The 113452-nt window shown below is 36.8% G+C and overlaps 8 protein-coding genes across 9 annotated transcripts in view; 4 read left to right on the top strand and 4 right to left on the bottom strand.

The window, feature by feature from the left end:
* Positions 1-5782, bottom strand: part of LOC121419747 (trichohyalin-like) — a 5975-nt gene extending 193 nt beyond the window's left edge. The window contains exons 1-7 of the mRNA XM_041614203.1: positions 5085-5782; positions 4713-4782; positions 4220-4287; positions 2053-2994; positions 1685-1751; positions 926-1221; positions 1-439 (exon numbers count right to left, since the gene is read on the bottom strand). The exon at positions 1-439 is cut by the window's left edge and continues 193 nt beyond it. Of these exons, the coding sequence (XP_041470137.1) occupies positions 1-439; positions 926-1221; positions 1685-1751; positions 2053-2994; positions 4220-4287; positions 4713-4782; positions 5085-5394 (2192 nt within the window). The 5' untranslated portion in view covers positions 5395-5782. The remainder of the gene's footprint in view (positions 440-925; positions 1222-1684; positions 1752-2052; positions 2995-4219; positions 4288-4712; positions 4783-5084) is intronic.
* A 2947-nt stretch (positions 5783-8729) lies between these two features.
* LOC121419748 lies at positions 8730-15260 on the top strand. The gene is made up of 4 exons (XM_041614204.1): positions 8730-9026; positions 11168-11233; positions 13226-13291; positions 14729-15260. The coding sequence occupies exons 1-4, from the start codon at positions 8824-8826 to the stop codon at positions 15258-15260; spliced, it is 867 nt and encodes a 288-aa protein (XP_041470138.1). The 5' UTR covers positions 8730-8823.
* A 3119-nt stretch (positions 15261-18379) lies between these two features.
* On the top strand, positions 18380-24753 carry LOC121419749 (zinc finger protein 271-like). Its single transcript, XM_041614205.1, has 2 exons — positions 18380-19951; positions 23056-24753. The coding sequence occupies exons 1-2, from the start codon at positions 18872-18874 to the stop codon at positions 24499-24501; spliced, it is 2526 nt and encodes an 841-aa protein (XP_041470139.1). The 5' UTR covers positions 18380-18871; the 3' UTR covers positions 24502-24753.
* Positions 24754-28727: 3974 nt separating this feature from the next.
* LOC121419750 (WSC domain-containing protein 1-like) lies at positions 28728-36503 on the top strand. The gene is made up of 5 exons (XM_041614207.1): positions 28728-28796; positions 32477-32546; positions 33232-33405; positions 35001-35204; positions 35600-36503. Exons 1-5 carry the CDS (start codon positions 28728-28730, stop codon positions 35986-35988), a joined length of 906 nt encoding a protein of 301 aa, XP_041470141.1. The 3' UTR covers positions 35989-36503.
* Positions 36504-43930: 7427 nt separating this feature from the next.
* On the bottom strand, positions 43931-50982 carry LOC121419751 (zinc finger protein 570-like). The gene is made up of 2 exons (XM_041614208.1): positions 50160-50982; positions 43931-45084 (listed from the first exon to the last, which is right to left on the bottom strand). Exons 1-2 carry the CDS (start codon positions 50980-50982, stop codon positions 43931-43933), a joined length of 1977 nt encoding a protein of 658 aa, XP_041470142.1.
* A 2132-nt stretch (positions 50983-53114) lies between these two features.
* Positions 53115-55300, bottom strand: LOC121419496. Its single transcript, XM_041613949.1, has 2 exons — positions 54889-55300; positions 53115-53305 (listed from the first exon to the last, which is right to left on the bottom strand). Exons 1-2 carry the CDS (start codon positions 55173-55175, stop codon positions 53254-53256), a joined length of 339 nt encoding a protein of 112 aa, XP_041469883.1. The 5' UTR covers positions 55176-55300; the 3' UTR covers positions 53115-53253.
* An 8800-nt stretch (positions 55301-64100) lies between these two features.
* LOC121419752 (zinc finger protein 528-like) lies at positions 64101-77880 on the bottom strand. The gene is made up of 4 exons (XM_041614209.1): positions 77844-77880; positions 74911-75446; positions 67014-67591; positions 64101-66210 (listed from the first exon to the last, which is right to left on the bottom strand). The coding sequence occupies exons 2-4, from the start codon at positions 75444-75446 to the stop codon at positions 64670-64672; spliced, it is 2655 nt and encodes an 884-aa protein (XP_041470143.1). The 5' UTR covers positions 77844-77880; the 3' UTR covers positions 64101-64669.
* A 10540-nt stretch (positions 77881-88420) lies between these two features.
* Positions 88421-103736, top strand: LOC121420511 (zinc finger protein 271-like). Of its 2 annotated transcripts, none has more exons than XM_041615177.1 (3): positions 88421-88533; positions 100541-101118; positions 101943-103736. In XM_041615177.1, the coding sequence occupies exons 1-3, from the start codon at positions 88424-88426 to the stop codon at positions 103565-103567; spliced, it is 2313 nt and encodes a 770-aa protein (XP_041471111.1). In that variant the 5' UTR covers positions 88421-88423; the 3' UTR covers positions 103568-103736. The 2 variants fall into 2 exon arrangements, with proteins under 2 accessions (XP_041471111.1, XP_041471112.1); XM_041615178.1 differs by having other exon boundaries at positions 88465-88537.
* The last annotated feature ends 9716 nt before the right edge of the window (positions 103737-113452 follow it).

A 113452-nucleotide genomic window follows, 5' to 3' on the forward strand; every position in this document is an offset into this window, starting at 1 on the left:
ATATCTTGTATTATGACGTCATTTGCACCATCTCCACTCTTATCTACTACCAGCTGTAACTCATTCTCAGTAACGATCGCTGCATCAGACGGTGGGTTGTCAGTTCCTTCGATGTCACCAATGTTGAAATTTACTCCAGCTTTCCCCATTTCCAAACCATTGGTATTGCCATCTTCTTGGATAAACATCAGTGCCCTTCGCTCTAGCTCTTCCTGTTTAGCGACATCGTCAGATACGTCAGAGTCTGCGTCTTCGTTTTGGTTGGATTCAACCGTCGCTAATTGTTCGATTTCGTTTTGATCGTAAGACTGGTTAGCCCTTCCCTCATCTTTGCTGATGCCCTCTTTTGGAACCTCTCTATCCTCCTCACATTCTATGTTGGTGTCTTTCTCCTCAGTCTTGTTTGTAAGGTCAGGGGTTTCCAAGGCTTCTTCCACCTCTAGAACATTGTCAAATTGGAGGAAAACAGGGAGAGTTTCATTTTCAATGTTATGTTTTGATATGTTTTCGATCAATTAGATGACTGAAATTACCTATCAAGTTTTATTGATCAAACAAACTTCGAGGCGTAACAGAATAATTAAGACGAAATGGTATTGATGAATGAATCATAACACTCGGATTACCACACTTATGGCATTCAATTCTGACCAATTAGAACATTTTAATACGCACTTTTGAGTTGGCTGTAGGCATACAGTATATGAATAAAGGCCCATTTATTTTATTTTATTTCATTTCTGTCAAATATCATCATGGTTGGTTCATGGTACATTTATTTCTTCATTCGCAACATTTGTACATGACTTAGTCAACAACATCATAAAAATACTTTAAGTTCATTGATTGTCGCGCAAACTTAAAACCTATAAAGATGAGATCTTATTCTTGTCATCAATGCAGAAAAAAATGTTCTCATTCATACCTTGTGGTAGATATCGATCAGCAAGGTCGACTAGCTTGGCAGCCAACAGCGCCCTCCTGAGTTCAATCCTTTCACCTTCCCTAGACACGCCCTTTCTCCATTCCTTCAGCATCTCATACGTCCCATCACTGGTAATCTTGTGAAACCTCATGTTGGTCTTGATGGCTCTCTCAATGTCTCCCTGGATGATCCCAAGCTGGCCGCCAAGGCTGTCAATCTGAGCTTCATCGAAAAGATCGTCTGCTATCTGCTTTAGGATGTCCGTAAACTCGTCACGAGCTGGTGGTGACTTCGACCTAGCTGGCAGAATTATGAATGAAATATTTTAATTCGATTCACTTTATTGTTTTAATGTTTTTTTTCTCATGGATTATCATCCAGACTACTGCATGGCGTCCCTCAGGGCTATGCAATACCAACCTTGCTCATTAGGTAACTTGGATGTTTGAGGTTTTAAATCAATTTTGAACTTGGTGTGCAAAGATACCTAATGTAAGCCATGTATCTACGAAATGAGGAACTAGGTCTAGGGGTATTTTATTTTGGAAAATACTATTCGTCATAACTTTGTGGGTCATCTCAAGAACGAACATGGCGATGCGTATAAGATCTCATTCTACATCAAATTACTAATGATTCCTCGAGCAATTTCCCTCTTTCACTATACCATGCATTCATGTCTTAAAATTATGCGATCCTTTGTGTTATTGCCGCCATAAAAATAGACAGCCCAACCAATTAATAATCGGAGAACCTTACCCTAACGAGAGTGTCGAATCTGCTGTTAGATGCACATTACCTTGCTTATCATCGACAACATGAATACCTGCCAACATAAAAAAAAAATTATGACAAACATTAAAAGGCTATATTGATCGTAAAACGTCCTTTCAAATTCAAGATTACTAAAACCCTACCTTAAATAAATGAAAATTCTCCTTTAAATCATGCAAAAGTGATTGTAGATATCCTATGGAAAGCGTTATGTCTCAGGATCAAGATCCACCAAACATATCTCATTATTTCCAATGAAATGATTTGGATTCGGTTTCATTTGTTTAACTGCCATGACACAGTTTTTACTTGTTTTTGCTTTTTTGCAATTGATAATGTGGGACAAAGGTTACCTTTAGTAAGATCCATTTGTGATCCTGAAATCAACCGGATGGCGAAACTTGAAAAGCCAGATCTCTCTGACGCTCTTTGCTGTTCCATGGATCGCATCTCACTTTCAATTTGAATCTTATTCCTCAGTTTCTGGGTTTCCCGCTCCAATTGTTCTATGCGTGTTTCTTCTTTCTTCACCCGTCGTTTCAATAAACGTTTCTCCTTGAGATGGGCCGCCTTTTCTTCCTCCCGCTCGGTCAAGAGTGCGTTAAGTTTCTGTCGCATTGCCTCTTCAGTAAACTCTTTGTCTTTGATCGCCTGTTTAATCGCTTCTTCATTAGATTCTTCTTCGTAATTCAACTTTGCTTCCAAAGCGCGCTTCTCGTCATCATGTTTTATCCTCAGTTCGTCACTATCGTTCTTTACCTCCACAACTTCTTGTCTGAGCTTCTCCTCCGTCTGTTCTGCCATTTTGACTGCGTCAGTCAAAGCATGTATGCGCTTTTCTAGTGCTTCTCTTTCGACCTTCCATTCTGTTTCCATGGCGAGTTTGTCTTCCTGGTGACGTGACCTATCTGCTTCTCTTTCTTCCTGGTTCGTATCTCCTCTCCATGTCTTTGCTTCAGATCCTCCATATCTTCTCTCTCGTTCTTCCTCTATGAGTTTCTCCAACTGTTTGGCCCTCTTGCTACCTTCCAATGCTTGCTCATAGATCCTTCGAAATGCCGGATCTCTGCACATTTCCTCCATGGTCTTGGCAAACCTTATCTTTACCCCTTCGTCACTTTCAACCAAGCACCTTTGAAGCATTCTGAGGAGTTCCAAATCTTCCTCAAGAGTCAGGTTTCCAGGATATGGCATTTCGTAGATATCGATGATCCCAATATCTCTAAGCTGACTTCTTGTCCAGTCGGCATGCTGTTTTCCCAGGTCACATATCATTAAGATAATAGGAGGCCGGCCTGTTTTAATGAGAAAGGGTGACATTCAGGTCTTCGAACATTAGTCAGGCGCGTACGCAAGGGGGGAGGGGGGTTAGGGGGTTCAAACCCCCCCCCCCTTTTTTTTTTTTTTGCTTGTCTCACCGGAGGTCGGTCTGGTCAAGGAGTTATCGGGCAAGCGCCTGATAACTTCTTGGTCTGGTTACGGACAGTTCCCCTACCCAATAATGTATATGACAGCAATAATGAACAGAATCTCATGTTTCCGACGAAAAACACAGAAAAAAATTCCGCTCGCTTCGCTCGCTCCATTTTATTATATCTTTTATTTCCGCATGTCGCCGACATGATCACGGTATCGCCATTAACAAGGCAATACATGATTATCATGATGTATACTTATGAATACAAGTGAACCAAGACAAAGACATACGTTTTCTTACAAAATATGTTTTACCAATATGAAAACCAAAATGACGGAAAACGCTAAAATGTCGGTTAGCTCGGCTCCGCTCGCTCGTAATAATTTATGAAATTCCATAAGTATCTAGTCTCCTGTTCAAGGCCGTATTATGAGTGTTACGAATAGAAGGACATGTAGCATCGACTAATACTTGATTTACTAACAAACTATTGACAAGAAATGTATGTTTTGACGGGAAAATACGCGAAAATTTCGGCTCGCTCACTCCGCTCGCTCGTAATTATTCATGACATTTCTCAAGTTTCTAGTGTTCTGATCAAGGCCATATCATGAGTGCTACGATCCGAAGGACATGTAGCATCGACTATGATACCAACAAACTATTGACAAAAAGGTTATGTTTTCAACGCAAAAACGAGAACATTTCTGCTCGCTCGCGGGTCATGACCGCACTGTTACATACCCCATCCCCACTTAAATGTTATTGTCTTATTTGCAGCGCTGAAAAAAAAAGAAAAAAAATCATCACCCCCCCCCCCCCCCCCGCTCATCACTTTTTAGAGACTGGGCGGGAGATTTAAAAAAAAATCAGCTCGAAACCCCCCCCCCCTCCTTTCAAAAATCCTGCGTACGCGCCTGATAAGAAACACTTATGTTAATAAAACAACAACGTCCTAACCTATCAATCGATTCGCTGCGGAACCCAAATGATATCGTTTCTGATTCTATTCGCTTGCTTTAAATAATTATTTTACAAACTCGGGTGGATTGTAAGAATTTGCATGTATATATCCGTATTATTGTGTAATTGTTTATACTCACCTGTAATGTCAGATATTGGTGATATCCAATCAGACATTAGAAACTGAGAAAGTGCCACACCCGATTCTCTGGTGGATAAACAACAGAAGAGTGGAGATATTAGAAACTCATGTCTTGCTCAGTGGTAGCTTACGTGGTCACCACATAAACGGGCCAGACGTCACGAGGGTGCGTCGTGGGTTCGATCCCCGTCCCAAGAATTACAAAACGAACATTCATTATCATCATTATAACCCTCATCAAAAGATTGACCTCTTGGAAGCAACAACAAAAAACCGGAATAGAAAATGTAAACTAATCTCAGGCTTTATAATTCATTTTGATCTGTTCTGGGAAAAAAAGTGAATCGCCAATAGTAATTATTTCAGAAGTCAATTCTTGTACATATTATACAACTACTCGGATCAGTTTGTTTTGTTGCAATTGTTGCGAAACCTGCTTTACACTTTTCGATGGATCATGGACAATGGACAATGAAAAGTATATACATTACCCAATTACGACCAGGAAGCATCCAACTACCTCAGAAAGCGCTTTCACTCGTAGTTGATCAACAGCTTCTCCTGGTTAAAGATGGAATAATAGGAATGATAACACCAAGTATCAGATGACAACAAAACCTTCCAATTCGGTTTGTGTTTGTGCAGTGACCATTCATTAACATTTCTCAGTGAGATGAATGTACATCAAAAAATCAAGGTGATTGAAAACATTCTTTTTATGCTTTCTCTGATATTGCTTTGAAATTAATTATAATTGAATAATTTTGAATCGAGGAAATTTTTAGCTTTTACTATCCGAAGAAACCATTATTTTGTTCGTCTGATTTTTGTTTTATTTTTCTTTATCTTATGCGTATACTCACCTGAAACATGATGATGCATAATGACTGATATAAAGTCAGTAAGACGTATCTCACGATCTTCTTCATTAAATGGTTCCTTGAGGCTTTCACCTACATTCCCATCAACAAGAAGTGCAGATCTTAGGTTTGCCAGGACAGTATCTGAGACACCACCAGTGATGACGTCAATCATGTAGATGATAAGTTTCTTCGGATAGAGACAGGCCACCCTCTCATCCTCACCCGGGGATGCATTCCCAGGGGTGTAGGTTAAGATCTCTTGCCGCAAATACGAAATTTCTGTCTCTTTCTCGATTTCCGAAGACGCCATTTCGATGAAGGCGTCACAGATCAAAAGTAGTTAGGATAAGAAAGGGGTGGGAATGAGGTAAGTGGTATTATGTAGATGTTTCAAGACGGCTTATCATTCGAGATCTGAACAGTTCTCAACTAAAGATTGGGGTTGTCAATGCTATTTACAACCTTTATATGGAAGTAAGTTCGAATCTGGAGGCAGATCAAATTAGCACACACTGTATTGGCAGACAATTATTACCGTGCAGGAGTTGGCTTCTTTAATGATAGTTCCCGTTCCAATTTAAAAGAATGACACACTAACGATTATCCTTGTCAAATACATGTACAAGACGGATCCGCAGAACATACCAGAAATATTAATAGTTGACTATGCATCGGTGTGAATTGACCTCACTCAGTAGACACACATTGTACACAAGAATTATGATGTAGCGGTACCGGACGGATGAAAAAAGGGTTTTGTCTCGATTGAGCGCATGAATATAAAGCCTAGGTCGAATTTCATACAATTATCCCCAAACATCGCAGAATATTTAAAAGAACGCAGGCTAATGTCAATAATTCTGTTCGTAAATGAAAAGCACAAAAAACAGATCTTACGCATGCCTAGTTAACTTTTGTTATCATGCTATCATATATACTAGCTACCATGTATTAATATCGAAAACGAAAGATATTTGTTAAATTGCCTCAATGAAGCACTTTTTAGGGGCTATAATCGAGTGGTAAAAATATGTTTCCTCTTCCCCCTACTACTATTTCTTCTTCATTTAACTATAGTATATTACTACTACTACTACTACTGTTCTGAATATAAGAATTGTACTACTAATGATGATGATGATAAGGATCATATCAATTTGTTTGCGCTCCTTTTTTGCAGTGCGTAGCGTGTTAAATTATTTCCCTATGGAGAATAATAGAAAATACGCCGTTTTTGAGGGATTTGCTAAGATATCTCCCAAACGCGACAACAAGGTGATCTATCAAAACAGAATAGAATAGAGCAGATTCTCACCTTGAACATGATATGATTTTCATTTAATTTTAGTCAAATTAAGTTCTGTCACTTTTGAGGTTTTTGGAACCTTTCTTGATGATTTTGGAAATCCATTTGTACATGAGCCAATGGGCAAGTGCGGGATACGAAACGTTTGGTGCGACTTCACATTGTTGTAAAAAAATATATACGTCACAATAGACCCTATCAAAAAAAGACATTTTGCAGTAAATGCTGTAGATTGCCAATACCTAAGAATGATTTTGATTGGATAAAAAAAACCTCTGTCACTTCTCACTTTTCACATTTGCAAAAGCTTTTGCAATAATTGGTCACTATAGTTTGGCGGGTTCAGCCGATAGCATTGTGTGTACACAGTAAACACGCATAGCTAGGCAACGCAGCGCGTGAAGAATTTTGCACGTTTTCATTTATTCGTACAGCGACGACTTGAGTGTATGTTGGATAGGACCGTACCATTTTTGACCGGGGGGTGTGCCAATGAATGCAAGTGATCAAGAAGAGTTACAAAACTGAAGGGAGTGAGAAAACAAGGAAAGTGAGAGGGAAATTTATGAAAACAAGTAATGCGAGGAAAAATGACAAGAAAAGGAGAGAAAGGAGAAGAAGTGAAAACACGCAGCTGAGTGCGCTCACGATATGTAAGTTGAACACCCCTGCACCGCAATGTAGCAGCCCGCCACTATACACGTAGACTGCCTGCACGATGCGAAGACAGCGGCGCGTATTAGTGACTGTGCGATAAACGTACCATTTCTATGCCTTATAAAAGGAGCGTTTTTTGTACACAACAAATTGATATGAAAGATATAGTAATAATAACAATAATAGTGATAATAATAATAGGCATAATAATAATAATAATGTCAATAGGATGACTAAATTGATAACATATAGCAATAATAATGATGTTGATGATTCGAACCCACTTTACTACTAATAATTATAATTCTGCCGCTGCTACAACTACTTCTATTACTACTGCTGCGACTGATTTGGAATCGCAGTTTTTTTTTAATCATTCACTTGTTAAAAATATAATAACTATATATTTAAAAAAAATAATGAAACAGATATTATGTTAACACGAAGATTGGTGAGATATGTTTGCTCTTCATGAATTCCTAACTCAGTCATTAAAATTTCCCTTTTTTATGTGAATATCAAAAATTTTCAACTCGATCGAGCTTCGCGGTCGCATCATTTGGTTAGTGAAATACGTATGGTCTTAGTGAATTCCTACAAACAAGCCTGAGCATGCGCCTCTTCAGGTCTGAATTCAGGCCTTAACAGCTACTCGCACTCGCAATATTTGATTAGAGAGATGCGTATGTTATTCATTATTACAATGACTACAAGTGCTTCATATGTAATTCTCACAAAATCAGCAAGCACTTTGCACTCGCTCTTGATGGATTCCTAAAATATATAGTCCTTGAAATGATTCACGCTATCTATTGTTTATTTAGCGAGACAGGTACGTATCATGATTACAAAAAATTAATTATAATGTCCCATTTTAGAACCAAATATAACAAACTTCAGCTCGCGCTTCGCGCTTGCATTGTTTGATCAGTGATCGAGATACAAAACTGGTTAATGGCACTGTCCTTAAAATGTCTATTAGGTCAGTATACCTGACATCAGCATGCGCGAGCATGAGCGCGCTTCGGCGCGCCAAGTGACTTAAAAATGTTGCTGGTTCCCCCAATGCCGTGACCCACGGCCTGCCACTGATCACCAGCCCACCTAATGAATATTCATTACAAAATGCATGTAACTGTTTTCACAAAATATTGACAAACTTTAAAATTCAATTATTTGTTATCCGATTTTGATGAAATTTTCAGTATTTTACTATATTCATTTACATATAAAGATTTTAAGCTTGGATCCCTTTAATCAATGAACAAAGAATCACACAAAATTAATGATCTCAAATAGGCTAAAGATACTACAAGGAGAAGATTTGACACTTTGGAGATTTTTTGAAACGCTCAATGCTCATGGTGGGGGGTGCCATCAATTTCATTATTTTCAGGAAGTGTCTTAATTCCGGTATGGATGTTTTGGTTTGGTGCTTTCTGAGAGCATTTTCATACATTCCAGGAGTTTTTCGTGACTTACATAACTGCTATGTGTCTTTTTCCTCCCGCCAGTCCCAAGTGAAGGAAAAATGAAAAACAAAACACATTTTTGAATCGAAATTGAAAGTTACATTATGTTGGATGAATTCTTAAACCCACCCTTGGCCTTAAACATGGGCCCCCTTTATAGCTCCCTCTCCGGTAAGAGTATATGAAGGTCAAATCTGCTGCAATATAATGAAAATGGGAAAAAGGCGACCGGCGCCGAGTATATTATAGCAAGAAATTCGCGTTTCCTCGCTGGTTTCGTCCCTTGTTTGGCGACATCGAGTGCATGATGGAAATGAGAATAGGAATATCGAATATGGCGGTAGATCTTTCAGATAGCTTTCGGGAGAAGGAAGAAAATGAAGCCGTTTGTGACCAGGGCGTGTGGCGAATACGAGTGAGCGAGACAACAATCAAAGGTCTCCGAGAGATTCGGCTCAGACTCTCATTGAGTTCGTACGAAGAAGTATTTTGTCTGCTTCTCGATAGGTAAGATTCCACGTCCAAATATTCCAACTTTAGGAATAATGATTAGTATTACAATAATAATTATCATGATATCATTATAATGATAATAATTATAATGATAGTTATAATTGTAATAATTTTTTAGACTAAATATTATGAATGAATAAATATTAATAATAATGATATTATTATTAGGCCAAGTAGGGCTAGGCCTATATGGCCTATATATGATTATAAATGAAACAATAATATAATAAGTAGCATTAATGACATCATTGAGAAATCATTCATAATAGACAATTGAAATCAATCTGTCTTTTTTGTGTGTGTTGTCTAAAAATCCTAAGATTATTATTTAATTCTCTTTCTTTGATTTTGAATTATGAAAGGCAGTGTATACAGCCACACGCGTGTGTCTTTACCATCCAGCCACACGCGTGTGGTTATATCCAGAACACATATCTGTGGATACCGCCACACGCCGCCAGTAATAACAGTAAAACACGTATGTCTGACCGTCTATATCACGATCAAAATAACCTCATTTCTTCATTAAATTCTTACATTCTAAACCCCTTTGATATCCTTAGATCGTTTCAATTTCATTCTCACCGTCTTCTCTCCTTGCTTTTCTTGTCTTGTTACAAACGGTCGTCTGTTTAACAGCAAATTCTCTTTTTCTACTTGTGTCGATTCTGGCTTCCTTCGCGGTGGCAGACCCATACAGCGTTAGCGCAGCGCAGTAGTAGACATACACAGTTTGGGTTTCGTACGTACGCGCACATAGCCTAGATTCAGTAGAATCAACACAAGTAGAAAAAGTGTGGAAATTTGCTATTTAACAGGCGGCCTTTTGTAACAAGACAAGAAAAGCAAGGAAAGAAGACGGTGAGAATGAAATTGAAACGATCTAAGGATATCAAAGGGGTTTAGAATGTAAGAATTTAATGAAGAAATGAGGTTATTTTGATCGTGATATAGACGGTCAGACATACGTGTTTTACTGTTATTACTGGCGGCGTGTGGCGGTATCCACAGATATGTGTTCTGGATATAACCACACGCGTGTGGCTGGATGGTAAAGACACACGCGTGTGGCTGTATACACTGCCTTGAAAATTTAATTTCTATAACTTGTTAAATGTTCTAGTAAAAGAAATCCATATAAAGTCATGTTTACCCTGTGCACAATCCTACAGGACAATTACCCCCGAAATAGGGTTAGGAGGTGTAGATATTTGGATAGGGGTAGGGTAATTGTCCTGCCGGGGGGGGGGGGGGTTATCGAGGGTGAGTTGCCATTGAACCAAAGAAATCATATGTTTATTTATTATATTATGTTTTTTTATTTTTCTCTATTGATTCAAATAATTCTCTGGGGTGGACTTGACCTTTGAAAATAGAATGAATTTGGCCAATTAGACTAGACAGAATTTGAGAAAGTTATGACAATTTGAAAAGTCCAAGTTTGCCATTAACATGTGTGACGATTGTCAAATAAAAAATATTGCCTGAAACAAGTGAGGCAAATTGTTCCACACGATTTCATAAAAAAACATTATTCCCCATTTAATATCTGACAATATTAGGGAAAGTTATCAATTTTTAATTTCATGTTTACAAGTATGGTAATTAATACTAGCAATTTATTCAACTCCCCCATGTACAGTTTGCTTAATAAAAAAATGACATCTGACTTGACATCATATTTTGATGATTTTCTTGAATAGAATGCAACATTTATAGCACTTACAATAAAATTTGTCTAATCACGGCATACCATTATCCCACCTTAAGTGCTAACAGCTACCATGATCGGGCGCCTAAAGTATTTAAAGAATTCTTTTCTTCCAGGGCAGATACCCAGGCCCCTTGCATTTATAAAAGTATGTTACATGCTAACTCTTCAGTGCGATGGTAACTTGCATGGAAACCTTGATTCTGATTGGCTATTGATCATCATTACCATTGGATGGAAAAGTTATCATAGTAAGTTTTATGCAACAGGGCCCAGGATGGATAGTGGCATGTTGATAATACTTTGCCAGAGGACGCAAGTGCTGCGATGAGCTTTGAACCCCAGACCTTGTGGTTCAACTTCCAGAGCCACTGAGCCACAACATCTTCCTAATTGAAACTTTCCTCCCTTGATTTCCATGCAGCTATAAAGATTCAGCAAGCTGGAGACACCAAACTGACACAGTGGGACTGAGTACAGACCATACGAGGTAAGCATATTCAGAATTTTTCCAGAGTTGGTTAAAAATAAAAAAGGTCATTTACAGCAGGGTTATTAAAGGTCAAGTCCACCCCAGGAAAATGCTGACTTGAATAAATAGAGAAAAATCAAACTAGCATACATGTAGTGCTGAAGATTTCATCAAAATCAGATGTAAAATAAGAAAGTTATGACATTTAAAGTTTCGCTCAATTTTCACAAAGCAGTGATATTTACAGCTCAAATGAGAAAGTTTATGATGTCCGTCACTATTTCTTTTGTTTTTTATTGTTTGAATTATATAATATTTCATTTCTTATAGATTTGACAAGGACCAACTTGACTGAACCTTACAGTAATAAACAATGTTAATTCCACATGTTCAGGGAGGAATTAATCATTGTATCAATTGACAATGAGGAGAAAATCAGAATATTTCATATAATAAAATACAAAAGAAATAGTGAGTGGGTGACGTCATAGTCTCCTCATTCGCATACCAACCAGGATGTGCATATAATTATAACTGTTTTGTGAAATTAAGCGAAACTTTATGTCATAACTTTCTTATTTTACATACATCTGATTTTGATGAAATTTTTCAGTGTTATGCTTGTTTGATTTTCTATTGATATTTAAATCACCTTTTTGTTGTGGTGGATTTTTCCTTTAGGGGGGCAGAAGAAGACATTATTTTTATTGTCATTATTATTACTGTTGTCATTATTATTATTATTATTGTTATTATGGGATTTTGTGAGAGTTACAAATCTATTACATTTTATTTTTTTTAATTCACATTACGGATTCTTGATAACCAGTAGAAATTAAATTGAAACCTTGGGCCTGTTGCATAAAACTTTTTACCTGAGAAAACTCAGGTCGTTTTTATGGGAGTTTTTGCGCTGTGTTAAAGTCAATGGCAAAAATCAGACTAACCTTAGTTTTCAGTTTTTACGAGAGTTTTCTCAGGTAAAAAGTTTTATGCAACAGGCCCCTTGAGTAATAAGTGTAAAGACTCTTGCTCAGTCAAAAAGTATGTCTTGGAAGTACAGACTCTGTGAATCAAATAATGACAAAACTTCAAATATTATTGCAGTCTGAAATATTCAAAACATGTCAATGATTTTTTGAATGTACAACTCATCTATTGTAATTCATGAATGCATGTTTCATTAACATTTCATTTTCCTACTTCCTAATTATATGTAGATGAATCAATATTTGCTCATGTGACAATTACGCTTTATTTCATCTATTCTAAGTTGTAGGGTCAGGGTTACAATATGGTTTTATATTTACACATGTACATGTATGTAGGGACCTTATGTTTGGGGTTGGGTGTAGATAAGGTTGTATTGTTAAATCCAGGATTTATTATTATTATTTATTTGTTTGTTTCTGCATGTCATGGCAAAGTACATAGTGTTATCATCACAAAATTGAATACATTAAATATTTTGCATAATAATAATGTATAATTATAATAATTTACATAAAACCATATTGTAACCCTGACCCTACAACTTAGAATAGATGAAATAAAGCGTAATTGTCACATGAGCAAATATTGATTCATCTCATATAATTATATAACTTAGGCTATGGTCTAACTCTGTGCTAAAATTATGGGGAGCCAATAGATACTGCTTACATTCTATATTTATCACTATTTTGTTTCCCTTTGCTTTCTAAGAAAATATTTCAGATATGATTCTGAGACAGTTATAAATGGTTTGAGTATCATAATAGAGATCAATTGAACATATACTAATAGAGATTTGTGCCCCAATTGGCTCTCCATAGTTAAACTGCAACTTTAAACCAGGGTTTAATTTTAACCCCAAGTTCAGAATGGGGGCCATAGAATCCCTAATTAATTCCAAGCACTTTTGATTTGTGTTTTGGGGACAAAGTATGAAAGAAAGTATAAGTTGTACCTGATCGAGCCAGATTGAAATACAATAGTTACTACTTTAAATTACTTTGATGTCTTTTACAGTGAGAGTTTAACTGAGGCAGGTCATCCAAGCACTGAAGAATGTGAACCTGACAATGTTGATATAAAGTAGGTACACAATCAAAGTAGCACCTTTGTCACACATGAAAGCCAACTGCAGTCTGACCAGTACTACAATATTATAACATTTCATCAGTCAGTTTACAAATAATGAATGTTCCTTCAGTCCCGCAATGGACAGAATACTTCATGAGGGGAAAGATGAAAAGATCCATTCAACTCGGCTACGCCTTGTTGAATGGATCATTCATTTAATTTTTTACCGAACGAAGTATTCTATCCGTTGCTAGAATGAAGGAACCAAAATATCATCATGCAGTACAAGCTCAGTCTGTTGATTTTCACGTACAATGCCTGCATGCAAATTGAACAAAATCGTATGGATCAAAAATTGCATGATGAATGGATCCTAAATTGCATGGTTGATGACGTCATTGTAAAATGGTCTGAGTGATCGATATCAAACAACCAATCAAATGCCAAGGATCTATCTAGGTGTCATATAATTTAGAATAGGTATTGTTGGGTTATCGCATTGATCAGAGTCCTGTAACACAAAGGTTAGCGATTAATTGTATGCTTGAATTTTACGATTGATTGTACATTGTAGTCAATTGAATCAGTCGCAGAATAGATATTCTACGATCATTGCTAAGCTTTGTGTTATGGGCCCCAGAGATTCTATTTTAGATGATTTTAATTTGAGGACACAAGGTTGAAAGTTGGATGATGTGGAGTGATGTGGCCCAGTGGATTAGGCTTCTGACTTTGAAACAGAGGGTCATTGGTTCTAATCCCAGCCATGGCGTAATTTCCTTCTGCAAGAAATTCATCCACATTGTGCTGCACTCAACCCAGGTGAGGTGTATAGGTACCTGGCAGAAATTTATTCCTTGAAATGACACCACGCTGTAAAAGGCTGCGGGGCTAAAGCCAGGGTAATAATGTCCAAATCCTTCGGTAGTGACATAATGTGATATGTGCTATACAAGAACTTCATTATTATTTTTCTTATATGATTGTAGAGGCCTAGTGTTTGCCCACCTATCTGCTGTCCGGATGGCAAATTATATGGCCAAATATTTTTTGAGAAAAAAATGGTTTTAAATAAAAACCAGAAAGGTACATTCACAAGTATCATTTGATTCTTTATTGTTTTGGGGAAATTATTGGGTCCATATTAATTTTCCCTATTTGTGCTATACTGACAAAATAATTGAAAGATAAATGCCAGTTATGGTAATGATTTCAAAATGAGTTTGTACAGAATCCAATCAAATTACCACCCAAGTCTAAAATGTATGCCAATTTGATGGCTGTTAACCAAAATCTCAGGGGGAGGGGTCCGAGGGGATGAATCTGCCCCCCCCCCCCAACAGAGCCACACAAAAAAGCCTCGCTAGATAAGAAAAAGTAGCCACACCCCTAAAGTAATAAAATTGAACGGAAATGTTTTAATGATATTAATAATGTTCTCTTTTCAAGAACCATGGCAAATGAGGTGACGTTAGACAGGGAAATCAAAGAGGAGACATATGAGACATACAGCATTGTCAAGGAAGAAGACCTGAAGGACACTTTGACAGGACAGAACCCTTTGCAGGAAGACAAGGCAGGAGGCTGTAGGACAGAGAATGAAACAACTCTCCAAAAGTCAGAGAAACCAAGAGGAACTCCTGAGACTTCCTTAGAGCATAGTAATTTTGAAGGAAGACTGACTGAAGATGGTGGATCGGAAGCACTATCAACACATGGTCATGGTGATTCCATGGTTGACCGAAGGTCAGAAGAAGGCTGGACAGAAGACAAAGATGATGACAAGGGGATGGAGGTTCCTCAATCATCAGAAAGGATGTTGACTTGCTTTATAAAGGAAGAACCTGAAGACAGTACTGAAGGTGAAGCTGAAGGCTCCAATCTTTATGACACACCATCCTGCAGCCAACAAGGTTTGTATTTAATTTTTTGTGATATCAAACGATTTTGTGTGTCAGTGGGATATCAGAGTAAACTATAAAAAAAATCACTTTGCTCAGTTTGTTGGCTCTTGAGAAAGCCAACCCAATATCAATTTTGTGAATTTATCTGTGTGTATTTATAAGACAAAGATTTAGGTAATTTGCAGATATGCCCGTACATGGTACATCTGGAAATTCACCCTTCATATATGTACATGAACCTACTTCAATAGGTGTTCTTGATCTCGAGGGGGGGGGGGGTCCGCACTTCACACTGGAGGGATTCCCAAGATGGGGTTCCCTTACTCCAAACTTCACCTTTTCAGTTGTTCTATAAGTTCCAAGGAATTGTTCTATAAAGATTTTTCAGGATCTCCATGATTTTAGCATATAAACCAAATATAAAGGACAACATGGATTGCAATTGTAGGATCTTGTTTTTTCAGTGTTTTATATTTTTCCTCCGCCAAATGAGATTTAAAGGGATATTAAAGCACATAAGGGGTTGACAAATAATTGGATGGGTAAGTTTTTGGTCGGTTAATCCATCCACTACAAATCTTGCAATGTCATTTACTTCATCAGACTCACCCCAGTGTCCATTTAACTCTGCACCACAATAGTCTTTGAGCAAGGACTTCTAAGACATGCTTTTACTCACCCCAGTGTCCATTTAACTCTGCACCACAATAGTCTTTGAGCAAGGACTTCTAAGACATGTTTTTACTCACCCCAGTGTCCATTTAACTCTGCACCACAATAGTCTTTGAGCAAGGACTTCTAAGACATGTTTTTTACTCACCCCAGTGTCCATTTAACTCTGCACCACAATGGTCTTTGAGCAAGGACTTCTAAGACATGTTTTTACTCACTCCAGTGTCCATTTAACTCTGCACCACAATAGTCTTTGAGCAAGGACTTCTAAGACATGTTTTTACTCACCCCAGTGTCCATTTAACTCTGCACCACAATAGTCTTTGAGCAAGGACTTCTAAGACATGTTTTTTACTCACCCCAGTGTCCATTTAACTCTGCACCACAATAGTCTTTGAGCAAGGACTGCTAAGACATGTTTTTTTACTCACTCCAGTGTCCATTTAACTCTACACCACAATAGTCTTTGAGCAAGGACTTCTAAGACATGTTTTTACTAACCCCAGTGTCCATTTAACTGTGCACCACAATAGTCTTTGAGCAAGGACTTCTAAGACATGTTTTTACTCACCCCAGTGTCCATTTAACTCTGCACCACAATAGTCTTTGAGCAAGGACTTCTAAGACATGTTTTTACTCACCCCAGTGTCCGTTTAACTCTGCACCACAATAGTCTTTGAGCCAGGACTTCTAAGACATGTTTTTACTGCATTGCCATGTTCATGGCTTATGGTACATATCTGAAATTCTTACGATGCAAACTATTTTTTTCTGTTGCACATGGCACCTACAGCACAAATATTGGTTTTATTAGGAGTGGGCTATAAATGGGTGATTTTTGGTTTTACTGTGGGAACAGTTTTTTTGTGTTCCTTTTACCTTATCTCAACATGAAATGACAATATTTTTTGTCTCGGGTCCGAGAAAAAAGTGTGCCGGGCCAAAATCCAAAATGGCCGCCAAAACCACCCAAAATCACAGTTTTTGCCACAACTTCTTTATTTGGTGGTCTTTTTCTCTGGTTTTGGTGTCTATTCATATGTTTTAGGGGGCAGGCAATTTGTTTTTCCTATAATTAGCACTTTTAAACCATTATTTGTAGAGTTAAAAGGTAATTATACCTAAATTTTCCAATTTTTATAGCCTTTTTTCAGACAAATGTAGGTTTTATTGTCCTGGAGTTCTTGGATATTAGATGGTACGAGGTCAACAATAGCAAGCAGCTTCATAGAGCTATATTGCTTTTATTCCTCTACTGTGGGTTTTACGGATATTTGTGAAATATATCTTATTAAATAAAAAAATGTTAATTATCCATAGGGGCAATACAGTATACAATGTAGTGTTACTGTACATACTACACTGCATATTTCCATGCATTGACCACCATGACATATGACAAGGCCTGTATATAAACTATAGTGTCATAGAAATAAGCTCTTTAGGTTTAAAATTAGATTGTGAATTGTGAATTTGATTGCTTGTCAGCTGATGTACATGATGAAACCAGCAACGTGAAATTTCACATAAAATATCACATATCATATATGTACATCACATATCTACATGTAGCCATATCTTCTTCATTTGGAGGCTTTTTTACCTGGTTGTGGTGTCTAACTGGCCTATGTTTATGGGGTCAGGTAACTATATAATCATGGTAATGTTGATCAACAGCCAATCAGAACCAAGGATTCCATGTAAGTTACCATTAAGTTAACATAATGGTAAATTTTTATGCAACGGGACCCAGAATATCTACAGTGTAAATGCCATGATGTGGGGTTAATTACCTTTCTCCGCCCCCTGAATTAGCATATTTGACAAAACATGTCCTCAGTTTCTGAGACAAAACATATCTTCAATTTCTAAGGCATCTAATTCTAAACCTAAGAGCTCATTTCTACATGTATAACACTATAGTTTATACATGCCTTGTCATGGTGGCCAATGCATTTATGCAGTGCAGTATATGTACAGTACATTGTATACTGTATAGCCACTATGGATAATTAACATTTTTTTTATTTAAGATATATTTCACAAATATCCGTAAAACCCATAGTAGAGGAATAAAAGCGATATAGCTCTATGAAGCTGCTTGCTATTGTTGACCTCGTACCACCTAATATCGAAGAACCCCAGGACGATAAAATCTACTTTTTGGCTGAAAAAAGGCTATAAAAATTGAAAAATTTAGGTACAATTACCTTTTAACTCTACAAATAATGGTTTAAAAGTATTAATAATAGGAAAAACAAATTGCCTGCCCCCAAATACATATGAATAGACACCAAAACCAAAGAAAAAGACCACCAAATAAAGAAGTTGTGGCCAAAACTGTGATTTTGGGTGGTTTTGGCGGCCATTTTGGATTTTGGCCTGGCACACTTTTTTCTCGGACCCAAGACAAAAAATATTGTCATTTCATGTTGAGATACATTACAAGGAATAAAACAAAACTGTTCCCGTATTGAAATTTTTGACCCATGTATAGCCCACTCCTACTTTTATAGAAATTTAAGTAGGGTAAGTGAGAGTTTCTTTAGTGTGTTGGTTACCATGTGGGCATGTCAGTCAGTATTCAAGTTTTGAATTTGGTTTTGTCCGTGTAAAATAGGGGTGGCTAGACATACCTTGCACTCATGAGATATCTGACATGATAATGGCATATCAAATACTTGTCCCTCACATGTTTCATATGGAATCTACTTCCACTTTGATGGTGTCTTACTCTCCTCGTCATAAAACCTGCAACTGTACTTGCCGTTGAGCCTTAATTTTTTTCTATCCAGTTGTCAAATTTCGATATACTGTGATTGTGAAAATTATACCCAGTAATTTTGCTTTTTCAGCCTATGGATGTTTCAGGAGTTGGTTGAGTTTTGCATAACTTCATTATATGATGTAAGAGTAGGGTTGTTTGCGCCCCTTCTTATTTCTGCTGTGCTTGTATTGAATCAACACAATGTAACTCAGCGTTGGATATTTCACCCTGCTCTTCTACTCAGGTGGGATGCAGAGCACCTCTCAAGGGACTGGAAACACTGGGGATATATCAGGTGATACATCATGTGACAGGTCACATGGGAAACATCTTCCAGAGGATTTCCCATTGGTAGCTGTGCTTCAAACCCAGTCTGATATATCTGACAATGACAGTAGCATAAGTGAGTACGATACAGTGGATTATTTTCATGGACACAATTCTCCTGGCAGTGCTGCCGTGTCGCACCCTGATCAGGGAGAATTGGATATGAATGAAGAAACTGCAGTAGCACGCGAGAAGGGCCTATCTTCGCAGGTATATGCATCTGGAGGTGACCCTATGTACAATCCTTTTGAAGGGAAGCCATTCCTGTGTTCATTTTGCAATAGAGGATTCACTCTTGTGACAAGCTTAACAAGACACATGCAGATACATGCTGAAGAGAGACCTCACGAATGCACCTTCTGCAAGAAACGATTTCAATTCAGCAATGGACTGAAGAGACACATGAGAATCCATACAGGTGAGAAGCCACATGTGTGTTCTATTTGTGACAAAAGCTTCAGTGAAAGCTGTCATCTCAAGCTACATATGGCGGTTCATTCGGGAGAAAAGAGCCAGCAGTGTCCTTTTTGCGAGAAGACGTACGCCCGAAGAACAAGCCTGGACGCTCACATCAAAACCCATACGGGTGAAAAGCCACATCAGTGTATGTACTGTGATATGAAATTCAGTCGCGTTGATACACTCTCAAGACACACAAGATCTCATACAGGTGAAAAACCCTATGTGTGCTCATTTTGCAACAAGACATTTTCACAAACTGCCCATCTAACAAGACACGTAAGAATCCACACAGGAGAGAGACCCTTTCATTGTGAGTCTTGTGGCAAAACTTTCTCTGACAAGAGTCGGCTTGTGGATCATCAGAAAATTCACACGGGAGAAAAGCCGTTTTCGTGCTCAGTTTGTGAGAAAAAGTTTGGAAAAAAGAACGATTTCAAACGTCATATGAGGATCCATACAGGAGAGAAACCCTATCTGTGTTCTGTTTGTGGGAAGAGCTTTCGGGAAAGGAGCACTCTTAAAGTACATATGAAAACACATGCTACATCCTGATTTTAAAAGAATTATTTCATGGCAAAAGACATTAGAGATGGAAGCATTTATGCCTATTAGTCTTTATAATATCATGAAATAGTCATTTACACCTTTTCATATGTGAAAAACCATGCATCTCGACTTGAAATTGATTCTCTCAATAACAAAAAAGATTTTTTTTTGCTTCCAAGGAGAAGCTTCAGACTTGATCTTTTCATATTTTCTTTTTCAGAAGGATTGATATAATTGCGAACAAAAAAAAAATCTGAACAAAAAGATTGGGTGAGGTGTTACATGTAGCACCAGAGGTATTTCTAGTTTGACCAGACTGTGGTTTTGTAATCTCATGCTATTAGAAATAAAATATTGATTTATCCACATTGTGCTGCACTCAACCCAGGTGAGGTGAATATGTACCCGACAGGATTAATTCCTTGAAATGCACTGAGCACTGGAAGGCTGATCGAGCTACAGCCGGGGTAATAATATCTGTCCTTTGCATGCGCATAGAGATGTTATTCATAATGTGTAATGTGGTATACAAGAACTGTCTATTATTATTAAGTCACAATAATAACTCTTTGTTGAACAACTCATGATAAGCTGCATTTTGTATAATTTATAATGCTGATTTCGAAGTCGACAGTTAAATGGTGTGTCAATGTGCATTAAACACTATCATGATAACACAATACATGTACAGAGCGTCCAACTGAACATTCTTTTAATATCAGTGTGGAAATCTATAATATTGCAAGGTGCTTACATCTGGGAATCATGTGCAAAATTATTTGTGACATACAAATCATGATGGTCAATTTAGTGTTTATAAAGTTGATTTCTAAATCAAGGGGTAAAGATGCATCAACATACAAAATCATGACAATACAGTACTTCATGTTGCACTGAAATCAGTTTGGATGTATACTGCATGCATTAGAAATCATGTGCAAATAGACCATAATGAAACAACTCATATTAGCTCAGAATTATAGGTTTTATTATATTGATCAAGAGTTTACTTTTGTGTCAGTGACCATTATTATGATAACACAGTAACATATGTCGTAGAGAGTGTATTATAACGTATCATTTTTGTTTTTACTGGGTAAAAGCTGTAGATTTCATGTTACATATTACTGAAACTTAAAATCAGATATCATGTTATTTATATGTATGACTGAAACAGTGTTGCCTACACTTTCCTTTGAAAAACAATGAAAAACAAAAAGTAAAAAAACAAATAAATACATAGGAAAATTTGAAAAGAATAAAAAAAAAATTGATATTGCCATTTTTTATATACATTTGTATATTTTTTTCATAAACTACAAAGAGTGACCAGACCAATATCTTGCAGTTTGGGGGCTATAAGAAAAAAAGATTTACAGCCAAATAATGATTTTCTGCATTAATTAGCATATATATATGTGATTAAAAATTGCAAACTTGAATGAATTTTGGGTGACGTGCATGCCAATTTTCTTTGTGATCACGCAATCAACGGATGATGTGATTTTGTATACTCCGCATGCTATTACAGAAAATTAAGTGCAATGTAGGTTTACATATGTCTAAAGTATTGAAAAAGGGTGTAACGAACATGCTATATAATGCATGTAAATTAGTTCACTTAATGATTTTTATTGATTACTATCTTGGATGGTACCACGATGCATCGTGCCCCACACAGCATTACTTCATTTGATTTGTGAATTGAATATTCTGGTTGTTATTAAAACAATATATATATTTCAAGTTCTAATGATTTCTTCTTTTCGAAAGTCGTGAATGTGTGTTAGAGGTTCATTATCTTAAAGTGGATTTTATCCACCTGGTGGGTGTGTCATAAAGCTGATTAAAGTTACAAGCGACTTTATGATTGACTAGTTGTCCTTTTCTTGTGGTGGTAGTAAATGTTATGCACCAATTAGCATGTAGGAATGTTCACCATTCTTTCTTAAAGTCTCCTTCATGAAACACCCATCAGGTAAAATAAAACATAAGTCTTTGCATCAATTGATATTTGAGGGGTAGGTCTTACAAAAAACTTGCAATACATTTTAAATCAAACCTTGACTCCTGGTCCCACTTTATTATATGTTATTTGTTGCATGAAAGATCTTTGCAAGATCATTGAAATGCATGTACTATCAAAAAGACAATTGCAGGATAAGGGGCCCATTTCATAAATAGTTGTAACTTTGCCATTGTGGCAACTACCATGGTAACAGGTCTCAGAAGCCAATCAGAATCAAGGTTACCATCAGATGGCGAAGTTACAGTAGTTTAAGTCTTTATGAAACGGGCCCCAGGGGTCTAGTTCAGCTCAAGATATGAAGTGTCAGTCTCTTGAGGGTTTTCAGATCTCTTCCACTGAGACCACATATGTCAGAAACCTTGGAGAGGTCTGAAAGGCCTTTCCAATTTTTGTTCTTTCAGTTGTCATTCAATGGTCTCCATTCTTTGGAATGAGGGCCTTTTATAAACCAGGGGCCCCTCATTCATGGTTTTGCACGATTTCCTAAGACCTTTTCTTTCCTTTCTTTTACTTTTCTAACTGATATAGATTGAACAAAGAAATTCTATTTTGAAAAAAAGGAAAGCAAATTTACAAGGCAACAATAGTCAAAACTGACTAGTTTGCCTATTCAAAATGACAACACCAACATGGAGAATCCTGAAAAAATCATGGTCATGGAAAGTCAGGGAATTCAGAAAATTTGTGAAAAGTCATGGAATTGAATATACAGTACCTCTTGGCTATGGCATCTTTCCAGTTTGTTGTGTCTTGCAACTCTCATTCTCTGTGATCATACTCTGCTATTATAATTGGTGTTCATGATTTCCATTTATCCCAGTTTTGTGACATCCCAATTTCTACATAATGCCGGGATGTCACAGGAAGTGATGGAAAGCAGCAATTTAGTCATGGAAAAGCCATGGAATTCTGTTTCAAATTTCTGTTGGAACCCTGTAAACCTTTCATCATGTAAAATGCAAGCCATTTAATTGATACATGGCTTGTACTAGGGGATAGAGTTGTCCACTCCCATGTTCTACTGTGTCACATCTTTCAATCTATCAACATTAGATTTGTATGACCCTATTCTTTTTACTCAGGTGGGAAGTCAAGGAATTTGTCTCAAAGAAGGATTCAGGAAATGTCAGGTGATAGGTCGCATGGGAAACATCTTCTAGATGATACGGTGAGTGAGGATGATTCTTATCCTGCACCAAACCCAGTGGATTGTTCTCGAAGAGAGGTGGATCTTAATGATAGAAGATTGGAAGTAGATGCAGACATCAAACTGGAGCGTGGTGCGAACTGTGAAACAACTTGTGCAGGAAGCATACAGACTTCTTCTGTTTGTTCAATAAGAAATGAAACACATTCGTCTTCTAGCAACCCAGTGAAAGATAAGCTTTTCGCCTGCTCTGTTTGCAACAGACAATTTATGCATAGGTCTTCTCTAAACTCTCATATGAAAACCCATGTAGAAGGAAGACCTCACGGGTGTTTTGTTTGCAAGAAACGATATCTGCATCTATCTAGTCTCAGAGCTCATATGCAAAGTCATACAGGAGAAAAACCCTATGCATGTTCTATTTGTGACAAAAGATTCAGTCATCCCAGTAGTCTTAGAGCACACAATGCTCTCCATACAGGAAATAAACCACATCAGTCTTCACTTTGCTCAAAGACATTTTTGGAGAGAGATCATTTGGTTTCACACCAACGAACACATGTACGTAAAACAGGAAGTATACAGTCTACTCGAGTTTGTTCAAGCAGAAATCAAAGGCTTCATGAGTGTTCTTTGTGCGAGAAAATGTTTGTGCGTGCATATGATCTCAGAACTCATATGCGAATTCACACAGGAGAAAAACCTTATGCGTGTTCTATCTGTGACAAATGCTTCGGTGATGCCAGTAATCTCAAAGCACATATGGCTCTCCATACAGGGGAAAAACCGCATCAGTGTTCACTTTGCTCACAGACTTATTGGAAGAGGGATCAATTGGATGCACATGAAAGAACACATTTAAGTGAAACCGGAAGTTTACCGGAAGGGCAATCTTCCAATAACCCGGCAGACGAAAAACCTTTTAGGTGTGCTATTTGCAACAAAGGATTTTACCAAATATCTTATCTTGATAAACATTTGAGAACCCATGGAGATGAAAAGCCTCATGAATGTCCCGTGTGCAAGAAAAGATTTCTGCGTGGCTCTAATCTTGGAAGACATATGAGAATTCATACAAAAGAAAAACCTTACATCTGTTCTATTTGTGACAAAACCTTCAGGTTTGACAGTAATCTCAAAGCACATATGGCTCTCCATACAGGGGAAAAACCACATCAGTGTTCACATTGTTCAAAGACATTTTTGAAGAAAGCTCATTTGATTGCACATGAAAGAACTCATACGAGTGAGAACCCCTTTTCATGCTTGGTGTGTGATGCAAGATTTAGTAGTACACATGAGCTGGTGGAACACAGAAATACACACGCAGGAATGGAAACCATTGTAGTGTCCATTATTCCCACATAAAACCCTACACCAGATACAAACCTTATGCGTATCGTCATTGTGACATAGCGAGATCTTCTCACCTATGCTAAAAGAGTTGATATAGGGTGGCATTTGCTCCAGTAGAAATGCTAAGGGCTTTATTTCATCCAAGATATAGGGTTAGTGTTAGGGTTTTATTTTAGTTTTAGGGTTAAATTTAGGGTTACACTTTGTAATTCCAAAGGTTCGTAAGTCTGAAACACGTAAATTACCTATACCTCAATGTTCGTTAATCCAAAAACGTAAAAGGGTTTGTTAATCCGAACATTTGTGGCGTTATTCCGAACGTTCGTTATTCTGAAGGTTCGTTAATCCGAAAACGAAATAAGGTTTGTTGTTCCGAAGGTTCTTTAGTCCGAAAACGAAATAAGGTTCGTTGATCATTACGTTTCGGACTAACGAACCTTCAGAATTACGAACCTCATTTCGTTTTCAGATTAACAAACCTTCGGAATTACGAACCTCACTTTGTTTTCGGAATAACGAAGCTTCGGAATTACGAATGTATGCGGGTTAGTGTTAGGGTTTTATTTGAGTTTTGGGGTTAAATTCAGGACCTTGTATAGTGTTAAATCCAGGGTTGATGTTGGCGATTTCTATAGTTTGTGGAATTCACAGCGGAGCAATTGGTGCCCTAGCAAATGCCATTGAACCCGACATGGAAGCACACCAGATAACCCGTAATGGTGAGAAACCCCTCGCATGCAACGTCTGTGGTTGTAGTTCTACCCAAGTACTTGCAGAACATATAATCCGAGGGGAGTGGGGGTACTTAGCAGAAATGTATGATATGTATGTGCCGCGGTCGAGACCCCCATTTTCTGCCTAAATTTCCGTTCCAGAGCATTACCTATTTAGAAGGCCATGTGAGCAGTGAGTTCAATCGACGATGAGTCATATCAGTTCTGGAGACCCCCAATTTTTTGTGGTCAGTTCAAGAGCAAGCCATTTTTAATAATCGTTGATTCTAGGACCGTTCCGGAGACCCCCATTATTAAGACAAATATTAAGTTCCAGAGCCCCCTATTTTCGACTTTGATGTGACACTAAGGTATCATTATATAATTCGACTAGCCTGCCCCACCTGGGTATATACTAATCCACTAGGGAAATGGTCCTTGTCAATCAGTGCAAGGCCTGAATGTGCACACAAAAACTCACACCAGAGGAAAAAAAACTTACATATGCCCTCAGTGTAATAAAGCATTTAAACAACCTTCCAATCTCGAAAGACCCAGATAGATTCAAGTATGATCTGCTTTGCAACTGTGTGCATAACATTCTTTGTTTGGTAGTTTATAAAATTCATGATATGGGTTCTAATCAAATGATTGGCTGAATCCTACCATGTGACCTGTCTGTTTTTTAACTTGGCGAAGAATGATTGGCTCGTGAAATAAAAAGTGATCTACATCACTGTGTTATATAATATTATACAAATTTTGTCTTGGCATTAGCATAACGTAGACTTTTTACCTTTGAACCTTTTAAAGTGTTCCAAAGGAATGCGAGGCATATAATTCGTACTAATACCTCAGTATATAATAAGCATTACAATGCAAATCAAAATCTATGAGAAGTAGGCAAATTGGTGAGCTGATAATGTCACGTAATTCCTATTGTATTTCATTATTTCAATATTTAGTTTCAGTTTGAGAAACGAGTTATGTCTCTGTTGATCATGTGTATTAGTGGAATACATGAGTACTGCCTTTATACTATCACTGTTCTGTGAGAATTAGGACTTCAAAATACTGTATCTTCCTCCTGAGAAGTGGCTGCCTCAGGTAGATGTGTTGGCTGGTGTATCCCAAATTTTTTTGACAGATTAAGAATCTATTCCTTTATTGTCAACAAAATCATTTTGCGTTGTTTACAAATGGCAATGCTTCACACCAAGAAATGTGATATTATATGCCATTATGTCCTTCGGCATACAATAACTAAGATGTTCAGGTGTTGCTGTTCCTTTATCCTAAGAATGTGCTTTATTTATGCAAATGAATTCATGTTGCATTCTTGATTCAGTCGAGTCTCGTGATGTGTATAGAGTGTAAAATCACTTTCAGTATTAATCAATAACGGCGCTGGCGGGCGCCTTTTCTGAGTTGCGTTGTTTTCTAAAAAGTAAGCCGCATGTTATTATAAATTAAAACCTATGCTAAAGTGCTGAATTACATAATGTTGATATCTGTGACTGTAATCTGTTATTATACTGGGTTCCATGCTGTTATGAAATTGTTGCAATTGTCATTTGTATCTTGGACTAAACATGCAGCCCAAGACCAATAAGAAGTCACCAAAGGAGGCACGATCGCTCGGTCGGTAGAGCGGGGTTTCCGGATTTCGGTGATCGACCGGGGTTTGTTTCTTCATCTTCATTACCAGGGGAGCATTTCATCAATATTTTCATCTGACAAGTTGTCAGATCTGACATCTTTCCATGATTTTCATTGGCTGAGAGGCACTGTTCCTATGGTAACTGTCGGATAAAATGGGACTTGTCAGATAAAATGTCCGACAAGTCCTTTCATGAAACGCTCCCCAGGTCCCTTGGAGACCCGGGGGCCACTTACATTGACGAGTGGATACCATATATGTGCGACCAAAAAACACGTAAAAAGATGTCTTTTTCAAGATAAGGCACGTTACGTACGTAACGTGATAAGGGTGTCAAAACACACAAAAAAAGGTATCTATTTCGCCAGGAAAGCTACGTGTTTAGGGGGGTTTAGGGTCAAATTTGCGGGGATGATAAAACAAGATTAAAATGTCCCAACACTATACGTGTTAAGGGTCCGATGGTGTGGAGGTGGGTCCGTACTAATTAAACCAAATGATGTGTAATATGTAGGTAAAACCGACGGACCCGTATCGCTGTACTTGTTAAGGGGTGCATTTTCAGAATATGGAAAATACGTGTTTAGGGTGCTTTTCGAGACCCCATGGTCGCGCATGGTATCCACTAGTCAATGGAAGTGCCCCCCCCCCCCGGGCTTGGATAGGACCTTAAGCTCTCGGTCATCTGGTCGCTTGCTTACAAGCACTCGTGTTTTCTTAGCAATTCAACAAAAATCACCATCATTTCTCCATTCACCGAAATGATTTTACAGATATATTTATCGATTTTTGAACAAAAACACATCATAAACATTTCAATGATAAATAACTTGTCAAATAATGAACAGATATACCGGATTGAATGCAGAAGAATGAGAATGGGTGATTGTATGTGTGTGCGTCGTATGTATGGATGTGTGTGTGTGAGAGAGAGAGATGGGATAGGATTTGTAAGGTTGTATGGTGTGTGAGTGTGTTTTCTTATGTGTGTGTGGGGGGGAGGGAGTGCTTGTGAGGGTGGATGAAGATCTGTGTGTGGGTGTGTGTGCGCCTTCTCGTGTGTAGGGGGAAGGGAGGGTGTAGTGAGCCGGGTGTATGTGTGGGGGTGAAGATGTGTGCTAGGGTAGGTGAGTGTGTATGTGTGGGGGTGAGGATGTGTGCTAGGGTAGGTGAGGGTGTATGTGTGGGGGTGAGGATATGTGCTAGGGTAGGTGAGGGTGTATGTGTGGGGGTGAGGATATGTGCTAGGGTAGGTGAGGGTGTATGTGTGGGGGTGAGGATGTGTGCTAGGGTAGGTGAGGGTGTATGTGTGGGGGTGAGGATATGTGCTAGGGTAGGTGAGGGTGTATGTGTGGGGTGAGGATGTGTGCTAGGGTAGGTGAGGGTGTATGTGTGGGGTGAGGATATGTGCTAGGGTAGGTGAGGGTGTATGTGTGGGGGTGAGGATGTGTGCTAGGGTAGGTGAGGGTGTATGTGTGGGGGTGAGGATGTGTGCTAGGGTAGGTGAGGGTGTATGTGTGGGGGTGAGGATATGTGCTAGGGTAGGTGAGGGTGTATGTGTGGGGGTGAGGATGTGTGCTAGGGTAGGTGAGGGTGTATGTGTGGGGGTGAGGATATGTGCTAGGGTAGGTGAGGGTGTATGTGTGGGGGTGAGGATGTGTGCTAGGGTAGGTGAGGGTGTATGTGTGGGGGTGAGGATGTGTGCTAGGGTAGGTGAGGGTGTATGTGTGGGGGTGAGGATGTGTGCTAGGGTAGGTGAGGGTGTATGTGTGGGGGTGAGGATGTGTGCTAGGGTAGGTGAGGGTGTATGTGTGGGGGTGAGGATATGTGCTAGGGTAGGTGAGGGTGTATGTGTGGGGGTGAGGATGTGTGCTAGGGTAGGTGAGGGAGGCCCTTGTGAGGGTGTATGTGTGGGGGTGAGGATATGTGCTAGGGTAAGTGAGGGAGGCCCTTGTGAGGGTGTATGTGTGGGGGTGAGGGAGGCCCTTGTGAGTGTGTATGTGTGGAGGGTGGGGTGTGTGTTATCTCTATCATCCACTCAACCCTCTCTCTTTCATACTTATTTCCCTTTCTCCCTGCTCTCCTTTCTATAGTGTACCAGACATGATTCCTCAAATGTGTAAATCAAATTGGATACACTGTCAAAACTGTGATGTTAAAACTGACACCAATAGGTGTTAATAGAGGACCACAGCCTGAGGTGTTAAAATAACACCCTAGAAGTTGAACATAACACCAAAGAGTGTAAATGTAACAACCATAGGTGTTGTAATAACACCTATAGGTGTAAAACTAACACCACCAATTGAACACCGGTGTAAAATAAGTGATGTGGTCCTCTATGTACAACGGTTAACACCACAGTTTTTGCTGTGTATAATTGAGTGGAGTCTTAAAAAATGTAATTCAGCCTTTGGTCTACCATATTTGCGATTTATTGAATAAATACCATTTTTTCTACTGTTTCTTTTCCAGAATATCAAGTTTTAAAACAAAAAGTCGCAAAAATAAACTCTCGTTAAATTAATTCCTTCGCTGGAATTTTACTGGATAATAACAGACTACATCACAGTTAAGGTGGCACAAAAACCATCCCTGGAAAAGCATGAAAAGAGGCCATGATGGGTATAGAGAGAGAGAGGGAGAGAGAAATAGTCTGCCTCGGCATAAGGAATAAATGATTACAAATGGCTTAGTAAAATACAGTAGAAACAAAATCGTAGATTTTACGAGGAGCGTAGCTCTCATGAATAAAAGCTTATATTAAAGTAACACTTCGTCAGTGCCCATATGATGTTACAAAAATTTGAATTTTTGTTTCTCTTTTTTTGTCACATTAACGAAAAGTGTGACTTTATCTTTAATATTTCAACCTTTGATTTGGAATGGATAGCAGCTCTGAAGATTTAGTGTAGCTACACAAAATATGACATAAAGTTTATATTAGGCGCTTACTACTGGTGTTTCTAAGCGCACAGTATCTTGTTTATGGTTATACTTGAAAAAAAAAATGGGAAAGGGGAAATGACACAGCTAATGTAATGCAACTAATATTCATGATAAAAACTGGTGTGCAACGGCCTCCAAGTGACTGACCCACAAATGTGAATCATCTATTAAACAGATATAGGGTGTTGAACGGGTTTATGAATGTCAGATGACCGGTAGTTTATTCCTGGGGGCAGGTAAATGAACTGTACACATGCGAGACCACACTGTAAAAACTGAGGTGTTAAAATTACACCCTAGATATTAAACATAACACCAAAGAGTGTAAATGTAACAACAAAAGATGTAATAACACCTATAGCATGTATAGGTGTAAAACAAACACCACCAATTTAACACCGGTGTAAAATAACCGGTGTGGTCCTCTATGTACACCGGTTAACACCACAGTTTTTGCTGTGCAAATTATTTCCAAACACCCCCTAAATTTGTTTTTTTTTCTCTGTGTGCGAAATAACCCCCAAACAAGTTTTTCGAGGGCTTCATTTATTTTGGCCCCTAAACAAGTTGTCGCCATATGACCCCTAAACAAGTTTTCCCGGAGGCCCATTCCCAGGGTCGTTGCTCAAATCGGGAAGAACCCAAACACTTTTCAGAAAGGCGGAGGAAAAAGTTTGGGGGAAACATACCCTAAACACGTTTAGCTATAGTCGTTTAAAAAAAAACACCTAAATATGTTTGACCCCGGCGATTGACCAGTCTTTCATAAAGCATCCTTAACCCTAATTCTCCTCCCGCCCCCCCCCCCCCCTCGACAATTTTCGCGAGATATCTGCTGCGCAAAATTTTTTGACCTCGCCGCTCGCTGACTTTTTACTTTCAAGTCTCGCGCAAATTTTGAGACCAAATTTGTGACGCCCGGGTACGCGGTTACGACATTACGCAACATTATGTAAGTGTATGTCAGACCCAAAATTGCTCATAAACGTGATTTCATGTACAAATCCAATGCAAATTGTGTATTTAGCCAAAAATTAATAAATGTATCATTATTTCTACTTTTACTGATTAAACTTAATTAATTTTGCCTTGTGGTCAGAATTAAGTCTGGAACGATTTCCATCGAAAAAACAATAAAAAAGTTTTTAAAAAAGTAAAAAAACACAGAAATGCATAAGAAATTAAAAACACCAATAAAATACACAAGAAATCGGTCTTGGTACCAGAATTTCTTTCATTCACAATTGTTAGGAATGCTATAAAGAATATTTTCACCAAAAAATATTATTCTAGGAGCTTTATTTATTGAATCAGAGCAAAAAGTATGATTTTATGAATAATTGATTAATTAATTAATAATTAATTCATATAAGATAAAATAATATATGAATTCAGTGAAATTTAGCAATGCGAGCGTCATTCTCTACCATCATGCAAATTGACGTTGTGATCGCGCAATCCGCGGCTGAGATCTTAAGGGGGCCATAATGCCCCCCCTCCCCCGGGAATGACAAGAATAAAAATACCCCGGAAGATTTAGGGTTTTAAAAAAAATCGATACTTTTTATACCCTTAACGAGTGCACTCGCGGCCCTCGTCCAAAACTGAAAAATGACTATTTAATGCCCACCCCCCCTTCCCAACTATAAGTACGAGCTAAAAATAGAATCCAGAGATAGAAAACAACATCTTTAAAACACCCTCTTTATCATAAATAGTTTACTTATCTCAGACATGCACTTACAAAAATAATTCAACTGTGGAGTGCGAGCTGAATAAGTGATCTAAAATGGGGAGCATATTTAAAAGCACTTTTTTACATTTATATATGAAACTTCTGAAGATGTAACCTTGCTTTCTCACTGTAATGCGGTTCGAATCTCTTGCTGGATGGATAAGTCACCCTGTGGGGAGCATCCTCCCCCCCCCCCCCCCTCCCCCAGATCATCGGAACACACTGAACCTGAATGCGTGAATGCGGATTTAAAACTCGGTGTTGAAATCTTATTTTGTTGATGTATCAAAAACAAACTTAAAATCAAACATTGACGTTCAAGGTCTTTTAGAGATACGTTATATGCCTTAAGTTAACCAAACAAAAATCGGTTTTTATTCCCTCTCAAGAAAACAATTACAATTCATCTCGGAGCCTGTAAAAACAGAACTGAAGATCGAGTATGAAAATAATGACTTAGTTTGTAAGTAATCAATGAATGTAGAGATATTTTAACTTTAATCCATATATATATTTCCCTACCCCCCCCCCCCTCAATCTCCACCTTGCCCCTCCCTTCCCTTAATAATCAATATAATCAATACATTCGGTCTTGTACGACCAACTTTTACTTACGGGTATAGGAAACCTTTTGTCCATGGAGTAACGTTTTTCGCAGTGTATATGAGAATATCGATTCGTCATCAGCGCTGAGTGTATATATACATGGTATATAGATCTTCAGCATTTTCTGTAAGTCATATATGTTTATTTCGTCGTTCAATCTTTAAGATGTACATGTAGGCTAAGCTTCAGGAAATTAACACAGGCCAATTCCTACTAGATTTGTGTAGATACAGACTTATAATGGATTACATATGGAGCAAGGAGCGTGCAATATTTTTCGTGTTATTTAGTGGACTAATCATCTTCACTCTTTTCATCCTTCAGGATGATCTTCAAACCAATATCAGGGATACACCTACGATTGGAAACACAGCACAAGGATCTAACAAGAAAGGTAACGCAAACTCATCGTTCACAATGAGAAAGCTAATTTAATGTACAAAAATATCCAATAAAAGCATTTTACTTTGAGTCTTTTGAAAATTCTCCCAATTATTGCGTAATCTAAATTTTGTGATAATTGAACTACACGTTTAACTTTCTGTTCAAGTTTCAAGTTCAAGTTTATTTTCCATTTCCATTATCAACATTACAAGCAAATACAAATCAAACATACATTATAAATATAGACAAAAACAAATGAAATGTGATAACAATGATTACAAATCAATTACAAGTTACAAAATATTTGTAAAATAGTTTTAACAGAATCTGATGTGGAAATGAGGGGATCCACTAAAAATAAATAATCTGTTATAATTCAGGGGACGCGGAATTATGATTGTGATGTTTTTTGCATGGTCAGCCCCCCCCCCCCCCTTTGAGAACCGTTCCGCGGCCCCTGTAATTTGTATATGCATTGAAGTTTAGCTTGAGAGCCAAAGGTTTTAAATGCAGCAGCTTGTATAATTAGCTAGACATTAAACCGTTCGCTCCCCGCTCTCACACTTGTAGATTAAATTAGCTCATAGGTTAGGCTCGGACATAGGTCACGGCACATTTCGTTACTTGTCCACCGGTCCTTGGCATAAGTCCATGCACTGATAACCCTATTTTTCTCTTGTACTCATTCTATACAGGTGCAATCAGAGAGAGTTGTGACGACACACGTCTCATGCCAAAGAACACCTTCCCAACTATAGCTCTAGCTAGCTATCAAGGATCGGGTAATACATGGGTTAGACATCTCATAGAGACATCAACTGGATATGCAACAGGAAGCATTTATCATAGCAGAACACTTATTAACCAAGGTACTCATAGCATGCCTCTTAACCGAGGGACAAGGGTTCAATTCAGGGAATACTTGCCAAGGGTATCGTTTTGTTTCCAATGCTTGTTAAGAGTAGGGTTTCACACGCCAATACCCGGCTGTTAAGGGGTGCATTTCAGAATGGAACTTACTTGTTTAGGGTGCTTTTCGAGACCCCATGGTGGTGCGTGGTATCCAATAGTCAATGGAAGTGCCCCCCCCCCCCCATCCCATCTTCCTAACATGAAGCTCGTTTTTAACATGAAAACTATATTGTCACATTGATATTTTTTCAAAGTAAAACCCGCTTTTATGAAATATGGATCCATCCTTCTTACTGGTTGGTGATGACTGGCTGCCTGTTCCCCTAGAATAACAGCGCGTATACAGTCGTAATTCCGAAGCTTCGTTATTCCGAAGGTTCATCATTCCGAAAGTTCGTATTTCCGAAGGTTCGTAAGTCCGAAAACGAAATGAGGTTCGTAATTCCGAAGGTTCGTTAGTCCGAAAACGTAGTGATTAACGAACCTTATTTCGTTTTCGGACTAACGAACCTTCGGAACATCGGACCTTATTTCTTTTTCGGATTATCGAACCTTCGGAATAACGCCACAAATGTTCGAATTAACGAATCTTTTTACGTTTTCGGATTAACGAACACTGAGGTATAGGCAATTTACGTGTTTCGGAATTACTAACCTTCGGAATTACGAAGTGTAACCAAAAGGGGTATTAAATGTATTTCACATTTCAACACTCTTTTTAACTTTAAATCAGCAAATTATTGTAACAATACGAAATGACAATGAATCGCAAGTTTAATACAGTGTAATGGAAGATAGTGTTCGTAATTAATTGCCTTATGACATGAACAATGCGGCCAGTTTGCTGCTAGAAGTCCCCAAACGTTACCATTTTTCACAACTTTTAAAAATACATTTCTTTCTTCGTGTTTTTACACGTATCTATATGCCATTTCTTTGTACATGGATTGTTTTCTAAATTTAATAATGGATATATATTCCTATTGCCCGTATATTGGATTGAGGTGGCATGGGGGTGTAACTTTTATCATCATACACATGCATTATGCATTTTTAAGGGTATTAAAGTAAAATTGCAGAAACTTGTCATTTTCTTTATTTATATACTAACAGTTGTCAATATTGCTATGATACTGTATTTTTCGTCTTTGTGTAAGCTTACCCCTAACCTTTTTGAAAGCCATTGAAAACCAAATATCTTTGCCGCCGCATGCATTGACCAACAAAAGAGACTTGAATCTTGTTTGTCCGATATTTTTTCAAACTTCCACCTCTCTACTTTTTTCTTTTCCCTCAAAGAACAACTTTTTTAAAGGACAAGTCCACCCCAACAAAACATTGATTTGAAAAAAGGAGAAAAATCCAACAAGCAAAACAATGAAATTTCATCAAAATCGATTCAAATCAGCAATTTTCTAGGGTGGACTTGACCTTTAAGTTGGACTCCCTCGATCTTGAGTGCACATGCACTGACCATGTGGCTTGTTCTGGGTTTCGAAACTGTCGATTCTAAGTTGTGAAGAATCTTTTCACGGATTCTATCCCACGACAGGTTTTATAGGTGAAAAAGAAGATCACCTAACTGGAACGACTCTTACAGTGAAGACACATAACATGGCCAGGGGTAATATGACGTCACACATGGTTGGCGCCATTCTACTTGTACGCAATCCGTACCGGGCATTGGTATCAGAATTTAACAGAAGAAAAGCTGGCAAGACGGGCCATGCCCCTATTTACAAGTTCCAAACTGAAGGTATTTTTTTCTTTTTTCATAAAACATCCACGATATAGCAAAATGCAAGTCAAATCACATTTTGGAGAGCTGAAAGGCTTTCGTCGAAAGTTGGTAGACCTGGACAGCATCAGAATCTCATGACTCTGGACGACGACTTATATTTGCAATTGTTCGTCCAGTGCAAATCTTTGGATGATCTGCTGCCCCAGTCCACCAACTTTCGACAAAAGCCTCTCAGCTCTCCATTGTGATTTTCAAATGAATCGATGCGTTTTAGAGAGTTCCCGTTGTAAGTGGGAAAAATACCTAATGAAAGCTAGAGCTGTCAACTCCACATACACATAATGCTTAAGATGGGTCTTTGTTATGTTCGATTCAATAATTTCTATTCATATTCATTTTCTTTTATGTAGAATGGCATAGATATGTGAGGAGATTTTCCAGGAGTTGGATTGGTCTTCCTGAACATCTTATCTCAAGATGTCACTCCCCAGGGAATGTTTGCAAGTCAATGATAATCGTTTATTACGAACAACTCAAACTCCACATAGCGGAGGAGATGCGACGAATCCTAGACTACCTTGGTGTATCGATCGATGAAGAGCGTCTTGCGTGTACAATAGCCAATGCAGAGGGAAAGTTTCACAGGCAAACTTCAAATACGAGTCTGGACCCATTTACACAAGAAGAAAGGACTATGATTGATGGATATGTAAAAAGTTATCTCGATTTAATCGACATGTGGGATCTCAAGAAGCCACCACCGTCAGTAATATCATATCCCACTGATTTACATTTATGATAATATAAATGAACCAGTTTAATTTATACACTCAGCTGTGTATGAGGGCATTAAAGCAATCAAATTGCAGACGCTTTTTATAACGCAGATAATCTTTTGTCAAAAAAACCTTAAATGACAGTTAGTAGCCTTTAAAAATTAATGTACTACCAGCATTCAAAGAGGCTGCGCTTCCCATCATTAGAAATCTGCAGCCTCCAACCGGATCTCTTGTTCTTTAAGATGTATCCAGGTTTTTACTTGCACATCGCTCTTTCCTTTTATTGTAAAATAGAGATCTTCACTCTGACACCAATCTTTCACGACATATTGCGAAGTTCATTCAAGTTTAGCTTTTGGGAGCTGGAAAAGAAATTATCGCATCAATTATCAAGTAATAGATTTTTAACGTTGTAGAAAGTGTCTGCTAAGTGATGCTAAAAATGTCCTAATGCCGCACAAAAAAAACTGTGGTGTTAACCGGTGTACATAGAGGACCACATCAGTTATTTTACACCGGTGTTAAATTGGTGGTGTTAGTTTAACACCTATAGGTGTTATTACAACACCTTTACACTCTTTGGTGTTATGTTTAATCTCGAGGGTGTAATTTTAACACCTCAGTGTGTGGTCCTCTATTAGCACCAATTGGTGTCAGTTTTAACACCGCAGTTTTTACAGTGCGCACGCTGGGACGCTGTGAGCCCGCGCGGGGTTCTTGCTCTTGAACATCTATAGGTATCTTTTTATTGCTTATTGTTTCTTTTTACTAATCATCTCAATCATTTGTAAATTATACTTTTTGTCATTTGGTTTGATTTGTTTCAATAAAAACTTAAATATTACAAAAATTCTTAATGTCGCAGTACAACCTTATTTGTGCGTTGACTGGCTAACGCATAGGCCCGTATTCTGAAGTCTGGTTTACCTTAAACTCAGGTTTAAAGTTGTGGTTTAAGTATGGGAAGCCAAAAGTATCAACATTTTTATTAAGTTGTATGTTTTCTTATGCTTACTGTGCTCTTTCCTGATTCATCGATGGTGAAGACGATCATCTATTTATACTTCCTAAAGAATTATGAATGATTTGATAGCCGAATGAGCTGAAGTATACTTGACTTCAGAATACGAGCCATAATGTCGTGTTGGAGCGAATGATATAAGGAAGGTAAGACAATGAAAAAAGAGAATGGAAGAGAAATAAATAAATGCTATCATTAGTTGTAAAGGTTGTACATAAAGCGTTAAACGTTTTAGCATAATTTTGACCCTCATTGAATCTAGCATTTTTCTTGGCAGCGAGGGGGATTAAGAACAATAATAACTGAGAATATGGCATTATTTACTAATAGGCCTATTGTGAACCGAATTGAAAAATATTTCAGTCAATTATTGTAAGCTGGCAAACTGATCAATGTTTGAATATAATTTTAGGGAGAATATGCATATCACAGTTCACAATAGGCCTATATTGGTAAACTATAGAAGGACTCGTGATACACCGTATGTAATATAACATATCTGTTAATATATGAAGGGATGAAATTTAATGACATTCTTTGCAAATACAATCATGGTATACTTGATTATTTGTCCATTTTAGCTGGGGGCTGTTATTACAAGGTGAACGTACCCCGGAATTAATACAAAGAGAATTATATTTACAACAGTTACTCTATATGTTCATTTAGAAAATAAAATAAAAGAACGTGGAATAATTCGGCTGAAGGCTTTGACACTCATTAAACAAACCGAAATATATGTATTTATTATATTTACTTATTCATTAGGTCTTATTTTACCAGGGTGATTCTGTCAGTGGTAATTATCTGTGCGAAGGAAGCATTTTCTTCAAACTTCATTGCCATACCTTTAATGTCAATTACTTTTCCGTCAGTATGCGAAAGACCTGTAAACCCAAAATGAGAAAACTGGTAGAACATTAATGTCAAGTGTTGTCAGAGAAAAATTATATATGCTTCTCCTGCTTTTACATCTTCAGAAGATAGCTGATATGGAACAGGACATTGGGCATACCCGTACTAACTTTTTCATGACACAGTGGTCGTGGTGGTGGTTCCCAAATAATTAAAAGAACTTCTTGTCGATGCAAGTCAGCGTCACTCTGTTCTATAACTTTTAAGGAATAATGCAGTCGCTGGTCGGCAGACAAAATATATATTTCATAGTTCATACTGCAAGTGTGAATCGAAGTAACACAGCTCTAGCAGAGGCATGTAGTTGAGATTGTTGGTGAAGGAGAATCTTATGAGCATCTGGTCGAAGAGATAATTGTGAGAGGAATATAACATGACATGATATATTGCATTTTTAAGAGGAATGTAACTGAAAGTTGGTGCGGTTTATGACGTCAGAAAAATAAAATTCCTCAGGATGCCAAGGTAACATCCATCGGATTATTAATATGCACACTCTCAAACTTAACCTTTGCAAAAATGCATATGATACCCAACGTGTTTGTATTCTAAGCATGGTTTTGTACGGCATTATGTTTGTAAGGCAATTTGACCTTTTATGACCTTTATCTGACCTGTGCGTGATTTAAATGCCCAGTAATCAATACATTTCCATTTGATTTTCATTAGCTTTAATTTGATACCAAACAAGTCATGTTAATTCCGTAAAATATGGAAATCATATAGAGGTATGTGTAAAGGTGGGCGTCGCCTATATGGCCTCAATAACAAAAAAGTTTAATAACGGGAATTTCCCCCAAACATTTGCTTCATCAGCCGTAGATGGCGGCATACGTAAGATCGTATCTTTGTGGCCAAAGCCACTGAACTGGAAATACGTATTACTAGTTCAGTCTGTTGACGTGATCATTGTCTTTCCAAAATTTTGCAACTCGGACACCAAATAACTGTCTTCCATGCAGAAAACCTGACACAAAATATTGCAAAGAAACCCGAAGCGTGCAGTTGTAAGGGCAGGGATTACTCCTCCCTTATATTTTTTTCAAGTAGGGAAAAGAAATGGGGGGATTCAAAGGAAGTAATCTATTCTTTTTTTATTGTCATTATTTACCCGGGGGGCAGTCACATGGTGTACACATGCGTGACCAAATTATTTCCAACCACCAACTAAATGAGTTTTTTTCTCTGGGTGCAAAATAGCCCCTTAACAAGATTAGTTTTTTTGCAGGCTTTATTTACACATTTTGGCCACTAAATAAATTGTCGCCATGCACTTGCCAGAATATGACCCCGGGTGAAACCTTGGGAAAAACATATAAACACGTTTGGCTAGTCTTAAAAAATCTTTGGAAAAAGCATATCCTAAATACGTACACTTTATTTGAAATGTGCTTAAATTATCTAGTTTCAGAAAACTGTTTAAAACAATTTCTTTACGCGCTTCGCGCGTTATAGTATTATGTATAAGGAAGATTTTTGGGCGTGCTGACCTAAAAAAAAGGGAATTCTACCAAGCACTTTTTTGTAATCATGAACACGATAGGTAAGCCTTTAGTGACTGACCGATCGATACGAGCGGAACATTGAGAGTTAGACCTAAAAAGGGACACTATTCATGACAAAAAAAAACATGTAAAAAGGATGTCTTTTTCATGATAGGGCACGTTACGTACGTAACGTGATAAGGGTGTCAAAAACACAAAAATAATGAAAAAAAGGGTATCTATTTCGCTAGGATAATTACGTGTTTAGGGTCGAATTTGCAGGGATGATAAAACAAAATTAAAATATTTTATAAAGGATGTCCTTTTTGCCCCAACACTACGTGTTTAGAGTCCGATTTGCCCGAGGTGTAGAAGGTGGGGTCGTACTAAACCAAACAAGGTAAAGCCGACGACTGAAGGACCCGTAACATTAAAACATTCCTGTACTTGTTTAGGGGTTCATTTCAGGGAATATTGCCAAGAGTATCGTTTTGTTTCCAATACTTGTTACGGGTTGGGTTTCACACGCCAATACTTGTTAAGGGGTGCATTTTCAGAATATAGAAATTACGTGTCTAGGGTGCTTTTCGAGACCCCATGGTCGCGCATGGTATCCACTCGTGAATGGAAGTGCCCCCCCCCCCCGGGATTTAGGTATAACTCAACTTTTCCGCTCAAACTTTGCGCTCGCATCAATTGTTCAGTCGAACTATAGGCCTACCTAGCGTGTTCATGATTACAAGAAAGTGCTTAGAATTCAATTCTTTAGGTCAGAACGTCAAAAAAAAATATTTGATTCTTGAAATATGTATTGTCTTCATGGCTAACTGCAAACAGTCCTTAATAGGTCGATCAGGCTATAGAATGCATATTAAAACTTTCTGCTCTCAGTAATCATTAAGTTACATACGTATCTTACTGTTCAAGATCACAAACATTGCCCAGAGTGTTTATTTTTTCATAATAAAATACGTGATATTTTTTTTTAAAGGACGCTTTGCGCTCGCGCCCTATTTAAATAGGGCAGATGAGATTATATGTTTATGTTGTTTTAAAATATAAAGCTATGGTGACTGTTAGGACTACCCCTTCAAAGATACAAACAAAAATCAATTTTGAGCGAAAATATGGGAGAAACAAATCCCCCCCCCCCCTTATCGGCGGAAGCTGGATCCGCCCCTTATAGTAGACCTACATGTTTCAAAAGGGTTACTAGAGTACAAAATGAGGGGGATCGGGGTAATGGACCCCAAGAAAATAAAAAAAAACCTATAAAAATAAGGAAAAGGAATGAATGAAGAGTGAAATGTGATTTTTCTGTCACAAAATTAGATTTTTGTAGGACAGGGTTTTTTTTTTGTTTTGTTTTGCTCGCATGCAGCTTTTTATAAATTTTGCCCATGACATCGCTTCTAACCTAGCCTCTTGTCGAGGCCCCGTCGGCTGCTTTCCGAGCGAACATGGCGAAGCAAGGGAGATAGCGAAGCAGAGCTCCGCGGGACAGGCCAAATTCGCTTCGCGAATAAATAAATCCCTCGCTTCGCTCGGGAAGCAGCCTCCAGGGCCTCGATAAGAGGCTACTCCTAACCCTGCTCAAAATGTTAGCCCATTTCTGCTACTTTTAGGAGTCCATTTGAAAGTCCAGCATGGAATGCATGAATCGGGGGCTCCATAACGCCCCCCTGCGTCATAAGGACCATAGCACACGTCACATCCACTCATACAGTATAATTATCTCGACAGAGAAAAAAGTATTTTCTTTCAGAAAACTGTAGTCCTGCAAGGGGATTGGGAGACGTGAAGTATTGATGGACCTTTTACATCTTCTCCATAATCATTTTTCTTCTCCTCTTCTTTTTCTCTTTCTTTCCATTACCACATATCAGTATTCTGTTTTTCATTCTCACTCTATAATCAATCTTTTCACGCCCCCCCCCCCCCCCGATATTTTGAAAACTTAATTGTACTGAAAATTTTCACAAATTTCATCAATACATGCAAAACCCTTCTACCTCACTTTACAAAATACAAAAACGCCACAATTACAGTCTCGCTCACCTTGGTCTCTCACTTTCAAGTATTTTCAAAAAGGTTTACATGTCCTGCCCCCCCCCCCCCAGCAAATAAATGCTTGCATATGGCCTTGAATCTTGTTCTTTTTGCGTTTGATCTAGGTCAATCGCAGAAAGAATTCTTCCTCAAATCCATATGCATTTCAATGGTTGAAAATAAAGTTAGTTGCGCAGGTTTTTTTTTCAATAAACCACTCAAAAAAAGTTTGGAAATCTGAGTTTGGCCATTAATTCTCCTTAAATTGATACCATGCTTCTTACACGAATGATCATACCATTACGAGGAGAGCAGGATTCGAAAATGTTGGAAAATGTCTGAATTGAAAAGATGCAAAACAACAGAAAAAAAAAATCATGTTCTTTCCAAACTTTTTTTTTGAGGAGTTTAGTTAGTTACAGTGGGTCGCAAAGTTCTCTCTACACACTAGGTCCCCTGCTCTCATACAATCCTATTCTTTCTCAACAGTCATTTCCTCAATCATCTTTTACTCAGGTTTGGATCCAAAGGGGGGGGGGGAGCTGGAAGGTAAACCCGTAAATGATGATTTCCAGTATGCCATTTTAAACTTCTCTATTGTCCTTCACAAGTGTGACAATAACTGATCACTCAAGGTTCCCCCAGAAATTTGAAAACAGAACTCCATGACTCTTCCACGACTTCCCTTGACGACCCGAGAGTTATGTCGAATTTGGGATGTCACAAAACTGGGAAAAATGGAAATCATGAACACCAATTATAATACATGTAACACAGTATGATCAGAGTATGACAGTTGCAAGACACATCAAACTTAAAAGCTGCCATAGCCAAGAGGTATTATGCAATTCCATGACTTTTCACAAATTTTCCAAATTCCCTAACTTTTCCCTGACTTTCCATGACTACAAGCTTTCCCAGGATCTTTCTTGACTGTAGGAACACTTTTCTCTGGAGTAAGATTTCTACATGTAATAAATGCAGTCTTTGTGATGATTTTATAATCAATATTTATTCACTGGTATACATGTACACATAAATAATGACCAGCAGCACATGTACATGTATGCTTAACAGGTCAGTTCACAAATAAGGTATACAGAATCACATACAAGGCCTATAATAATTTAATGTAAGATTCATGATTTGAACAGATAGGTTAAATAAGACAGACAAAACAACTATTGCAATTTCATAAACACTTGGCAAGGAATGACAAACACTTCCATTCATGTCTTCATGAATGTACATTGAGCAAGATGTTTTCATCTCTCCACTTATTATTTTTTTACTGTTATTGTTTACAATCATACATAAATTGAATTTTGTCCTGTAAAAAAATAAGATTAAACTACTATTTTTGGTGTAATATAATCTTTGATGAAATTTATTTTGTTAAAATGGAGACAAGTTCTCCAAACTATACATGTAAACACATTGGCATGAATTCTGAAGTCGGGTTTAATTTAAACTCTGGTCTAAATTTGTTGTTTAATTATGGATAGCCAATCATGTCATAAATCTCTAAAAGTAGAGGTTAAAATTACCAGCTCATTGGACTCACAAATCATTCTTAACTGCCTAGGAAAGATAAAGATAGTTGTCTTCAATCTTTACCATTAAAAAAATCAGGAAAGCACAGTAGGTAACATATAAAGAAACACAAGTAAACAAAATTTGGCTTTCAATAATCATAGCACATTTTAACCCTGAATTCAAAATACAGGCTTTTTATTATTTTCTGTCATATAAATAAATGTAGCATGTGAATTTGATGCTACTAACTTGATGCTTCGATCAAGTAAGGCAAGTATTTTCAAGTTTTCCAAAATTTCATAGTAAAGTGTCAATCCCATAACTAATTGGGGCCAGCAATGCAAGCCTAATCTAAAGTAAGCAAACATATTTTACAGATAAAGTGTTCTCTTGTTTCAGACCTTCCAATCTTTGACTGTTTTACAGTTTATTCATTCTTTGATATTCCTTTGAGTTGTATAATACTATGACTGCATAAGAACTGATTTGAGATTCTACTTTCTAAAACTTGAAAAGTCATGTAATGGTTGGTTGTACATGTAGCGATTATCAGACAAGTGCCCAATGTTATTGCACACAGCTTTATAGTTATAGTGCTTCACCATAGCCATGGGGCATAGGACTGATATTATTAATAACGATATAGAGCTCTTTATAGCTTAAGATGCAATGATGATTCTTAGCACTTCACAACTTAGTCTGTAGCTTTGTAATATCAAATTACTGAAAACTGTGTAAAGAACATACTATAAAAACATTACAAAGAGAGTGTGTTAGATGCCAAATTTAAATTCTAACAGCTGAAAAAACATCCAAATTGGAATTGAATTGGCTGAAAATTCATCCCTTGACCACTACAAATTTGTAATATTGGGATGCTGTATGATTATCCTTGAGTACAGTTCAGATTTCTGAGCCTTTCCCAAAGATTTCCAGGCTTCAATTATTGAAGTTCAGTTAGTATCTGTGTGTCTTTTCATAATGCAGAACAAATGTGTTCCTATTCCTAAACCTCTTAGGACACATAGAACAAGCATAAGGTCTTTCTCCGGTATGGATCGTCACATGTCTTTTCATATCTGCTTTTCTAATAAATCTTCTCTCGCACATTGGACAAGCGTATGGTCTCTCACCAGTGTGAAGCTTCATATGATCAGCAAAGTGATACTTATTAGCATAGCGTTTACCACATATAGAACACTCAAAGGGTTTCTCTCCAGAGTGCATTGTTGCGTGCTTAGCGAGGGCGCTAGCATCGAGAAACCTCATACTGCAGTCTGTGCACTGAAATGGTTTTCCCTCCATGTGGGATTTTACGTGTCGATTCAGGGATGAGTTTCCGGTAAACGTCTTACTGCAGAATGAACATTGAAACTGCTTCTCTTTTGTAAAACGTTTCTTTCCTGACATGCGGACTGCCATAAGGTCATTTAGCTTGTACATATCCCAGATGCGTTTATCCCCAGAGGAAAACGCATGCCGCATCTCTCCTTTATGATCTCTTAGGTGTCTCTTCAGCTCGCAGCGAAACTTAAAATTTCTTGAACAAATAGTACACTCATGAGGCTTTTCTACTCTACGAATAAATTTGAGATGCTTACATAATCCATCTTTTTCATTGAACACCTTTTTGCAGACAGAACAGAGAAAAGTATTTGCTTCAGAAACAACTTCAGAAGAACTTGATCCTGAACGACATTTCTCGCCAGTATGACCTTTAAGGTGTCTCTTCAGTTCACAGCGAAACTTGTAACTTCTTCTGCAAAGGGTACAGTCATACGGCTTTTCTACTCCATGTGTATGTTTGAGATGCTTACACAAGTCATGTCTGTTTTCAAACACCATTTTGCAGACAGAACAGAGAAAACTATTGGCTTCAGAAACAACTTCAGAAGAGCTTGATCCTTGAGAGCAATCCACGTTTAATAAGAAACCAGAGCCACGTGAGTGACCATCATGGGCAGATAAACTTGATTGACTTCCAATGACAGTATCTGATGAATCTTCCAACAGATGCTCCTGGTCATGTGACCTGTCATATGATGTATCACCTGATATTACCTGAATGTTCTCTGATCTTTGATGGAAGCTCAGCTGGCTTGAATTCTCATCTAAGTACAAAACAAAGAGGGTAATATATGGAACATTAGTCACAACCATAATACACATTTTTCATCTTTGCAAAGATAATTATAATAATAGGCATTTATATAGAACCATCTATCTAGAAAAATTAGAAATATTCTATCCCAAGGTGTGTTGTTATTATTATTACCCAGGCTTTGGCTAAAGCTGCCTTTCAGAGCTCATGCATTCAAAAAATTAATCCTGCCGGGTACCCATTCACCTCACCTGGGTTGAATGCAGCACAATGTGGATACCTTTCTTGCTGAAGGAAATTACGCAGGGAATGGCTAGGATTCGAACCGACGACCCTCTGTTTCAAAGTCAGAAGACTAATCCACTGGGCCATAACACTCCTCAAGGTATCAATATTTAAAGAACATTATTTAATACTCAAATGTAAATTGTTAATAAGGGAAAATAAGGGTATATTGTGTACAAAACCAGGTGTACCATTAATCAGTTTGTATTAGTTGTGCTTAAGAACATTCCTGAGTGGTGATCACTTCTAATGATAAATCACAAGCCTGTTACATAAAGCCTTGATGTAATAACAAATACACAATTTCTTAGACAATCAGATTGAATGATTTCAGTAGCTTTTAACTGTAATTTCAAATTTTAAGTTTTATCAACAAGAGTGTCGCTAAGTAGAGCAAATAATATGCCTGCCTGTCACACGGAAATGGAGTTTGGTCAAGCAAGAAAAGTGGAAGGTGACGACTTCACCTTTGACCTTCTGACCTAAAAATCAATAGAATTGCTGAGATCTATGCTAGTATCATACACACCAAATTATATGAGCCTAGGTTAAGTTCAACTAAAGTTATCACGTTTACAAGGACTGTAGAAGGATAAGATGAAAACATGTCACTGTGATCTTGACCTTTGACCTTTTGACCTCAAAATCAATAGGCTTCCTAATTTATCACAAGCAATCTGCAATGGGGCCATAATGTTAAAAACAAATAACAAAATATAGACAAAGACTGTAAAACAAACATTTAAATTTTTCATTTCCATTTCCAATTCTATGCTCTATTTTATACATGTAATCTCTTTAAAATATTAATCTGTCAACTGTCAACTGACTTAATTGCTTTTTTTGGTATATAATACTAAAACATGTATTACTGTATGTTTGAATCTATAAAATAAAGAATTAGATTGAACAAACATTTCCAAACTTAATCTGTCTACCTCCATAGACAGGGACAGTGATATTTAGTTTAATTATTTAATTATAAAAATAAAAAAAATGTTACATTTCTTTATTTTTCGTAGGAAAATTCATTGAATTTACCTAAATTACAAAACAGATATCCATTTGAAATCAAATTTCAATTAAGACTACAAGTTTTCAGAAATTGTAAAGGTTATTTTCTAGATGTAAAATCTATCCCTTTTGCAGATATAGATAGATTCAAGACCTATGTGTCTGAAATCAGCTTCATTTGTATCTACCATGTCTGAACATTTAGGTCCTTATTCTGAACTCAGGTTTAACTTAGACCCTGACCTAACTGTTGACTTTGCTATTATTCAATACAATTAATTTATTTGACATCCTTTAAAAACATACATGTATATGTACAAGTATACAACAACAAAGGAGTAAAAGAATTTAAATCACAGTATAAGCAATAAAAAAATGGTAGAAATATAAAAGAAATGAAAATAAAATGTAGCGGATGTGGAAGTCAGAAAGGCCATTGACCTGTCAAAGCCGACTCCCTTGATTACTGTATGGTATAGGAAACCACACATTTAAAAAAAAAATTTCACATGGTATATTTCTTACGCTTGGTCTTTCCTAATTCCTTATGGTGGAGACAATTATCTTATTCATCCTTCCCAGGCAGTTATCAAGAATGATTACATATGTGCCCCATCTTACAAAATGTTATTATTGATCCAATCAATTGTAACTCTATGGAAATCCATCAGCGTCATAATTTTTTCTACAGGAAATTTGCGAAATGTCCTTTGTAAACAAAGGAAAACACACCAAATTGTCAAGAAATCAATGACTTTAAAACAAACATGCATTTCATATTTTGACTTTGCTGGCTTTCCATAGTTGTGATTGATCTGATCAATTGCAACTCTTTGTAAGAAGGGCCCCTGGAAGGATCAACAGAATAAAATTACTTGAATTGTGGTCACACATGTTCTTACTGTTTTAATATCACAAATCAGAAAAAAAAAATTGGAGAGAAAAAATACAATCGGCCATTAATACCACAGAGCTTTATTTTTTTAACAGACAGTAAATCACTTTCTATCTTCTACAATGTTGAAAAAATCAAAAGAATTCTGACTCCTATGAAATTCACTGATAATGCAATTGAAGTATACTGTATACCCACAAATTTACTATCAAGTATTTAACTAGGAACTACAACTTATTTTATCTGTTATCAACCTTTTCAAATACAGAGATTATCTGAATGTACAATGTAATGTCTGTAATGCTAGAATGCTAGAATGGCCTTTACATGTATGTAATCAATTTTGGATAATTCTTAGATATGATTTTTGAAACCTTGATATAGTACCTTATGTTGGGTCAGAGAAATAGCGAATTTTTAGCTTCGGCCAACGATTCTTGTGGATTTTCATGTGAGTTTGCAGCCGACGATCTTCAGAAAAGGTTTTCTTACAAACTGAGCACTCATATGGCTTTTCTTCAAGATGAGACCTTGTGTGTCTTTGCAGACTATGGGATGAGCTAAAAAGCTTATCGCAGTAATAACACTTATAGTATTCTTCAATGATGTGGTTTCTTTTACGTGCTTTCTGTCCTGTACTCTCCTGGCTCATTGAATCTTTCTTTCCTTGTATATAGAATACCATACATTTTTTACTTCTACAACCAGCATCGTCATCAACCAAACGTTCATCTTGCTTTTTTCCTGAATGAACTGCCATGTGTTTCTTCAGGTCGGTCGTTTGCAGGAATCTTTCATTGCAGATGGAACAGATCAGAGACCTATCGTCCAAGTGGATTTTTACATGCCGCCACCAACTGTCTCTGCTTGTAAATTGTTGCTGGCAAATTGAGCAAAGGAAAGTGCTTCCTTCATCGTCGTGTTCGGTGGTTCTCGTTGAACAGTCATGGGAAGAATGTTTTGTTGTGCTGTCTAAATTCACACTTGATCTTTTGTCAGAATGATCCCTCATAGTAGCACTGTCAGCTGAACTCGGTCCTTGACCATGTGATCTATCACATGATGCATCACCTGATATCATTTCACATTTCACACCACAGTCCATTGAAATGTCTCCATCCAGTCTTTCACCATTATGATCTGACACAATATCACTGTCAGTCGCAGTCTGTCCTTGAGCATGTGATTGGTCACATGATTCATCACCTGATGTTTTGTCAGATTTCACACCACAGCCCACTGCAAGGTCTCTACCAAGACTTCCATCATCATGATCAGACATGGCATCACTGTCAACAGAACTATGTCCTTGTGGGCGATCCACTTGCCTTGGTAAAAGTTTTGAGTAATACTCACTTGAGCAATTCACCCTAGCATATGGCTTAGAATGATTTTCAAGGAGACTTCCTAATTCCTCTAATAGATGTCTCCCATGTGACTGATCATGTGATGCATCACCTGACAATCTCCTACGGTTTTCATAGTTCATATAGGTGCTCTGCATACTTGAGTTCCCACCTAAGTAGAAGAGCAGGATGAATAATAATTTGCTGATTGATCTACACCCAATTCATCTCTTTCAGATTTGTCTCATCATTTTTCAACCAATTTGTTTACTAAACATTCGGTCTACATGTACATGAAATTTCCATTTTGCTTTACATGTAGTACCATTTTTGTAATTTCCAGTTGGGCTGTAATATCCATTGAAGTCAAACATCACAAGTCTATACGGCTTATAATGACTAAATTTTCATTTGACATAGTAGAAACCAGAGCAACTAGGCATTAGACTACATGTAAAGAATTAGACAAAGTGTAGTGCAGACAATACAGCATTTAGACCAAATTAATAGAATCAATTTAGATGGCTTACAAATACCCTATTAATAGAAGCATAAAGCAGACCAAATAGATTTAGCCAATGTCAACTGTTTGAGTAGAACGTAGAAGACCGAGTGAACAATGTTCAAGTGTTCATTGAAGTCATGCGTAACATACTAAACAGCTTTATGAAATGCCCCCCCCCCCCTGGACGTAAAGATTTGAAAGTTGGTATTCTTTCGACCTGCTTCATACTGTAATAATTTTCGCTCCATTTACTTTGCATTCTAAGCACTTGGCGAGTTATCCTGGACACCCTTGGGGAGCATTCCAACAACACTTCAAGACTTAATTGCTAGACATACTAGATGTACATACATGAACACTTTCACTTTCTACCCATTCAACACCTGGGTGGAGAGTGGTAAAGTGCGGATTGATGCTTTGCCAAAGGAGGTTGGCCGCAGTTGCATTGGAACAGATGGCCCACTGATTACATTTTGAGAGTCATAGCCCTACACTATGACACTTCCACATATATAGAGTACACTAGAACAGTATTTATAAATCATAACACAGAAAGGAAAAAATTACACAGGGGCTCGGGTGATTTCGCCCGCGAAATGCTCAAATTGCCTGGAAAAGTAGCCCTGGAAAATCCACACTCATTGCACTGTTAACGTGGAGCGTTGTGGCCCAGTGGAAAGTCTTCTGACTTTGAAACAGAGGGTCATGGGTTCGAATCCCAGCCATGGCGTAATTTCCTTCAGCAAGAAATTTATCCACAATGTACTGCACTCGACCCAGGTGAGGTGAATGGGTACCCGGCAGGATTAATTCCTTGAATGCATGAGCGCTGAAAGGCAGCTCGAGCTAAAGCCGGGGTAATGATAATAACAACGCGCCTCGGAATAGAATATTTCTAGATAGATGGCGCTATATAAATGCCTATAATTATTATATTAAAGTTTGTCCAATGTTGCAGATATAATAGGCAATTGTGTAAAGTTATGAAAAAAGCCCCAAAATATATTTTCTTTTCCCGTAGACAAACTATTTGAACAAACCTTGTGTGCTGCAGGAAGGTCCTTCATGCAGATAGGATCCTTCCACACTGACAGGTTCTTTCTTGATAAAGTCCACAGGATCTTCTTCTCCAATATCAACAGGTTCTTCCTTAATAACACACTCGAGTGCCCCTTTCCCTGACGAACGAACCTCCATCTCGTTGTTATGGAGACCATTAGTATCATCTTTATTTGTGATGTCATCATCACTATTGGTGTCTTCAGGTTCTTGCTTTATAAGGCAATGGAGTTCTCCTACTTCTGATGGATGAGCTGCTATCCCCTTGCTACTAACCACATCACCGTCGGTTTCACCACCATCATCAGTCCATCGAGCCTCCATCTCCTTGCTATTGACCGCTTCACTGTGGGTATCACCACCATCATCAGTCCATCGAGCCTCCATCTCCTTGCTATTGACCGCATCACCGTGAATATCACCACCATCATCAGTCCATCGAGCCTCCATCTCCTTGCTATTGACCACATCACCGTGGGTATCACCACCATCATCAGTCCATCGAGCCTCCTTCTCCTTGCTACCGACCACATCACCGTGGGTATCACCATCATTAGTCCATCGAGCCTCCATCTCCTTGCTACCGACCGTATCACCGTGGGTATCACCACCATCATTAGTCCATCTATCCCTTGGAGCTGGACCTTCTCTTTCCTGCATGTTATCAAGGTATTCTAAGTGCATTCTTTCTCCTTTCTGACTCTGTATTGACAATGCTTCACACTGTATGACTTCCCTCCTGTCCAGGTTAGCTTGGGGTAATGAAGAACTGGTAGCAACTGTTTCTTTCACTTTTCCAGGCATCTGAGGTGTTCTGTCAGAGATTAGCAGATATAGGAGAAATAAGGCAGGGTTATTTGGTGTGCAATCTTCAAAATCAGATGCGATGGAATTAACTCTAACGCTACAAATAACAAATCAACACTTTTTTGTTTGTTTATTAATCTCTTTGTGTAATGACCCGTAAACCCTCCGTGTTGCATTTTTTTAAGCAGTGAACCCTTTTATGTGGTACATGTATAATACGCTCTGTTATTTAGACGGCTATAACTTTTATCTGAACATTTAGAAAGGGATTTTTTTTATAAAAGCTAACTTGTAGTGTTTGATCTGGTTTCTTATCAATTATGAATTTATTGCATTACCAATGTAATAAGGCATTACAAATAATTTGTCCCAGATATTTACATGTACATTTCCAACAAAAAAGTGTAGCCCTTCATTTTGGTTCTCGGGTCAGTGGCATGATTCATTTTAGTATTCACCTGGGCATTTCATCACACAATGGATTATAATATTGATTATCTGAAAAAGCATACTACATGTATAGTAAATCTTCAACTAGTCTACGAGAAAGGCACCTCTTTCATGTAGGTGTCATGAGTCCTAATTCCTAACAATCAACCCGACCATGACATTGTTTGTGAGGATGATTTTATTGATTCTTTCTCCTCCTTTTTTCAATAACCTTTGAGTCTGCTAAAAGATGTATTTTTTTTTATAAAGGAGGTAGATAAAAGTGGGAGATTGAAACATCCACAACAAAGCAAACCTCTAGAAGCACCAAATTACTGGCACAATGGGCGTGACAATAGGGAAATGCATGGTTGTGCAATAATGCACAGAAAATACTGGAAAAGTTCAATTGTACCAAAAGTATGTAACTACATGTACATGTCTACATAGTGGCAGACCATGACCAGGAGGAGACAATGATTGGATGGGGCACTGTATTGTTTGTGAACAATGCTGTGCCCCTCCAATGCTCTGCCTCATCGGTCACGGTCCGCCACTGTGTCTACATCAGCACAAGATTCTTCTGTTTTATCAATTTCCATTACAACGTTCAGCTAATCTTCAAAGATCACATGTGGAGAATATATCTCTGATTCGGGGGAGCAGCCCTCCATGAAATACCGGGGTAGTCAGCAAATTTTCACTCACAATTATTAAATATAGGGGGAGCTACCATTTGGGCACCGAACTTTGGGAACGGGCGCTCCCCGCTGTTCATTCACTGCCCGATGTTCGGAACGGTTAATGGGCGAGTACCGATGCAAAAACCTTTGAGAGATACATACAGTGCGTATTAAAAAAAAAAGTTTACACTGAGAAAAAATTATACATTTTTAATATCCAGAAGATTTTTCCACATTAAACATTGGTACAGTTCCATTTAAGCAAATGTCAAAAAATATTTCTGCTTGAGTGAGCACCACTTACTTTTGAAAAGTTATTGAAAAAACATTTGCGCAGAACTTTGAAATAGTTATGCGAACAAAAGTAGACCCTAATCATGAAGAACATGTGGATTTTAGCTAGTAAAATAGATTTGAAGATATTTTTACCCTTTTAAACTTATTTCCTTGCCCAAAACACTTCAAAGAGTGCATTGCACCCCATCCATTCCCCCACACACCGAGGCTATCGTGACGATATTTGCCTTACACTGAGCTGCAATTTAAATGAAATGGCTTAGGCTTGATTTTTCATTTTCTTAATGATTGTCAAGCTGATGAAAAGTGTGGAGAAACAAGTATTACATGGAAAATGAAATGTAAACCCACTTTAAATGATAAAAATTCACTTATGTCCTTAGATCCAGCTGGTACAAAAAGGGTACGGGTTGTGCTTTATACTAAGTGTTGAAATTTCAATTTGGGTGGCAAAATTGTTACAAAATGCTTGTATGTATCCGTTTTATGTCAATTAACTAAAAGTGCAAGGGAAATGTATGAGAAATATTTCGCAGGGTAAGTTTGATTTTGTCCTTTCCCCTTGACATTGCGTGAAAACGAGCATTTCTGCGCAAACAGATTTCTGCAAGCTTTACAAAAATTGACTGTACTCACTCAAGTATAAAATTCTGTCATAACTTTTAATTTCATTGGATAGATGAGACCCAAACCAAAGAATATATGTGAAAAAATTACCAACGTGTTGTATATTTTTAAATTCCCAGGGCTTTTTCAAAGTGTAAACTTTACGCACTGTATATAGGTCTATTGAAATGCTTACATCTGAAAGAGTACAACATTTCTAATGTAATGACTGATAACTGGAACATGGCAACACTTACTCTCTCTTTTGTTGTCGAGATGTTGATCCTATATTTTGTTCATAGTACCTGAAATAAAAAAAAATACAAATCAACAAAGTTAATCAACATTTTTAAAGGGGGCTCACATTATGAAATTTTCAGCATTCTGCTTCTAAATCTAAATAGTAAAGTGAGCAGAATTTCGCTTGAGGGAACATCCATGCTGAATTGCTTAATTTATTTTTTAATCATCTAATTCATTTTGTGGGGGAGTGGACTTCAACTTTGTATGTAGGACTAGGATAACTGCCAATCAAAAATAATACAAAAAAATAATGAAAAAAATATCCTATTTTTTACACCAGCACAAATTTGTCTCCTGCTCATCTCATCCTGGCCTGGTAATTCTTGTATGATTTCTAAAACAAATTTACCATCAACCCATCATATAGAAAGGGCTGCAGTAGCTTTTATCTGTTAATGCAAATTTGTTATGAAATGGGTCCCAGGTCTGGTATCTCTTGCTACTGCACTGGGGTCCGTTGCAGAAAGAGTTGCGTTTAAACGCAAGTCAAACACGTGGAATGCCTCTGGCCATCTCACCTGCATCACGCGATTCAACATAGCAGCATTGCTGACTTTGAAAACTACTATAACTCGCACAAGATGTTCAGTGATATTTGGTTACTCCCATTTCCACGTTTTATGAACTAGACCAATACACTTACAGAGATAGGATGGTAATTCAACAAATACCCCCAATGTGGCCAAAATTCATTGACCTCACATGACCTTTGACCTTGATCATGTGACCTGAAACTTGCACAGGATATTCAGTGATACTTGATTACTCTTATGTCCAAGTTTCAAAATTCGGATCGACAAACTTGCAAAGTTATGATGGTAATTCAACAGATAACCCATATGTGACCTAAAATGTGCACAGGATGTTCAGTGATACTTGATTACTCTTATGTCCAAGATTTATGAACTAGACCAACATACTTTCAAAGTTATGATGGTAATTCAACAAATACCCCCAATTCGGCCAAAGTTCATTGACCCTAAATGACCTTTGACCTTGATCATGTGACCTGAAACTTGCACAGGATGTTCAGTGATACTTGATTACTATTATGTCTAAGTTTCATGAATCAGATCCAAAAACTTTTAAAGTTTTGATTGTAATTCAACAGATACCCCCAAATCGCCAAAGTTCATTGACCCTAAATGACCTTTGACCTTGGTCATGTGACATGAAACTCATGCAGGATGTTTGGTGATACATGATTGACCTTATGTCCAAGTTTAATGAACTAGGTCTTGGGGGAATCAACATCGAAATCTTAACCTGAGGTCAAGTTATGACATTTCAAAAATTTAACCTCAGGTTAAGATTTTGATGTGGATTCCCCCAACATGGTCTAACTCTAAGTTCATTGACCCTAAATGACCCCTGTAGTGTTACACAGTGTTTAATAAAACACTTTTTTGTAAAACAAACAGATGTTTTAATTTAGATCAAAACAAAAGTATAATTAAAACACGAATCTTTAATTTAATTTAAACTTATTTATTCGTTTCATCTTTTTTTTATGCTAATATTATTAGATCTGGCGTTTTAAATCATAAATGTTCCCAAAAAGCCCAAAACACATTTTTTAACTTACATATTTAACAAATATGAAGCCATTTGATCATCTCCCTTAAAACCAAGGTTTTGTGCGAGTGATCGCCATCGCAGGAGAGTAACAATTCTTATTCTAAACTGAACGTTAATCCATTCGCAATAGGTGCTTTGTTGGCCGGAGTCGTCCCCGGTGATGCTGGCTGCCGTGACGATCGAGTCCCGTCTAACGAAGGACTCATGTTGTTCATCTTGATACTCCATTCTGGTTGAAGTTTCTTTTCTAGTTGGCGAAAGAGCAAGACGGCCAGGCAACCCCATCTCAGCCATGATCGATAATAAGCAATCGACACAGTCAATATTCAGCAAAAAATACTTTCAGCTGATTATTTATTAATTATTTGCAAACATTTCCACCAAGCCGTGTTTCCATTATAATGAGATACCGTACTTTGCTCGTGTGATGGCGCTGCATAAAATGGAGCGAATCTCTCGCTCTTTAATTCTTTGTTCGTGAAATTTGAGGGGGCGGGTCGGGTTTTATTTTTGTCATTTTTTGTTTTATTCTTTGGGGGTGGACAGTAAATTATAATTAAGAGAGAGAGGATTCAGAGGAATATGTCCTGGTCAATGAAATTTCACTTCAGAAACGTTCTTTCTTTTTCTATAGTCTCTTCGGCACATAGGTTGTGTGCATTATTTGCAAATTAATGCTGCTCGTTTTAATGAGCATCGATTATTGGAACTAAAAAAAGTATATATACGAGAGAAAAAAACACAAAACAAATGAATAAAAACACAGAAAAAACCAATACAGAGAATTGGAGTCCCTTCCATGTATATAGGCATAAAGGGGAGAATGCTCCTAACCTGGGGACGCGGGGGGGGGGGGGAGGGTGCGAGGTACTAGAACAACATATTTTATCCTTTTTTCTCTCTTATCATGTCATATAACTTGTTAATATTTCATTTTGAAACGCATTAGTATTAATTTCTAGTATTTTTTAAGTTTGATGTATAATTTGTATAATTATATTTGTAATGGAATTATGTTTCAAATAGTTTGTACAAATTGCTTATAGAATGTGATTGCATGTGTATTTTGATTTGAGAGAATACAATAAAACATCATTAAAAAAGGACCATTTCCAGACAGTTTCATTTATTGTTAAAAAAATGTAGGCGAAAAATCGCCTTTCAATCGAAAAGTTTGTTACAAAAGGGGTTACATGATACATCTATACTTATAAGACCATCATCCGAGAAAATCATGAATATTGCAATGTTTAATGTCATGATATACTGCTCTACCATATAAACATATAAATTAGGAATAAAAGAATTCTACCTGTCTTCATATCTTTTAAATATTTTTTCAATTGCCATTGTGCATCTTGCCCCTTGAAAAAACTAAAAAATGATCCAACCCTTTCTTAAGAAAAAAGTATTTTTTCTTTCCAATTTTTATTCACTTTTAATGGGAATTTAAACTTTTCTTTGGTATCACAAGAGCGACTAAAAATATATACATTGAGACAAGAGGAAAATAATAATCAAATTTTGGAAAAATTGATCTACCTCTTTTGCATATTTTCTCTTCAGAAAAGTTTGTTTGCGGCAAAACCATTCTGAAAAATCTTTTTTTTTTATTCTCCCATATTTCAATATTCTCATATTCTCTAGATTTTCATGATGTAAACATAAAATTTGTTATAAAAAAATCTGCCTGTCTTCATATTCTTAAAAAGATTTCTATAAAAAAGATCGCATACATTCGTAATTCCGAAGCTTCGTAATTCCGAAGGTTCGGTTATTCCGAAGGTTCGTATTTCCGAAGGTTCGTAATTCCGAAGGTTCGTAATTCCGAAGGTTCGTCAATCCGAAAACGAAATAAGGTTCGTAATTCCGAAGGTTCGTTAATCCGAAAACAAAATAAGGTTCGTAATTCCGAAGGTTCGTTAATCTGAAAACAAAATAAGGTTCGTAATTCCGAAGGTTCGTTAATCCGAAAACGAAATAAGGTTCGTAATTCCGAAGGTTCGTTAATCCGAAAACGAAATAAGGTTCGTTAATCCGAAAACGAAATAAGGTTCGTTAATCCGAAAACGAAATAAGGTTCGTTAATCCGAAAACGAAATAAGGTTCGTTAATCCGAAAATTAAATAAGGTTCGTATTTCCGAAAATGAAAATAATTCATTTTGGTAACAAAAACGATGTTGTCATTACAAGATTACACGATATTATGCAGTGATAGTAATAACGATCGATGATACATGCGTGTGTTGGGGCCAAAGCATGTATTTCATTAAGAATGGCGCCCTGATCAAGCATAGGCTAATTTCGATTTTATCTGAGTAATTGCTGCCTATAAGCAAATGGTTTAATTAAAGATGCAGGGGATCAAGTGTGTTGGAAGCGTGCGAGCAACCTCTAGATAATAGGATTTGTATTGGAGGGGATGTCATTTTAAATAACAGCTTCTGCTGGTAATAAAAATAATACTAATAATGATCCTTGTGAAATGTTGAAAGCGCGAATCGCAAGCTGAAACTAGTAGACATTTCATGTAACAAGACGTGAAGTGAGCATTCGGAGCATTTTTTGTAATCGTGAGAAAGACGTGTATCTTTCTAAAGAATTAATGCGAGGGCGAGCTGTAATTTGTTTATATACTGACCTGGGGCCCGTTGCATGAAACGTTTTACCTGAGAAAACTCAGGTTGTTTTTACAGGAGTTTTTGCCCTGTACTAAAGTCATTGGCGGAAATCAGACTAACCTTAGTTTTCAGTTTTTACCAGAGTTTTCTCAGGTAAAAAGTTTTATGCAACAGGCTTCAGAAAGTAATCTTTTAAGGACTGCATTTAGTGACTCATGAATAGAATATATATCTCACGAACTAAATAATGAGAGCGCGAACCGCAAGCTTAAAATTTGTGATATTCCAACCTGAAAACTGGACATTTCATACTTCTTTTTTGTAACCAGGAATAGAATGAGTTCCTCAATAAACAATACTTGATGCGAGCGAGAAACGTGAGCCAAATTTTTCCGATTTTCCAACCTGAAAACTGGACATTCTAAGCATTCTTGTAAAAAAAAATAATAATAGCTGGGAGAATAGTTTTCAGAACTGAAGTGGCTTCCCTGGGTAAATGATATCTATATCAATATTATCATTCTAGGCCTACATGAAATTTCCAAAAGTTTGAGCACGTGATTCGCTCGCAACATCTCACAAGGATGCCCTAACAGTATTGACTAAAAAGGTGAATTTTACATCTTCAGATTTGACTTTTTCCCCCAAACCGCTTGCTCTCTACGCTCGCAGAAATGAAACGTAAATATATAACTTTAGTGATCACTTAAAAAATTGTGCTCAATTTAGTTACTACAAAACACACAACCTCTTTACACAGATGATAATCTAATGGTGAAAATATCCGTTTGCACCAAATTGCCCCTATTGGCCCCTTTTTTTGCTTTGCCCCCCCCCCCAAAAAAAAAAAATACGTTCCGCCGCCATTGGCTAAAACACGCATCGTCTTCATGGCTAACTGCAAAAAGTTCTTAAAATGTCCCCTTTAGATCAGGTCAGAGCTTATATATTTAAAAATTCTCTTCGCGCTTCTTGCTAGCAGTTATTGTCTAATTTTAGTTACATAGGCATCTCGCTTTGAAGATCACAAACATATTGCCCATCATATTAACAAAAATATATAGCTATTTATCATGTTATTACATATTTACTTTATTTTATAAGGATAAAGCTAATTATTGACTGTTAGGACTACCCTTTCAAAGAAACAAACAAAAATCAACTTTAAACTGCCGATCAAGGAAAATATGGCTTAAAAAAAATTGCCCCCCCCCCCTCTATTTGACGAAAGTTGGATCCACCGGGAGGGAGGCAGGGGGCATCAAAAATGGAATAAAAAACAGGGGAATTAATATTTTCCAAAATGGGAAAGTTCCTTTTTCAAAAATAAATATGCCGTTTTTCATGATTTTTTCGAAATAAAATACTCTTTAAAGTATACAAGTTAAGTTAAGTTTTCAGGCTGGAATATTGAAAAATTTCAGCTTGCGCTTCGTACTCTCATTCGATTGCAATATTCATCCTAAAGAGGTCACTAAATGCTTTCTTTAACAGGTTCCTTTTCTGGTCAGTATGTTTAAGCTCGCGTTTTGCGCTCGTGTTAATTCTTTAGTTAGATGCAAATCTTTTTTAATGACAGCAGAAATCTGCTCGGATTTTTAAAAACTAATTTTCATTTTTTATTGAAATAACCTAAGGTTTAGCTTGTGATTCACGCTCGCAACACCTCGCAATAATGCCATTTTAAGAATAATTGACCACAAAAAACGTTATACAACTTCACCTTTGAATTTGTTTTACCAAGCCGCTCGCTCATTATACTCTCTCCCGAAAAATAAAGCCTAAATATACATTTCGCCAAAATAAGAAGTCACTTCAAAAAAAGTTTTTCTCTTCTTAATCACTATCAAACACACAATGACTTCAAGCAGATGATAATCTTAAGGTGAAAATATCACCAAAGTGCCCATTTCGTTCGTTCGGCCGCCCTTGCCTTCCCATCCTCATATGATAATTGAACGGCAACAGTGTCCCCCGCCCCCCTCCCTTGCCTCTGCCTCTGCTTTCCCGGTTTTCATTTTTCGGATTGACGAACCTTATTTTGTTTTCGGATTAACGAACCTTATTTCGTTTTCGGATTAACGAACCTTATTTTGTTTTCGGATTAACGAACCTTATTTCGTTTTCGGATTAACGAACCTTCGGAAAAACGAACCTTATTTCGTTTTCGGATTAACGAACCTTATTTCGTTTTCGGATCAACGAACCTTCGGAATAACGAACCTTTTTTCGTTTTCGGATTAACGAACCTTCGGAACAACGAACCTTATTTCGTTTTCGGATTAACGAACCTTCGGAACAACGAACCTTATTTCGTTTTCGGATTATCGAACCTTCGGAATAACGAATCGTCGGAATTACGCCACAAATGTTCGGATTAACGAACCCTTTTTCGTTTTCGGATTAACGAACATCGAGGTATAGGCAATTTACGTGTTTCGGAATTACGAACCTTCGGAATAAAGAACCTTCGGAATTACGAAGCTTCGGAATTACGAAGTGTAACCAAAAGGATATACCTTTGTGGATATAGCCCCTTTTGCAAATAAACTGAAATGGATCTAACCCCTTTAAAAAAGGTGATTTTTCTTGGCCATTTTTGTTCACCTTTTTAATGGGAATTTCAACTTTTCTTTATTATTATCTTATTTACTAAATCTATACATTGGGACAACAAAATCAAATTTGATGAAAAATGGATCTTACCCCTTTTGGTATTGAGCTCTTTAATTACGCATATGGGGGGGGGGAGGGGAGGCATAACCCTCAAATGTCTCCTCGAGGAAAAAAGAAAAACCATTGTCTAGCTAGGCATGCAAAGACCGTCGATTCCAAAGGTCAAGTCTACCTCAGAAAAATGTTGATTTGGATCTGTAGAGAAAAATGAGACAAGCATATTGCTGAAAATTTATCAAAATCGGATGTAAAAAAAGAATTCGCTTATTTTTAACAAAATAGTTATATGCACAATTTAATCACATTCAAATTACATAATCGATGATGTCCCTCACTCACTATTTCTTTTGTTTGAATTATACAATATTTCTATTTTTTACAGAATTGACAGTAATAACCAACTTGACTGAACCATAAAATGTTAAACAATGGTAATTCCACAAGTTCAGAGAAAAATAAAACTTTGCTTCACAGGAAAATGAGAAAAATTTGATATTTCATATAATAAAATACAAAAGTGATTGAGTGATGTCATCAGTTTCCTCATTTGCATACTGACCAGTATGTGCATATAACTGTTTTGTGAAATTAAGCAAAAGTTAAAACTTTCATAAAACTTTCTTATTTTACATCCGATTTCGATGAAATTTTATAGCGTTATGTTTGTTGGATTTTTCTCTTTTTATTCAAATCAACTTTTGTTGGGGTGGACTTGTCCTTTAAAAAGCAGAATTTGAATTTAAGAAAATTAAGAAGGCAAAATAAGAATGCTGGAAACTACATGAATCAAAATCGCATGGAAGATAATTAAGTTATGACATTTAAAATTGCATATGCACAAGACATGAAATACAAGATAGTGAGTGGGTAGCTTTTCCATCTGTACGGAGTTCGTATCTACACTGTTTTGTAAAACTGTTTTTTAACATCAGTTTGATGATTGGACTCTCTTTAATATCTGATTACGCAAATGAATCATGTTGCCATATGCAAATACTACCGAGGGATAAAGCAAGGATATATACATGAGATGGGGCACATATCCATTGGGGTGGGTCGGAAGCACCCCCCCCCCATTTTTTCTTGGGTTGCAAAACACCATCTGGATATAGTTGGTTCAGGCATATCCCCTTTTCATGCCATTGTCTTTAAGTGCGTTTGTAATTTTATTCAATATTAATGAAATGAATTTTTGTTGTATATATCAACCAATCATCATTGAAATAAATGTACATGCATCTTTCTCAGCACATTGTCTCTCTGTTCTAATTACTTTCTCTCTCTCCCTCTCTCTAGTTCTCTCTCTCCCTCTCTCTAGTTCTCTCTCCCTCTCTCTAGTTCTCTCTCCCTCTCTCTAGTTCTCTCTCCCTCTCTCTAGTTCTCTCTCTTCAGCCATAGACCCTTGTTCTTCACATACTGCATAATGCAGAGTCTGAAGTAGTGAGACTAGATTCACTATGTACTGTGGCTGGCTTTATTTCACTCGGGCATTTTAACGTTTAGTCCTCACTATATAGGCATGTATGATTGGTTAAAGCATGGACCCTACTGAAGTGTGAAATACGAGTCTGTGCTAGTCTGCTGGGCAAGCCCTTTACTAGAGTTAAGAGTCTGAATGTACAGCCTACTCATGCCTTGTGTCCAGAAGGTATGGAACAGCAAGTTTTGTATGTATTAGGCCTAGTCTTTGCGTGGAGACACACTTGTTGATCAAAGTTCCAATCAGGGTCTGTGCCTGCAAACTAAGTCTGTGCTTGCAGAATATTTCTCCCTTTCCACCCACCTCTAATTCTCTCTCTCACACACACACACACACATTCAACCAGCATCACACTCCTTACACACTCTTACTTTCTGTGAATAAGCAGTTTGGCTTAATTTCTTTTTCGAATCTCAATAAACCAGTATGAATTGATTTAAATCTTACATTGTTTAGCATTATTGATTTTTATTTATAAAAATCAAATTAAACAAACATTAACTAATAATATCTGTTGTCTAATCGAAATAAGGGAGTACATGTAAATTGCCAATTCGTCCACTGCCATCTCGTCCACTCACTACATGGTCTACCTTCATAGTCTAATGCCATTCCGTCCATCAACATTTTGTCTAACAACCGCTTGTTCCATTAACCATTTCGTCCAAATAATTACTTCATCTATTACCATATCGTCTAATAACCAGTTAGTCTAATACCCATTTTCTTTTCATTCATTCAGCCCAGTTAACACTTTTCCAATTAGACCAAATGGTTTATGGACTAAATGGCTATTGGACCAACTGGTTATTAGACGGAATGGCATTAGACTACATGAAAGCAGACTATGTGGTGAGTAGACAAACTGATGACAGACCAAATGATAGTACATGTATGAGTTGGTAATTAGACGAATTGGTATTAGACCAACTATTCGTGACATTTTCCCATAAAAAACTTCCTATATTCAGTGGCATAAACACCACACATGTTATGCTAACCAAAATTAACCTATCCCACCCTACCCTTGAGGTACCATTAGATGATCGTGGGGAGGGGGGGGAGGATAAGCACAATATCATATACAATTTATCTATATACATACTCAGAAAACACAGAATAATGATGAGTCTGACTAGCTCTTGATGTCATCTTTCTATTTATTCATATGCTTTTAGTGATGCTGGTCTTCATCAGGTCAATAATGATAATGATGTCAGTAACACTAAAAGTACAACAAATGATAATTACTATAATAATGATAATAATAATAATATAGGATATTTATATTGCGCACAAATCCACCTTGTTAGATGATCCTATATTACCCGGCTAAGCTAGCGCACACAGCTTTATAAGGAATTACTTCCTACCGGTACCCATTTACCTCACCTGAGTGCAGCACACTGTGGATCAGTTTCTTGCTGAAGGAAATTACGCCATGGCTGGGATTCAAAGCCACGACCCTGTTTCAAAGTCCGAAGACTAATCCACTTGGCCACAACGCTCCATAATATAACAATATCATTAATTTAGCAGCACCTGTCAGAAATAATTATAATACATAATAATAAGTCCCCTTTCAGTATCCAGTGCATTTTAAAGAATTAATCCTGCCTGGAACTCAGGCATGATTCACCTCACCTGGGTTGAGTGCAGCACAATGTTGGCAAATTTCTTGCAGAAGGAAAATACCTCACGGCTGGCATTAGAACCCTCTGATTGAAAGAAGTCATAACCACTCAGCTGCGACATCCCCACAATGAACATTTATATAATTATGATAATATTGGCTGGCCTTGAGGGGAACATTAAATACATTTCACACAACAGTCTAATCATACTGGCCTTAGACGAGGGCAATGTGGGTCTTTTACCACACAAGACCTTAATTTGTGGCATATTAAATGTATGCAGGTAAAAAAAATGCACTCTATACAATACATGTAGTATAAAAAACATACCCCGTTAAGATTTGTCTTTGCCTTTAACTCATTTCATAAATACTCTAATAAAATTCTAACAAAAAATCTTCAAAATATTATTAATTTCCTATGCATTTCATGTTTTTAAAAATTATGTATTTCCTTGTTTTTTCAAATATTTGTTTTTTATTGTTTTTTTTTAAACTTTGTCGGGGACCCTTTTACGATCATAAATAACAAAAGTAAAAATAATTATACATTTATGTATTGTATTGACTTTGTACACGGAATTGTGGGACTGACATGTGCTTACAAAATTTTGTGTAATTTTGTAAGCGCATACCCAGAGTAAAAAATTCGGTCTCAAAAGATGCGCAAGACTGGAAAAGAAAGTCAGCGAGCAGCATGGTAAAAAAAATTGGGCAGCGGCGTAGCAACAAAATTTGTCAAATTGACCACCCCCCCCCAGTTTAATCAGGGCTGATCCCAATAATGATTCCCTTTTTTCACTCTGACCTCACCTTTCACCAGTAAGCAAATGGTTTTCATTGAACAAAATATGGACTGTTTAATACTGTCTCTTTATAATTCTTTTTCATTTTCTTCTGTAGATTAAATTGATAATTTAGTTCATAAAAATCTATATGCCCATCATTTTAAACGACTGTTCAGAAGCAACTTTTCAAGGCTCGCAAAAATACTATCTCCCTACATTTCTGTTATCACTTCTTTTTTTTCTTTATATCCCAACAAATCCATCACACTATTAGCCATCAAACAAATTTCATGATAGGCATCTAACTGAAAGATGGTATATAATGTACTTATTTACAGTATACACACATACGTATTGCCCGTGATGTGATAATTACTCACCAATTGAAAGAGGTTTTATGACATTTCGTCTTCACCTGTTCGCATAATCATTACTTTATAGATATTGAAAAAATAGTTCTTTAACTGAAAGATGGTAGCAGTATGTGCATGAATGTTCATAAACCTAGCCCTTAGTGTGGGGGGGGGGGTTCAAACTTTCAGATCAGTATATTGCTATCATCCCCCACACTGCTCCGACCGGATTTATGTCAGGGACATGTAAGAATGTGAGACCTCAAATATGCTTTAGATTTGAAACTCTTTGAACAAAAAGAACATATATATGGCCTTTCTCCCATATGATTGTTCATATGGTCACTTAAATATTGTTTTTGCCAAAAATCTTTCCCACAAATGGAGCACAGATATGGTTTTATTCCAGTGTGTTTTATTTGGTGAACTTTAAGTTGCCCTGAAAATGAAAAGCACTCCCCGCACTCGGCGCACTTCCATGGTTCTTCTCCTGTATGGGTTTGGATGTGACGTTTGAGACAATGAGCTTTGGAGAATGTTTTCTTACACTCAGGGCACTCAAATAACCCTTCTCTTGTATTCTTGTTCATATCACTAGGTTTTTCTTGCGTATGAATCTCCATGTGTCGATCGACATCAAATTTTCTTGTAAAATCTTCCTTACAGATGGAGCATAAATATGGTTTTTCTCCTGTGTGTTTTAGTCGATGACCAATAAGATGTGCCCAGGAGGTAAAGCTGTCGTCACATAAAGAACACTTTTTTGGCCACTCTACATTGTGTGATCTGACATGCATCCTCAGATCAGCTCTGTGGAATACTTCCTTACACTCAGAACATTCATACTGCCTTTCTTCTGTATGCATTCGCATATGGGCATTTAGCCAATCATATCGGGAAAACACTGCCTCACAAACAAGGCACTGGTACTGCACTTTTTCTTTGTGGATTCCCATATGGCTTTTCAGCTCACCAGGTGTGTGACATGATTTCTTACAAACAAAACACTGATTTGGCCTCAACAGACTGGGGTTCTCTCCCTTGTGACTCATCATAATATGGTATTTGAGATGATCAAATTTGGCAAATACTTTCTTACAAGAAAAACACTCAAGATGTGATGCCATGTGTCTCTTCAGAGCATCAGAGGATTGGAACAGCGATTCACAACTGGAACACTTATAGTACTTTTCAATGCGTGCATCCTCTTTGGAACTCTTATCTTTACTTGAGCAATGATCTTGCTTTTCATTTATATAAACCACCACACTTGATTGAAGATTTGAGTCATCATCAAAGAGTTTGTCGCTAACTTGCAACCGTTCCTCAGCGTGGATTGTTAAGTGATTCCTTAGATCGTTGTGTTTCCGGAATCTTTCCTCACAGTAAGTACATTTGTAAGACTTATCTTCCCAATGGATCTTCACATGGCTCCACCAACAATCCCGGCTTTTGAATTCTTCATTGCAGATTGAACAACAAAACGTATTTCCTCTGCTGTCTGTATTCCCATCCAATCTTCTACCATCACTATTTAATACGGAGGAACTCGTAGTAGCACTCTCTCCTTCGGGAGAGTCCACTTTGTTTGGTAAGAGAGACTCACTTGATGAGCTGCTCTCTCTCTCAGTTAAATCTGACTGGTTTCCAAGAAGGGATTGCAGTGGAACCTCCTCTTGAAGATGTTTCCCATGTGACCTGTCACATGACATATCACCCGATATATTCCCAGTGTTTCCAGTCCCTTGAGAGGTGCTCTGAATACTTGGATTCCCACCTGAGATAAAAAGAGCAGGGAGAAACAGTGACTTACAATTTAAGATTTATCCCAGACATATTTTGTTTGAAGTTTGCTTTCCTTATTGAACCATCGATACTGACAATATGGTGAAGATGTTTAATACTGAGGAATCAATAGCTCTCACTTTAAGCTTTACTGGTACAAAGATAAAGGAGAAAAGTAATTAAATTGAATTAATTTTACAAATGTAAAATTTGCAATATTTTGTGTCAAAATGTTATTTATCATCATTATAATAGATATGTCACAAACTCTATCAAAACAAGCTAAGAAAACATTTTGGGGTCTACAATCTTTATTAGTAGAAGGCTACATAAACAATATTTATCAAAACTGAAATCCAATCTAAATAAAAATTGTTAATTGCTGTAAAAACAGAGAATGAAAACAAAATATCAGTGCAAATTGATACAAATTCTTACAAATTTTGACAAATAACACAAAATTTCATAATTTTTGTACTGTTCAACAGATCCCCCTTCAATTTTGACATTTTTACAGCAAAAGAGAGCTGTAGTCCAACCCCATCCCCCAGAATGAAAACCTCATGAAATTGCAGTACATGCTACAAACACAAACTACAATCAGTGCAGGAGAAAAGGCCCAAACCCTAAGCCAAGGCTTCAATACCCAAGGCAAAGGCCCAGGCTCAACATCCTCAAGGCCAAGGCCCTCTCCTTAAGGCCATGGCTTTGGAAAAGTAGGCCTTATTTAAGGCACCTTGGGCCAAGACCGAGCATCAAGGCACTACAACACTGACTACAAATACAGAAACAAACCTTGATTACTGCATAATTGTGGTTCATGCAGAAAAGATCTTTCATAACTGTCAGCAGACTCTTCCTTTGTATTAGAAATCAGGCGTTCCTCTTCAATATCAACAGGCTTTTCCTTTATAAAGGATTGGAGCTCCCTATGTACTGATGGAAGGAAGGAGTCACAACGATTGACATTGGTATGACCATCGGTGTCTTCAGGTTCTTGCTTTATAACGAATTTGAGCTCTCCTTCTGACAGAAGAACCACCATCTCGTTGCTCTGAAGACCATCACCAGTATCCTTGGTATCACAGTAATCATCACTATTGGTGTTTTCAGGCTCCTCTACAAACTTGTTCTCCCTTTCTTCTGATGGATCAATCTCCATCTCCTTCCTCTCAGTGGTATCATCATCATTCTTTTCATTGGTATAATCATCTCCTGCACATTCGTCTTCTATCTCCATGGAATTGGTCAGACAGATGGTTTCATCTTGATGACCTTGTATTGTTGATGGAGTGTTAGATTCAACGTCATCTGACCTTTGACCTTGCTGATCAATGTGCATCAGGGAAGTCTCCAATGTTGCATCAGTTTCTCTAAAATCGTGAGATAAAACAGAAAGAGAATATGGGTAAAATAGAGATCAGGGAACAATAAAAATTACACAATAAAACCAAATTGCCTTCAACAAGGCAACAGCGAAAATGTATCTCATCCACTTTCACCTACAAATAAACATGACCCCCGCAGGACTTATTAAAGTTCAATTTCATTATTTTTAGAAGGCCACTTTAGCTGAAGTCACCATGTTTACTACTGTACATGTAGTCCATAGTCTATAGAGTGCATGCACATTTCTACATTATTATGCAACTGGGCAGTTCCAAGCAAATGTGGACATTTTCAAAAAATTTACATTGGCTCTATTTCAAATCTGGATCAAATTTTTCTATCCAAACTCATATGGAATTTCATAAATACAAAAGGGGAATAGTCAGGCAGCATATGTCAGTTACTTCGAAAAATTGGGTAAGTCTGATTTTTCACTTTTATGTGATTGGTGACATCACAAGGAACAACTTTCAACTTGGTGATAAATTTCTAATGGTCATCTTGACCATGTTAGTGGTCAAAATGGGGTCATTTTTTTTAAATTGTCCCAATTCTATCGACAATATGAAAACAACAATATGAAAAATAATAGAAAAACAAAATAATAATATTAATAATTACAATGATAGTACTAGAGAGGGATCGAGAGAAGAAGCAATAACCTCCCCCCCCCCCACAAAAAAAGGCATCATATTTCCTTTCACCATACGACAAGATACAGTTCATTATACATGTAGAATGAACTACGCTGATAGCGCTACAACTATTATTCTTGTGTACAAAATAATTTTAAAAAATATTGTGTCAGGGGAGAAAGAGACTACTGTCGCTGTCCTCTCGGAGATCCGAAATAGAAGCATCACCAGAAACAGGTATTTGTGGTAAGCATTTTTATACAGCTCTGTAGAGGTTAGTGGTGTGGTCGCTTCCGTTATGCTTTCTTAAATTGAGCACAAAAGGGCGCGTTACATACTCTACGTAGAAGTCTATGCGCTGCTGAGGATGATGACAAATTTCCCGACACATTCCGACGATATGTGAAAGAGTCTTGCAGTAAATGACAATATATCGTTGATTCCAAGTTAAATAACAGGAACAACGGAAGGAAGATCAACGCTTGGCTCGGGAGGAAAGACTGGTAAGTCAAACTCTCTTACTTTTACATTTTTATAACAAATTTTGTTTATTACTACACCTCACATACTTCTAGTCCCATCCACTACCTTTTGCTGTATGGCGAATGGTCGGGGATGACGAGTGCTTTGAACTAATGGTCCAATATAAATATCTTGATTACTTTATTCTTACCTTACACTATTTCTTCTTCAAGCGCATACATGTAAGGACATGCTATGCTATGTGTGATGCGCTATACAAGAATTGAGCATTATTAATATTTTATTAATTAAACCTACGTAGTAGGATGGGGCGTTGAGTGTCCGGACACTTTATATTTTTGAAGCCTTCTTTTTTGTCTTTGGATTGTACGCTAAAAATATGAATTCAATAGTTGTAATCATCTTCTATTTTGTTCTCTATAATATTTCCTAACATTTTGTACTAAAAATTGATGAAACTTCGCCTATAAAATTTTCCAAATGACTTTCTAAAATTGATCGTCCGGACACACAACTGGGTATATAGTAGTAGAATGATTTTTACTCTCCAGGAGCCGGAGCCTCCTGGCTGAGTTTGCAACGGCCCAGATGGACCTCGACACTAATTGTGTTCGGGCTGCCGCAGTAATTGTAGTGTACAGGGACTTCGGCGCGCTTCGCGGGCCCGAGCCCCTGTCCCTGGGTTACGTTGTTGTTAGCAGCGAGTGCGATTTGGTGAACCGCGATATTTTATGAGCGGTCACTTAATACTATATGGTGCAAATAATATATCAACTAAACCCAATAGGCCTACCGCATAAAATATATTTTAACTTAAGGCATTTCTCACTTACTTACAATCTTAGGCTTGCAAAGTAGTATCCCTAAATTAGACCCCAAAGTAGCCAATCTGGAATAAAATTATTGGAAATGGTTTTTTGACTGATTTGAGTAGGCATGGGTGTCAACATTTACCAAAAAAAAAGTTAGGACGAATACGGGTTGGGGAAAGTGCTTTTTTGAAGGTCAAAGGTCAATGACCTTTTCATATATGTATAATAATATCTCTGAGATGGAAGGGCGCAGGTTGGTGATAATGGTGTCAAAATGCACAAATTCTTACCACAATATCAAATAAAATAAAATTAAGTACCTAGAATGCACATTCACCGATAAAATTCAAGGTCAAAGCCTTTCAAAGGTAAATGACCTTTTTTACATTATATACCATACTGCATAATGGTATCTCTGAGATAAGGTACAGGCTGGCGATCATGGTGTCAAAATGTACAGATTCTTACAAGAAGATAAAGTAGAATGAATTCAAGTAGTTAGAATTGACATTCACCAATGAAATTTAAGGTCAAAGGTTTTAAAAGGTCAAGACCTTTTTACATTATATTTACCATACTGCATTGTGGTATCTCTGAGATGAAAAGGCACAGGTTGGTGATCATGGTGTCAAAATGCACAGATTCTGACCAGAAGACCAAATGAAATAAAATTAAGTACCTAGAATGCACATTCAACCATAAAATTTAAGGCCAAAGGTCAATGACCTTTTATACATTATATACCATATTATATAATGGTATCTCTAAGATAAAACGGCGAAGGTTGGTGTTCTTGGTGTCAAAATACACAGATTATTACAGGAAGATTAAACAAAATAAAATTAAGCATCAAGAATTTACATTCACCTTTAAAATTCAAGGACAAAGGTCAATGTCCTTTTAAACATAAGATAATGATAATGGTATCTCTGAGATAAAACATCACAGGTTCGTAATCTTGGTGCCAAAATACAAAGATTTGTACCAGTAGATTAAACAACACCAAAATCAGTATACAGAATATTGTTTCACCCTTGAATTCCAAGTTCAGGTGAAATATTATATATACATATATATATATATATATATACATATATATATACATATATATATACATATATATATATATACATACATACATACATACATATATATGTGTGTGTGTATAATCTGTATGACATAAAAAATAAAACATTTATCCTATGTGTTCATATTTGTGAAAATGTAAATAAAGATGGCTGATTTGTAATGAAAACATGGAGGTCTCATACATGTACTTTCAGTCTGAAGGTCATGGAGAATGTATTTAGGGGTCAGAGGTCAATGAACTCTTTCCAAAATATCAGTGGAAATTAAGTTTAAAAAAGGTGATAACCAAATAACACTTCTTCATGTACTGCGATGCATTTCCAAAAAGCAATGAAAAAAATGAAATGGATTATACTATTTGAAATTTGATGCATCATAATATCTAAATCAAGGTTGTTGTGTCTTTTTCTCTCCAGCGATAGTCCATTCATCTCATTAGCTTAATCTTCTGAAAATGGATAGGATAGGTCTAAATCTCATGTCACAGCTAGCATCATCTTAGAGCATTTCCAAACAGCAGAGGGATGACGATGAAGATGAAATGAAGGCCATCATAGAGCTGCAGTTTTTGTATCTCAACTTTAACAAAGATGAATTCCTGTATTATTATTAATTACCTCTCATTGCGAGCTGCCAGAATCTCTTGAGATGCTAATGCTGCATGACAAAACTTCATATCTGCTCTCTAGCTGCCGTAGGTCACCCATGATGCTATTTCTACTAGGTATCAGTTTGTACAAGGATCATGTATTTGGTCCAGAACAACTGATTGTTATCATGCATAGTAATGAAATTCAAAAGGAGATAATAGCTTACAAGTATACATCCATTGACCTAACAACACTCCTACAGCACCACTTCCAGTTCTTGAGGATCAAGCTGTGCAACATATCAGTAATAATATAGATCCTGGTATGTTATCCCTTGACAGAACATACATGTAAGGCTTTCATTGAATGGGCCAGATCAAAGTCCTGAAAATGTCAGAAGGTTTCCAAGAGTTTGATTACTCTTTGCTGAAGTTGAGACACTTAACTTCATTTACTATGACAAAACCTGCCGCTCTAATGATTGCCTTCTTTCAATTCTTCATCATTGTCCCTGGCTAAATGAAAATGTTCTTGGATGATGCCTATCTTTTCCATTTACAGATTAAGTAATAGTATTGTAGCTTTTGAGGTTACTGAAATATTGCTACAGATAAATTAGTACCTTGATTTAGATTTATAAAATGCATATCTAAATGCTGCTACTTTAGACAACTTCACCATTTCAAATTATATCATACATGATTTTTTTTTACACTTTTGGCAATGCATTACTACAGTATATATTAAAGAGTGCTATTTGATTTCAATTTCACCTCGAACTTGTATTTTGACATCATCATTGGTCCAGGAATCAACTATTAAATTTCTGTTCATTTTCCACGCAGGTGAGTCTTTTTCCCATCAGAATCACTATATACCTACATGCCACAATAAAGTTATCGACCTATTAAATTTCCAGCCATTTTTTACATAGTTCATTGACCTCTAACCCCTAAATATATTTTTCATGGCCATTATTTATCCTTATTTCAAAGTGAAATTATTTAAACATCCAGGTTTTCATTACAAATAGCTGTCTTTCTTTCTATTATTCACAAAAAATGTGAATATACATGTAATGGATTAATTTCTTTTTGGGGGATCATGAATGGATATATCAATATTTATTAACCTTTGACCTTTGACATTGGATATCAAAGGTGAAGGATAATTCTTTAATATCACTTTGTGCCTTTTTATCTTCTTGCAAAAAATGCTTTTTGACACCAAAATCACCAACATGCAGCGTTTTATCTCAGAGATACCATTATACGATATATAACCTATGTAAAGGTCATTGACCTATGACCTTTAACCTTATGGATTAATATGCATTCTGGGTACTTAATTTCATTTTATTTGATCTTCCTGTAAGAAAGTCTGCATTTTGACACCAAGATCACTAACCTGCGCCTTTTCATCTCAGAGATACCATTATACCGTATATGGTATATAATTTTTAAAAAGGTCATTGACCTTTGAAAGGTTTTGACCTTGAATTTCATTGGTGAATGAGCATTGAATGTACTTGATTTTATTTTATTTGATCTTCTTGTAAGAATCCGTGCATTTTGACACCAAGATCATCAACCTGCGCCTTTTCATCTCAGAGATACCATTATATGAATATCGTATATGGTATATAATGTAAAAAAGGTCAATGACCTTTGAAAGACTTTGACCTTGAAAGTTTTCATTTAATGTGCATTCTGGGTACTTAATTTCATTTTATTTGATATTGTGGTAAGAATTTGTGCATTTTGACACCATTATCACCAACCTGCGCCCTTCCATCTCAGAGATACCATTATACAGTATATATGAAAAGGTCATTGACCTTTGACCTTGAAAAAAGCACTTTCCCCAACCCGTATTCCTCCTAACTTTTTTTTGGTAAATGTTGACACCCATGCCTACTCAAATCAGTCAAAAAACCATTTCTAATAATTTTATTCCAGATGGTTTACTAATTACGGGATACTAAAGTGGCCGAAATTACTTTCGATTTAGTTCTAAGAGTAAAGACTAGTAAAAAGGATCTAACCAATGAACGTAGAGGGCAGCAACCCACAATGTTATTTTATATACGGTAATAGTAATTATTTACAAATAATTTATATAATATAAATGATTGTTATTATTTAATAAATGATTATATAACAAATACATGTAATTGTGCTATATAATATTGGTACATTCGGCACCTCATATGTTTCATCGTGTTCGCCTCCTGTTAGTGAACTACAATCATAGAGATGTACACTAATTAGCTTAATCTCTATGACTACAATTCATCAACATCAACACTGAACTTGAAATCATGATTTTCCCAATCCCTGGGAGTTGGTGAATAGGGAAATTGCACGTAGATCGTCAACCCCAGCTGTAATGCTCGGTTCAGCAGATGACATTCAACACCAGAGCTCAACACAAACCGCCGGAAATACGTCATATTTTCCGAGGTCAGTCCCAACATGCACCAGTGTGATTTCAAGTACAGTGTTGTAGCTGGTGTTGGTGTTGTCCCAACACCAACTTTTAACACCATACTTGAAATCACCCATTTAGCTATAGATCTAGCCCCTTTTACAATTATGAGGCACTTTCTTAAAAAAAAATTCTTTGCCATTTTTATTCACTTTTTAATGGGGATTTCGACGTTTTTTGGTATCATCAGAGCGACTAAAATACGCGGAAGCCAAAAGTTTTAGGGGAAACAAAATTGACAAGCAAAAAAAAAAACAGGTTAGCAACCACAATTTCATGGGGGGCTGCCAAAATTTTTTGACAAGCAAAAAAAAAGGTCATCAACTAAAAATTAGGAGGGATCGTCCCCCACCTCAAATTTAGGGGGACACGTCCACCCCCATCCCCCCGCTTCCGCCGCCTATGCCTCTATTGCATATATATGTGCTCTTCAGAAGAGTTTGTGTGCAAAACCATTCTGATTTTTTTCCTTTTTATTACTCCCATATTTCAATATTCTCATGTGAAACTAGATTTTCATGATACTCTTCTAGAGTAAACATAAAATTTGTTATAAAAAATCTGCCTGCCTTCATATTCTTAAAAAGATTTCTATAAAAAAATACCTTTGTGGATTTGGCCCCTTTTGCAAACAAACTGAAATGGATCTAACCCCTTTTAAAAAAGGTTACTTTTTCTTGGCCATTTTTGTTCACCTTTAATTGGGAATTCAAACTTTTCTTTATTATAGAGCTATGTATACATTGGGACAACAAAATCAAATTTGATGAAAAGTTGATCTTACCCCTTTTGGTATTGAGCTCTTTAATTACACATATGCAGGGGGGGAGTGCAGTAAGTGTATATAATTGTAGTGTAGGTAATTGGAGACCGTTAAGCTCATTTGCATAATCTACATGAACATGGAAAATGACACACACTTAAAAGTTTTTTTTCCTCTTCAGCAACTTCTACTCTATATTTGGTAACAAAATGGTGAACACAAATTAATTGATTAATAAGATGAGGATTAATGACGTCATCATCAAAGGTCTCTCATTACCTACATGTGTAGGTAATGAGGGACAGTTACAAATCATGTTATTTGCAAGAAAACTTAAGTAAAAATGGGACTGTCATGCTAAGTTCAAACACTTTTCTTACAAAAATACACTGTACATGTAGCCAATGATTTTAACATCATTTTAAAACATCCACATTATACAACCTTTCAGGTGCTTGATGAAACCCTTTATGGTCCATGACGTTACCGAGGCGATCAATGTATTTTCCCACTTCTTGCCAATTCATGCCCCTAGCCCGAGCCTTAGAAATTCCTTCCGCCTTCCTGGGGACAATGTCCGGATAGCGTTTCAAGAAACCTGCCAACCAAAATCTCCCTGCCATCTTAGTTTTATGATTAAAATCATGCCGCAGGTTGTTGCCAACTGCAAACTCATACGCTAATGCACGGACGTCTTTTCTATAGATTCCAACACCTCGTGCTTCCATGTCCAGAATCACTTGGGCCAGTTCCGCTTCACTCTCCAGTGGCAAGGTTGGCTTTCTGCCTAGACGGACCGAGTGTTCGTTCCCATTCTTTGCCTCTTTCACCTTCTTTGCAAGAGTAGACTTAGGAACACCAAATTCTTTAGCTGCACGGCGTACACCCATTTCACCATTCTTGCAGACAGTAACTGCTCTGTGCATCTGGTCTTTAGAGTATGATGCTTTATCAGTCTTTCGGATGTAGTGCATCGGCATCTGTATAAACAAAAAAGATCAAAATCAACATTATTAGAACGGACATAAAACATGAAATTATTTTCACTATGCCTTATTATTTCTTTAGCCATTGAGTAATTAAAATTGGGCTACCTTTTACCCGTCAAGCATTGCTCATCCCTATAATTGTGTTTATTCCATTATGGTAGTAATGGGCGATATGGTTATCGAAGGGTAGAATTGTCTGGATTCTAAAGGAATTCCTAAGATTGTACGAATGTATGGTATTTTCACATCAAGCTATCAAACAATGTTGCTGTTTTTTTCTGACCGAAATTAAGGCTTACATTTACATGTAAACTTGGTATTGGAATGTCATCAAAAATAATTCATTAATAAGAACAGTATCTATCATTATCAAAATGATCAATGGTTAAAATCTTAAAATGTAAAATAAATTTAGCAAAAAAGTTATTAAATTGTATCGAGAAATTAAAAAATGAATAAATAAATACACAAATAAATTTATAAATAAATGAATAAATAAATATATAAACTAACATAACATATTTAATTTTTGGCTTTTATTTCCATGGGGTCAATCATGTCCATAACAATTCATACCATAATCTTAAAAAATCGTAAGTGTACGAGCAAAGCAAAATCCACAACGATATTATGGACAAAGCCCAAATACAAGAATTTGACATCAAATTACATACAGCAAGACTTATTTTTAATTTTGTATGCAATGATGGAATATATACATGTAGCAAAGTTAATGATGGGTCATTCCATGCCAATTCACCCAATGAAAGTGCAATTTTGCACCCGACCCTCTCGGAATTCGTTGTAAATTGGTACTCATAAAATTCACCATGGCCCACGCACAAAACAAAAAAAATTAGTCAAATCGGTCCGTCGGTTCTCGCGCTACGGCCCGCCCTTTTCTCCTTGTTTTGACAAAAATGGGCATGACCTTCAACTTTCAATGGCCAATGTGCACGTCGTAACGTGTTGACCAATTTTCACGAAACTGGTACCAATCAAAAGGAAATTGAGAGAGGAATCCAAAACATGCATCAAATAATGTATTGGAGCGATTTGTAAGGTCGTGACCCTTGACCTTTACTTTGACCTTGAATTTGACCCCCGGGACAAATAATTTTTTTAACTTGATTTTCGTGTATGTTAATTATTTGTATGATTGGCAAAATATTTTAAAATCAATGATGATATTTTATTTCTTCACCTTTTAAAACTCTTCCAAAGATACCATGAAATTTCACTCTAGTCCCACATACTGATATTCATGTTAGTAAAGTGTTCACAAGTTACATGATTTCATCCAATCTTAAGTCACAGTATGCAAACACATGAAAAGAAATTAAGCTCATCAGTTCACAAATGAAACATTATATAAATTTATACTCAAATTCAATTTAATTAAACAGTCACAATATATTTACAATTGAACATATTATGGCTATTTCATTCCCAACAAGCACAATAAAGCCACCAGCAGTCAAGGACTTTCCTGTGACACCTGCCATTCACAATAAACAGTTGGTGTCCCCCATTACCTACACACATTATTGGACTGACCAGTTCACCCATACACCACTCATTCAATGAACAAGGTTATGATATAACATTAACCTTGTTCTCACTTAATTTTAATTGGGCGTTGTGGCGTGCGCCTGTATTATCCAAGCTGTGGGGAAGTTACAAATTGATGCAGGTTCGAGCTCAGGTCACGTCTTTCGGATGGTGACGTTAAAGGTCGGTCCCAGATGTAAATAATCATATCTGATTGATACACATCTGACAAAACTCAAATACACACACATTACATCGCCATGTGTGGCAAAATAAGGGTGGCAATTTTGGCTTATTTTCTCTTTTTCTATGGGACAAATGCTTCATTTTCTTTCAGTCAGTTTCCAATAGGCCCTACAGCTATTCATCACAAAACTTGGCTCTTATTAATGTAAATTTGATTCTTTAAATTATTTTTTCTTAATTAAATAATAGAAATTGAAAATTTTCTTGCCCTATTACTTTCCACCAATAGAGGGCGTACACAAAAATATGCCCAAAATTCAAGTTTATGAGCGCTCTGGTGAATATAAAATTATTCACAAGTTACCAATGAAAACTAAATTGCAACTGTATGGAAATTAGTAATTTTGGTCACAAAAGACTAAAATTGATATTTTAATGATTTTTTAAAGTGTGTGCTATCATGGCCATGTACAGACAGCATTGGCAGCACACCATAGCCATAGTCCTACCTGTGTAGGCTGGAGATTCCCCACAGGCAGGATGGTTGCAGTGAACAAGTGCCATACACAACACACAGTGGCCGTTTTTAGTGTTTATGATGTGGCTAGCCCACTTACAAAACTTCCTCTTGGAAGTTCTTTTAAAGATCACCTCTTCACTATGTGAACACGCCCCAACATTCCTTGGCCGAATTTTTACACCAGAGCAAAATTTTAAGATGAAAATATCATACCTTGACCTATTTTGAAGTTTTTTGCTGCACTAAATGACGACCTGCATCGTAGACAGGTGCAAGCACAGTGATCTTGCAGCGCAGAAGTATTGTAGAAACTGTAGATGGCGCTATAACAACAATAGTAGCCAGGCGTGTGTGTGTGTGTGTGTTTGAGTTTTGTCAGACGTGTATCAATCAGATATGATTATTTACGTCTGGGACCGACCTTAACGTCACCATCCGAAAGACGTGACCAGGGCTCGAACCTCGAACCTCTGCATCAATTTGTAACTTCCCCACAGCTTGGATTACAGGCGCATGCACGCCACAAGGCGCAGGCAGGGCAGGATAGTTTCAGCTTCAGTGGTCTCCAATTACCTACACTTACCCCTTCTCCATGTCCACCTAACTTACAACCTTGATTTAACAATGCACCATTTCATTTAATAAAGCCCTCATTTTGGATGCCCCATAAATTTCGAATCATCCGAACTTCCCCATATCAAATTTTTATCTTTTTCTATACAATACAAAACAGACATGTATGTATTTGATTGGTATATGCGAGGTCATTTCACGGGAAAAGACTCTATATATAACAGTTTATTTTTCTATTTCTTTTTCGAGTTTCAAGACTATAGAGTATCCCAAAGGCAACCCCCTATGTACACCGGAGAGACAGGACGATGTCGACGGTGTCGTTAGAAAAAGGACGGGATAATGCGGTAATAATACGATAGTCAAGGCTCATTATGAAAAATACGAGACATTTGACTTCCTCCTGCTCGTACGCACGGGCGTCCGTCGATATAACACACATTATGAAAACTTTACCCCTATTTTGGACACAAGCCAGGGGATCAACTTCATGTGTGCTCGTCCGCACGGCCTTATTAAAGTTGTTTACTTAAGGGTATCCTTGACTGGAGACGTGATACCACCACTGATCTCTCCCTTATCTGGATGGGAACAATAACGCTGATTGGCCTATTCCGTGTTGAAGCACCGGAAGTTGATACCTCCGCACGCCGAGTTCCCCCAAAAGAGCCAAAATCGAAGTAGAGTCTGGTTCACGACAATAGTATCAATCTTAATTACACTTACCAGATCAACTCTTATAACAGCACTTTTCAATGTGAATTTATGCCTAATACAAAGTTTAAGATGTCGTCCTGTGCCACGTATAATTGCACTTATCGTGACGACCGTGGAAACAGAGAAAAGGGGATTACTTTTCACAGATAAGACAAGCTGGTGAACTGCATAGGTGTAGACTTTATGTAGTCCCATGTGCTCAAAATACATGTGTGGTAATTCTAAATTACCAGAGCAAGTTTCCAAAACTTTAAAACTCCAGGGGGGGTAATCGATTGTTGTGATTTCTCTGGAAGCGTGATGAATTTAAACCATGATTCAAATAAATATTCAGTTTATTAATATTCACAAATTATCAGTCATGTTTGGACAGAAGAATATCACGAGACACGAAAATACTGACCGTGTAGCCTGTATTCTGAAATTTGACTTAAAGTAAAAACTGAAAATCTGCCGTTTCGGAGGAGTTAAAAAAAAATTTGCGAAGCATAGATCCTGACCGAAATAGACTGATTTTTTGGACAAGGACGGGATCTACAAGGTATTCTGAAAATTATTTTATCTTTTATTTGTGAAAGGACAATGAAATTTACAAGCTAGAGGTACATGTACGGTAGGAATAGGACTTTAGGGGGTTATGTAACTTGTGGCATGTGAATTTGTGATATTTCTCTGTCAACAATAGATCGAATTATTTTTTCCAAGAACTCATTTTTTAAACGAAAGTATGTAAAAAAGACATTAAGCTACAGAGACGGATTTACAGACTTCAGAAATTTCACAGAACTTATTTTGAGATGCTGAATGTCTTCAAAGAAAAAAATGTCTCGGTTGAACAAAAAAAGGGGGTTATCAATCAAAAATTTAGGGGGTGATGCAAGAGAAATAACCTGACAAGCAAAAAAAAGGTTATCAACCCAAAATTTAGGGAGGGATGCAAAACAAAAGAAATAATCTGACAAGCATCGAAAAAAAGAATATAACCAGAATTTTAGGGCGGACCACAATGATTTTAGGGGTCCACCTTAGGGGGGATGCAGGAAAAAAATTGACAAGCAAAAAGAACAAAAAAAAGTTGTCAACATAAATTTTGGGGGTCTATCCCCCACCTAAAATATAGGGGGACAGGACCCCCCTCCCCCCCCCCCCGCTTCCGCTGCCTATATGAACAGACTGGGTAGAGGATAATTGAAGAGGGTCGATCGATGTGACAGAAGGAGAGAGAGAAGGTCAAGTCCAACTCAGAAAAATGTTGATTTGAATCAATAGAGAAAAATCAGACAAGCACAATGCTGAAAATTTCATTAAAATCGGATGTAAAATAAGAAAGTTATGACATTTCAAAGTTTCGCTTATTTTCAACAAAATAGTTAAATGAACGAGTCAGTTACATCCAAATGAGAGAGTCGATGATGTCACTCACTCACTATTTCTTTTGTTTTTTATAGTTTGAACTATACAATATTTCAAATTTACGAATTTGACGATTATAGGACCTCCTTGCCTGAAGCACAAAATGTTAATAATGGAATACCAACCGAGATGTGCATATAACTGTTAAGTGAAATGAAGCGAAACTTTAAAATGCCATAACTTTCATATTACATCCGATTTTGATGAAATTTTCAGTGTTATGCTTGTTGAATTTTTCTCTTTTTATTCAAATCAAGTTTTTGTTGGGGTGGACTTGTCTTTTAAAGGGCGAGTCCACCTCACGGAAACGATTATTTAAATAGAGAGAAAAACCACACAATAATACTAAAAATTTAATCAAAATCAGAAGTAAAATATGAAAGTTATATTTTAAAAGTTTTACTTAAGCCATGAGATTTTCGGTGTTATACTTGTTTGATTTTTTTTTTTTTGGGGGGGGGGGACTTAAATTAAAGGGGATTTCAAGCCCAGTGTTATAAGCCTGCATAACCTAGAAAATCGCCAAAATCGTCGTCCTATCGATCCTAAGAGGTTATTTGGCAAACCTCCAAAATACCCCTAGACAAGTCAAAGATTTTATCCATTCTTCCTTAGGTGAGAAAAACACCAACCCCTTCAAAATTATGTTTCCGAAATGTACTGGGAAAGTACCATAGTTTCAAGAAAATTGCGAATTCTGGCACCTTAAATATATGAAGTTTTGTTTAAAAAGCAAGAGCTTTAGTGTGCAGACAGCTAGCGTATCGCTCACAATGCATACGCTAATGGAGCGATCGCGTTCTTTTTGGGGAACTGGTATGGCGGACAATAGAACTCGCTGGCTTCAAACAAAGGACCCTCCCCGCATATCCAGTTAGGGGAGAGATCAGTGGATACCACCGGCACCGGGCGTTCCCATTATCAAACTAGGGGTGAGACCACTAAACAGGACAAATCTCAATGTATACTGGATCGTGTAATTACTAACCTATATAGTAAAATATTAGTTTTTAAACATCTTTAATAGGTTTTCTTCTTCTAAATCCCTCACAAAATTATATTTGGTCGTCATCTCAATTAAGCTGATCAGGCGTACGAAGAGGCCGAGCTTCACGTATTCCCCCTCTTACGTAATGGTATCGCCCATAGCGTCATCCCGAGATTTTCTGATTTTGAGACACTTATTCCAATTGATTAATGATTTTGTTTTATCAAAAACAGCGGAGTTAAATGACCAATGGCAATGAGTCTTATATAGAAATGTAGCTTAAAGTCAGAGCTCCCCAGAACACCGATCCCCATGTCGATACGATTTATTGTTTTGAAATGAATGATGTCGATAGAGTAGAAGTGCACAAATTCTTTGGCTTTTTCCTCGCTCTTCCATAGACTTTTGGTGAAATTTGAATACTCTTGATGAAATTTACCCTTTAAAAGCAGCGGAATTACAAAATTTCTGGAAATAAATTTTCCACTGAACGATAGAGAATTTTGTCCTCTATTGAAATTACCGCTCCCCATCTTGTACCATAGAGAGATATTTGAGATATCTCGACATATCGTACGGATGGTACGAATTTGATGCCAGAAATTACATGCTTAAGCTAATCCCCGCGTGTGCTCACTGCGTGCGTTTCTCTTATGTCCACCAGTTTTCATTATGAATATTTTTATGAAAATATGCACCTTTTTTTCTTAAAAGTTGATGGAGAGGGGAAAAAATTAATCGTATCAAGTCGGGGTATTCAGTAATGAGTACAGGAGAAACTATATTTCACTGATTTTCATGATTCATCCCATTTGATTAACTCATCTATTCGTGTTTTGTGGCTAATCTTTCCCTTACGCATTGCTTTTTGGCAGAAGTTCTATGGAAAATGCACCTTTTTTCACACAAACTTTGAGACACTCTGTATTCATTCCCCCCATTGCTCAAGAATGAATGGGCAGTTAACGACGGGGTTAAAGATTTATTGAAGAATGGAATGTATATTTCATGAAAATGAAAGCCATTTCCCCATTGGATGTTATCTTCAATACGTGTTTTTTAGATGAAGTCAGTTATCGAATAGGCTCTCCTGGCATTTGAGGTCTCTATCGGTGACGTCACTCAGGATCGTCATGCCTGGACCATCGGCCAGGCAGGGGTCGCAATGGTATATGATTTATGCATAATGCACTCGATATATACAATAATCTTGTCCTTCCGTTCAAATGAATGTGAAACTCATATAATTTCCATCAGAGCATTCAACAGGAGTACTGCAGTACACATTTCTTTGTTATAAGTGAATTAAAGTCCCTCACAGTGAGTTTGCCTCACCCCTATTGTGAAAATGTATCACCCCTAAGTTGTAACACAGTCAGCTGTTTGCACTCAGGGTCACTCCGTGACCTGTGTGTGCGTTCAAGAGTTGTACACGATTTTCTGTCTCATTTAGGCAGAAATCTTTCATAATGCACATTAAATTTTTTTGGTGGAGGCCCGTTAGTAAAGTTTGGTGGCCCGAAAAATATAAAGAAAAACAATGATTAAAAATGAATAAAACAAATTACTGAAATATTCAATTCTGCAGCCACTACCACTAAGTTACTTCCACTTTGTACATCTTGTAATTAAATCGTGCTCATTTTACTTTGCTTATTGATTTGTGGATATATTGTTCTATCATTGTAAATATGAAATGATTGAAATAGAACAAAAGAATTGTATTGTTCCCAGGTATTATATACTATATAATACATATATAGCAGGAGAAAAATAGGCTTATGCTGCAAAATTATGACTATAAGGGGGAAAATATCTTTTAGAATTGTATATTGAAAAAAAGGAAACGAGAATTATAAAATAAAAGAGTGAAATACAACAAAGGAAAGAAAATGAAGAAAGAAAAAAACAGAAAAAAATTATAGAAAAATCAAAAGAAAAAAAGAAAAATGAATAAGACAAAGTTAATAAAAATGGGGAAAATTATTATTATTATTCAGGAGAAACATATTCTTTAATCAGGCATATTAAATGGGAAGGGGTATAAATGGTTTAATCACTATGAAAAAATGAAAGGAAAAAAAAGTAAGAAAAAGGCGGCAAAAGTTATATCTGGAAAAAACAGTGAGAATAGTCCTTCCCTTTATGATTCGACAAAATGATGGAAAAATTTACATTTTATATCAATGAAATGCCTTCCCAAAGTATATACTTCCTTAAGAGTGTTTTAAAGGGGAAGTTCACCCTGAAGAAAACTTTGTTCTAAAAATAGCAGAAAAAATAGTAAAAAATATCGGTGAAGGTTCGAGGAAAATCCGTTAAAGAGTAAGAAAGTTATTAGAGTTCAAAGTTTTGGATTTGTGACGTCATAAACGAGCAGCTGCCCCATGTGTTATATAATATAAAATACATGAATTTCAAATTTTGTATGGTTCCTGATGACTTAATTTGGTTTTCTTTTCATGATCGGGTGTGAAATGATTTGTCTATTGATATACAAAAGGTACAGTGAAAACCATTTTCAATTTTCTGAGAAAATGACATATCATTGATTTTTTACCATTCGCTATGTAGGAATGCTGCTCGCATATGACGTCACAAATCAAATAATTGAAATTCTAATAACTTTTTAATTATTTGATGAATTTTTCTCAAACCTTCGGCAATATTTTTTATTATTTTTTCTGCTATTTTTACAATAAACTTTTTGTCAGGGTGAACTTCCCCTTTAAGAAGTCCTTTATAAACAGAAAGAAAGAAAGAAGCTGTCTGTTTATTTTTGGCTCGAAACGTGGCACAGCTTCGAAAGAAACCAAATATCAAATGCACACGTGGTACTGTGATGTACTCACCTATGAGGATTACTTCTATTAATGCATTAGAAATCGGTCTTTTTGAGTCAAAAGAGACAGGGGCGGATTCAGCTCTCGCCAATAGGGGGGGGGGGGCGAAAAATATTCTCATCAACATTTTTCTCGATTGGCCGCTATATCTGATTTTTTGTTGGTTTTCGGGGGTAGTCCTAACTAAAGACTGAAGGTTTAAGTATATGTTAGTTTTCATTGTTAAGATAAGGTATCTCATGTTGTCATAATATAATTCGAGCGCGAAGCGCGAGCTCAAATTAGACCTGAAGATTCTGAGGAGATTGTATAATCATGACAAAAAAAGATAAGTATCCAACTAAGCAATGCGAGCGCGAAGCGCGAGCCGAATTCTCTTATATTAACGTGAAAAGGGACTAAATTAGGACTGTTTTTTAGTGATTAATGAAGAGGATACAAGTATCACCAATTAAATAATGAGAGTGCGAAGTGCGAGCTCAATATTCTAATATTCCGACCTGAAAACTGGACAGTTAAGCGCGTTTTTATTTAAATAAAGAAAAAGCTGTGTGTCTCAAACAATAAAGCATGCAAGCGCGAAGCACGAGCTTAATTTTTTGATATATGATAAAGGAGCATTTTGACAAATTTTGGTAAGAATTTCCAAAGAAGAAGACAAATTGAACACTGCAAGCGCGCAGCGCGAGCTGAAAATTTTGATATGTATAAACAATTTGTGTAAATCAAACAAAATAATGAAAGCTTGATGTGCAAGCTAAAATATTGTGTGCACATTGATTTCAGAACTGGATATATAAGTGCCATTTAATACTCTTGAATGGGATTCATTTCACTGGCAATGCGAGCGAAAATTTGTATAAAGTCTATTTTCCAATTCTTCCCCTCACCTTTTTTGTCCTTTGGGGTCGGGCCGGCCGTTACGAGGCTGTAAATCACACATCATGGGTATAATACCTCTTTCTTACTTTTCTTTCTGTTTTTCATAGTTTCTATCAAGGTAAAGACTTCACACTTTTTTCTGCAGGTTGTCAAAAAATAGGGGGGGGGGGCGGGGCCGCGGCTCGGCCCCCTCTGGATCCGCGCCTGAGAGAGGTCATAATTCCTCTTTTTAATGCTTGCAAATAATCAGCATTTAGTAATATGGACTGTAGAAGGGCATTTCAATGGTGTAAAATGTGACTTTGACGATTTTCTGTGGAAGATTTCTTGCCAGTAATATTTCGTATCGCAGCTCCCTGAGTCTAAATAGTCTGCTAGCGCACTGGGGCCCGTTTCTCAACACCGTCATAAGTCTAACTTCTTGACTAAATCGGAGATAGTGAGCTATATACTTGTCCGCTAACCGTTTCACGAAGCCCTCTTTACCAAGATCGGGTACAACAACCTCACTAAATATTTATGACACCTCCGAACCTGTCACAACTTCTTTCTTAATGACGTAGTGGCATCACGTGGGTAGACTATGACATGCAAAAGTGCCTAGAAATGTGAAAATTATAATCTTACGTAATCAATCAAAAATGTTGAAATTACATCAAAAAACAAGTTGGATGATCATTCTATGATCATGGTAATACAAAGAATCTACAAAAACTGTTGGTAATACTCCACAAAACCATTCATTTTGAAATAGTAAAATAATTTATTTGATAAAGATTCTACCACGTCAGGCCATCCATAAATGGACTCGTATTTGTCGTTTTCAGACCCCTATTAACATTTTGATAAATTCTATCTCTAATTTATGCATAGAATTTGTCAAATAGTAAGTTTCAGTATCTAAGATTTAAAAGAAAATTGTTAAACTATATTTTGATGATGTTTGGAATCATAAAATACCGTATAATTATCATCATTTTACAACGAAAACCGTTATGGTTTTACTTTCGTAAACTATTAAAATTGGATATCCCGGGGTACCCATCTCAACGTCCACATGTGATTAGTCACGAGATCAATTATTCATAATTCCATTTTCTCAGCAATTGAATGCTCAAGTCTTCATGGTCTAAGTATATATGGTGCATAATATACCTGTGCTATTATTCTTAAAAGATGAAATTCCCAATTCATCACAATATTTGCAATTTTGTTATAATTTTTCTTTTTGAAAATTATGCTATTTTGTGACTAAGGCTACGTCTCGTCTGCTCTTTTTACCGATAATATCGATATCAATGTTATTTAAGTTAGGGGCCTTTCGAGAAACGGGTTTAGTAAGATTGGAACTAACTCCGTGGTTGGTGGATAAAGATATGACTAACTTGTCAAGATGTAGAGAAACGGGCCCCTGCTAGCTAGCGCTAGCTGCAGTGGGTTCATGCATGCAAGCTCACGCACGCCAGGTTGAGCACCATTAATTGTTCAATTTCTTTTAAAGCTTTAATTCTGCATTTTCTTCTGTAATAAGTCAAGATTTCTGCCTGAACACCATATGGCAATATCATCGGCATACATAGAGACTTTTACAAATTTTTCTTTCAGTTTTAGATCATTCAACATTAAATTAAACAAAATTGGACTAATAACACTACCTTGGGGCGTTTCATTTTATAGAACAAATTGTGAAGATAACTGACCATGCATCATGCTGACCATCAACTTTTACCTTGCAATATCTACCTATGTAAAAATTAATTAATCCATTGTAATATTTTTCCTTTTCCTTTTATACCAGCTTGATGACATTTAAATACTATTCCCTTTCTCCATAAAAGGTCGTATGCCTTTTCAAGGTCAATGAAAATAACTAGAACATACTCCTTGTTTCTGTATGTCCGTTTCTGATTTTTTTTATTTCAGCCTGTGTTTTTTTTTTTTTGAATACTTTATTTTCTTCCTCTTTCAAATCAATAAGTTTACAATCACAATTCATATAAATAAAGATTCTTTGCATGTATACAATCAATAAACAATCAAACAAATAAATATATCAATATCAATGAGATTACAAATGATTACAAATGAAATTAAACTGCCAAATTTCTCTTCTATAACAATGTGAAAAAAAAACCCATATCAAACGACAAAATAACAAAGAAAAAAACTTTGTAAAAGATGACTTTTTTCCGGGATAGAATAGAAATAATCTCTTATGCAAATAATAATTGTAGAAGAAATAATGTGTTGGTGTCAGGGGCCCGTTTCTCAACACCGTCATAAGTCTAACTTCTTGACTAAATCGGAGATAGTGAGCTACTTGTCCGCTAACCGTTTCACGAAGCCCTCTTTACCAAGATCGGGTATAACAACCTCACTAAATATTTATGACACCTCCGAACCTGTCCTAACTTCTTTCTTAATGACGTAGTGGCATCACGTGGGTAGACTATGACATGCAAAAGTGCTTAGAAATTTTAAAATTATAATCTTACGTAATCAATCATAGAGGTTGAAATGACTTCACAAAACAAGTGGGATAATGCATTCAATGATAATTGTAATACAAATAATCTATAAAAACTGTTGTTAAATGCCACAAAACCATTCATTTTGAAATAGTAAAATGATTTAATCGAGAAAGGTTCTACCACGTCAGGCCATCCATAACTGAACTCGTATTTGTTGTTTTCAGACCCCTATTAACAGTTGGATAAATTCTATCTCTAATTTATGCATATAATTTGTCAAATATCGTATTTTTCGGTATCAATAATTAAAAATGTTTCGTTAAACTATATTTTGATGACGTTTAGAATCATGAAAGACCGTATAATTATAATCATTTTACAAAGAAAACCATTATGGTTTACTTTCGTAAACTATTAGAATTGGATATCCCGGGGGTACCCATCTCAACGTCCACAAGTGATTTTTTAGTCATGAAATGAATTATTCATAATTTAATTTTCTCTGCAATTGAATGCTCCAGTCTTCATGGTCTAAGTATGTATGATGCATAATTCACGTGTGCTAATATTTTGAAAAGATTTATTTCCCAATTTATCACAATATTTGCAATTTTGTCATAATTTTTAATTTTGTTAATTATGATATTTTGTGACTAAGGCTACGTCTCGTCTGCTCTTTTTACCGATAGTATCGATATCAAGGTATTTTAGTTAGGAAGCCTTTCGAGAAACAGGTTTAGTAAGATTGGAACTAACTCCGTGGTTGGTGGATAAAGATATGACTAACTTGTCCATGTGTTGAGAAACGGGCCCAGATACTTGTAATGCTGCCCTCTACGTTCATTATCCGAACCTCGACGTCCTCTCCAGCTTCGCCTTCGAGAATTGGCACGACGGAAAGCTTAGATTTCGGCCACTTTGCAAGCCCAAGATTGTAAGTATGAAACGCCTTTTTTAAAATACATTTTAGCGGTATTTGGGTTTAGTTGTTAAATTATTTGTACTATTAATTAGTGACCGCTTATTGTCATGGTTCTCCAATTCACGCTCGCTGCTAAAGTGCTAAACTGCTACGCTAACCCGGCAGTCTCAGGCCCAGGGGCGCCCGGCCGCTTCGCGGGCCGTTGGCTAGACCAAAAGCTGCCTTAAGCTTCAGACTTCAGTCTCTGTATTTTGGTTGTTCCGCTGAACTGCGTTGGCTCCACTCACCATACATAGAGTAGACTGAAAAGCTTGGAGGCCCGTACGTACAGACAACGTATTTTAGCAGTAACGTTAGATCTAACAGCGCAAACCTGATTTTCCGATCGTTTTTTTGTACATAAAATGTCATATTATGAAAAAGAAATCACATCCATATTTACGAAAAAAATGTTTAAAATTCAGAAATATCGTACCTTAGTCTTAGACCTCAGTTACCGCTAATTCTTTTGAAATGATGATCGAAACATCGTCATCTTCGATCCTTTCGTTGGTCAACGAAAGTTGCCATCTTGGATGACGTCATCATCACAGACGTATTTACCAGTCGCTACCTATCGCGATTTGTGCCGCTGCTTTGCGCTTGGACATATTGATGTGCGTGCGTTCGGAACTTGTCGCTCGCATTGATTGGCCAAGATATCGAAAATTTAATCGGAAAGCCTTGATAAAAGCACAACTCGTTGACGGCTGCCATATTTTCCTCTCCGGCAGAAAGTAAAAAAATAAGGAATAACCCGGGGAATAACTCGTCGGTAACGTATATTTTCGAAATATTATAAAATGTATATAGTATCAATAGAAAGATTAGAGTCTAACGAAAATAGTGGACCTTCGTCCAAGATAATATAATGTCATTTAGAATCTAAAAGAAGTAAAATATCTGGACAAAACCCGTCCGCCGAATTGTCGGACCAGATTACACATGCAGGCTCGTACTGACACATTACCGTCGGTGAATGGGGATTGTAGTAAAATGTCAGAAATTGTTGAATAAATCCCCAGAAACGACGGTTATTCCTGTCTAGCCTACACATATCTCCCTACTTTTTTCCCTCAGCTTTTTTAGATTAGATAAGTTACATTATAGATCTAGTTTCTGCCTCTAGGCTCTACTTTCCTCCCATATCTCATACCAGCTCAGCTCCAATTTTTCGTCCCTTATTCAGGCGATATAATAATTATTATATATTTTTTTTTACTCTCCACTCACCTCTTAGATTTACCACTTAATTATTTTGCTTATTTTCAAGCTCAGCTCAAATTTTTCCTCCCTGATTCAGGCGATATAATAATTATGTATTTTCTTTTTTCTCTCAACTCACCTCTTAGATTTACCCCTTAATTATTTTGCTTATTTTCATGTTTACTAATAAGTATTTTTTTTCTTAATACACCCCCTCTCTCATACAGCATCAGCTTCTTTATTAACCAAGGGCTCCCGCCCGCGTAGCAGGCGGGAGCCCAGGACCTCACGTGTAAGGCATACTCACCTGACGAGCGTGAAGTATGGTCAAAATAATTCTCCGAATAAATAGTTAAAACAGAAATCAAGCACTCACCACGATTATATGGATGAAGGTCTAACGAGTGGCAGTTTCCTGACATCTGGGCACAAACTGGAACCTCAAAAAACGAAAAGTTCTCTCCTACCCCAGTCTCGATCGGCCATTTTGTTACGATTCGTAACACTTCTTTATTTGCTTTTACCCTTTAGGCAATTTGCTTCCCTTCCATATAGAACCTATAGGCCCTACAGGTTTTTTTTTTCTTCTACTATATAGTCTTCTGTTTTTTTTCCCTTCACACCCAGCAGATTACAATATCAATTACACCATATATGGTCGCATTTCATAAGTTGGGTATGCAAAAAGGGTGGCGTATGAACAATTTTCCACACGGTGCCATGGATAAATTGTTGCTACATCACAGTATCTTGACCAAATTTATTGAGTAATATCTCATTTTGAAGCTAGAACTATAGGCTAAATATATTACTATGAATTAAATCAATACAATATCAGGAACAAAAACTATAGCACATTAAGTTTGAAGTAACAGGGGTGGCGGAGCCGGTGGATGCGGAGCCGGTGGATGTGGTAAATGATAAAATATTAATTAAACCTAATTAACAACTTACTATAATATGTAATATGACTGTTATCCTCATATTTCTGGGCGTTTTAAAACAGGGAACAACTAAATGTCATAAAAATTTGACAATTTTGAAAATATGCAGCATTGGAATACATGTGTATGTCAGCTCTGATCTGCAACCTAATCAATTAGTAAACCGGAGAGATTTGGTTAATTATCTAATTTGTAATCTTAATTTTTAGTACAAATGTTGTGTATCATTGCAACAAACATTTCTACCCATGATATTGTCATTTTGCCAAGCATATAAATACAGTGACAGGTATTTTGGGGGCAAAAATGTGAAATTAAATACTGTTAATTAATTAGTATAATTAATATGCATACAATAATAGATAATTATTTGATTTTTGGTACAGATTTAATTACTGATGTTTAAAGATTATAACTGCAAAATACTAGGGTGATCCAACGTTGCATTAACTTTTGACACCATTTTATGTGCAGCAGGTCCAATTTGAGAAAAACACATTTCAAAATTCACAATTACATTGACGTCTATGTAATAATTAGCTGTTAATTAGTCATTTTAAGGAAAAATAAAGATATTTGAGACTTAAAATTTTTTCATTATTTAGAGAATGGTAATAGCTATAACATATCAAAAAATAAAATTTTTGACCATTTTTACCCTGTTCGCGAAATTGGACCACCTTATGACATGCGACCATATATTTTTTTGTTCATATACATTCCCTTTTGGATATTTATATACTTTTATACTTACAGATTTATTTTTACACTTACTTTCTTCTCTTAGTTTGTTTATTGCTCTTTCATACTTTTTTGAAAGTATGAAAGAGCACCTGATCAGTTGTTCCCCATTCTTTCCCTTTTTCTCCTTGCACCAGTTTATTATGCCTTTAAGTTTCTTTGTTACCGGTTTGACCCACCTCTCACTAATTCTCGTTATTCATCTCTTCCTCATACCCTCTATCACTGTTTTATTCCAGATCCTGTTTGATGTTGCCTGCCTCATATCTTAATCCCTCTTGGCTTGAGGTCTTTTTTTGGCCTTACTTACACTAACTTCCCTTTGTGTCTGCCTACTCCTTTTCTTGCATCCCCTTCATTAACCTGATTGGTCATCTCTTCTCACTAATGCCCCTTTTGTCTCCTTGTTTCTAGTGTTGCTGTTGGATGTCTGTGGTCTATATTATGGTTGTTCCACTTTACATGTTTGTCATGTTTGCCTCCGACGAAGATTCTGCTAGGATCGAAAGCTTAGGCCTCTTTTGACTCTCTAAAAGATCTATTTAAGAAGGAAAAGTCAGATACATACCAAAATATGGCTTTATTCCATCAAAAATTCAAGTGTGTGTAATTCCCAACGGCATCGGTTTATTTAGTCAGAAAAATAAATACCCAATAATCTTGGAGAGTAGACTAGTCATAATATCGGTTGATAACCGTTATGTAACCCATGGCTTTCAACAATTCCTGCTAGCTCAGTGAGTAAGGCGACAGACTGGAGATGCTTCGTTCTGCAGCGAGAGGTTCGAATCCAAGTTCCCACCTGAAGTAAGAAGAAAAAAAAGAAGAAAACAGAGAAAGACAGAAGGGGGCTTTGGAGAAGTATTTCTTAAAATTAGTGGAGGGGACATCCGGGGGGGGGGGGGGGGGGAGCACTCAGTATATAATGCATAGTGGGTATGTGCCGCGGAGGGAACCCCCATTTTTACACCAAAATTTCCGTTCCAAGGCATCTAGCATTTTTGTCTTATTGAGAAAAAAAAAAGCCACTCCAAGGCATAGCATTTTGTTCTTATCGAGAAAAAAGAATAAAGAAATCCGCTCCAAAGCTTCGCATATTTTTCGTTAGGCCGTTCCGGTCGCATTGATCTGCTGCAATTTTGGTGAAAAGCGGCCGCCAAGCGCTGTCCGACCATCGTCTCTGCGCAAGCGCACCTGGCGGAGCCGGAGGCCGCGCTATCTGCATCATGCACGCACGCCCGTTCCATATAGGGGTGCATATGCACGTACTCACACGCTGGGGATCCGTTCCAAGGACCCCCGTTTTCACAAAATTGTAGTTCCGAAGCCCGTTCCGAGGACCCTCCTTTACAATAAGCCCGCTCCAAGGCCCCCGTTTTTTGTCTCGACCACGGCACACCCCTACCACTTTTTTGGTCGAGTGCCCCTCCCCCCCCCCCCGGGGGACATATGGAAGTCTTTCCCTAGAATTCTGCATTCTTAATGAGCTTGTAGCGGACGATATTATCACCTCTTTTTATTTGGCCATTGCTTGCAACAACTGGCAGCCGGCAGCCGTCTGTTTTGAAATTCGAGGAGTGTTTTTGTCTCGCCTGCATAGCAGAGTGAGACTATACAGTGCGTATAAAAAAAGTTTACACTTTGAAAAAATCCTGTAAAATTATACATTTGTAATATTCTGAAGATTTTTCCACATTTTAACATTAGTACAGATCCATTAAAGCAAATGATGATATACATGTAACTGTCGAAAAATATTTCCGCTTGAGTGAGCACCACTTACTTTTAAAAAGTTTGTGAAAAATGATTTGCGCAGAACTTTGAAATAATTATGCGAATAAAAGTAGAACTTAAACATGAAGAAAAAGTGGAATTTACATGTAGCTAGTAAAATTGATTTAAAGATATCTTTTAACCCTTTTGACTTATTTCCTTGCCCACAGACACTTGAAAGTGTGCGTTGCGCCCCACCCCACTCCCCCACACACCGAGGCCATCGTGACAATATTTGCTTTACACTGAGCTGTGATTTACGTGGAATGGCTTGGGCTTTATTTTCATTTTGTTAATGAAAATAAAGTTGGAAAATGTGGGAGAAATAAATATTAAATGAAAAATGAAACGTATAAACCCACTTTCAATGATAAAAACTTCATGAAAAAATGCTGGAGATGTCTGATATAAACTTTTGTTCAGATTCAGTTATGTCCTCAGATTTATGGTAAAGGTTGTGCTTACTAAGTGGTAAAATTTCAATTTGGGTGGCAAGATTGTTACAGAATGCTTGAATGTGTCCGTTTGATTTCAATTGACTACAATTGCAAGGTAAATGTATGAGAAATGTTTCGCAGGGCAAGTTTGATTTCGCCCTTCTCCCTTGACACAGCGTGAAAATGAGCATTTCTGCGCAAACAGATTTCTGCGAGCTTTACAAAAAAAGACAGCACTCAAGTGTAACATTCTGACAAAACCTTTACTTTCATTGGATAGATGAGACCCAAACCCAAAAATATATGTGAAAAATTTACCCACGTGTATATTTTTTCATTCCCAGGGCTTTTTCAAAGTGTAAACTTTTTTTTATACGCACTGTATAGGCGCCGCTTTGTCGGCGGCGTCAACATCAAATCTTAACCTAAGGTTAAGTTTTTGAAATGACATCATAACTTAGAAAGTATATGGACCTAGTTCATGTCACATGACTAAGGTCAAAGGTCATTTAGGGTCAATGAACTTAGACCATGTTGGGGGAATCAACATCAAAATTTTAACCTGAGGTTAAGTTTTTGAAATTTCATCATAACTTAGAAAATATATGGACCTAGTTCATTATAGAGAAATGCCAGTAGTTGCAGTAAACACTGATTTCATGAGAAAGTCTGTAAAACCAGGCTTAACCCTAAATAGACTGGGCTATTTCGACGCCTATAAAGACTGGGGGGGGGGCTGATTCAGCCCCCCCTTATGATCTCGGCCGTTGATCACGCGATCGCGACGAAAATTGGCACACGCGTTACCCATGGCATTATCTACAAAACTATAACATCAAATTCGGCAAAAAATCTCATGTCTCATTAATTATGCTAATTTATGCGTAAAATCATAAGTTTGCTCTAATTAATAAAATAATGCCCCTGAAATGCTAATTTTTGTTTCACATACTTTAGATAGGCATCTGATCAAATTGATTTTAAAAAAATTTCAAAATCAAATTTATTTTCTTATGTATTCTATTGTTTTCTAAATTTCTTATGTATTTCTTTGTTTTTCGACTTTTTGTTTTTTATTGTTTTTTCAATGGAAATTGTCGGGGACTTTATTTTGACCTTAAACTAGATAAAATTAATTGATTTTAAGCAGTAAAAGGAAAAATAATGAAACATTTATGAATTTTGGCTAAGAACACTATTTGCATTGGATTTGTACACAAATTCACGTTTTTGAGTAATTTGGGGTCTGCATGCACTTACGAAATGTTGCGTAATTTCGGAACCGCGTAACCGGGAGTCACAATTTTGGTCTCAAAAGTTGCGCGAGACTTGAAAGTAAAAAGTCAGCGAGCGACGCGTTCAAAAAATTTCGCACAGCGGATTTATCGCGAAAAATGTCGAGGGGGGGCTGAATCAGCCCCCCCCAGTCTTTTTAGGGTTAATAGTCAGAATATCATCGAGGATCTAGATCTGGTATAGTTACAAAAACTGAATTTTGTGAAATCTTGAAATCTACGCTGAAAAACTGAAGATCACCAACATAGATAGACACACGTGGGACAGTGTATTATTATTGCTGGAATAAAGACCCGACGGAAGTGACCGAATCCGCGCTTATTTTGCTTATTTCTCAGCAATTACACAGTTTCTCCCAGAATCCTTTGGCACATACTTTTTATTCATACAAAGAGACACTTGGGTGGTCATTATATTAGATTCTGTAAAAAGTCATTTTGAGATCGTTACCAAAACTGGAATTTATCTTTAAACTTGGACGTAAGGTTAATCAAGTATCACCAAACATCCTGCATGAGTTTCATGTCACATGACAAAGGTCAAAGGTCATTTAGGGTCAATGAACTTTGGCCAATTTGGGGGTATCTGTTGAATTACCATCATAACTTTGAAAGTTTATGGATCTGATTCATGAAACTTACAAGTTTGTACATAAGAGTAATCAAGTATCACTGAACATCCTGTGCGAGTTTCAGGTCACATGATCAAGGTCAAAGTTCATGTAAGGTCAGCGTTGGAATTACACGGGGGCGACGGGCGATTTCGCCCCCATGACAGCCAAAATCGCCCCTAAAAATTCTCAAAACCCAATGCTTTGGGGCGACTATTTTAAAGTGGCCCCAATAAAATACCATCGACAATGTAAAAAAATACTTCACACAATTACGTTCTCCGGCGCCGGAGCAAGTGCATCGTTTATATCGCCCTTGCCAGCTTTAAAGGACAAGTCCACCCCAACAAAAACTTGATTTGAATAAAAAGAGAAAAATTCAACAAGCACAACACTGAAAATTTCATCAAAATCGGATGTAAAATAAGAAAGTTATGGCATTTTAAAGTTTCGCTTATTTCAACAAAATAGTTATATGAACGAGCCAGTTACATCCAAATGAGAGAGTTGATGACATCACTCACTCACTATTTCTTTTGTATTTTATTATATGAAATATGAAATATTTTGATTTTCTCGTCATTGTCATGTAAAATGAAGTTTCATTCCTCCCTAAACATGTGGAATTCCATTATTTTAACATTTTCTGCTTCAGACAAGGAGGTCCTAATTGTCAAATTCGTAAAAATTGAAATATTGTATAATTCAAACAATAAAAAACAAAAGAAATAGTGAGTGAGTGACATCATCGACTCTCTCATTTGGATGTAACTGGCTCGTTCATAAAACTATTTTGTTGAAAATAAGCGAAACTTTGAAATGTCATAACTTTCTTATTTTACATCCGATTTTGATGAAATTTTCAGCATTGTGGTTGTCTGATTTTTCTCTATTGATTCAAATCAACATTTTTCTGAGGTGGACTTGACCTTTAAGTTGAATGGTTGATGCAATATCCGAGCCTTCCGAAACACCGGAAGCTTCGCGACTGTAAATAAACACGCAATGCAATATGGGATGCGGAGTGCGCATAGTCTTTAGCACAGGCTTTTTAAGAATTGTTGACGCACTTGCCGCATGGCTTATGTACGCGTGCACGATTAGACTGCACAGCTGGTAACGAGACCACATGCATCTTACGGTACGTGTACTAGGCATGCACAGAATTGTAAGCGATCAGCTGGTGATTGTGACAGCTCGGCTGTCGACATCGTTGAGTCGGAGTGCGAGATGGATAAGCAGCGAAGCCGTATCGTACATGTATGAATTTAAATATCTGGAAAGCTAATATCAAGTAACTTTCAATTTACGATAAGCACAGTTTCAAATTGCCAAGTGCGTCTCTTTTTCAATACCAATAGTTTTTCCTAGACCAAAAGCTTCGGTCGGTCTCTGTTATGTTGGTTGTTCAGCTGAACTCCGTTGGCTTCACTCAAATTAAAAAATTAAAAAATGTTAAACTCCTCAAAACAGACGGCTGCCAGCTGTCTAGGTTTTTCGTTTTGTGTCTTGTTGTGTATGATGCCGCAATATTTCATTTAAGCTTTAAGTTGACAATGTTTCACTTTGAAATTTTATTCATTTCTAAAACATTTGTTAAAATTTTTTAAACATAATTAAAAAACATCAAAAATCATTATGATTTTTGTTAGATGATTGGATTGTTTCATTGTTTGCTTGAAGTTTGAACTTTTTACTCTTTCTTTCTTTTCTATCCCTCTTTCTTCATCCTTCTATCCTTTCTGCCTGCCCTTTTTTGTTCCATCTATCTTTATTTACTATCTCTCTTTCCTGATCCTTTCTCTCCCTCTCTCTGTTCATTTTTCTTTCTTTCCTCCTTTTTCTTACCTGCCTTCTTTATTAAATTTCCCCTTTTTATATCCTTCATTCTTTCTTTCCTAAATTTTTTCATTGCTTCCTACTCCCTTCCTCTCCTTCTTTTAATTCTTTTCTCCTTCAATTATTTTTTTTTCATTATCTTTAATATATCCCTTCATTCTTTCCTCCTTTCTTTCTTTCTTTACTTTATTTTTCCTTCTAATTCTTTTCCCTTATTCTTTCTTTACCTCCCTTCCTTCCTTCCTCCCTCCCATTTCTGTTTTTCTCCTTTCTTTGTGTCTTTCTTTCAAAGAATGAAGGAATCATTTTTCTTTCCTTCATTCTTACTTTCCTCCTCATTTTTTTGTACTTTTTTCTTTCGCTCCTTTATTGTCTTTCATACATCTTCCCTTCCTTTACTTGTCTTTTTTCTACATTCAATTCAAAGAATTACGAAAGCCCTTTCTCTCTTATTCTTTATTTCATCCTCATTTCATTCAAACGTTCTTTTTTTTTGTTTTCCTTCATTTTCTCCTTTACTTTTTCTTTCTTTTCTATTCACCTTTTTCTTTTGTCTTTTCTTTCTCCTTCATTCTTTCGTTCACCCTCCTTTTCCAATTCTTTATATATTTTTTTACAAGTCTAACACTGTGTTAGCCTTCTTTGTTGATCTTTTTTGTCGATTGTCCCATATTTCATTTTGTGAAATCTGGTCACCCTGTGTACGACTGTACGTTTTCAAAATGTCCCATACATAACTGTCCCATACGTAACATGTCATTAATTTGTTTAATTAGAGTCTGTAATTAGAGGGATTTGGCTTATGACATGAAACTTACCTTAGATATACACTGTACTAGAGTATTGTGACTTCTATCACACTAGGTTACAAGTTGTTAACTGAAATACTTTCAGAGAATTCTCAACTTGAAAAAAAAAAAAATTAAAAATTGTATTTTTTTCTGTGTCCCATACATAACGGCACATCTTTTCTCCTTTGAAGGTCAAGGTCATGTGTCACCATTTTTTGCATGATTATTCTTCTAGATATCTACCATCATTAGGGTATTCAATCTAATCAGAGTCATTGAACACTATTTTTAAGGTCATTGAAGCCTCTGAAATGTCCCATATGTAACTTGCGCGAATTCTTGGACTTGACCGGGATATGAATTCAGCCACGAGAGAACTTGGATAAATCTTGCTCATTAACATAGGGGCTTGCAGACTGACTGTTGACAACTGGGGCAGCCCGAACACAAGTGTTGAGGTCCATCATTCGGGCCGGGGCAAACTTAGCCAGGAGGCTCCTGGAGAGTAAAAGTTATTCTACTATGTGTAGGCTTAATCTCCATGGAACTTGGGACGGCTCTATGCGCACCAAGTACTTTGGAGACAGCAAACAATGACTTTGTAGTTTGTTAATCCAAAATACTTGTTTTCTTTAAAGGTCAAGTCCACCACAGATAAATGTTGACTTAAATAAATAGAGTAGAATTATTAGATGGAATGGCATTCTAGACTAAATGAAAGTAGACCATGTGGGGAATGGATGAACTGTTAGTAGGCCAAAATTACGAGTTGGCAATTGGACGAATTAGTATTAGATGAATTTATTTATTTTATTTATTTATTTTATTTCCAGGCAAAAGACATCAAGAATAAGTACAAGAAGGAGAAATTACCACCGACTAGTGCCTGAGGATGACTAAAAGAAAAACTAGTTTCTGTTATGAAGCTCTCCTCACTAATCGGGGTTTACAAAATTAAATATACAAAAATAAAATCGGTATAAAATGACAATATACATGTATGTTTAGAAACATTACTTATTAAAACAATAAGGAGTGTTTGTTTTCATGTGTAATTATAATATCCAGTCAATATGGAATGTTCGTGTATTTATTTAAACAAACAATTATCAGATATATAGTAAAGCCTGAGGAGGTGGAATTGTGTAATATATTGTAAAAACGTAAATGTTACCATATCAGAAAATAAACAATAGACGAACTTGACAATAACTATCATGCTCCAAAGTAACACAAAAAGCAAAAATATAGCATCAAAGTTACTGTCAAATACATGTATACAATATTCAGAGATAGAGAGAAAGAGAGAGAGAGATGGGGAGGGAGAGAGAAGAAGTAGAAGAGGAATAAAGAGTTTAGAGAACTGGGGTAGAATGAAATGAAAGAGAGAGAGAGGGGGGGGGGGGGGCAATAAAGAGACGAAGCATGATCGACATACAAAAATCTGCATGAGTACAGTTGGTAAACTAGCATAGGAATAAACATAATGAACGGTGCAAGAGCAAATAATTTCATGGCAGTAATTAACAAAATGCATAACAAAGGGTACAATATTGAAGCCAAGTATATAAGGCTAAATACGTGCCATTTGTAAATATTGTAAATATACCGGCTGGGGCTGGGCATGGATGCGATGCCCTTCTTTTTGACTGGCTTTAATATTTAACTTTTAAAGTTTTGAAGGCCGAAAGCAAGTCAAAACACATAATGGTAACTTTTGTTTTATCCTTTCCGCACACTGCACTTGTATAAAAATGTTTAAATGTTTAAAAAAATAAAAATGTTTTAAAAAGTTGTATAAAAATGTAGAAATGTGCATGCATTCTATAGACTATGGACTATGTACATGTGGAGCGTTGTGGCCCAGTGGATTAGTCTTCGGACTTTGAAACAGAGGGTGTGGGTGCGAATCCCAGCCATGGCGTAGTTTCCTTCTGCAAGAAACTGATCCACAATGTGCTGCACTCAACCCAGGTGAGGTAAATGGGTAACGGTAGGAAGTAATTCCTTAAGAAGCTGTGTGCGCTATGAACGCCTAGCTTAGCCGGGTAATATAGGAGCGCCTTGAGCACCTAACAAGGTGGATATGTGCGCAATATAAATATCCTATATTATTATTATTATTATTATTGTGAAGCTAAAGTGGCCTTCTAAAAATAATGAAATTGAACTTTAATAAGTCCTGCAGGGGTCATGTGTATTTGTAGGTGAAAATGGATGAGATACATTTTCGCTGTTGCCTTGTTGAAGGCAATTTGGTTTCATTGTGTAATTTGTATTGTACTGTGATCTCTATTTTACCCATATTCTCTTTCTGTTTTACAATGTATCTCACGATTCTAGAGAAGCAGATGCAACAATGGAGACTTCCCTGATGCACATAGATCAGGAAGGTCAAAGGTCAGATGACGTTGAATCTAACACTCCATCAACAATACAAGGTCATCAAGATGAAACCATCTGTCTGACCAATTCCATGGAGATAGAAGACGAATGTGCAGGAGATGATTATACCAATGAAAAGAATGATGATGATACCACTGAGAGGAAGGAGATGGAGATTGATCCATCAGAGGAAGTGAAGAAAAAGTTTGTAGAGGAGCCTGAAAACACCAATAGTGATGATTACTGTGATACCAAGGATACTGGTGATGGTCTTCATAGCAACGAGATGGTGGTTCTTCTGTCAGAAGGAGAGCTCAAGTTCGTTATAAAGCAAGAACCTGAAGACACCGATGGTCATACCAATGTCAATTGTTGTGACTCCTTCCTTCCATCAGTACATAGGGAGCTCCAATCCTTTATAAAGGAAAAGCCTGTTGATATTGAAGAGGAACGCCTGATTTCTAATACAAAGGAAGAGTCTGCAGACAGTTATGAAGGATCTTTTCTGCATGAACCACAATTATGCAGCAATCAAGGTTTGTTTCTGTATTTGTAGTCAGTGTTGTAGTGCCTTGATGCTCGGTCTTGGCCCAAGGTGCCTTAAATAAGGCCTACTTTTCCAAAGCCATGGCCTTAAGGAGAGGGCCTTGGCCTTGAGGATGTTGAGCCTGGGCCTTTGCCTTGGGTATTGAAGCCTTGGCTTTAGGGCCTTGGCTTAGGGTTTGGGCCTTTTCTCCTACACTGATTGTAGTTTGTGTTTGTAGCATGTACTGCGATTTCATGAGGTTTTCATTCTGGGGGATGGGGTTGGACTACAGCTCTCTTTTGCTGTAAAAATGTCAAAATTGAAGTGGGATCTGTTGAACAGTACAAAAATTATGAAATTTTGTGTTGTTTGTCAAAATTTGTATGAATTTGTATCAATTTGCACTGATATTTTGTTTTCATTCTCTTTTGTTTAGTTTTTACAGCAATTAACAATTTTTATTTAGATTGGATTTCAGTTTTGATAAATACCCGGTATTGTTTATGTAGCCTTCTACTAATAAAACCCCAAAATGTTTTCTTAGCTTGTTTTGATAGAGTTTGTGACATATCTATTATAATGATGATAAATAACATTTTGACACAAAATATTGCAAATTTTACATTTGTAAAATTAATTCAATTTAATTACTTTTCTCCTTTATCTTTGTACCAGTAAAGCTTAAAGTGAGAGCTATTTCTTCCTCAGTATTAAACATCTTCACCATATTGTCAGTATCGATGGTTCAATAAGGAAAGCAAACTTCAAACAAAATATGTCTGGGATAAATCTTAAATTGTAAGTCACTGTTTCTCCCTGCTCTTTTTATCTTAGGTGGGAATCCAAGTATTCAGAGCACCTCTCAAGGGACTGGAAACACTGGGGATATATCAGGTGATACGTCATGTGACAGGTCACATGGGAAACATCTTCAAGAGGAGGTTCCACTGCAATTCCATCTTGGAAACCAGTCAGATTTAACTGAGAGAGAGAGCAGCTCATCAAGTGAGTCTCTCTTACCAAACAAAGTGGACTCTCTTGAAGGAGAGAGTGCTACTACGAGTTCCTCCGTATTAAATGGCGATGGTAAAAGATTGGATGGGAATACAGACAGCAGAGGAAATAAGTTTTGTTGTTCAATCTGCAATGAAGAATTCAAAAGCCGGGATTGTTGGTGGAGCCATGTGAAGATCCATTGGGAAGATAAGTCTTACAAATGTACTTACTGTGAGGAAAGATTCCGGAAACACAACGATCTAAGGAATCACTTAACAATCCACGCTGAGGAACGGTTGCAAGTTAGCGACAAACTCTTTGATGATGACTCAAATCTTCAATCAAGTGTGGTGGTTTATATAAATGAAAAGCAAGATCATTGCTCAAGTAAAGATAAGAGTTCCGAAGAGGATGCGTGCATTGAAAAGTACTATAAGTGTTCCAGTTGTGAATGGCGGTTCCAATCCTCTGCTGCTCTGGAGAGGCACATGGCATCACATCTTGAGTGTTTTTCTTGTAAGAAAGTATTTGCCAAATTTGATCAGCTCAAATACCATATTATGATGAGTCACAAGGGAGAGAACCCCAGTCTGTTGAGGCCAAACAAGTGTTCTGTTTGTAAGAAATCATATCACACACTTGGTGACCTGAAAAGCCATATGGGAATCCACAAAGAAAAAGTGCAGCATCAGTGCTCTGTCTGTAAACAATCATATCACACGCTTGGTGAGCTGAAAAGCCATATGAGAATTCACAAAGAAAAAATGCAGTACCAGTGCTCTGTTTGTGAGGCAGCGTTTTTCCGATTGGTTCTGCTAAATGCCCATATGCGAATGCATACGGAAGAAAGGCAGTATGAATGTTCTGAGTGTAAGGAAGTATTCCACAGAGCTGATCTGAGAATGCATGTCAGATCACACGATGTAGAGTGGCCAAAAAAGTGTTCTTTATGTGACGACAGCTTTACCTCTTGGGCACGTCTTATTGATCATCAACTTAAACACACAGGAGAAAAACCATATTTATGCTCCATCTGTAAGGAAGATTTTACAAGAAAAGTTGATGTCGATCAACACATGGAGATTCATACGCAAGAAAAACCTAGTGATATGAACAAGAATACAAGAGAAAGGTTATTTGAGTGTACTCATTGTAAGAAAACATTCTTCAAAGCTCATTGTCTCAAACGTCACATCCGAATCCATACAGGAGAAGAACCATGTAAGTGCGCCGAGTGCGGGGAGTGCTTTTCATTTTGGGGGCAACTTAGAATTCACAAAATAAAACACACTGGAATAAAACCATATCTGTGCTCCATTTGTGGGAAAAATTTTTGGCAAAAACGACAGTTAAGTGACCATATGAAAAATCATACGGGAGAAAGGCCATATATATGTCCTTTTTGTTCAAAGAGTTTCAAATCTAAAGCATATTTGAGGTCTCACATTCTTAGATGTCACTGACATAAATCCGGTCGGAGCAGTGTGGGGGATGATAGCAATATACTGATCTGAAAGTTTGAACCCCCCCCCCCACACTAAGGGCTAGGTTTATGAACATTCATGCACATACTGCTACCATCTTTCAGTTAAAGAACTATTTTTTCAATATCTATAAAGTAATGATTATGCGAACAAGTGAAGACGAAATGTCATAAAACCTCTTTCAATTGGTGAGTAATTATCACATCACGGGCAATACGTATGTGTGTATACTGTAAATAAGTACATTATATACCATCTTTCAGTTAGATGCCTATCATGAAATTTGTTTGATGGCTAATAGTGTGATGGATTTGTTGGGATATAAAGAAAAAAAGAAGTGAATTAACGGAAATGCAGGGAGATTGTATTTTTGCGAGCATTGAAAATGTTGCTTCTGAACAGTCATTAAAAATGATGTGCATATAGATTTTGATGAAGGAAAATTATCAATTTAATCTACAGAAGAAAATGAAAAAGAATTATAAAGAGACAGTATTAAACAGTCCATATTTTGTTCAATGAAAATCATTTGCTTACTGGTTAAAGGTGAGATCAGAATGAAAAAAGGGAGTCATTATTGGGATCTACCCTGATTAAACTGGGGGGTGGTCAATTTGACAAGTTTTGTTGCTACGCAGCTGCGCAATTTTTTTTTACATGCGCTCGCTGACTTTCTTTTCCAGTCTTGCGCATCTTTTGAGACCGAATTTGTGACGTCTGGGTATGCGCTTACAAAATTACACAAAATTTTGTAAGCGCATGTCAGTCCCACAATTGCTCAAAAATGTGATTCCGTGTACAAAGTCAATACAATACATAAATGTATAATTATTTTTACTTATGATCGCAAAAGGGTCCCCAACAAAGTTAAAAACAACAATAAAAAACAAATATTTTAAAAAACAAGGAAATACATAATTTAGAAAAACATGAAATGCATAGGAAATTAATCATTTTTGGACGATTTTTTGTTAGAATTTTAGTAATATGAAATGAGTTAAAGGCAAAGACAAATCTTAACAACAAAGGTTACATTTTTAGGGTATGTTTTTATACTAAATGTATTGTATAGAGTGCATTTTTTTTACCTGCATACATGTAAAATGCCACAAATTAAGGTTGTCTAAGGCCATGTTCCCCTCAAGGCCAGCCAATATTATCATAATTATATAAATGTTCATTGTGGGGATGTCGCAGCTGAGTGGTTATGACTTATTTCAATCAGAGGGTTCCCAGCCGTGAGGTATTTTCCTTCTGCAAAAAATTTGCCAACATTGTGCTACACTCAACCCAGGTGAGGTGAATCATGCCTGGGTGCTTAAAGGGAACTTGAGCTACAGATTTGGAATGAATTATTCCTGATAGGTACTGCTAAATGAATTTATACTGTTATATTATCATTATTATAGTACGGGTAAGTACTTTTATTGTTACTGACATCATTATCATTAATATTATTATTGACCTGATGAAGGCCAGCATCACTAAAAGCATATGAATAAATAGAAAGATGACATCAAGAGCTAGTCAGACTCATCATTATTCTGTGTTTTCTGAGTATATAGATATATTGTATATGATATTGTGCCTCCCCCCCCCCCCTCCCCACGATCATATAATGGTACCTCAAGGGTAGGGTGGGATAGGTTAATTTTGGTTAACATGTGTGGTGTTTATGGCGACACTGATTAAAGGTGTTTTATGGGAAAATGTCACAAATGATTGGTCTAATGCCAATTCGTCTAATTACAAACTCGTGCACTATCATTTGGTCTGTCATCAGTTCCTCTACTCACCACATGGTCTACTTTCATTTAGTCTAATGCCATTCCGTCTAATAACCAGTTGGTCCAATAGCCATTTAGTCCATAAACCATTTGGTCTAATTGGAAAAGTTTTAATTGGGCGAAATGAATGAAAAGAAAATGGGTATTAGACCAACCGATTATTAGACAAAATGGTGATAGATGAAATGGTGATTAGACGAAGAGATGATTGGACGAAATGGTTACTGGACCAAACGGTTGTTAGACAAAATGTTGATGGACGGAATGGCATTAGAGTGTGATAATAATAACAATAAGACAGTTATAATGCGCAAACATATCCACCCTATAAGGGGTGCTCAAGGCGCTTACAATAAACTTAACTCACTACTGGTACAACTTACAATTTGGCCATTAGATAAGTTTTTAAACTGGCCTTGAAATGTTGTACTGATCTGTAGTCTTTTAGTTTAGTTGGAAGATTGTTCCATAGACGGGGAGCTGCTGATGCAAATACACGATCTCCCCATGACCGTCTGGTTTTTGGAATAGAGAAATCGAGAGAAGTCTTAGAAGAGCGAAGACCAGAGCGACCAGGTTTGCGAAAATCAAGAAGAGATGAGATGTATTCTGGTGAAGAGAAGGTCAGCGCACGATATACTAACAGAAGAATATAATGAAAGCAGGTGATACGATGTTGAACAGGAAGCCAATAAAGGGACTTAAGGACTGGTGTGATATGGGAAGACCTCCGCGTATAGGTAACTAGACGTGATGCTGGTTGAATGTGTGTGAGAGAGAGAGAATTAGGGATGGGTGGAAAGGGAGAAATATTCTGCAAGCACTGAATTAGTCTGCAGGCACAGACCCTGATTGGAACTTTAATCAACAAGTGTGTCTCCACGCAAAGACTAGGCCTAATACATACAAAACTTGCTGTTCCATACCTTCTGTACACAAGGCATGAGTAGGCTGCACATTCAGACTCTTATTTCACACTTCAGTAGGGTCCATGCTTTAACCAATCATACATGTCTATATAGTGAGGAGAAAGTACAAATAGATGACACGGTAGTATAGAAAATAGAGAGAGCTCTAGAGACAATGTGAAAGATGCATGTACATTTATTTCAATGATGATTGGTTAATATAAACAACAAAAATTCATTTCATTAAATTACAAAGGCACTTACAGGAAATGGCATGAAAAGGGGATATGCCTGAACCAACTATATCCAGAGGGTGTTTTGCAACCCAAGAAAAAATGGGGGGGGGTGCTTCAGCCACCCCGACCCCATGGGATATATGCCCCATCTCATATGTATATCCCTCTGCGCCTCATAGTACTTGGAAACATGATTTATTGTGTAACCAGACTTTAAAGAGAGGATTGTCAAAGTCGGATGTTAAAAAACAGTTTAACAGTGTAGATGATAACCCCATACAGATGAAGAAGCTAGCCCACTCACTATGTGCATATGCCATTTAAAATGTCATAACTTTCTTATCTTCTATCCGACTTATGTAGTTTTCAGCATTCTTATTTGTGTTTTTATGATTTTCTTAAATTCAAAATAGGCATAATGAAATCGACGGTCTTTTCATGCCTAGCTAGACAAAGGTTTTTCACTTTTTTTTTCTCGAGGAGATATATAATCAACATAGATACATTTTAGGGTTATGCCTCCCCCCCCGCATATGCATAATTAAAGAGCTCAATACCAAAAGGGGTAAGATCCACTTTTCATCAAATTTGATTTTGTTGTCCCAATGTATAGATAGCTCTATAATAAAGAAAAGTTTGAATTCCCAATAAAAGGTGAACAAAAATGGCAAAGAAAAAGTAACCTTTTTTAAAAGGGGTTAGATCCATTTCAGTTTGTTTGCAAAAGGGGCTAAATCCACAAAGGTATTTTTTTTATAGAAATCTTTTTAAGAATATGAAGACAGGCAGATTTTTTTTATAACAAATTTTATATGTTTACATGGTAGAGTATCATAAAATTCTAGTTTCACATGAGAATATTGAAATATGAGAGAAAAGAAAAAAAAATCAGAATGGTTTTGCACACAAACTCTTCTGAAGAGCACATATATGCAATAGAGGCATAGGTTGGGGGGGGGACGATCCCTTCTAATTTTTATTTGATGACCTTTTTTTGCTTGTCAAAAAATTTTGGTAGCCCCCCCCCCTCCATGAAATTTTGGTTGATAACCTGTTTTTTTTTTTTTTGCTTGTCAAAAAATTTTGGTAGCCCCCCCCCCTCCATGAAATTTTGGTTGATAACCTGTTTATTTTTTTTTGCTTGTCAAAAAATTTTGGTAGCCCCCCCCCTCCATGAAATTTTGGTTGCTAACCTGTTTTTTTTTGCTTGTCAATTTTGTTTCCTGCGTCTCCCCTAAAACTTTTGGCTTCCGCCGCCAATGAATAGAGGTAGATCATTTTTTCCCTAAATTTGATTATTTTTCTGTTGTCTCATCAAATATATTTTAGTCGCTCTGATGATACCAAAAGAAAAAACGTCGAAATCCCCATTAAAAAGTGAATGAAAATGGCAAAGAATTTTTTTTATAAGAAAGTGCCTCATAATTGTAAAAGGGACTAGATCTGTAGCTAAATGGGTGATTTCAAGTACGGTGTTGAAATCTGGTGTTGGTGTTGGGACAACACCAACACCAGCTACAACACTGTACTTGAAATCACGCTGGTGTTGGGATTGACCTCGGAAAATATGACGTATTTCCGGCGGTTTGTGTTGAGCTCTGGTGTTGAATGTCGTCTGCGCTGCTGGACCGAGCATTACAGCTGGTGTTGAAGATCTACGTGCAACTATTCACCAACACCAACCCCAGGGAAGTTCGGTGTTGGTGTAGTAAATTGTCCATGTAGTTCACGAACAGGAGGCGAACACGATGAAACATTATGAGGCGCCGAATGTAACAATATTATATAGCACAATTATTTGTTATATAATCATTATTTATTAAATAGTAACAATTATTTAAATGTAATTTACATTTTATTTGTAAATGTAGATGTATATTGTACACATAGGCGGCGGGGGGATGTGTGGCCGTCCCCCCCCCCTAAATTTTTAACTTGATAACCTTTTTTTTTTGCTTGTCAATTTTGTTTCCTGCGCGCCCTCCCTAAATTCTGGAAACCCCCCTTAAAATGTCTCTTGTCCCCCCTAAAATTTAGGTGGATGACTTTTTTTTTCCTTCTTTGTTTTGCTTGTCAATTTTTTTTTACATGTGTTCATCACAAAATTTCAGGTAGACCCCCCCCCCTAATTATATATTTTTGCTTCCGCCGCAAATGATTGTGCAGCACGCTTCCCATCACACATATACACACGGAACACACAGACTGACCAATCACGATCGGCCGAGAATGGAAACCCGTCGGTCGCTAGCCAGCAGTCTATCCAAACACAGAAAATAATGTATAAAATCATGGTAAATCAGCCAATCATAACAAACAAAAATTGACAAAGGCATGTTCCAGTAGTAATAAACAAATCACCCTCCCCCCAAAAAAAAGTCATATCCCATTTTCATTGCCCAATTGATTAATGAAACTTAATGAACTTTCCACGCACCCACATACACCCAAACATCCCCCACATATAGACATACTCAAATACATACACCCAAACACCCCCACCACTTATAGACATACTCAAATACATACACCCAAACACCCCCCCCCCCCCCCATATAGACATACTCAAATACATACAGCCAAACATCCCCCCACATATAGACATACTCAAATACATACACCCAAACACCCCCACCCACATATAGACATACTCAAATACATACACCCCCCACATATAGACATACTCAAATACATACACCCAAACACCCCCACCCACATATAGACATACTCAAATACATACACCCCCCACATATAGACATACTCAAATACATACACACCCCCCCACATATAGACATACTCAAATACATACAGCCAAACATCCCCCCACATATAGACATACTCAAATACATACACCCAAACACCCCCACCCACATATAGACATACTCAAATACATACACCCAAACACCCCCCCACATATAGACATACTCAAATACATACACCCAAACACCCCCCCCCACATATAGACATACTCAAATACATACACCCAAACACCCCCCCCCCCCACATATAGACATACTCAAATACATACACCCAAACACCCCCCCCCCCAGACATATACAGCCAAAAAAATCAACAACAAACACACAGAAAAGGGAAAGGGAGGGAGGGGGGGGGGCAGTTCACAATGGTACCGTACTCTTCAGCCACAACTGTTTGTGTGGAAATTCATCCCATTCTCATCCTTTTTAAAGAACAAGTTGATTTTTTTTTAAAAAGGCGAGAAAATTCCAACAAGCATATCACTGAAAATGTCATAAAACTCAGATGTAAAACAAGAAAGTTATGGCATTTTAAAGTTCACTTACTTTCACAAACAGATTGTGCAAATGGAAAAAATGATGACGTCATCCACTCATCTTTTGTACTTTTTAAAATATGAAATATTCTAATTTCCCCCTCATTTTTTTGTGATACAAAGTTTTATTCTTTCCTGAACATAGGGGAATTTCCATTGTTTTAACATTTGAAGGGTCAGTCAAGTCTGTCATAATTGTCGAATCTATAAAAATTGAAATATTGTATAATTAAAACAATGAAAAAAAAGAAATAGGTAGTGATGGTCAGAGTTGAATCCCTCATAAATTTGATACCGACCAGACTGTACAAATAGCTGTTTTCTGAAAAATAAACGAAACTGTAAAATTTCATAACTTTCTTAGTTTACATCCGAATTTGATGAAAATTAATGTTCAGTATCGTGCTTGTTTGATTTTCCTCTGATTATTAAAATCAACATTTTCCTGGGATGGACTTGACCTTTAATGACTTTTGTGTTTACATGTTCCCACTTCCTACAGTGTTGCCTTATAACGTTTTTCTCTCAACTGAATTGTTTTTCTTCTTCATTGTACTTTTAATAAGCTATTGATATATCTTGAGCAGTTGGTAATTTATGATTTGTTTAGTTGTCTATTTTCTGCTTCCTGGTGATCGCGCGATCACCCTTTAATGATTAGTTCGTTTTAATCCTTAATTAATTTTACAACTTATTATCTATCTTTATTTTCAACTACACTAATTATGCACTCATTAATTTCATCATGGATTTTAATTTTCTCCTGCGACTTTTAATTTGAATTTCATATTTACATGTATTTTTCATCGGTACTGACTTTTATGCATTAATGTAATTTTTTATTTGTTTATTTAAAAAATCAGGAGAGATCTACGATACCTATTTTACTGTGCCCCTCTTAATTAGCTTCGTCTTATTTTTATAATCAATAATCATCATCGTTATTTTTCATTATCATGTATGAATTATTATTTTCATATTTGTTATTTTGTGTCATTGTTCAATCTACACCCGACAAAGCAAATTTAATGGTGCGGTCAAAAATCTATTTATGAAACGGTCAATGAGATCGGGGTCGCGATACAGCCACTAAACTGTGGTCTAGAGGTTAAAGGACAAGTCCAAAACAATTGATTTGAATAAAGAGAGATGAATACAACAAGTAAACAGAAAATTCACCAAAATCGGATGTAAAATTAAAAACTTATGACATTGTAAATTTTTGCTTACTTTTCACAAAACAGTGATATGCACAACTCAGTGACATGCAAATGAGACAGTCGATAATGTCCCTCACTAATTGTTTGAATTACACGTAATATTATTTTTTATAGACAGTAAGGACCAACTTGATTGAACCATGATTAGTATCAAACAATGAAATGTTTTTCATTTTCCGTTGTTTCCACAGGACAACAGGGAAAATTAGAATATATAGAGAGATAGAAAAAATAAGCTGCAAAGAAAGGAATCGTAGCATATCGCCATCTACGCCTCATATTATGTTAGTGCACATAATGATAATAGTCTGTAATATAAGACGTTTTGAAAAGAACAAAATATGCCTAAGATAATGAAGGTTAAAGTTAATAAAATCAATTGCGACACCAATCATACATAGTCGATGGTTTTTACACTGCATAGTATGTTTTCTTCCGGACATTACATCATGGATTAAAATTTTAGAAAGCTAGCTATACCGACAGTCATATTTCGACTCAACTTCCGACAGGAAGTCCAATGCATACAAAGACACGAAAGGGGAAGTCCCCCAAAACCCACCCTATGATACCCGTTGTTGTGCGTATCTATTGGTTTATTGTATTTTGCTCATCGATTGGCTTGGTGGTGATAGAATTTCCATTAAATTGTCATTCATTCATTGTAGGCCCTCATTCAAGTTAGGCAAGACCTACATTGTACAGACCACCCCCCCTCAAATAATAATAATAAAAAATCGGTACTCTTCCCTTCACTCTCCCAACACTCTAAATTACAGGGATTTAAAATAAGTCCACATGGACTGTAGTTAGGGACCAATCGAATTCCGGATTTAGTTTGAAACCTTAAGATTCATTTTTAAATCTCGAAAGATTTAAATTTAAATCATTTAAGATTTAAATGTAAGTCTTTAGGATTAAAACTAAATCCAGAAATCCCTAACTACAGTTCATCTGGACTTATTTTAAATCCCTGTAATTAGTAGAGTGAAAGTTCTTCAGTTCTTAGTCCATAATCATTCCAAAATAGATCAAAGAACCGCCAAATCTATTATTGAATAGTGTGTGAATAATATTTCACAGATGAGTATCAATCATTGTGATACATCGGGACCGACTAAAAAAAAAAATAATGTTGATTTGAATAAAATCACTTACTAACATAACGTATCCGGAAACATTTACCAAATCGGATGTAATAAATGAGAAAGCTATGACATTTTAAAGTTTTTTTTTCATCAAACAGGGATATGCACAATTCAGTGACATGCAAATGCATGTAGTCAATGATGTCCCTCACTCATTTCTTTTGTTGGATATTGTTTGGATTATACAACATTTCATTTTTTTTTTACAGATTTGACAATAATGACTAACCTGACTGAACCGTATCGTATTAGACAATGCTAATTTCACATGTGGGGGGGGGGGGGGAATCGTTATTTCACTTGACAATGAAATAAGGGAACATTACAATATTTCATATGTCATATAATAAAATACATAATAAATAGTGATTGGATGACGTCATCAGTCTCCTAAGCTCATTTTCCCCGGAAAAATGACCATCAAAATATAATTTGTTACTGCAGCCCCTGCAGTTGCGGTCGGTGACGGTAAACATGCTGCATTCTTATACCCTTCAGAATATAGGTTACCCCTGGCATATAAAGGATTGGAATTTTTTTGCCCCGCCTCTAGTTCAATCTCCATCTTTTGACTTTCTCGAACCCGGCCATCGACATCTTAAATCGATGTTTTCCAGTGACTTTGTAAAGGAAGGTTTGGTTCTAGTAAGAGCTAATGGTTTAAACTAGAGGATTTTCCAAAATGCACCAGTTATCTTGGTAACATCTAAGATATTGTGCACAGCGCATCTCTGTGCCGAGAGATAAACATGATAAAAGACCATCATTATTAATTTGTTCTGTTTATTAACTGTCGGTTTCGATTTTGTTTTTTCGTAAAGATTGACTTTAAATCCTTAAAACCGGCTGGGCCAAATTAAATCTCGGAATTCCAGTAAATTTGGAATCTAATAGGACTATATGCATGAGTATTCATTATTGCGCTACACTCTAAATTACAGGGATTTAAAATAAGTCCAGCTGGACTGTAGTTAGGGACCAGTCGATTTCTGGATTTAGTTTTAGTCCTAAAGACTTAAATTTAAATCTCAAATGATTTAAATTTAAAACTTTCGAGATTTAAAAATGAAACTTATGGATTCAATCCGGACTTCGACTGGTCCCTAACTACAGTCCATGTGGACTTATTTTAAATCCCTGTAATTTAGAGTGTATATATTGATGTACAGAGGTCCTCTAAAAGAAAAAAAAATATAATGATAATCATTATTGGAGATGCTTCTTGGTAGTCAGTGTTTGGGAGAATGGCAAGACGACCTGAAGATGAGAC

Source organism: Lytechinus variegatus, chromosome 8 (genome assembly GCF_018143015.1).
Source record: "Lytechinus variegatus isolate NC3 chromosome 8, Lvar_3.0, whole genome shotgun sequence".
NCBI lineage: Eukaryota > Metazoa > Echinodermata > Echinoidea > Temnopleuroida > Toxopneustidae > Lytechinus > Lytechinus variegatus.

Excerpts from the sequence above, each read along its gene's own strand:
- LOC121419750 (XM_041614207.1), top strand. The coding sequence starts at position 28,728 with ATGTGTGCTAGGGTAGGTGAGGGAGGCCCTTGTGAGGGTGTATGTGTG. Across the intron at positions 28,797-32,476 it reads GGGTGAGGATATGTGCTAGG|GATGATCTTCAAACCAATAT; the intron begins GTAAGTGAGGGA and ends TTCATCCTTCAG. Across the intron at positions 33,406-35,000 it reads CAGAACACTTATTAACCAAG|GTTTTATAGGTGAAAAAGAA; the intron begins GTACTCATAGCA and ends ATCCCACGACAG.
- LOC121420511 (XM_041615177.1), top strand. The coding sequence starts at position 88,424 with ATGCTGCCCTCTACGTTCATTATCCGAACCTCGACGTCCTCTCCAGCT. Across the intron at positions 88,534-100,540 it reads CACTTTGCAAGCCCAAGATT|AGAAGCAGATGCAACAATGG; the intron begins GTAAGTATGAAA and ends TCACGATTCTAG. Across the intron at positions 101,119-101,942 it reads ACAATTATGCAGCAATCAAG|GTGGGAATCCAAGTATTCAG; the intron begins GTTTGTTTCTGT and ends TTTTTATCTTAG.
- LOC121419748 (XM_041614204.1), top strand. The coding sequence starts at position 8,824 with ATGATGGAAATGAGAATAGGAATATCGAATATGGCGGTAGATCTTTCA. Across the intron at positions 11,234-13,225 it reads CTGAGTACAGACCATACGAG|TGAGAGTTTAACTGAGGCAG; the intron begins GTAAGCATATTC and ends TGTCTTTTACAG. Across the intron at positions 13,292-14,728 it reads CCTGACAATGTTGATATAAA|AACCATGGCAAATGAGGTGA; the intron begins GTAGGTACACAA and ends TCTCTTTTCAAG.
- LOC121419751 (XM_041614208.1), bottom strand. The coding sequence starts at position 50,982 with ATGCCTGGAAAAGTGAAAGAAACAGTTGCTACCAGTTCTTCATTACCC. Across the intron at positions 45,085-50,159 it reads ACCTTCCTGCAGCACACAAG|ATGAGAATTCAAGCCAGCTG; the intron begins GTTTGTTCAAAT and ends TTTTGTACTTAG.
- LOC121419749 (XM_041614205.1), top strand. The coding sequence starts at position 18,872 with ATGCAGAGCACCTCTCAAGGGACTGGAAACACTGGGGATATATCAGGT. Across the intron at positions 19,952-23,055 it reads AAGTACATATGAAAACACAT|TCTTTTTACTCAGGTGGGAA; the intron begins GCTACATCCTGA and ends GTATGACCCTAT.
- LOC121419752 (XM_041614209.1), bottom strand. The coding sequence starts at position 75,446 with ATGCCGATGCACTACATCCGAAAGACTGATAAAGCATCATACTCTAAA. Across the intron at positions 67,592-74,910 it reads TTTCATCAAGCACCTGAAAG|AGAAACTGATGCAACATTGG; the intron begins GTTGTATAATGT and ends TCACGATTTTAG. Across the intron at positions 66,211-67,013 it reads ACAATTATGCAGTAATCAAG|GTGGGAATCCAAGTATTCAG; the intron begins GTTTGTTTCTGT and ends TTTTTATCTCAG.
- LOC121419496 (XM_041613949.1), bottom strand. The coding sequence starts at position 55,175 with ATGGCTGAGATGGGGTTGCCTGGCCGTCTTGCTCTTTCGCCAACTAGA. Across the intron at positions 53,306-54,888 it reads GCTTCATATTTGTTAAATAT|GTACTATGAACAAAATATAG; the intron begins GTAAGTTAAAAA and ends TTTTTATTTCAG.